Below are 144,179 nucleotides of genomic sequence, written 5' to 3' on the forward strand. Positions count from 1 at the left end.
GACTACAGGCATGCGCCACCATGCCCGGCTAATTTTTTCTATATATATCAGTTGGCCAATTAATTTCTTTCTATTTATAGTAGAGACGGGGTCTCGCTCTTGCTCAGGCTGGTTTTGAACTCCTGACCTTGAGCAATCCGCCCGCCTCGGCCTCCCAAGAGCTAGGATTACAGGCGTGAGCCACAGCGCCCGGCCCTCTCATTGTGGTTTTGATTTGCATTTCCCTGATGATTAGAGATGTTGAGCATTTTTTCATATGTTTGTTGGCCATTCTTCTGTCTTCTTTAGAAAAGTTTCTGTTCAAGTCCTTTGCCCACTTTTTAATGGGGTTATTTGATTTTTTCTTCCTGATTTTCGTGAGTTCTAAGTATATTCTAGTTATCAGTCCCTTATCGGATGCATAGAATGCAAAAATTTTCTCCCATTCTGTAGGTTGTCTGTTTACTTTCATGACTATTTCTTTGGCTGTGCAGAAGCTTTGTAGTTTGATCATGTCCCATTTATTTATTTTTGTTGCTGCTGTGATTGCCTTTGGGGACTTCTTCATAAACTCTTTGCCCAGACCGATGTCTAGGAGAGTGTTTCCAACTTTTTCCTCTAGAGTGCTAATAGTTTCATACCTTAGGTTTAAGTCTGTTATCCAGCGGTCTTATTAGGGATAGGGAACCAAATCTAGGAGATTGTCCAATAGCTGAAATGAGTTTTCCTCCCTCTTTCCCTCCCTTTCCTTCTTCTCCTTTTTTTTTGTGGGGGGGGGCGGGGTAGAGGGTTGGTGTGGAAAGACAGCCAAAGAAGAGAATTATTTTTCTACCAATTACACATGGTGACCTTGCACTCTATACTGGTTCTTGGAAACACTGCTAGTTTGCCCAGAACTATGACATAACCCATTTAAAAATTATCCAATTCCTTTGCTTTCCCTTTAGCCGCTTCCAACTCCATGGGTTACTGAGCAGAGAGAAAAAAACAGAGTCAGCGTCAAATCTATTGATTCTGTTACTTAGATTAAAAGGTTGGTGAGTACAACCCTAGACAAATGAATAAATAAAGTGAATTGGGGGTGGGGGTAGTGGTAGCAGAAAGGAACCCTGGGCTTCCAATTTCCCCTAGGTACAACTCACTCTCTTTCCTTCTGTACTAGTTTTTTCCAAAGGTTGCAAGTCTTGCTTTGGTGTGCTCAAGGCTTCCAACCCTTTGGTGGAGTCAGTGGTGATGGTAAGCTCTGCAATTTTCCCCAAGGGATTCAGAGACTCAAATACGTACACCAAACACCGACAGAAGAATGAATAAGATGTCTGGCTCTCTAACACATATGCATACATATACACTACTTTTTGGATTTTAGTTCAGATTTTGTTTACAAAATGGATTCAGGCTAATTTTCAAACATTAGAGAAATATGTCCTGGAATAGTGCAATTCCTAGAAATTCTACCCTTCAAAGGTAATGTTATCAACTTGCTTTCCTACTAATTTTCAAATTTACTGAGAAACCGTTGAGTTAAATAAAATCAAATGAACTTAAAAGTTATTATACACATGGTAGATTTCTGTGATTGGTTTTCAAGCCCCGAGTCAGTTTTGTCCTTCAGTGCAAGAAGGAAACACGTAGTTACAATCCTCCGAGGAGGCGGTTCTGGGAGACACGTGCTCCAAGGAGGCGGTAGAGAGCGACAGCCAACGCCCCCCACACGCCCTCCTCAGTTTGGTAAACAAGGAGAAAGGAGACTCCTGCCCGCGGGCTGTAACTGAGGAGGGAGCTTGGGGGCGTGGCCAGAGCGTCCGACGTAAGCCGCGGATATGGGAGTTCTGATTGGTCAGCTTCCCCGTCCGTAATGGGACTGACGGGACCTGTTCCGCCGGGCCGCGCCTCTCGGCGCTTCGCTCCTCCCCTCGCGGATGGGCGCCCGCCCCACAATTGGCGAGAGCGCGTGCGCGCGCGCGGCCCCACGCCGCGGCCGTGCACGCTCGCCGCGCTGCGCACACTCGCAGTCTGTGGGCCAGCCGGGAGGCGGCAGAGGTCGTCGCGGGGAGGCGGGGCGGAGGCAGCATGGCAGCCTCCTTGCGGCTCCGAGGGGCCGCCTCCGGCCTCCGGTACTGGAGCCGCCGGCTGCAGCCGCCAGCCGCCAGCCTTGCAGCGGGTAAGAACCTCGCGCCTCCTACCCCTTGTCCTTTCTGTGGCCGCCTGCTTCTCGTGCCCAGACGGCCGAAGAGGTCTTTTCATGGGAGGCGCTGCGGTTGGATTGGGGCTTAAAAAACATAATTTTGGTTGGTCCTAACGGCCTGGCCTCTTCTGCGGCCGCCACTCTCGCCACTACTTCTCCCCACTGCCTTTCTTTCCTCCAGATCAGCAGCTTCTGTGTCCTTTTCGGGACCTAGGAAAGGGTGAAGAAGAGCCTGGGGTGAAGGAAGTACCCGGGCAAGCTTCTTTGGAGTACGGGCTCTGGAGATATTTGGAGGGCGCAGCTCCGGGGGCAACCCCGCACTCTCCCCGGCGATCCCTGGCTTTCTAGCGCCCGCAGGGTGCACCCTGGATGGGCGCACCCTTGGGTAGTAGGGCCTGGTTTAAACAAGCCACCTTAACCGGGTGGATGGTCTTACACAAATGGTGTCTGTGCAAGCCAGGCGATAAGTCGTTCTAGCAAAGTTTGAGTCACCCTTGGCCAGCGAGGCGGGCTTACCCTTCTTTCTGTAAATGGCTACCTGAAAATGGCACTTCTGTCAAATTATTAACCAAAACACATCCAGCGTCCTCAAAATTGTGGCCAGAACCTATCTAACTGTGGACTTAGGGAGAGGCAGTGTTTAGAGCTAGACCTGGATCCACAGAGATCTAATACAGTCATTTCTTACACGAGGAAGCTGAAGCCCTTTGGATAAGTGAATTAGGATATCTCAGCAGGATCTAGAAAGTAGTCCTTGATTTTTCTTAATTCTTGCACTTTCTACCACACCAGGCTTCCTTTTTAATTGAAAATTGGTTGACTTGTTGAGACACTGTGGTTATCTTCTTGTAAAAGTTTTTGAGAGTTTCAACGATATGCCATTTAGCAAAATTCTACTCAGGATTAACAAAAAAGCCTTAGTACTAGTTTTTTCTAATTTTTGCTTTAAAAAAATAGCTAGTTGGGAATTGAATTCTTAACAGTTCCCCATTTCTCCCTCTTAATACAACCTATGAATTATTTTCTAGTTTGAGAGGGGCAGGCTCCACGTGATGCAAAAGAACAGGTGATACAGAATCACAGTAACAAGATACAAACACAGAATCTGCCAAACTTGAGTGTAACCACTATTTGAGCTACACATATTGAGCTACAAAAAACTGTCACCCACTTTGGAGATACTTACAAAAATAGATTAGTTTTCCACAGTTCTAAAGGTAGCACCAGTTTTCAAATGAATGCATAATTCTTTCAGTTTTGATTACCTGAGGAAGATGTATTTGCTGTTTAGTGGTTTTACAGGGTGTTCTAATGATATTGTAATGAACCATTGATGTACCTTGTAGAGTTAGATGAAAGTTCTTAAAATTCGTGGTGAAAGTCTGAGGCCTAAGACTGTCAAGGGAGAGGGCCTACGTTAATGCTGATTAGACTGCCGTGGCATACGATCTTGTACTTTAGCTTCTTTGGCCCAAAGATGTAAGAATATAGATTTATGATAAGTTTTAAATAGTTTTTTTGTGGTGAAATGTTTAAAACATTTCAATTGTTTTTACTTTGGATTTATTTTAAATTTTTTGTTTATTTTAGTTTATAAAAGTAACTAAAAAAAGTTACTACTAGTTAACTTTTTTGACATTGTAGTGTTAAAGGATAGAAAACATTTGCATGCAAGTTTGGGGTTTAGAGACATTAAGAAAAAACTATGTTCAAATAGTAACATAATTTAGTGTTCTGAATTCTGTGGGATTTTTGTCTTTGTAGTATGTTTAAGATGTTTGTGTTATATCAATGATAATATAAGGCTCTAAGTCACTCTTTAAAAAATGAGAACTAAAAGTTTCCAGCCCGTAGCACATCTGTTAACTTCAGAATATTTAAAACATCAAAAAGGCAATAAATGAGAAATACCAAACTATATATTACTATTTCATCATCCATTTAATAAAAGTAAATTTGTATTTTATTTTAAAAAGTGATTAAATTTAGTTTCAGACCTCTTTGTATAGAGGGAAAAAAAATCCACAGATGCAGGCCCTCTCTAGTCGTCAGTAACTCACCAACATGTACGTGAATAAATAACTGGTGTCAGGTCATCTTAGTTACCACCTGACCAAAAGTGGAATGGGAAAATTAACCAGCTTTATTTATAGAAATGGGAGTAATTTAATTTAAAAAATTGGGAAAATTACTCCTATTTATAGAAATGGGAGTAATTTAATTTAAAAAATTAATTTTTTTAAATTAATGGTCCCTTTCATATGTATGAAATCTACTTTCAAAGCAGCATAACTTGTTGCATAAATCAAGTATATAATAGCATTTTCCTCCTTTACGTTAGCTTCTAGGGTTGCACGTGAAGTTCTGAAAAGTTGCATGTGGTCCTGGGACTAGAAGTTGATCTTAAACTTGTGAAATTACATAAGGAGAATATTACTAAAATAATTTGATCCAAGCCATAAAGGCCTGATTGTAGAGAAAGTTATCACCGTTAGTTTAGTAACTCTTAGCAGTAAAGCAAATAGAGTGCTATGACATAATATTATGTGATAAAGTAGGACACAATGGTGAATATACAATATAATCTTATGATATATGAAAAACTGCATTCAAAAGATTGGAAAGGCTATGCAAAATGTTGTGATTATTTCTGAGTAGTGAGATTAACGTTTTCCCTTGTGACTTTATACTTTTTCATACTTTGCAGTTTTCTACGATGAACATGTGTTACTTGGATTAGAAAAAAACTTTGGAAAATTAAAATAAACTGTTACCAATTTTTGCATGTTGAAATATAGAGTAGCCAGATTTTTGGTAGCACTTTAGGTTACCATGATTTGAAATGATGGTGAAACTTTACCCATGTTATATTGGAGAAAGAGATCATAATCTGTAAATTTGCATCAATAAATTTAGAAATGTACCAATTTTTCTAGTTTTCTTCACTGGTCAGCCAATATTACCTTTGTACTATGTTGACCGATTTTTCTCCCAGTTTGATTTTATCTGTGGTGTAACTCTGCTATTTCCACATTCTACTGTTGTAACTTACTTAAAGGAAGATGTCTTCTATATTCATCCAGCACTCCTTCTGATGCTTCACCTTGAGTAAAAGCTGTCTTTCCCCAGATACAGGGTATCCCTTACAGGTATCTATACCTTTTTCTATTTCTTTGTCTCTTTATTCTAACTCATTAGGCAAAAAGGGGCAGTTGGCATAGGACTTTGTTCTGTAGTGCTACTTCTTGACCATTGTTAGGAAAAGTAGCTAATATTTATTCACTATCATGTGCCAGGTACTGGTTAACATTTTACATGCATTATCTCAAGTAATCTTTACCATAACCATCTGAAGTAAGTACTCTAGTTGATAAAACAGTGTCTACAGAAGTTAAGCAACTCTTACTTCAAGGGCCTATTTTTAAGAATTGGCCTCATCTGGATAGGAACCTAGGTTTGCTGAACTCAGAGATTTTAAACATTATCAGCATCATTATATAACCTCTTCTCTTTTGACATCATATCATCTAATTATACCACCCTTTTTCTAACTTTACCACAAGCAAAGATGAAAGGAAGAGAACTGAGCATGTCATTGAAAACTTTATCTTCATTGTTATTCATGTTGGCCCATCCAGCATGAGCCTTATTGTTCTTGACCACCTCAACTTCAACAACAGGTCAATACTCTACTTCAGCTCTTTTAGGATATCATTATTAGGAATTGCTCTCCTGCCAAGATTTCACAAGCAGAGCTAGTCTTCTGGTTGATAGAACCCTCTCTGTGACCCTTGTTCTACTCACCAACATGCTGTTTACCCTCATCATTATTATGCCTGGTCCTTTAACACTCTCTTTCTTCTCCCTAGATACATGGGATGCTGTCTTATTCCCTCATTTCCTTACGTCTCTTTCTAGGTCTATATCTAGTCTCAAACTTATTTATAATTAGGAATTTCACTGATACCTTTGATAGTGTCCTAATATTATATTTCTCAGCCTTCTGCTCTAATTCTGGGTAACATCCATTGTGTGGTAGGTCTGTGCCTTCCCCTTTCCTGCCACTTAAGTAATGATATTGAGAGTCACAGAAGTTTGCTGATTAGCTACAATGCTTTCATTAATCTCTTGTTCATTCCCTATTATGTTTGCAGATTTTCCAAAGCACTTCCAGATCTTTGACTTAGGGCTGGCAGTCTGAACCAGTCATGTGGCAAAGAGAAACATTATATACTGGTTTAGGCAGTTTGGAACCTGACCTTGGATGCAGATGGTTTACCTTTGCTTGGATCCACTCTTTCACCATCATTTCTCTGTAGTTGCTTCAGAATTGGCTTTTATCCCCATATAGCCATTTGATAAAAATCTCTCTAGTTATTCATTCATATAACACTTAGGAAATACTGTATGCCAATTCATTATTTCATTTTGCTATAAAAGTTACATGCACATGATAAAAACTCAAAAGGTTATAAAATAAAAACTAAGAATCTTTTCTTCAGCTCTGACCCATTAGTCTAACTCTCCAGATAAAACTCCTGTTTCTTATGTATCCATACAGAAAATAAGAAAATGTAATACATATGTGTTCTTTTTTCTCCTCATACACTGTGTCTTATATATAATGTTCTTCATCTTGTCTTTTTGCACTTAATAACTTATCCTGGAGATTTTTTTTTTTTTTTTTGAGACAGAGTCTCGCTTTGTTGTCCAGGCTAGAGTGAGTGCCGTGGCGTCAGCCTAGCTCACAGCAACCTCAAACTCCTGGGCTCGAGTGATCCTTCTGCCTCAGCCTCCCGGGTAGCTGGGACTACAGGCATGCGCCACCATGCCCGGCTAATTTTTTATATATATATCAGTTGGCCAATTAATTTCTTTCTATTTATAGTAGAGACGGGGTCTCGCTCTTGCTCAGGCTGGTTTTGAACTCCTGACCTTGAGCAATCCGCCCGCCTCGGCCTCCCAAGAGCTAGGATTACAGGCGTGAGCCACAGCGCCCGGCCTATCCTGGAGATTTTTTTCCTGTACTTTTAGATAGATCACATTCTTTTAAACATCTGTGTAAATATTTCATTGTGTTAATTTACAACGAATTATCAAATGCCCTATTAATGTTTAGTTATGAATTAAGTGCTTTATTAATATATAGTTATTTGCAGTTTTCTGCTGTTACAAAGTGTTACAATTAACTGTATCTTTGTGTTGTTCAGAATTTAATGTGTGGTAGGGATCAGCAAACTGAGCCCATTGTTGGGCACCTGTTTTTGTAAATGAAATTGTATTAGAACACAGCTACACCCATTCACTTATATAATATGTATAGCTACTTTCAAACTAGAGTAGATGAGTGGAATAGTTGTGACAGAGGCCTTATGGCTCACAAAGCTGAGAATAATTTCCTATGTGACCTTTAAGACAGGGGTCCTCAAACTTTCTAAAAAGGGTTCCAGTTCACTGTCCCTCAGACTGTTGGAGAGAGTGCACTGTGGGCCCGGGACAGGCAGCGTTGGCAAAAACACCTGGACGCTGGATAAATGTGCTAGGCGGCCTGCATGTAGCCCTTGGGCCGTAGTTTGAGGATACCTCCTTTAAGACAAAGTTTGCTGGCTTTTCATGTATAGTATAAATTCCTAGAAATAGAATTGCTAGATCAAAGAGTATGCACATGTTAAATTTGCATTTTAAATTAAAATTCAAATATAGATTTTTTTTTCAAATTACCATCCAAAAGGTTGACCTAATATATAATTCTGCAGTGTACGAGAGTACTTGTTTTTATTGGTTTTTTCTTGCCAATGGTAGTTTTTATTAAAGGAACAAAAAGACTTGTTCATCTGATAGGTAAAAAATGGTATCACATTGCTTTGTTTTGCATTTCTCTAATTTTGACAAGTTGAATATATTTTCAAAGTTTTGGGGGACTCATTTACATAGTTTCTGTTAATTATCATTTTGTGATTTTTTGCTTACTTTAAAAAACTGCATTATTCATATTTTTCTTCCAGATTTGAAAGTTATTTGCATATAAAGTAAAGCAGCCTTATTTTTGTCATATGTTGGAAATATTTTTCTTAGTTATTTTATTTTGTTTGTGATACTATTCCATCTAGATATGCTAAGTTTTCTCCTCTGTTTTATTATGAAAAAATTCAAGCAGAAAGTATTGAAAGAAAAATACAATGAGCATACATGTACTCATTGCTTAGAGCCAATAGTTATTAACATTTTGCTGCATTTACTTTTTTCTTTCCACGTATATACATTCTCCACCTGCAATTTGAAAGTAAATTGCTGATATCATGACACTTCATTCCTAATGCTTCGCATGAATCTCCTAAGAAAAAGGATGTTCTTCTATATAACCAAACTATGACTATCCCATCTAAGATAATTAGCAATAATTCCATGGTATTATCAAATATACAGTTCATATTCAGAATTCCATAATTTTTTTAAAGAATTCCTTTTATAATTTTTTCCAAATCAGAATCCATTAAGACTTCACACTTTACATTTGGTTAATATATTACTTTAGTACTTTTTAGTTGAGAACTGTGTTCTCTTTGTTTCTGTAAACATAATGTTGACTTTTTAAAAACAACTGTATTGTGACATACAATAAATTGTACATATTTAAAGTATACAATTTGATAAGTTTTGGTGTATATAAACTGGTGAAACCATCATCACATTCAAGATAGTGAACATACCCCTCACCACCACCCATGAAATTGTTCATTACTCCTTAATATACAAATATTTCTATTTGTATATTTTCACTGGGTATCGATTTCTAGCTTGACAGTTTTTCTTTCAGTATTTTAAAGATGTTGCTCTGCTTTCTTCTTACATTGTTTCTGATGCGAAATCTGCCTTTTTCGTTATATTTGTTCCTTTGTACATAATGTGCCTCTTTTTTGCCGGCTACTTTTCTATATTTTGATTATGATGTGTCTTGGTGTAGTTTTCTTTCTGTTCCTTGTGTTGGAGTTCATTGAGCTTCTTGGTTACATGGAGTTTATAGTTTTCATCAAATTTGGAAAATTTTTGGCTATTCGTTCTTCACACATTTTTCTGCCCCACTTCTCTCCTGTCATTTGAGGACTCCAGTTTGGCTGGTTGAAGCTGTCTCATCTATTTAATGCTCTTTCATTTTTTAAATTATTTTTTTCTCTGGGTAATATCTATTGCTCTATCTTCAAGGTTATTTAATCTTTTCTTATACAATGTCTATTCTTCTGTTAATCTTCCAGTGTAATTTTCATCTCACATTGTTGATTTCATCTCAAGAAATTAAATTTGGATTTAAAAAAACATCTTCCATATATCTACTTTTGGAACATATGGACTATAAAAAATTATAATACTTTTTAATGTTCTTGTCTCTTAATTGTAATATCAGGAATGATTCATCTTCTTTTTGACTTCTAAATGTACACATTCCCTTGGGCTTCAAAGAGGTTCAACCCTTGGGCTTCAACCTCTTTATTCTGTGGTAATTTTATCTGCGTTCACAATTTTAACCCTTTGAAATAGATGGTTACCAGATTTCTCTGGTTTTTCATCCTATTCTGAAACTTTGGTCATACATACTATTTCTAACAGTCTGTTGGACATCTTTCAGCTCATTGGCAGCTCATAGTTACCCTATTTAAACCTGAGTCAGCTCTCCTTGATTTCTCCATGTGGGTTATTGATATCACTATTCCCTTGCTGTCATTTTTGATCTTTCCTTTATTTTAGCCCAGAACCCTGTCTATTGCTATATCCTATTATTTCTGTCTTCGAAATATTTTCATACCTGCCTTTTCCCATGGCTACCACCCTTTATTATCTCTGACCCTATTATGGACTGAATGTTTGAGTTCCCCTAAAATCCATAGGTTATAATACTAACCCCCAATATGATGGTATTAAGTGAGACCTCTGGGAGGGAATGAGGTCATGAGTGTAAGAGCCCTCATCATGGTGGGATTAGTGCCCTTATAGAGACATGAGAGCTTGTTCTCCCTGCTTTCTGCCACGTGGGGATACAGTGAGAAAATGGCCATGTGTAAAGTAGGAAGTGGGCCCTCACTAGACATCAGATCTGCTGGCACCTTTATCTTGGACTTTCTGGCCTCCAGAACTGTGAGAAATAAATGTTTGTTGTTGAAGCCACCCAGTCTATGGAATAATTGTTACAGCAGCTGGAACTGACTAAGACAGATCTAGAGTATTACTGTCATTTTTACATTGATCTTCTTGCCTCCAGGTTCTTCTTCAGTTCATGCATTATATGCTGTTGCCTGATTTCTATTCCTAAGGCATACATCTGATCTGTCATTTCTCCTGCCCAACTCTTCAATAACTACCTCTTGCCTACAAAGTACAGATTGTTTAATATGCTTCCCAGCCTTTTATATTATGGTCACATTATTTCTTTCAGTCTTAATCTCCAGCTGTTTTGTTTCTTTGTTGCATCCTCTAGGAAGAATGAAGCAGTGTCATAGGGTGGTTATAAGTGGAGAATCTAGAGTCAAACTGGCTGGATTTGAATCTTAGCATGACAACTTAATAAAGTCTTGGGCATTTTAAACTTACTGAGCATTAGGTTCTCAGTTGAAAGATGGCCTTAATAATAGTGTATCGTAACAGTGAAATTTATAAAGTACTTACTACAATATCTGGTGTGTAGTAGAACTGAAATAAGTATTAACTATTGGTGTTATAATTCATTTCTTCTTGGCTCTCCTAGTTCCTTAGATATATTCATGTTCCATTTTCTTTTTTTTTTTTTTTTTTGAGACAGAGTCTCGCTTTGTTGCCTAGGCTAGAGTGAGTGCCGTGGTGTCAGCCTAGCTCACAGCAACCTCAAACTCCTGGGCTCAAGCAATCCTTCTGCCTCAGCCTCCCGAGTAGCTGGGACTACAGGCATGAGCCACCATGCCCGGCTAATTTTTTCTATATATATTAGTTGGCCAATTAGTTTCTTTCTATTTATAGTAGAGACAGGGTCTTACTCTTGCTCAGGCTGGTTTCGAACTCCTGACCTCGAGCAATCCGCCTGCCTCGGCCTCCCAGAGAGCTAGGATTACAGGCGTGAGCCACCGCGCCCGTCCGTCATGTTCCATTTTCTATATGGAGTTCCCTTCTTTCCTACCCTCCTATTCATTTGAAATCCTATCCCTCTTACAATACGCAGATCAAATGCCACCCTCTTTAAGTTCTCTCCTTTTGTGTCAGCATTGTTTTTTATACTTTATCCTTAACTGTCTTTTTTTAGTGTTTGTGTACATAGTTTATCCTCTTAGGTTTAAGCTTGTTGAAGGCAAAGATTATGTCCCCTTTGTGTCTTCCATGGTATCTGGCACAGTATGTATGATAGTTGCTTAGTATTTGTTGAATTTGTTAATGAATTGTAGTTCTACCTTGACATACTTAAGTGTTTGACCTAGAGTGAATTGCCTGTTAACTGCCTTTAAGTTACAGTCTTCCTAGTTTCTAATGCTTTGGATTGTTAAATTATACCTTTCCAACCTTAACACAGTAGTCTGGCACAATAGTGCTACATTTTCTCTCTAGTTATTACTGTTAGTTTGCTTATGAGCATTAATTAGAGTTCTCTGACAAAATATACTTCTCATTCTGTGTAATATCAAAATAAAATTTCAATTAGGTGTCATCTTTCTGTCATCAAACCCCTTGTGGGCCAGAAAGACAAAGGATTCCTGTTATACCCAGTATATTAAACTTAGCACCTGTAAAGTGATATTGCACAGGGATGCAAACCCACATTTAATGGAAGTGTTAGAGTCAATCATCAAATTAAAAGGAATGAAATATTCTTCTAACCCAAGAAGACCTTTATTTCTTTTAAGAAATCTCATTACTTTCAGATTAAGTTTAAGGAAGAGCAGATTAAGTTCAGTTGAGGTTGACTGTGATTGTTATTACTCTATACAGTTTTAAAACTGGAAACCTTGGAAGAAAAAGGAAAAATGAATCCAGGAAATGAAAGGGCAAATAGAGTTATTTCTCTTTTTTCCCTTATTAGACTGTGAGCTTTTTGAGGGTAAGAACCATGTCTTGTGTCTGTCTCAGCTCTGTCATCGTACTTCAGGCAGTGAATATATGTTGAGTGGAGTTCTCAATCTAGAAATCAAGAAATTGCATCTAATGTTATTTCTGTGGTAATGTAAAGCCCCTCTACTTTTTTTTTCTAATCTGACCTTTTCATTTTCTAAAGCATTACTTTGAATTGCGTGCCCTCTGATGTAATATTGAAAAGCCTTTTATGAAAAAATAAATAAACAAAACTTGTATATAATTTTAAAGTACTTTAAAAAAAATTTTTGGAAATGAAAGTCCCTGTTTTCTGAAAGTGCAGAGTTGTTAGACCCATGTCCTGATACTGTAACCCTTGTCATTTAAAGCCTATGAAAGTGTCCCTCTTCCTGCTCCCAGGACCATCTTTATAAACTGGTGACTTTTGTTTGAAATACATTTTCTTGGGTTTAACATTTTATTAAGATTTTAAAATACCATTGGAAGGATAGTTTCTGTAAGTAAGGGAGTGATAAGGTAAAAAGCTTTCCATTCTTGGACCTAGTCCAAGATGTCCAAGATATGGGTTTTACTGAGAAGTTTTATTCTTGCTTTTTTTTTTCCTGGACATCTAGCTCAAACATCTATACTCTCAGTCTTTTATATATATTATTAAAGGAGATAATATAGATATGAGGAATCTAGTATACTTCACATAATAGGTGTTTTATAAATGACAGCATTATTGAGTTTATTGTTAAAAATGGTAAAGGAATGTTATAGAGGCAGAAAATAGGAAGGATTACTTAAAATATTATGAATGTTTCCTGGAGAACTAAATATTTTTTTTCTCTTTTTTTAATATTAATATTTTTTACCTTCATCTTTTTTTTTTTTTTTTTTTTGCTGTGAATCCATGAAACTGCTGGTGTCAAGAGAACTAAATAATTAGAAATTAGTCTGCCATTGTTGATATCTTTAAATGTGATTAGATCATTAGTTTAAAACTAGCCTTTTGAAAGTTTCCTTTATAGAAATCATCTAAAAACAGTTGACTTACTGATATTAAATGAATGTTTATAATTAAAAATGTTATCTAAAAGTAATGTATTGAAATCAGTGTGTTCTAGGTCAATGGCTTCTAAGACTCCAGTTGGATTTATTGGATTGGGCAACATGGGAAATCCAATGGCAAAAAATCTCATGAAACATGGCTATCCGCTTATTGTTTATGATGTGTTCCCTGAGGCATGCAAAGAGTTTCAAGATGCGGGTGAACAGGTAAGACCTTTTCTTTATATTTGTTTTAGATTTTGATGTTTAAAAATGAATGCATATTCAAATAAGTGACAGCTGCTTAGAAGTATACCCAATGGAGTTGTAAACCTAATTCATTGTAAGTTATATACACACACACCACATATACGTGTGTGTATATGTGGTATGTGTGTGTGTGTATACGTCTTTTTTAACATTTATGCAAAATACGTATGTGTAACGAAGGAGAGTTCTCATCAGACACTCAGGGGGACTATTCTTTGGCAGGTGACTTGGAGCATTTTCCAGGTTTGAGCAGAGGGCCCTTGCTTTGGTTCTGTATCAGTTTTCTGGAATAGTAACTGCTGTTTAAGCAGTTAGTTTGATGGAAATAGCCTCTGGGGTTATTGAAAGGTAAAATTGTCTTAGAACAAGAGTATGCTTAAAGACCTAAAGCTTAGCTTGAGTCCCAGCTTGGATACTTACATGCTGTCTTACTGAGTGCAAGTTACTTCACTTTAGCTGGTTTCTCTGTAAAATGTGAATGATGATGACAACTTAAGTCATTATATTGTGAAGCTCAAAGAGAGGATTTATGTGAACATACTTTGTAAATATTGTATGGAAGCACTTTGTGAATAAATATTAGTTGGCGATAAATCAGGAGATAACATAAACATTGCTATAATGAAGAGTTGAGTTATGATGGATCTCTAGTGTTTTGTTTTTAGGCTACCATTCATATTTCAAGAATTTTGGGACTGGAGTTTATTATGTTGTATGATAACATCTGCTGGTTAAGTCTTGTTTGGATTTGTTAAATTATGTTATTAACTCAGATGACAGGAGACTATGTATTAATATCTGAATGTAGCATTTTGTTTTTTTCTAGATATGTGGGAAATTCTTCTATAAGTTTTAGAGTGGTAATTGAGGGTACAATGTGATCCCAGGACTGAGCGAATACTAAATTCCTTAGAAATATATTATAGAAAATGGTGAGAGAAAAAATAAAACTTAACAGTCACCTTCTGGATAATAGACTTGAAAATAAATACTGAAAAATGCAATGCACAGGTAAAGAACAGGTTTAGATAATTTAGAGGCCATTTGCAGAACTGGATATTCACATCTTCCTTTCCATGGTTTGTGTGTGATATGGAAATGACAGCAGTGTTGTGCAAGGATGTAAGTATGATATTGGAACTTTTTGGGATAGTATTATGGCTGCTTATGCCTGAATACTGAATACTCATGCTGTATTCCCAGTATAGGAGGCTTACAGTTGATCTTAAGTATTAATAACTTAGGGACTTAGCCTTATTGGAGAGATTTAATCGATCAGTTCTTTCAGTAGAGAATCTGGGAAGGGTGGCCTTTTGTCATCTTCAGAAATGGTAAACAGTTTTTGTTGATACTCAGTTTGGGATGAATTAATTAGTAGTTATTCTGAGGAGATGGATATTACTTTTTGATTTTTTTTTTTACTTATTTATTTTTGAGACAGAGTCTCACTCTGTTGGCTGGGCTAGAGTGCCATACCGTCGGCCTAGTTCACAGCAACCTCAAGCTCCTGGGCTCGAGCGATCCTCCTGCCTCAACCTCCTGAGTAGCTGGGACTACAGGCATGCACCACCACACCCAGCTAATTTTTTCTATTTTTAGTAGAGACGATGTCTCACTCTTAATCAGGCTGGTCTTGAATTCCTCATCTCAAGCCATCCTCCCACCTCAGCCTCCCAGAGTGCTAGGATTACAGGTGTGAGCCACTGCGTCTGGCCTGGATATTATTCTTTGGGATAACACATCTATTTGGTATTGTCATTTTACATTGGGTTATGTATTTGTTAGTAAGAGTAACAGTGGTACTGGGTCTCTGAACAGAGGAAATATCTTCAATTAAATACAGAGTTTAACCAAGGAAGCAGGTAGGAATTGAATGGATACAGTTTACCCAAGATTGGCAAAATAGAAACTTATGGCCTTTTAAATTCTTACCAATGCCATTACTTTTCCCTCTATGTCTATGGCACTTACAGCTAATCTGTGGAACAACTGAAATGATTATCACTGCTTTGTGACTCTTTCTTCTGTTTCTTCTAAGAATTCCAGAGCTTTCTGATACTCCTCTGTCTGAATTACCTTGTACCCTGAAGTTATCCCTCTTGCCTCCATTCCCCAAGAAAACCCTTATTTTTTTAGGGTTGCTACTTTTAGGTAGGTGTGAAGGAAGAGAAAAAGAAGCTAATACAGTATTAAATGAGCCTTATTATGTGTCAGGACTTTTGCTAAATATTTTGTATGTATTATCTCATTTTATCTTTGCAACAGAAGTATTATCAGGAAACTGATGCTTGGAAAAGTTAAACAATATTCCCAAGGTTATACAGTGGTTTTCCTTGTCTCTGGTTTGCTTTCTGAGATTTCCATTACCTGTGGTCAACCATAGTCCAAAACTATTAAATGGAAAATTCCAGAAATAAATAAGTTTTAAATTGTGTGCCGTTTTGCGTAGTGTGACGAAATCTCGTGCTGTCCTACTCTGCCCTGCCCGGGACGTGAATGCTTCCTTTGTCCAGCTTCTCCCTGCTGTAAACACTACCTGCCTATCAGTCACTTCGTAGCCATCTTGTTATCAGATTAACTGTCATGGTATCATAGTCCTTGTTTTCAAGTAACCTTTATTTTACTTCATAATGGCCTCAAATTGCAAGAGGAGTAATGCTGGCATATTGTTATAATTGTTCTATTTATTATTGTTAATCTCTTACTGTGCCTAATTTATAAACTAAACTTTATCCTAGGTATATATATATGGGAAAAACATAGTATATATACAGGTTGGTACTGTCGACGGTTTCAGTCGTCCAATGGGGGTCTTGGAGTGTATCCCTTGAGAATAAGGGGAGACTACTGTGCAGTGAGTGAATAGCAAGAATCAGCATCTGAACAAAGGTCTGTCTTTGACTTTGGGGCTTTGGTTCTTTTAATTATGTGATGCATGGTTACTAATTAGTAAAATTAATGTGAGATGTTTTTGAGTTTATGTATGGTATCATCCTTGATGATTCTGAAATGTAACTACCTATTATCTGTTTATAAACTAGACTACTAGAAAATAAATTGCTTAGATTTTTTTTGGATCAGTAATGTAAAGCCACTGATCATATGTTCTCGTCCTCCCCTTCCCCCTTTATTGTGTGGTTCTATACCCAGGGAGTTTGCTATAATTAAATAAAAATTATTATAATGAGTTGGTTTGTTAGTGGCCCCCAAAAAGATGTCCTATAAAACTCTTAGGCAAAAACACAAGTAAGAATCTTCATGACTTGGGATTTGGCAAAGATCTCTTAGATATGACACAGAACACAGGTAACACAACAGTTAAATTGGACTTCATCAAAATTAAAAACTTTTATGCTTGAAAGAACAAGATCAAGAAAGTGAAAAAGTAATTCACAGAATGGGATAAAATATTTGCAAATCAGGTATCTGATAAAGAATGTGTATCTAGACTATATGAAGATGTCTTACAACTCAAACATAAGACAACTTAATTAGATGGGCAAAGGATCTGAATAGACATTTCTCCAAGGAAAATATACAAATGGCCAGTAAACTCATGAAAAGGTGCCCAACATCAATAGGCATCAGGGAAATGCAATCAAAACCTTTAGATACACCCTATAAGGTAAAAAGTTGGATAATAAGTATTGGTGAGGATATAGAGAAATTGGAATACTTATACACTGCTGGTGAAAATGTAAAATGGTGCAGCCACTCCTCAAACAAACATTAGAATTACAATATGACCCACCAATTCTACTCGTGGGCGAAAACAAGTATCCACACAGAAACTTGTATATAGCAATATTATTCATAATAGTTAAAATGTGGAAATACCCCAAATGTCTATCAGCAGATGAATGGATAAACAAAATGTTTTATGTCCTTACAACAGAATATTATTCAGTAATATAATAAAAAGGAGCAAAGTACTGATATTTGCTATAACACGGATGAACCTTGAAAGCATGCTAAGTGAAAGAAGCCAGTCACAAAAGACCAAATACTATACAGTTCATTCATATAAAAGCCTAGAATAAGGAAATCTATATAGAGACAGAAAGTAGATTAGTGGTTGCTTAGTGCTAGGTTTCTTCTTGAAAAGTTTCCAGAATTGACTGTCATGACGGTTGCATATATCTGCTATTATGCTAAAAGTTATAAAATTATACACTTTAAATGGGCAAATTGTGTGGTATGTGAATAATATGTCAATAAAGCCATTAAAAAGAGGTATATCCAAAGTTCTAACCCCTAATAACTGTGAATATGACCTTTTTGGAAACCAGATCTTTGAAGATGTAAGTAAGTTAATCTTTTTTTTTTTAATTTTTAAAATTTAAATTATTTTTATTTTTTATTTTTTTCGCTTCACGAATTTGCGTGTCATCCTTGCGCAGGAGCCGTGCTAATCTTCTCTGTATCGTTCCAATTTTAGTATATGTGCTGCCGAAGCGAGCACTAAATTATTATTTTTTTTAGCCAGTCAAATTTAGCAGCGGGGGCTTGAATACCAACTTTAGTGACACTAATGTTAATAAGTTCTGATAACCCACTAGCATCGGACCAGCCAGTAAGTTAATCTTGAGATGAGATCATCCTGGATTTAGGGTAGGCCCTAAATTCAATGACAAAGTGTCCTTCAAGAGACAGAAAAGGAGAAGACACAGAGACACAGAGGGCAAGGCCGTGTGAAGAAGGAGGCAGGCATTAGAGTTAAGCTGCCATAAGCCAAGGAAGGTCAACAGCCACCAGAGGCTGGAAGAGGCAAAGAAGGATCCCTCCCAGAGCCTTTGGTGGTGCCCCTGCCAACACCTTGATTTCAGACTTGTGGCCTCTTGAGCTGTGAGAGAATAAATTTCTATAGTTTTAAGGCAGGCGTCCTCAAACTATGGCCTGTGGGCCATATGCGGGTGTTTTTGCCCGTTTGTTTTTTTTACTTCAAAATAAGATATATGCAGTGTGCATAGGAATTTGTTCATAGTTTTTTTTAAACTATGGTACAGCTCTCCAACGGTCTGAGGGACAATGAACTGGCCCCCTGTTTAAAAAGTTTGAGGACTCCTATTTTAAGGCATCGTGCTTGTGTTATTTATTGTGGTAGCCATAGGAAACTAACACAGCGAGAATTGGGAATCTACAAAAGGCATGGGTTTGGAATCTGCCCTCACCACTTAGTATCTGTGCAATCTTAGACAAACTTTTTAGTGTCTCTATACCTCTGTTTCCTCATGTGTGAAATAAGAATAATAATCGTACCGTTTTATTAGAGTTTGAGGTTAAATGAGTTAATATGTGTGAAGAGCTTAAAATAGTGTTTGGCACATTAAATTAGTTAAATGAGTTAATATGTGTGAAGGGCTTAAAATAGTGTTTGGCACATAGTACTGTATGTCAGTGTTAGCTGTAAATTAGTTTCTATATGGCGTAGTTACACCTCTGCCTACATACCTGTTTTTTCTCTTTCATGCTCTCCATTCAAATGGCAATGTCAGGGTCTCTCCACCGTCTTTGTGAAGAAAAGTTACTTTTGCTCTGATCACCATGGGTTAAGGTTACTGGAGACTACCTTAGCAAAACAGGATAGGAACTTCATTAAGTCACTGATTGAACAGATTTTTTCTGAGTACTTTCTTTGTGCCTGGCACTGGGAATATAACTCAGAACAAAATAGTCACAGTTCCTTGCCTTTGGGGACAGATAGGAGGTGTAAGATTATCAAATCACACAAATACATGATTTCAAATTGTGACAATTGACAGAAAAAGTAGAAGGTTGCATTAGTTTTTAATAAAATACACATTACATTAGCTGAGAGGACAGTTAGAGGAGTTCTCTCTAAAGACTAGACATTTATATATAATATATATCAGAAGAGTAAGTAGGATTTATCCAGATTAAGAATGAAGACAAAAGAACAATTTCCTTAAAAAGTGGAACCTTGTCTTCATTTGCTAAATATTTTTTTTTTTTTTTAAAACATGGTCTTGCTCTGTTGCCCAGGCTAGAGTGCAGTGGCATCATCATAGTTCACTGCAGCCTCCAACTCCTAGGCTCAAGCAATCCTCCTGCCTCCAGGAGCTTTTTTACCCTTTATCCTTGGGAGGCCTCCAGCCTCCCAGGTAGCTGGGACTGTAGGTGTGCACCACCGTGCCCAGGTAATTTTTAAATTATTTGTTGAGGCAGGGTCTCACACTTGCTCAGGCTTGTCTCCATCTCCTGGCTCAAGTGATCCTGCTGCCTCGGCCTCCCAAAATATTAGGATTATAAGCATGAGCCACTGCGCCTGGCCCATTTGCTGAAGATTTTTACTTTAGGTCAATAGATGTAGATACCCATCATATGTCTAGCAGTCTACCTAGTGCTGTTGGAGAATAAAACAGATTGGGTTGGATGTGATGAGGTCTTGGATGTGTCTCAGGTGGCAAGACCAACACATATTCCATTTCTATTAAAATTGTAATTTGACTATTATAGGATGCTAAGGCAGTTTTCAGGGAGGAAAAAATAAGTGACTCTTAAGAGTCATTTTGTTTCTGATAGAGAACTGCAGGAATATTGTGTATGGTCTTTGCTTGCTCACAAACAGAAATGATGTAGTCTGAAGTGAAAGTCATGAAGAAGACAAGGTCTAGAGAGATTCCTAGGTAGAAATTTAAGAATTCCAGGGCACAGACTCAATTACTGGTTTTTCCATTTTTTCCTCTTGTGATTTGTAAGTGGGTATGAAGAAGGAAAGAAGATGGACTCTGAGTAGATGTTCCTCCCATATTAGTGAACAATGAAGACTTGCCTTAGTTTCTTGTGTGCACCTGCCACCCCTACCCCCAACACACAGTGGGAAAAATACCGTGTGTGCTTCACATTGAGATAGGAAGCCTGGAAGGCAGAATCCTCTTTGCCTCATCCCACATCTCTGGTTCTGTTAAGCATCTTTGCTCTAGGAGGTCCTCTGAGTATTGATTTTAACAGCAATGGAGGGTAGGACATTGTGAAACTTTGATGAATGAAGTTAGAAGGATAAAGGGTGAAAAAGCTCTGGGCCTGAGAGGAAGTACCCTATCATCATAAAATGAAAACATTTGTTGATAAATGATTTATGTTGCTTAGAAAATGTTTTGAATAGTGGTAGCGTCATTGGAACAAGTGATTTTCTACGAGCACTACTTTAAAAGGTAATATTAATTTGGGTAAATAAGTTCTGCTATATTAAAATACAATATCGTTCATAGTTATATTTGCTTTTTAAAATGTTGGATAAAAGAAAAACTGAGTTTCATTCTGCTACTATAAGACAAAGACATGACTTGGGATGAGATAGAAAAATGTATGTGAAACCCTAAAATTTCTTGCCACAATAGTCCCCTGAAGGGATTAAGGGTTAAAAAATTCAGGGTATATTTGAGCTGACTCATACATTTTAAGGACACATGCCCGATTCCTCCCCCTATGTTACTATATCAAGTGAAGCTGATGAAATGAGAGCCAAAGAAAACAGAAATTTTTTCTTCTCCAAAGATTGCACGCAGAAAGACTGGCTAGATGATTTCTAATGTTAACTGTGCTTTTTGTGAGAGATTTGCAGGGAGGAAAAAGTACCAAAATAGATGTATATAGTTCAAGAAACAATCAGGTGGTTCTAAAAGATCCTCATATGTCTCCTTGAAGAAGTACTTTTCTTTTTTTAAAAGCAAAAAACGGGGAATTTATTATTTCCTGTGATAGAAGAGTTGGGGAGCGGTCTGCCTCTGCCTCTCTGCTCTGCTTTCCTCAGGCAGGTTCCTCCCTGCCCTCCAGGTAAAAAATGCCAACTGCAGTTCTAGGGGAAGAAGAACTTTAGAGTGTTATCACCGGGAGGGTTTTCTTCAAGCTCTAAGCAGTAATAAAACTACAGTCACATGCCTTTTAAGGACATTTTGGCTATGGACTGCATATACCACAGTGGTCCCATAAGATCATAATACCATGTTTTTACTGTACCTTTCTGTGTTTATATACATAAATACCACTGTGTTACAATTGCCTACAGCAGGGGTCCTCAGACTTTTTAAACAGGGGGCCAGTTCACTGTCCCTCAGACTGTTGGAGGGCCAGGCTATAGTTTAAAAAAAACTATGAACAAATTCCTATGCACACTGCACATATCTTATTTTGAAGTAAAAAAAACAAACGGGCAAAAACACCCACATATGGCCCGCGGGCTGTAGTTTGAGGACCCCTGGCCTACAGTATTTAGTACAGTAATATGCTCTGCAGGTTTGTAGCCTAGGAGCCATAGGCTATACCGTATAGCCTAGGTGTAGAGTAGGAGGGTATGTGTAAGTACACTGTGATTTTCGCACAACAAAGTCGCCTAACACATTTCTCAGAACATATCCCTGTTGTTAAGTGACACCTGACTATACATGGGTTATTAGGGAAATAAAAATTTTGACATGTTTAATATGTTTTACATGACTGTATTTAATCAGCTGATTTATACCATTAAATGTTAACTATTGGCCGGGCGCAGTGGCTCACGCCTGTAATCCTAGCACTCTGGGAGGCCGAGGCAACTGGATTGCTCGAGGCCAGGAGTTCGAAACCAGCCTGAGCAAGAGTAAGACCCCGTCTCTACTATAAATAGAAAGAAATTAATTGGCCAACTAATATATATAGGAAAAAAAATTAGCTGGGCATGCCTGTAGTCCTAGCTACTCAGGAGGCTGAGGCAGCAGGATTGCTTGAGCCCAGGAGTTTGAAGTTGCTGTGAGCTAGGCTGATGCCACGCCACTCACTCTAGCCTGGGCAACAAAGTGAGACCCTGTCTCAAAAACAAAAAACAAACAAAAAACCCCCCTGGAACCAGACTGTCTAGGCTTAAATCTCAGCTCCCTGATGTGCTAGCTGTGTGACTTTAGAAACTTAAACTCTCTCTGCATAAATTTCCTCATCTTGTAATATGGGAATGATAATAATGGCACTTTCCTCTTTTTCCTAGAGATCCTGTCACATAGTGCTGTTATTGCTGCTGCTGCTACTGTTGTTGTTATTTGTTGCTATACCATATTTCTCCAAAATATTTATTCTCCTACACCATACATACAGACACACCACTGTCTCTGCTGAGTCACTGAGGCTAGAGTGCATTGGAAGAGAATTGTGGACATATTTTTATACTTGATCTCAGCCATAATGCTGAGAAGCAATATGTAGACATTTTTAAGTGAAAGTGTGATGATAAAAATTAAAACTGAACTAGGAGATAAAGTGATTTGACAACATCCCTTTTTAAGAATCTATTCTGCACTGTCCTTTTTATCCCACTTTTACTTCGTGGAAGATACTGGTTTTTCTTTTTAATTTAAGCCTTAGCATGAAAGGCATGCGACTTGTGCTTTGTTTTCACTGTCTAGGATTTTCCTTGGAGATAGTGTTGGTCTGTGCCAAAAATCTGGGATCTGTGCACCATTTCTCTGTGAGTTTTCTGATTGAACTAGCTTAATTAGATTCTCTTTACAAATTTGGAAACCATTCTGTTGTTCCTGGGTTGTAAGGCTGAACATGTTTGGTTAAGTAAATCTCTTGGGATCTAATCTGGCATCAACTCAGGTCTTATTAAATGAGAACTTTAAAAGCTCTTACTGAGTGAGCTCCATCATTGTAGACCAAATGTTTCAAGATGTAGGCACAAACCGTTCTTGTCAGTTTTTCAAGCGTAGTGTCATTTTGAAGTAACAGTGTACTTTTTTTTTTTTTTTTTTTTTTTTTTTTGAGACAGTCTCACTTTGTTGTCCAGGCTAGAGTGAGTGCCGTGGCGTCAGCCTAGCTCACAGCAACCTCAAACTCCTGGGCTTGAGCGATCCTTCTGCCTCAGCCTCCCGAGTAGCTGGGACTACAGGCATGCGCCATCATGCCCGGCTAATTTTTTATATATATATCAGTTGGCCAATTAATTTCTTTCTATTTATAGTAGAGACGGGGTCTCGCTCTTGCTCAGGCTGGTTTTGAACTCCTGACCTTGAGCAATCCGCCCGCCTCGGCCTCCCAAGAGCTAGGATTACAGGCGTGAGCCACAGCGCCCGGCCTACAGTGTACTTTTCTACCTTAAACGATTAAAAAACACAAGAGTGGCAAGTTTAACAAGGTCACATTCATCTTGTTTCTTCATTTCTGTTACCCATCTGGTTTACTTGGAAGCAATGCTGAACTTATGTGACTGTTTTGTCTAGAAGAGACAGTAATATTTTTCTCTTCACATAAAGCAACTAGGTGACAGTTGTCACCTTCCAATGGATATTTTAAAAAGATGTTCAGTTCCTTCAAATTACTCTTGGCCCTTCTCCATCTCCCCATCTAGCAAAGCAGATTTTATCTTTAATTTATTCAGTCTATGTTACACTACTGTCATTGATGTATACTAGCATATAGGTAAATCAAAGTTAAATTTAGAGAAATTGGCTGCAAAAATACTTAAAGACTGTAGGTGTTGTAATATACACAGGAATCAATCTCCTGTAGTCAAAATTGAGATAATAGAAAAGTAGAGTTGTCTTAATTTACAATAGTGTAAGAATGAGCAACTGGATTAGCAGATAGAGTCTGGGACAGCCTTGGCAATCAGAGCAGAGCCTTGGCCCAGAGTCGGCGAGACCAGCGATCGTCCACAGGTGTGGAGGTGTTGAAGACTTGCACAGCATGCATCTGGCTAATGCTGTTTGTACTGAGCCATTGCACATGCTTCGGTCCTATTTATAGAGGCCATACCTTCCTAAACTTAAGGTTACTAAATATGAAAAATATCTCTGCTTGTTTCCTTTTTACTTTGGAGATAGAAAGCCTGAAAGAGAACCCATATCACTATTTTTATTTTATAGATTTGGAAACTGAAGCTGGAGAAGTTCAGTGATTTATACAAAAATCACATATGACTTCTTTCTTGGCTGAGCTGCAACTAAACCTGGGTGTCTGGCTTCCCAAATTAGTGTTCCTTTCACTAATCCATGCTGTCTTTGCTCATCCATTCAATTAGCAAGTGTAATTGAAGGGACTCTAATTAGTTTGGCTCCTAAAGGCTTTTGTGGTTGGTGTCAGACTGGCAAAAAGGTTGGGTTTTTTTCCCTCCCAGCTTTTGAGTCATGGCCAAATTTTGTCAGTCAGTTATTTTGGAGTCTTGAGGTTATCACATCTATGGCAAGAGTATTTGAATGTTTATCTGTCTAATAGACATGCCTTTGTAGTGCAAGTTAGAAACTATTATTATGATGTACCAAATGTATATGGTCATTAGATATAGAGCAGTTGTGGCTAGTATGGAGGTGGCATTCCAGCTATCACTATCATTGTGTGTTTTTTCCAGGCCTGTGAGCTTTGACACTGCTTTCCTATATAATTGAGGGGTGAGCAGTACTCTGGCAACCCAGCCATCCTAAGAAGCAGATGCTAGGGATGCAGGGGGCTGATTGGTCACCCCATGCACTTGGCAGTTACATGAATTGGCACTGCCAGTTCATGGGCTTGAGAAGCTTGGACGTGTGAAGCACCCTTAGATCTGTGAGCTAATTGTTGGTGCCCTCCAGGGCACCTCTCAAGGAGTTATGTAGATAGAATTGAATTTCTTTCAATGGAGAGAACTCTCTTAGTTCCTAGAAGGAGGTCTGAAATTAACTCTTAGACCTCAGGGCTTACTGATGTCCCTGAAAGATCTAGAAGATGAAGCTGTAATAGAAGGAAAGGCCACTGAAAGTTATACCATTGTTTTGCATTGTATTTACTTCATTAGAGTAGGGATGAGCAAATGGGACTCACTAACCCATATTCTTGATATAGTCCAGAAGTAAAGAATTATGACTCCAACAACTTTTTCTTATCTCTTCTTTTTACTGAGCTATATTTTTCTTTTTTTTTTGAGACAGAGTCTCACTTTGTTGCCCGGGCTAGAGTGAGTGCCGTGGCGTCAGCCTAGCTCACAGCAACCTCAAACTCCTGGGCTCCAGTGATCCTTCTGCCTCAGCCTCCCGGGTAGCTGGGACTACAGGCATGCGCCACCATGCCCGGCTAATTTTTTAATTTTTTTTTTTTTATATATATATCAGTTGGCCAATTAATTTCTTTCTATTTATAGTAGAGACGGGGTCTCGCTCAGGCTGGTTTTGAACTCCTGACCTTGAGCAATCCGCCCGCCTCGGCCTCCCAAGAGCTAGGATTACAGGCGTGAGCCACAGCGCCCGGCCAGCTATATTTTTCTTGAGTAAACTTGAATTGTTTGCCAGGAAATAGTTGCCTCTTTTTGAGTTTTCAATATTTTTGTGAGTGTAGGAAAGGTTTTCACGTAACTTAAGCATTTATTTGTAATTTATGGAAAAATTTTTTACTTTTCAGAATTATTTGTGGCAAATCCTTGTTATATATCAAAATATACATGTTGAATGTACCTCATTGTAGACTCTAAAATGCTTCATTTTCTTTAGAATGAAACATTGAAAGAAAGAGAATATCTTTTTTTAAAAATTTTAGGGTCTTAATAGAGCCAAAATATACTGAAAAAAAAAAAAGAAAAAAAAATTTTAGGGTCTGAGGTGTTTTATAATATCACGTCCTACCCTGTTAATACACAATATGCTAAGATACTTGATTGTCTGAAACTTTAAAGAATGACTTATGAAAATTGCTTTTTGTTAAAACTGCATTTATCCTGAAATTGATTTAGGAGCTGATGGTCTCTTGGAAAATTGAAATGTAATTACTTCTAGCTTGTAGTATTTAGATAACGCACTATGTTTGGCTTCCTATTCTTTTACTTTCATCAGATGTATAAAGTATAAAGGTGTAAAGGAACTGTTATGTAAACTTCCACTGTATGAAAAACAGGGGCATACCCATTCCTGAGATGATTAAATGTTACATGCCACTTCACTTTTTTTTTTTTTTTCTTAGAAACATTGTCTCCTGTAATCCTAGCACTCTGGGAGGCCGAGGCAGGCAGATCGCTCAAGGTCAGGAGTTTGAAACCAGCCTGAGCAAGAGTGAGACCCTGTCTCTACTATAAAATAGAAAGAAATTAATTGGCCAACTAATATATATAGAAAAAAATTAGCCGGGCATGGTGGTGCATGCCTGTAGTCCCAGCTATTGGGGAAACTGAGGCAGTAGGATCGCTTGAGCCCAGGAGTTTGAGGTTGCTGTGAGCTAGGCTGATGCCATGGCACTCACTCTAGCCTGGGCAACAAAGTGAGGCTCTGTCTCCAAAAAAAAACAATAGAAACATTGTCGCACTGTGTTGCCTAGGCTGGGGTACAGTGGCAGGATTATAGCTCATTGCAAGTTTGAACTCCTAGGCTCAAGCCATGCCCCCACCTCGGGTGTGTGGTGGAGTCAGCTTAGCTCACCACAACCCCAAACTCCTAGGCTCAAGTGATCCTCCTGCCTCAGCCTCCCTGATAGCTGGGACTACAGGCACACTCCACCATGCCTGGCTAATTTTTTCTATTTTTAGTTTGGCTAATTTCTTTCTATTTTTAGTAGAGATGAAGTCTCGCTCTTGCTCAGGCTGGTCTCAAACTCCTGAGCTCAAGCAATCCTCCTGCCTCAGCCTCTCAGAATGCTAGGATTCTCCTTTGTCTTTTTTTAAATGAAAAGAGAAAAGGCTTTAGAGAAGATTTTGTGGCAATTGGGCGAAGGATTCTTTCTATAAAAGAAGACTTTGAGTCAAGGAGTGAGCTTCTGGTCTTTTCTGATCTCTTTGGTTGCTAACTAGCTGGCCAGGTGTATCAAGTTGTATAATGTGAGAGAGAACGAGAGAGCTGGGGGTGGGAGGCATGAATGAGTGCGTCTACCCTTGTGTGCACACACATACAGAAGGCGGACAGAGAAACTTTCCAGTATGTTTGTAGTCATTATTAAAGCAGGGTTGAGAGAGTGCATCGATGCCTGTTTGTATGTCTCACTTGTATATGTAGTACTTGTGTGAATTCTGGTAGCTCACACTGTCAGCCTTCCTGGTAGTACTCATAGTCACTGTAGTTAAGTGCTCACGTCCTCATCCTGGGCTTTTCTGAAACAGGCTTAATTTTTTTTTTTTTTTTGCTTAAAAATAAAGACTGAAGGATGGTGGTGATTGGGGCTTGAGATTTTGCTGGGGGATTTTGCTGTCCAGTAAATCACTAGTGACTCCTGTTGTTGAACTACCAGCTCTTTTGTACTAGAATATTTTTTCTTTGTTAAAGCATATACCAAAAAGTATACTATTTAAGAATCCAGATTTGAAGAATCCATGAGAAATGTCTATTCCCAGGACTATTGGGTTTTGCCTTTTTCCCCTCAACTCCCTTCACACTTTTAAAAATAAACAGTAAATGTGATTCCACAGAAACTGCATCTATATGTGTATAAGGAATGGACCCTTTATTTTAGGCAGTAAGCTTTTTTTTGTAATTTGGAAACAAGGATTGGTTTTTATGCACTGTCACTGTTATAGGCATGTATAAATCCTATTTGTGCTGTAGAAACTGCTTACATTTTAATTTAAATAATGTGCCTTTGCAATTTTTTTTAAAGGTAGTATCTTCCCCAGCAGATGTAGCTGAAAAAGCTGACAGAATTATTACAATGCTGCCCACCAGTATCAATGCAATAGAAGCTTATTCTGGAGAAAATGGAATTCTAAAGTATGTATTTCTCAACTGTGAATATTTTCCTATTATGATAGTTCATGAATTTCACATTTGCTAGAACTATTAGGAAATTACAATTATGTTTATTAAAACCTTTCTATACCGTTTTCTCATTTCATTAAGTGAATAGTGTGGTTTCTTGTTGTAAAGGATTTATTTTGTCACTGAAATCAAATATGTGACTTTTGGGAATAAATTTTTTTGGTTCTGTTTCTTTCCTTTAACTCTTGCATTAAACTTACCCTTTCATTGGTAACATATTTAAGAGACTTTTAAAGCTTGCATTTTAAACTGTACAGCTATTACAAATAGAATTTCCTTATAGCTTATAGATATTTAGAAAAAGGTTTTTATGAAAAATAAAGCCAAACATTGGAAAGAATGCCATTATTTAACATTTTATTATGTAATAAAAAGTTATTGTATGTTCTTTGGGTTAGTACATCTGTAGTAAGAAGTTTGGGAATTTGGAATTAAAGGTTAGCAGTAGCTCTTTAAATAATATATAATTTAGGTCAGAGTTTCCTAGCCAATGCCTATCTTCCCTGGCTTTAAGAACCTTTTGGTTAATTGCTGCTTGTTGCCAAACTCTTGTGGTTATGTTAGGATGACAGTGACTGAATTCCTAGTGTAGTTTTCTGGTTTTACTAGTTTCTATTCCTAACTTATTTTGTTGTCGAATTGCAGCAGAGGGAGAACGAACTGGTAGGCCCTATAGGTAGATAAAGGGCTAAAAGAAAGGCTTTAATTTCTGGAAACTGTAATACATGAAATTTGAGGTTTTAGGAAATGAATTGCTGTGGAAAACTAACAAACTTGGAAGCAAAAGACACTTGGATATTAGACAGAAAACTGGTGAGATAAATGTTTAGATTTTAGGGAAGGTTGAAAGACATTCATTTTGGATGGAGCCCTCAGGACCACAGTGTGTGTGTGGTCCTGAGGCATCCTAGTTGTCTTGTTACCTAGCCTGTTCCAGTTAGGGCCTGTTTTACCTCTCAAGGAAAAGTTAGCCAAAACTCCTATTGAGACATAACCCTGCATTTATTACTATCCTTTGCTAAGGAATATAGTGGCCAGTTACCAGAACAATTTTGTCCAGGGAGTGCTTTGAAAGAGTTTGGCTTTACATTGAACTATAATTTGCTTCTCATGGGTGGTTCTTTATTTTTTTCTGGGTCAGGATGATTTCTGCACACCCAATACATTTATAATTTTTGAGATGATTTTCTGTTTATTTAAAAATTTGAGATCTTAAAAGTATTAAGATAACAGAAGACAGAAACCTACATACTGAGATGTTCTCTAATAGAGTATGCTATTTTCTTCTGTGAAATATACCCAAGCATTGTGTTTGAACTGTAGCAATTCATATGTCTAAAATTGTTGTTTAAACCATTTTGTTATTTTTCTATAGAAAGATGTTACTTTTCAGTAGTTTTTATCAATGATTTTTCTATTTTCTTTTTCGATATATAATTTATTCAGTTCCAATTTTCCAATCATGATTCTCTGTCCTCTTGGTTAGTGTATCTGTACTAAGAACTTTGGAAGTTTAAAGTAAAGGTTAGCCATAGCTCTTTAAATAAATTATAATTTAGGTTCCAGTTTCCTGGCCACTGAAGATAGACACCAATTTATAGATAATAAGGGAACTATGTAGATATATTCTGCACTTACAGTATAAGCAAAAATATTTTATGTAAGAATGCCATTTAAATATTCCTATAAAATATGACGTGAAAAGACTGCTTTCCTCTTTACCAATGTATGCATATAAATTTACCCTAAAAAACAAAAAGACTTTGTGAGATTTTGAGATTCATTCAGTATTTTCCTTTCCATCTGTTTGATATTTTATTTTGTCATTAAAAAGTTACAGTTATAAAAGAATATAACATCCTGAAGCAAACCACTAGATTTCAATTGCTTATGTTTATTCTACCTAGTGGAAATGACATGGATGTGTGAAATTTGCAATATGGCCTATGAAAGACAAATAAATTACATTTTAAAGACCCAGCTACTTTACAAACAAAAATTTAAATCCTATCAAATACCCTTTTAAAGTTAATAGGTGTTTTAAATTGCTTACATCTTAGCTTCTTAGCTTCACATCTTAGCTTCATAATAGCTATGTTATTATGGTTGGTTAGTGTGTACTTCACCTGAAACCAGAATTTATATCATGTAGTTTATTAGATTTTTTTTGGTTTGAGAGTCTGATTTCACTTTGAACTGTAATTGATCTGAAAATGAGTATGAGATTTTCGAACCTGTTCTAATTAATAATGTTTTTAAATATGAAACCAAAGACCTTGATATCTAGCAGCTTTTAGCAGATTCTGATTTTGTAGATAGTTGAATGAAATGTTTATTCAGAGTTGTAAACTATATTTTTATTTAGTTTTGTAAACTATATTTTTATTTTATTTACTTAGAAAAGTGAAGAAAGGCTCATTATTAATAGATTCCAGTACTATTGATCCTGCAGTTTCAAAAGAATTGGCCAAAGAAGTTGAGAAAATGGGAGCAGTTTTCATGGATGCCCCTGTTTCCGGTGGTAAGTCATAGCTAAAATATATGCCCACTTATTTCTGCTTCTCAAAAGTAGTAATTATGGTTTTGTAGTACCCAAGATATTTCTAGTTATTTTTAGGCCTGTTACAGGATTCTTACTCTCTCATTAAAAATAAATGACAAATCAAGCTGACGTGTTATTTAGTACTCGAGAAACATTGCTGATTCTAAATTCAGATAAAGGGATGTCACAACTTTGAAGTATGAATTTTTACTCCAATTACTATGGATAGGGATAGATCAATTCCTAGAAAGTTTAACTTTTCAGAACTAATTCAAGAAAGAGTTAGCTTGAATAATCCTGTAACTGCTAAAGAAATTGAACAAGTGATAAAAATGAAAAAAATAATTTCACAAGGGAAACATTAGGCCCAGATGATTTTACAGATGAATGTTAGTAAAATTTCAGGGAGCAGATCATCCAAATTTTAAGCGAACATTCCAGACAATAGAAAAAGAAGAAATATTTCCCAACTCATTATATAAGACCTGTGTGACTCTGATACTTCCACTAGACAGAAACATTATGAGAGAGAAAAATTATATACAGGTCTGTTTCAGTCATGAATATAGAAGTAAAACTTTTAAAAAATATGTTAGCAAACTAAATCCAACCATGTGTAAAAGAGATCAAATACTATTGACATAATCAGTTTGGTTTAGCCCATATGTGCAGAGATGACTTAATAATAGAAAATCTGTAAGTAGAATTCACACATACCTAAAAGTCATATAATCATATCAATAAGAGGAGAACCACTACTGAAATTCTAAGAATTTATTATGCCGAATATTAATAGGAGGTATCTATAAGTATAGATATGACTTTCTGTAATTTCCAAATTTTTCAAAATTACTATATAATCAAATTACTGTATACATATATATATAATTTATGTATTTATAGTAGTAGACAGCAGAATAGGAATTTTGTTGCAGTTATATTAAACTTGATTGTGAGCTTTTGAGTTAAAAAGTAAAATATAATAATTTAAATCAAATTCTATTTTTTGTAAGGAACTTTCTGATCTTGTTGTAAAATATCTTATATCCCAAACTGCTTTTGAATACAGGTGGAGAAATAAATAGCTGTTTTGATTATTAGCTGTTTTGATTGTTATATTGAATTGGTTAAATAGGAATTAGGTGTAAAGATTTACAATGTTTTCTCGGCACTTTGATCATAAAATACTAATAAGCAGTTTCAAGCTAGATGTTAGTGTAGCTTTTTATAAGATGGAATTAATAAACTGAGCAATTCTTTCTTTGAGTGGTTCTCCAGTTGGATTTGAACATTGATGTGGGACACATGATCTTGGAATTGATTGATCTTCTTTTGCTTCAAGAGTACAGCCTGAAATTATTTGATAATAAAAAATACTGATTTGATTTTTAAACTTTTTAAACTTTTTTTTTTTTTTTTTTTTTTGTTTTTTTTTTGAGACAGAGTCTTGCTTTCTTGCCTAGGCTAGAGTGAGTGCCGTGGCGTCAGCCTAGCTCACAGCAACCTCAAACTCCTGGGCTCAAGCGATTCTCCTGCCTCAGCCTCCCGAGTAGCTGGGACTACAGGCACGAGCCACCATGCCCGGCTAATTTTTATGTTATATATATTAGTTGGCCAATTAATTTCTTTCTATTTTTATGGTAGAGACGAGGTCTCGCTCAGGCTGGTTTTGAACTCCTGACCTTGAGCAATCCGCCCGCCTCGGCCTCCCAGAGTGCTAGGATTACAGGCGTGAGCCACCGCGCCCGGCCTAAACTTTTTTTTAGACATAGGGGTCTCCCTATGTTGCCCAGGCTGGCCTGGGTTAAAGTAATCATCCAGCCTCAGCCTCTCGAGTGGCTGGGACTATAGACACATGCACTATTGTTCCTGGCTATTTTAAACGTTATTTTAACTTTTAAAATACAATCTTACTTGTGAGAAAACTTTGAAATTACTCTTTTGTTCTTATCAAGTTACTTTTAAACCTTGGTTTATAGTTTTAGGGTGCAAAAATGCTAATATTATAACTATGAATACGCCTGAATCTGTACTATATTATATAGATTAAAAGCTTTTTGCAGGGCTGGTTTATGATACCTTATTGGTTAATATGATTTTTATGAGATTAACCAGCATATAATAGCAGTTTATTTATATTGACCTTCTCATTGTTATTGTTTTTATATTTTTAATATGGTGGGTTAAAAATAGCTCTGCTTTCCCAGTTAAAACAGGGGAAACTTTCTCTATGTTAAATTGACTGGTTTAAAAATAATTATATTTTAATTAAATAAAGTTAGATAAAAGGGATGTTGGGAAAACATGGCTTAGATTCCCAAGATGGACCTGCAATTTTATAGAAGTTTTGTGTTCATCAGTCTTGAAACATGGAATATTTGAGATAATTTGAACAAAAACCTTAAAAAGTTCACCTTTTTATCACTTTCTTCCAAGTCCTTATCTATTTCCTATCTCAGACTTTTGAAAATGCATTTACATGGACTTGTATATAGATACATACAATACAATAGTCTTCTAAAAGTATAAATGAGAGTATACTGTATTTACTGTTTCTGTGGTTAGCATTTTAAAGAGAAGTTGTTTAACCTGGATAAATTTAAAATGGTATAGATTTTTGAGAAGTGATTGGTTTCCTTAGTCAAGTATTTCTCCCTACTTCTTGCTAGGTGTTATTCTGGGGAGGAAAATAAGAATAATTAGTATATCATTTTACCAGCTTATAGAGTAGCAGATTGAAGGTTTTCCCCAAGTTTCATTTTGATATTTATTAGACCCACTGTATAATGGCTCCTGTGTACATTATCCTTATTAGAAATAATATAATTTTATTTAAGTGCTATATGACTTTTTGTTTTTTGAATCAAAAGCAAATAATGCTTGAGTTGTTACAGTTATCATGAAACCAATGTGAATAACCATTTTAATACTTGTATAATCATCACTTTATAGTATAGACATTTTATAAAGTACTTTGGTATGCCTCTATTTGGTGCTTCTTTTTGAAGTTGTCAAACTGTACATGTCTCTATCAAAGCCCACATGACACTATTTTTACAGGCATTGGTTCTTTTCTTCCTCTCAGTTTAAGCCTTTTTTCTTTTTTTTCTCTCTCCCTTTTTTTTTTTTTTTTGAGACAGAGTGTTGCCCTGTCGCCCAGGCTAGAGTGCAGTGGCATCATTATAGCTCACTGCAACCTCCAATTCCTGGGCTCAAGCAATCCTCCTGCTTCAGCTTCCTGAGTAGCTGGGACTTCAGGTGTGTGCCAACACGCCCAGCTAATTTTTCTGTTTTTTTTGAGAGACAGTGTCTCACTATATTGCTCAGGCTGGCCTCAAACTCCTGGCCTCAAGCAGTCCTCCTGCCAGATACACTGTTTTCGACTTCTTCATTTTGTCCCACTGGCAGGTCTTCAGGACTAATAACAAACATGGAGATGTCATCTCCTATGATAACAATGCTTTCTTTTGGAATACTTTCTGAAAGACCTACCTGAGGCTATTTTACAGTTCACTTTTTTTTTTTTAACGAATAGAAGGAATACACTCTAAAATAATTATTAAAAGTATAGTAAATACTATATGCATAAACAAGCAGCAGAATCCATTATCATTATCAAGTATTATGTATTGTACATAATTATGTGTGTTATACTTCTATATGGCCATTCATACAATAAGTTTGTTTATAACAGAATCATCATAAACACATAATTAATGCATTGTACTATGACATTACGATGGCTATGACATCACAAGGCAATAGGAATATTGCATCTCCTAATAATCTTAATGGGACCACTGTTGTATATGCAGTCCCTTGTTGACTTAATGTCATTATGTGGTGCATGACTGTAGTATGTCTAACTTTTAAGTGTCTCCTGTACTTTTAGAATTGAGTTTTATTATTATAAGGGACCTTAGTAATAATTTAGTTCAACTCTGTTGTTAATATTTTATAGATGGAAAAATTGAGGTTCAAAGAGGGTAAATGACCAGGGTTCTCTAGCTTGTTAGCAAATCTAGAAGCTAGAATCCTAGTTTTCCAGCTCAATCTAAGGCTCTTCCCATACTCTACCACACCATCTTCCCTTCAGCATCATTCTATGGTGGCCTTCTGTCATAGCAATCCCTGTCTGGTAATTCCATTTCTAACAATTTTATCTACTCCAGTAGTTGGTCCTCTGTTTACTGTTCTGCTAGCTCATAGGCACTGGCATATAGTGAAAATGGGGAATTGGCTTATTTTATAACCCTCAGAGGCTAGTGTTTAACCCGGAAGAAGCTTAACATTTCTGTTTCAGAGTCACCTGAGAAGAAATAGTTGAGAAACCATTATTTTGGAATCTGGAGAACTCAGGAGAGATCAGATCAGTCTTATTGTGTTAGGCCCATCCTGGAATGTTTATTAACTGGCTATAAGGGGCCTGTGTTCTGTGGATGGATTGGGATAGAACCAGTTTTTGAGGTCTCTCCTGTTTGGGATCTACCCGACTGGTGCTGTTTGATAGTAAACTTCCAGAGAAAGAGAAAATAGAGTGATATATTGAAATATCCTTAAAGTCTTAGAGTTTGACTGGGACAGGATCTGTTGTGAGGTATAAGGACTTGGAAATTAAACAAGATTATACTTGAAAGCAGAAGTATAAGAGGATTTTTTTTTTTTTATATAGCAACAGTGAGACTATTTTCCATGCCTTTCTGTGTTCCCATAGTATAATATCTATGCTATTGCAGGCACTACTATGTTGTGCTTATGTTTATGCCTGTGTCTTCAGCTAGACTCTGAAGAAGGCATATACCATGTCTTATTCAACTTTATATCTCCAGTGTATATCTCCTAATGGGTGTTTAATAAAGTATGGTTGACTGAATCAAGAATATTTAAAAAAAATTCAAGGTTAATATTAAATTAAGCCTTTTTACAGTTATTTCTCACTCCCAGGCTGTTCTCTAGGTTATTTATCTTCAAATTATTTATCTCTTTCTGAAGTTAAACTAAGCTGTCTCTGCATTCTATTATTATCAGTGAGGTAGTAAGCATTTACTATGTTTACCATGTTGCATTGTAACATTAAATACCACTGGGGAGTGTGATTATGATCTAAGTGATGGGTTGGGATAAGAGAAGTAAAGTAATACTCAGAACAGCTTCAAAGAGGAGGTCCTTATGTTGAAAGTGCAGAATTTAGGAAAACATACTAATAAAATAATTTGCAAATACTTACAAAATGCAAAATAATGCAATACGGCAGTATTCCCAGCATTTAACAACTAGCATGGGAGGTCCTTATTAGCAGTTTGATCTCCAGCATCATTCTAGCTACTGCAGAGAAACACTGCCTTCATTCTATCTGGGTTGGCTATTAATACTTATTTTAACTTTGATCTCACATTCAGCTTTATGGATATTTAAAGAGAGAATAACACCAGATTTTATTTATACAGGTGATTCCAGGGCAACGAAGGACATTTAGATCTAGAAATGGAAAAAGTAATACCCTATGGGAACTAGTGGAATTTGGGATTAGATTTGATAGGGTGTTTTGTTTGGTTTTGTTTTTGAGACAGGGTCTTGCTCTGTCACTCAGGCTAGGGTACAGTGGCATGATCATAACTCTCTGCAACTTCAAACCCTTAGGCTCAAACAGTCCTCTTGCCTCAACCTCTTAAGTAGCTAGGACAACAGGGGTGTGCCACCATTCCTGGGTAAATTTTCTTATTTTTTGTAGAGCTGGGGTCTTGCTACATTGCCCAGGCTGGTCTTGAACTCCTGGCCTCCAAGTGATCCTCCCACCTTGGCCTCTCAAAGTGCTGATATACTGCAGGCATGAACTACTGTGCTCAGCCAGATTTGATAGTTCTTTAGTAGATATTCTTTAAACACAGAAGAAAGAGAATTCGTTAGTTCAAATAACTCTCCTACCACCTTTAGTTTCATTTTTTTTTTTTTTTGTCGTTGTGCTTCTGTAAATGAAGAAATTGAACGAAATTTTCTTAGATGTTAGAGAGAACTTGGTAAGGTAACTCTGAAATCAAGGCCTGTATTTCTTTCTTCAGTGAAATATGTTACACTTTAAATTATTTATATAATTCTTATAAGATTATATACTTTTATCTGATCTTGTCTATTATGCTGATAGCACCTTGACCACAAGGTATGATATGCCTTATTCTCCATTTCATACAATAAATACTTATTGAGTATTTCTTATGTTTAGTTATGTTCTAGACTCTAGGGTCAGGACTTTAAAGGTATTCAGAGTCCTTTGCCTCCTGGAGCTTATGGAGGAATAGAGCAGACTTAACAAATAATTTCAGTGATGAGTACTATGAAGAAAAAAAAGGGCAGAGTAAACAGTTGAGGAGATAGAGAGTAATGTGAAAGCTCTTTTACATAGAGTGAATGAGATGCCCTTTCTGGAGAAGTAATATTTAAGCAAAGATCCGAATGCACAGATCTTACTATGCAAGAGAGTTTTAGCGGAAGTAGCTGCAGTGTAAGGGTTTTGAGGCATGAATAAGCTTTGCATGTTCGTGGAACATTTATCTTTATATTATCAGGGTTTAGCAGGTAGTTTCACTTGGAGTTTGTTAAATCTGATAACCTATACTTGACCCCTCACATGTCTAATACCATGCCTTTATTTAATAGTTTGTGGTTTTCAAAGTAAAGCTAACTGGGCTTTCTGTAAATTATCTCATGGCACTGGTTTCATATGTATGATGCCCTACTTGATTATCTTGTAAAAATCATATCTTTATGAAAGTTGTAATCCTTGTTTAATGTGAAATGTTGTTTAGTCACACCATTTTGGATACATGCATAGTGTGTGTGCAGGGGGGAGTGGGTCTGCTACCATGGTTCCAATTTAGCGCTCTCCTATAGTAAATACTAGACATAAAGCAAATTAAAAACTATTGTTTATAACTAATGACCAAATACTGTTCAGTCTGTTCCAAGGGCATCATTATAGCACCTAACTATGCTTGAATAATTGACGAATAAACTCACTGATTGCTCAGTAAGTCTGTAGATCTACAGAGACCTTAAGTTGAAGAGACTCTGAAGGGGCACTTTTAGTTAGCCCCAGGCATTCTGTGCTAGCAAGCTTCATTGATTTGCTAACCTGTATTGTTCCAGGTAGGAATTAATGTCAAAATTAAATAATTGAACTTGTGCGTATGTGTTTGTATAACAGTTCCCTACCAGGAGACCAAATTTTATACTCTACTTGGCTGGGTTAAGTTTTAGTAATTTGTTTGAGGCATTCTTAGCATATGGGGTAGTAAGCACAAAACCTATTAGGAAATTTCTCTTAGAGTGCTAGATTTGCTTGCTAAATCTCAATGAAAGTTTCATATAGACTCCATTATTGCTTTTAAAATCAAGTATGCAGTCTTGGCCTTTACTGCTCACTGAACTGGATACCTACTGTTTTTCTACTAGTTCTGTATCTAATTTATGAAAAGAGACCACAAAAACAAAAACTGTATTTTGGCACCTAACACTACTATGGTTAAGGATTTGTTGGCATTTCCATTAAAACATTTTCTTAGAGACGGTTATAACTTGGCAGTTTTACTTGGCTTTGGGTTGAAACATTGCTATTTTTGTCCAAAAGCAAATTCTTTCATCAAATTTCATGTAACTGAATTTGCCTTGGTATGTGTAGAGGGGGAAGGGCTATCACAATAGGTCTTTTTTTTTTTTTTTTTTTTTTTTTTTTGAGACAGAGTCTCGCTTTGTTGCCCAGGCTACAGTGAGTGCCGTGGCGTCAGCCTAGCTCACAGCAACCTCAAACTCCTGGGCTCGAGCAATCCTTCTGTCTCAGCCTCCCAAGTAGCTGGGACTACAGGCATGCACCACCATGCCCAGCTAATTTTTTTTTATATATATATCAGTTGGCCAATTAGTTTCTTTCTATTTATAGTAGAGACGGGGTCTCGCTCTTGCTCAGGCTGGTTTTGAACTCCTGACCTTGAGCAATCCGCCCGCCTCGGCCTCCCAGAGAGCTAGGATTACAGGCGTGAGCCACCGCGCCCGGCCAATAGGTCTTTTTTGATGCTCTCGCAAGTTCTTTGATTACACAGTAGTGTTCTGTGTGATGCTTACTCTTATGGTTTATTCTTACCTCAGAATTTGTTTTGCAAAATAATTAAGTTCTAGAAATCTGCTGTATAACATAGTGCCTATAGTTAACAATACTGTATTGTGCATTTAAATATTTGCTAAGGGGTAGATCTGATGTCAGGTATTCTTACCACAAAACAACAACAACATGAGGAAACTTTTAGAGGTGATGGAAAAGTTTATTATTTTGATTGGTAGTTTCATGGATGTATGCATATGTCCAGACTCATCAAATTGTATACATTAAATATGTACAGTTTTTGTATATCAATTGTATCTCAATAGGCTGTTGAAAAAGTGTTTTTAAAAATGTGTTGAAATAAGTTGGTAAAATAATTCATTTTGGTGGGTTTTTCTCTTGAAGAAGTTAAGTTACTGTTATGTTTTTTAAAGTTACTTTTTTTTTTTTTTTGAGACAGAGTCTCGCTTTGTTGCACAGGCTAGAGTGAGTGCCGTGGCATCAGCCTAGCTCACAGCAACCTCAAACTCCTGGGCTCAAGCAATCCTACTGCCTCAGCCTCCTGAGTAGCTGGGACTACAGGCATGCGCCACCATGCCCGGCTAATTTTTTTATATATATATATCAGTTGGCCAATTAATTTCTTTCTATTTATAGTAGAGATGGGGTCTTACTCTTGCTAAGGCTGGTTTTGAACTCCTGACCTTGAGCAATCCGCCCGCCTCGACCTCCCAGAGAGCTAGGATTACAGGCGTGAGCCACTGCGCCCAGCCTAAAGTTACTTTTTAATTAGCAATTTTTATTATTTGTTATAAAATTTAAAAGTACTTTGTGATATTGGCTTTTGTATGAAAGACTTGAATTACACTATCTTGAACAATATTAAATGGAATAAGACTCTCCTTGGTCTGATGTGCTATTATTTAAAAGTTTAATAACTCTAATAATTAAAATTAACTTTTTTTGTTGGACAAATCCATTTCTTTAGAAATGACTTAAGATTCATCAATACCAATACACAGAACTGGGTCAATTATGTTAGCCATTTACATTTTCCCATAATTTACTTATCACCCTGTGTCTATTAAATATCCTTTTTGTCTCTGAAGGATATCTTGTACCTGGGATTTTCTAACAGTTTGCACAAGTAGTTTAGAAATATTTGGTAAATAAATTCCAAGGGTTTCTTTGAAAGTAGCCCCGAAGAAGAGTTGCCCATAAAAATCCCATTTTACATTCTTTGGCATGCCTAAGACTCCCTTAAAACAGTTTTCATAGATAAGAATTCCTATATAAGGTGTTAAGTTCTTAACACATTGAAAGAAGACTGCTGACTCACTGCCCAAGATAACATAGTTGAGGTAGCTCTGGTAGTTTGTCTCTTAAGAAAATTGTGGATGAATGGGTTAGAGAAGACAAGGTGATCACTTTACAGTATTTTTATTATTGCTACCATTATTTATTATTAGTAATAATTATTGCCGACAACAACCTTTATTTCTAAAAATATACTCTTGTAATTTGGAATTTATTAATCTCCAAATCTGAAGGCCAAATTTTAATTGCATTGTAATTTCCAGTCAAGTAGCCATTACAAGGGCTACTCTTGCCAGACTCTGTCCTGTGGAGGAGAGAACCTATGTTCTCTTCACACAGATATGCTGTAAAGTGTATGGATAAGGCAGGGGTCCCACCTGAAGGAATCCCAGGATATTTTTAATGTCTTTTAATTGCCATTCAGGATATAAGTCAGACCAGACACAATTGGGTCTCGTGACATAGTTTAGGACTCCCTAGCAGTGTTTGTATAAAGATGAAATAGATTTAGCAAATAAATCTGAAGATATTACTTATGTATAATTTATTTTTCCTTAACATTTATTGATTACTAAGCAGATGAAATTAGTTACAGTATACTTTATATATTATTTGTCTTTATTTTGTTTTGCTTATGATCCCTGGTTAGCATGAGAGGTGAGGTGGGAGGAGGAGATGGGATTGAGAATTTGACAAGGGCCTTGTTACCATAATCAAACCCAAACCTTATCAGACTTATTTGTAATTTTCTAGAAGTCTGATTTTCTTAGAGAAAGTTTGATAGTGTTAGCAGATGAAAAGTATATGAAGTTACATTTAAATCTGTTTTTCTGTATATTTGCCTTAGAATTCTATTTTGTTTGGCATTGCTTTGGCTGTTTTAGTTGTGAAAATTTTAAATTTACATGCAAATTTCATAGTAGTCATGCTTCCTTCATAGCCCAAGAAGGTATGGCAGCAGACATGCCTTCTTTTTTCTGCTTTGGGGGGACTTTAACCTGATGTGACGGTAGGGGGTTATTATCGTTTTGTATTTAGCTCAAGGGATATGAGAGATATGGATTTCTTTTAGAATAGTATCAAGAATTTTAGGATTAAAAGAAAAAAAAGAATGGTAAGGTTAGTACTTGACATCTTTTTTTAATTGAGTTATTAACTGTTAGTTGTAGTCATCATAATTGTTTATCCACTACAGCCTCTAACTGGGCATTGTTGTTAGGGAGCTTTTAAAAATGAAACTTAATATAAGGCCAGGCATACAAATAATTTTATCATTAATTACATTTCATTTCCCCTAATTATTCTTATGTGTGAGAGTAATACTTGTTCTCAAGTGGCCAACATTTTAAATACACTATGTCCATATATTAAAAGAGTAGAAAAATAGTCTTGGCAGACACTGAAATGGTTAATTGGCTTTTCCAGCCAAGATAAGTTTATAAAACTTTGTGAAAATTAAGAAATAGGAGGAAAAGAATTTTTCTTTACACTAATGACGTATTTTATTAACCCTTTACCTTAGGCTATAAAAATTTTCTTGCAGCATTCTTTCATGAGATAAGCAGCTAAAAAAAGGATAGTTAATTTACTGTAATTGTCAAATATCTGCAAACATTCAAATAGTTAAAAGAATTATTTTGGTATAAAATCCTGCATAGCCATGAGATTTTTCTAAAATAAATGATAATTTTGAGAAAGGAATAAGCAGCAACAGAATTCTGACTTTAAGACCTGTAATCTTTAATAGCAAACTTTTTTAAAGCAGTATTTAGAAGTATTTGATGATAACTTAAGGTCTTCAATTGGACTGAGCTTTTTTATATTGTTATTAGTATGCATATAAAATCAACAGCTTTTCATGATTAGGTATTTACATCTTAAATCTTGCACTCTACCGTATTGGGAAATAGTTGGAGTAACACTGGATAGATATTTTGAGGTTAATAGGAAAAGTCTACATGTGATACAGAAAAGTTATATATAATATTCAAGGATTAGTGGAGGGGGTGAGAGCGAGAGAGAGGACAAAAACGTGAATGTGAGCATGTGCAGGAATAAGAGATTACATTGTCTTTTTCCATCTTAGCTGGTAGTTTGTACTGAAAACTGGAAAGTTAAACTTTTTGGAATTGTTACTACTCTAAGTGGGAATATAAACTATATTGAACAAAATTTATTTAGCCTGTTAAAAAGTCAACCTAAAACTATAGCTAATTAGTTTATATTATTACATCACTTCTGGTAGAGACTCAAACTAGTACATACAGAGTAAGAGGAGCTATTATCAGGTGAGCTGACTGCTACCCATATGGGCTTTAAGATAATGATGAGTTTAAATTTCCTCTTAGAGCTAAGTGAGAATAAAACTGGAGGCAATAAATACTCTTGGCCAAAGCCATTAAATGAAAAAGCTGGGAATTCTCCAGCTCTTGACTTAAATTGTTTGTTTATCAGCTGGCGCCTAGTCTGGAGTCAAGAGCTGGAGATTTCTATCTGTGACAGAACTTTGAAACTCTTGCAGGACACTTTCATTTCAACTTAAGGTAACTTGAGTTTATAGCTTTGGCTTTAAAGATTACTAATGATTTACTCATTTCCTTACCATTTAACCAGAGTGGACTTTTTCCCAGGAAGGGATCTGTGTTTATTTAGGGCCTTTGTCTGCGGAGGGATTAAAAGGCAGCCCACCAGCATTGTGAACTTGATGGTAATAAAAGGTCACCAAAACACACCATAAAAACATTCTTACCATGGAATTAATTATACAGTGTAATTTTACAAAGCAACTCGGTTACTCCGTTCTACCCCCCCCCCATTCTTAAACATTTTATTGTTTAAAAATTAAAGCTTTGGTACAGTTTGGTTTATGAAATATGTTGCTTTTAGGACATTTAAACACTGAGGAAGTTGTCATGTGCATATGTACAGTTAATTTTTAAATATCTTAAAATTTTTAAAATAAAATTATTTATTGTTAAACTATGAGATGAATAACTTGTTTGGGAGGAGGGTAGAGTAGCCAAAAGGGATGGTTAGTATTTCATAGAATAGCTTGGTTACTAAAACCTAATCCCAGTTAAGAGTTTATCTGTGCCACCAGGTGGCATTGCATCCAAACCTGCTTGTGATAAAAAGAGGATTTTAAAATAGATTATTTTTGTTTAAGAGAGGACATAATACTTTTTCTAGTTTTGTTTTTGAAGTTGGCTTAAAACTACATCTCATATCAAGTCTGATTAAATGTCTCCAAAGAACTGAAAAGATTTGGACTTTGGAAAAGATTTGGACTCTGCAAATATTTGTTTTTAGGTTGTTGATATTAAAATGAAAGTAGATTAAAATGAAACATTTGCAGGAGATTGCCTTTTTTTTTTTAGTAAGATGAATATTTAATATTGGTTCATTTATTTATTTTTGCTTGTTTAAACACTGGAGAAGGGATCTTGCCTATAAAAATTCTCACAGATATTTCAAACCCCCTTGCCAATGTGGTACCTCCTCCCCCAACACATACCTGCCCTTGTAAAAAAAAAAGCATCAGCAGGTTTCACTGTATGGGAATTTTTAAAAAGAGGGAGACTTCTGAAAGGTGCAAGTTGGTCCTTTTCACAAGCCTAACTATGAGATTCATTAGGCAGTTCATGTTCATGTCTTAAAAGCTGTTTTTGGGGAAAGTAAATTCTTGAGTTTCCTGTACTGGTTTTCAGGGAGTCTTTATAGTCTTTTGAATCAGCTCGTTTTAAAACAGTGATAATGTAAAAGCACAATAAAAAAAAGGCTCATTATAAATTTTACAAAAGTGAGATTTTTTTCATTAAAATACGTATTCATGTTCTATTTTTATGAACCCATAAATATAAGTTAATAAACTATAGCAGAAACAATTAAATTATTTAATACAACTATCCAGGTGCTAGGTTATGTTGTCAGAATAAATAAGGTTCAGTGTACTTTTTGTTGATTTTTATTATTTTAAAAAATGTATTCACCATGCAGAGAGATGTTTAATGCTTTGCTTTGATCATTTATCAAAAAGCTTTATGAAATGCTACTGATTTTATACTCTTGCCTCTTCTCTGAGGCTTCTTAATGTGCACAACCTGTTTAAGAAATGTATATGTTTTCAAAGTAAATGTTTGACCTCCCACCTTGATGTTCCCACTTCAATATAAAACAAAATCCTGCTCTCCCTTATATTTCGAATAACTTGATTGAAATGTGTGTTATACTAAAACTAAATATGCATGCCCCTCAGTATTTAAAAGAGATCTTTTTTACTTTAAAATTTTTGAAAATTTCACATTTGAAAGTAGTCTAGACAAAGGTACTCATGACATTTGACCCTGGATATTTTACTTTTAAACTTGATACAACAGTCTGCTTCTTAGCTTTGTTGTATGCTAATATTTCTACTTATTTAACATCAAAAAGCTGTAGTGGTTTCTCTTTATAGATTATTCCTATGTTGTGGAATTGCCTCCTGCTGTCCACGAATTGCTTCTTGGCTTGTTGTGTTAGAATTTCTCACCAGGATTTTTATGAGCTATGTAGCCAACATTTTTAAAAAAGAGAATAAACTGGATTAGTAAAAATTATACTTACTGTTCATGATTATAATTGAGTTAAGCTTGGCTCAGCATATCAGTTTTATGCAGGAAGAATAAGTGCTTACATTTCTCATGTAATGATATGCATACATATAATTGCTTACAATTATTGTATTTTTCAAGTTATTTCTATAATAGTAAATGACTGTGTTTGCTGAAATTCCAGAAATCAACTTTTTTCATTAAAAAATAGCCATTAGAAAAACAATCCTTACTCATTAGGATGTGTGTTATTTAGTAATGAAGCTTTTAGATTTTGGAAGTAGTATTGGTGTGAGTGAGTGTTGCCATGGGAACCTCCACATAGATGTAAAAGGCAAGACTGTCTAAGTGGAGGAGGAGGGGCGATGTACTAAAATACCACTGGCCTAAACGATATATTTTATGTATGTGTTGGTGGATGGGAAGCTAGGATGAGAAAGTAGTGCAGAAAGTAAATGTTACCAGTTAAAGCCATTTATTTAGCTTTTGGATTCTCATTTGTGGAAGTGTTTTAAAATTTGAAATGTGATTCTTAATTGGTATCCTTTGCATATGTTGGAGAGTCTTCCCATATCTATTTTTTAAACTACACTGATGTAATATATTGATTTGATTTTAGATAAAATTTAATTCAGTAAAATTTATTGGTTTGAAAGTTAAGATTTTGGCCTGTGAGATGACTTTAATCATAAATTTTATTAAAGATATTTATTATACTTAATTCTTTTTCAGATATCTGAAATTTAAAAAAAAAACTAACTAGGAAACAGTTAATGTGGTTTTCAAAGAAAAGCTAGCATTTGTATTATTTTTAATATGAGATTTTACAAATTAAATATTTTTAGTAATTTTCTGTAAATGTTTAGGCAAGGAAACTGACTTACTGTATCTGCATGTATAATATTATATGGTTTAAAAAAATAAAGAATGAAAGTAACAACAAAACCAAGTTACTAAGTTCAAATATTTTTATGTACTTTAGGAGCACATGTATAACTACTGATAAAGATGATTAGAGAACAACCAATTTAACTGTGTGCAAAGTAACATTTTTGTTGTTTGTATATTTAGGTTACAAAAATAATAAATTGTGCCGAAGGTGAGTTAGCGTGGTAAAATGCAACAAAAACGACATCATCATCATCATCATCACAGTTTTAACACTATGGATTTTGGTTGTCAGATACACATTTTAAAAAAGAAAAGACATTAACCTGACAAAAAGTGATTAAACTTACCTTTTTAGTCAATCCAGAGAATAAGCTGCCAAGGCAGTAAAACATCCAGCAGTTCTTAAATTAAAAAGAGTAATTTAAATTAAAAGAGGTGAGGGGGCACAAGCAAGGAAGAAGAAAGAGAAAAAAGACAAACACACTGCTTCCCAGGCCTGGCTGTATCTGAAATAAATTAACTAGCAGCAGTGGGAAGTATATTGTTTCCAACTCCCGCATAAACAATGCTGGGTATCTCTTTAGGGTGGGTGGGTGGGTGTTGGGATGGATGGGCGTTGTTGAGAAGTGAACTGGCATGCAGAGTTTAGTCATCAGTGGATTTTTTGGCATAAAAAAATAGTAGGAATGAGAGTAAAGAATGAGAAAGTATGTTTGCATATAAAATTAAGTAAAACTTTCAAGTGGTGTGAAATAATTCACAATTGTTAGAGAATGCTTAGTTGTCAGTAATCTTCAGTTTTTGGTTTTTTTAAGACAGGCCTTATGGTATAAAATGTTCAGCAACGAAGATACCTACTTTTAAGTGTACTTTTGAGATAGTATATCTGCTAAATTCTAGACATGCCTTCTAAAAAATAAAAGACTGAGGAAAATTGTATTTCTTGGAAAAATAGGTAATAAGAGGGATAAAAAGTCAATTTTTTAAAAATAGTTAAGAGAATGAAAGTAAGAACAAGAACATCCGTGTTGTTTTTCTGTTTCAGTTTTTGTCCGCTGCTTTTTCTTCCTCCTACTCTCCCTTGGAGAAAATCTGACAGTCTTTTTTTTTTTTTTTTTTCTTAATGCAAAAAGTATGCTGTTATAAAATTGACAGTCTTAACAGAGTTGGAAGCATAAAAATCACACAGCCTTATCAATACATAGATTCAAAATATCTTTATTTTAATGACTTTTTAAAAGTTTCATAACATAGAGACAACTAACATTTATTAAGTACCTTTTGTGTGTCAGGCTATCATTTTGAGTGGTTTGTGTATTTTAAAACATTTAATCCTTTCAGCTTCCCCATGAAATGCAGATTATCCTTATCCCATTTTTTTAGTGAGGAAGTTGAGGCTCAGGAAGGGATGATAGGACAGCATGCAATTATTATAAGCATTAGCCTGATTTAGCAAAAAGAGGATGTTTTAGGTAGAGGATTTTCAAATATGGTGAGACTAGTACCGTCAAGTTTGAATTTCTTTTACTTGCTGGAATAACAAAAAGTCTTTGGGTTTTATTTAAAAACAAAATCAACAGAAATACTTTTTCATGCTCTAGCGATCTTACTATTTATTTAAGGACACCATGAATTACAGTCAAACTACAGAAAAAATTATTAGCCAACTAAAAAAAGTCCAGTTAGGTAATTTAAAGCAATTTTATTTCTGGTTCTAAGTGTCTGAATCTAGCGTTGTTCTAATAGGAACAAAAGGAACAAGAAAATGTAGAACCAGAAGTGAAAGCCAGAAGTTTTAACCTTCTAAAATAACTTCCTTCATAGGTCTTTTAGTAGTTCAAGTCTTAAAAAGAGCCAGAGTATCTTATTTAGCTATTAGTCATAATATGAGTACATAGGACAGCTTCACATATTTTCCCTTTTAAGTTTTATTTTTAAACTTTTATTTTCCAAAATTACTCAATTAAATGTACCTTTATAACTTTTTAAATACCAAAAATTGGCCTTTGCAAAATATCAATGAGAATTTCAAAGTGCATGATTGATCATTGATATACTTTTAAAAATTATGTTTATAGTATACACATTCGGCATTAAGACTTATGACTAACAGTGTATTGAGCTTTATTGATCAATAATAATAAAGTACACCATTCAGTTCAAATTTGACATTGCGACTATCATTTTGTGTTTTACTAAGAGAATTTTTTGGGAATTAATGATTTTCATCTTATCAATATTTTTAATTCTTCTCAATATGTACAATGCTTCAGTATTATTATTATTAAAATATGTCCCAACAACATTTACGGAGGACTTGAAGAGTGTGGGGTGTATATATGTGTGTGTGTGTGTGTGTGTGTGTGTGTTTTAATAGTTTTATCCTGGAGAGAACTCAGTGAAAGATACTTTCTATACTCAGTTCAGATTATCTTAAACAAAAACCAACCAACCAACCAACCATCCAACCAACCCATACTTATCATGGATTAACTAAAAAACATAGGTTTTGTTGAAGGCTATAAGAAAGTCTGATGTTTATGACATTTTGCTTTGCCAGTATTTCTCTGAATTTTGCAAAGATCAAGTATGCCAAAGTACAAAAGTGCATTTTGGAAAAAAACCAATCCCCAACCCACTCAGTATTTTACATATCCTAAGTGTGAGAATTTCAAGTTATTTAAATAGCCCAATGTGTCTGGTTTCATGATTAATGGATTTCTAGCTCCCAGCATGATTGGCAGCAGTTTGGAAAGAAGAGTGACGAGCAGGCTTTCTTCCCCTTATATTGTTGTGTGCAAAAGAAAAAAAAAAAAAACAAATCAAAATTCTTGTTACTACAGGTCAAAGCACTCAAGAAGAGTGCTCTTCTACTGGTTCTTTCTTTTGGTTCCCTGGTTGTTTTGGAAGTCATGTAGAAAGCTTCTTTCATTTCAGTTTGTTTTCCTTATTCTAAAGATATCCAATTTGTTATATGCCAGATTATTTCCAGAAATGCTTACTAGACAGATTTCTGTGAAAGGAAAGAGTAGAAAATGGTGAGTAGAGAAGATTACCTTTGAAAAGATATTCTGACCCTAACCCTTACTGGGGTAAAGTTCAAGGGAATGTGATTATTGTTGGTCAGAAAATTGCCCAACTGGATAGTGATAAAAACTGGAATTTAGCCAAATCTTATTTTTGTGTGGTTTTACTCACTCTTTTCCTGTTGTTGGTTGGAGGGACCTTTGATGGATCATCTGATTATGGCAGGACCAAGGTCAAGTTTAGCTTTGCCTGACTTCAGTGATGTTATCTTTTCTAACTGAAATGCCCTATTATGATGAGATTCTTCGTCAGAAAAAATGAGCAATTCTTTTTTTTTTTTTTTTTTTTTTTTGAGACAGAGTTTCACTTTGTTGCCCAGGCTAGAGTGAGTGCCGTGGCGTCAGCCTAGCTCACAGCAACCTCAAACTCCTGGGCTCAAGCGATCCTTCTGTCTCAGCCTCCCAAGTAGCTGGGACTACAGGCATGCGCCACCATGCCCGGCTAATTTTTTCTATATATATTAGTTGGCCAATTAGTTTCTTTCTATTTATAGTAGAGACGGGGTCTCGCTCTTGCTCAGGCTGGTTTCGAACTCCTGACCTTGAGCAATCCGCCCGCCTCGGCCTCCCAGAGAGCTAGGATTACAGGCGTGAGCCACCGCGCCCGGCCAGCAATTCTTAATCTTTATACATTAGTGTTAAGTGTTGTGTTTTTTGATGATAGAAGTTGTGACTTTAAAAGGGTAAACTGTTGATATTCCAGGAATTATGCTAATGTGAGCATATGACTATTTTCATGAAGGGGAGATGATATGGGAAAACTGTAGTAATGAGGGTGAAGAGTAGTAAGGAACCTAAAAGAATACTCGTTCTGGTTTTGTTGTTTAAGGGAGAGAATTAGGGAATTTTTGTACATTATCATTTATATGTAGATGAGAAATTTAAAAAACAGGAAAAATGCTTCAGAATAGTAATTTTTATGTCTGGACTGAGCATCCCTTATTAAAGATCTTTGCAATAGAATCGAACACCAAAATAAACTCTTAAGGGATTGATGATACTTATGTTAATTTGTAGTATATGTGATGTGGATATGAAGGTTATAGCTTGGGAATGAGTTGTGGGAATGAGCTGTTTGTGGCTTCACGCCCTGACCATGTACTATTTCCCATCAAGAATCCTAGATGTGCATCTATGTGGATATGCATCTTCACCTGGCTCTAATCCCAACCCTTCAAAACAAAATTTGAGTGTCTAAGAAATAAAAAGTTACTTATCTTTGGTATTTATTCTATATCTCATAATAACTTAAACTCTGAATTTTTTTTCCATTGGCAATAAAAATGAAGGTGATATGCTTTCCTTTTACTTATGTCTGAGTTTTAAATGTTCCTGAATTTTTATATGATTATACCACAATAGACACCATTATGAAGGACCAACAAACACCTACTTATAATTTTTTAAAAGACCTTTCCCTTTAGAAACCTAACCCTTTGAGTAATTGCTTTTAGTTGCATTTGTATTATTTTACTTTATCCTGCTTAATTTTAATCAATCTTAAGAACTAATACAAGTTTAAATATAAAAGATTCAAAACAAAGTTTAGGGTGGAAAATTGATCTAATTGCATCTGCTTTTTTCTTCATTTTCTACTGAAATACCCTAGATGTTCTTTCCTTTTAACCTTTCTTTAAATTGGATCCAAGGAAGGCATTTCATAAACTTTTTGTTTGGACCCCAAACCACAATTTTGATAGACTATTATTATTGGCTTATAGCTCATATCTGAATTCATGTCTTGATACGGTATTTGCTTTCTGAAAGGTTCCCTCTCAGTAACGATCTAAAATGAATAGATGGGATCAATCACATATCTTCTTAAGGTGTTCTGTGTGTAACCTTTGTTTGACAGAGATAATTATTATTACTGCATGTCTAGTTTGAGTTGTACCTGTTTGTCTTGGTTGTGCTCTGGGTGGTCATACTTTTTGCTTTTCTTCTCAATTTCAGCATAATTATTGAAATGGTGATAAAGCTTGTGTGGGAAAGAAGTCCTCATTTCCTGTCTTTGTTGGTATTTGTGTGTTCCTAATCTTCTAAGAGTCTTGGGATGTAGATCTGTACATCACGACTGGGGCGGGTAGTTTTTATGGTGAGGAAGAGGGAAAAAGATAGTATTGAAGCAATTCCTGTCTAGGTCTGCAAAGTGCAGATTGCATTTCTCTTTCAGTGGTGTTAGGTTTATGGCCCTTTTTTGGGAAAGTGCTATTAAGTGTTTGGAGACCTTTATCTTTCTCTGTTTTGTTGTAGCAGATGGAGTTGTCCTCTGGTGTTTTTGCAAGGTATGATAAATGTTGTACTAAAACTGCTTGGTGGAAGTTTGATCTGGAAAGATTACTGTTTCTTTCAGTTTCCTGAAGAAAATGGAATCACAGTATTCAAACTATTGAGCAAACAAGTCCATCAGCAGATCAGCAATAATAATGTGTGCTTCTCATTGATGCTTATGATTCTTTTCCTCCTTTTAAAAAGAAGGTTTGGGAATAAAAACCAGAAATGATGATCAGTGTTGTCTGAAATAATATAAATGGTAGAAATAGTCAAACATTTTTTTTCAGAGCTTCTAGGGAGAAATGTCTAGACAGTGAAGGATTGTCCTCATTTTATAAAAGGTGAACAAAAGCAAAGAAGTTATGTGGTTCTCCTGTGTTTTCTTATATTCCACGGACAAAACCTTTAAGTCTTCCACTCATATAGCATAGCTATCCTTAGTTTTATTTCCAAAAAGACTTATTTGTACATATTTCTTATATTCTAGGAGGTGTTTTCCTCTTTGGCCTTGCTTGTTTTGAGTTTAGTTCAATTAATTTGACTAATAGTATTTTTAGATAATTGTATACTTCTAACAGCTTTTATGTAGTCTGTGGTTTATCTACACTGCTATTGAAAGATGTTAGCTACCACCTAGCTACTGGATTCAAATACATTTTGGATTGATTGAATTCTTCCAACAAATAAACTTGTTATGAAATACAGGAGGTTCTGATCAAATTACCTGGCATTTGAAAACAGTTTTTTTCTTTCTTGGATGATTCCCACTGCTGATGTGTTCTGACACAATTGGGAGCAAATTTATATCCTGAACTGAGTCTTTGGGGTGATTTGCAAATTTTGTTATCCTCACATTTCAGTTATATGCATTAATACTTCCTCACATTAATATAATCAAAAATTGATGATAGTTTTTATATCTGAAACTCCTTCTGCAAGCTGCTTTATATTTTATGTTCTAGCTTTTATGTATTCCTACCTTTAATAGTTAGAAGTAACATAAGAAAGGATAGTAGCAGCATCCATAATCTAAGCTCCTCTTTTTACTGGTGTTGGGGCAAGTGGTGAACTATAATCGGAATAGTAGATGATCTCAGTGGTGTCTGGAGTCTTTGACTGTGGTTATAACTCCTGAAATATAGGATACAAAGGAGTCTGGTTTGGGGAATTCTGGCAGTAGCTCCTAAAGTGGTATACCCTTTGTACCTATTGGAAGATTATTGACTCCCAGCATCTTGTTGTTTCATTTTACTGAGGCTTCTAGGGAGCCCAGAGCTGCATTTTGGTACTAAGTAATCATCATCATTTTCCCCTGGTCTTTCCTTTTTCTATATGGTCCCCATTATCTGTTAGTCACTGGGAATACAATACATGACAGACCTGCTTTGCTTCCACTTAGTGCTTGTAGTCCCAATGTTTGTGTCATAAACTATCTCAAAGTCCTTTTTGGGAGTAAAGATAGGAATCATGGGATCATTGGGGTTTTATACTATTCTATCTCTTTTTAATATTCCTCTGTATAACTTTTATTTTTATTTTCTTTGCTTATTTTTTTATATTTTTTATGCATCAAAGACTCCCTCCTTTTTCTTCTTAAAGCTTCTGTGTTATAACTAAAGATTATCTTAATATTTAAAAAAATATTTTTGTTGCACATATATGCATGTGTACCCTTTTAAAGCAAAAATGAGATTCCATTTTGCAACTTTTAAAAAAATTTAATATATCTTTTAATATATACTAGTTCGAGTACCCTAAATCTGAAATTCAAAATCCTATAAAATCTGAAACTTTTTGAATGCCAACATGCTCAAAGGAAATGTTCATTGGAGCTTTTTGGATTTGGGATGCTCAGCTGGTAAGTATAATACAAATGTTCCAAAATCCAAATAAACCTGAAATTCAAAACACTTCTGGTCCCAAGCATTTTGGATAAGAACACTCAACCTTTAATATATTTGCTTTATACTTTTTGATTACTACAAAGTATTCTATTATGTACAGACTTCTGCTATTACAAAGAGGCTACTCTGAATATTCTTGAGCATAGATCTTTTCATGTATTTGCAAATTCATCAGGAGAAATTCTAAGAAATGGAATTGCTGGGTCAAAGAGTATGTGTTTTTTAAATTTTGGTAGATGTTGCCAATTTTTTCATTAAAGTTTATGCTTCCACCAACAGTGTATAAGAATGCTATGATCTGAATATGTTTACCCAAATTCTAGAAGCTTAATCCCCAATGCAGCAGTGTTGGGAAGTGGGCCCTTTTGGGAGGTGTTTAGGTCATAAGGGCTCTAGCCTCATGAATGGATTAATACTGTTATAAAAGGGCATGGTGAAAGAAGTCTGGTCCTTTGGTCCCTTTTTGCCTCTCTGCCTTCTGCCATGTGAGGACACAACGTTCCTTCTTCCAGAGGACATAGCATTCAGGTGCCATCTTAGAAGCAGAGACAGAAGCCTCACCAGACAATCTGCAGGCACCTTGATCTTGGACTTCCAGCCTCAAACCTGTGAGAAGTAAATTTTAGTCTTTTATAAATTACCTAGTGTCATGTATTTACTATAGTAGCATAAAAGGACCAAGAGAGCATTTATTCACACTTTTGCCAGTGCTATCTTTGCATTTCTTTTCTAGTCTGATAAGTAAAAAAATGTTATAGGAGGGTTTTGATTTTCCTTTTCCCTCCAAATTGTGAGTTTGAGCATTTTAAGAGTGTTCATTGCATTTATTTGCATTTCATTATTTTTTTTTCTAGTAATTGCTTGTTCCTATCCTTTGGGCATGTTTTTATTAGATTCATTCACTCAACATCTGTTTGTTGAGTACTGCAGCATGCCAGGCACTGTGCTAGGCATTGATCTTTTCTTTTCTTTCTTTTTTTTTTTTGAGACAGTGTCTCACTTTGTTGCCCAGGCTAGAGTGAGTGCCATGGTGTCAGCCTAGCTCACAGCAACCTCATTCTCCTGGGCTCAAGCGATCCTTCTGCCTCAGCCTCCCGAGTAGCTGGGACTACAGGCATGCGCCGCCATGCCCAGCTAATTTTTTCTATATATATTAGTTGGCCAATTAATTTTCTTTCTATTTATAGTAGAGACAGGGTCTCGCTCTTGCTCAGGTTGGTTTCGAACTCCTGAACTCCAACGATTCGCCCGCCTCGGCCTCCCAGAGAGCTAGGATTACAGGCGTGAGCCACCGCGCCCGGCATGATCTTTTCTAATTGATATGATAAATATCAAATGCTCATTCATTTATTCAGCAAATATTGATAGGATATCTACAATGTACCAAGTACTGTTCTACTGGGAATACAGCAATGAACTAACTCTCTCTCTCTCTTTCTCTCTCTCTCTTTCCTGCTCCTACAGAGGTTACATTTTAATGAGTGTGAATATGTGTGGGGAGATATAAATGTTGCAAATATTTTCCAACCGTTTGTCCTTTCTTTATTCAATTTGTGGTGCTTTTTGAAATGCTAAAGTTTTGAATTATTATGCAGTGGTTTGTATCAGTCTTACCCTTTATGGATTCTGAGTTTTATGTTCTTCTCCAAATTTGTAAAATTGAAAATAAATTTATATATACTTTCTTTTAGTTATTTTATGTTTTCATTTTTAAAAATTTAAATATTTGATTCATTTGCAGTTTATTTTGATGGTGGAAATAAGGATAGAGATCTAGATTACTTTTTAAAATTCATTTAATGAAAAAATTCTTTTTCCCACAATTATTAATTTCAAAAACCCCATTAATTTCATTTACTCAATTCTCATATGTATTTGGGTCTATTTCTGTAGGAGGACATTTTAACTTTCTGTTGCTTTTTTAAATTTGTCTTCTTTCATTTCTCTTTTTTCCCCCTTCATAATATTCCAGACTACTTTCACTTGTTATTGCTCCAAAGAGACATGGGAGTCATTTTATCATGTTCCTCCCAGAATATTCTGTTCATATTTCAATGGATTGCACTGAATTTATGGAAAATTGATGTATTTACAAAACTAAGTCTTTCTATCTTAAAATATACTCATTGATTTTGTTTTTTTATGTTTCTTACTAGGATTTTAAAATTTTCTTTGTGTACATCTTAAACATTTGATGAACAGTTTATTCCCAAGTCTTTTTATCTTTGTTGTTGTTGCTGGTATAATAGACTGAACCTTTTAAGAAATATTTCTAATTGTTGATGTTTATAAATATGAGAGGTATTGATTTCTATATATTAATTTGAACCCTACTTCCTTTTCAAATTCTTATTGTTTCTAGTAGTTTTCAGTTAGTTCTCTTTAATTTTCCAGGTCTACAAATGATCATTTTGCCTTTTTCCCCCTAAATTATGTATCTCTTATTTCTTTCTTAATTAGTTAATTGGTCAGTACTTCCAGATCAGTATTGAATAATAGTAGTGATAACGGGTATCCTTGTCATGTTCCTGACGTTAATGAAAATGCTTTTATTGTATTAATCTTGAACATAATAGTAGCTTTTGGTTTGAAGGAAATCTTTTAAAAAATTATTTTGAGGAAGTATCCCTTTATTCTTTTAATGTATGTTTTCATTATTCATTTCCTCAGTGAATGTTATTTCTCGTGTGGGTCAGGCACTACATTGGCCCTGGAAAATGAGCAATCAGAGTAGGCATAGTCCCTGCCCTCATGGAACTTATAGTCTAGTTGGGGGAACTGATACAGATTGAATAAGTCTTATCTGAAATGCTTGGGATCAGAAGTGTTTTGACGTTTTTGGGTTTTGGAATATTTGCAGGATACATATCTGGTTGAGAATCCCTAATGTAAAAATCTGACATCTGAAATGCTCCACTGAGCATTTCATTTGAGCATCATATCAGTACTCAAAAAGTTTTGGATTTTAAAGTATCTTGGATTTTTGATTTTTGGATTAGAGATGTTCAACCTGTATTAATCATATTATCATGGGAAACTATACCATAGTTTTATCACTGTGATGCAGCAGAGTTACATTGGACTATAGGAGTATATACATAGGGAGATTTTCTTTGAAGTCGGGAAAGTCTTATTGGAGAAAGTAACCATTGATTGTGACCTTAAAGGAAAGTATAAATTAACTAGGCACAGGGGAAGAACATACCAAGTACTTGGTGGCACATTTGAAGGGAAGTGTGATGTTGGATGAGGCTGAAGAGAGAAGTTAGGCTGGCCTATTAAGACCCTTTTAGTCATGTTACTTATTCTTTATACTAAGAACAAGTGGGAAGCCATTGAAAGTTTTAATTAAGGAGACAGCATGATCAGATTAAGATTTTTAAAAGATCACAGTAGCTATAGCGTGGAAAATATTTTAGAAACAGGGTGAGAGTAATTGGGAGGCTACAGTAATGGGCTAGGCACACAAGGATGGTAGCTTGAGCTGGAGTTGTCATTGTAGAGGTAGAAAAAAGTGCTAATATGATTTTTTGTTTGTTTTCCTAAAAGTACCTTCATTTAAGCATTTCAAGAAGTCAGCCTATGAAATTCACCAAGAATAATTCATAGGATGAATGGAGCCACATGGAAGTAACAGCTTTTGAGATAAAAAAAGTTATCCAAGGTTGTCCCAGTACTTTATTGTTTTTATCCTTGTCTTCTCTTTCTTCTCATCTTTCCTCTTCTTGTTTCCCGACCTGAAAATCCAGTCTCTTTTAATCAACATACTTAAACTTACTTTCTTAAACATCTTAAACATCCTTTCATCCAGCAAACATTTATCAAGTACCTTCTGTGTGTTATGCATTTTGCTGAGTGCTGGAGAAAGAGATGAAATCTCGAGAATCTCAAGGTCATCATGATGTATTAGGTGAGGTAGGTGCATATCATAAAACAACACATTGTACTAAATGTAACATATACAGTGAAGCTGTTGATCCATTTGGGGCATCACATATATGGAAGGCTTTTGGGAATAGGTGAGGTCTAAATTACATTTTAAAAGATTAATAGAGATTTGCCAATGGGGAAGGGGAAGGCTGTTTTCAAGCAAAGGGATATAGCAAGTGAGAAAACAAACATGGAATAACGTAATGTTTTTGCTGAAATATGATAGTTTCATACTTCTGGATTTTGGCATTTCTGGTTGTAAATGGAGATGGAAGTGGCAAGACATGAGATTGGTCAGATTGGCAAGACGTTCACCATGAAGATTCTTCCAGAGTCACTGTATTTAGAAGAGCATTTACATTGATTGGTGGTAGAAAAGGCTAACCTGAGAAATAAACATCAGTGTATTTAGATTTTTAAAGTACACAATTCCATTTTAAAAATCCCCTTTTTACCTAAGGTTAACAAGTAAAATTCTGCTGGTTTTGGGTTTACAAAAAAAAAAAAAAAAGAAAACAAGTAAATTGTTAGATTCTAGGTTTCAAGAGGGCAGATTTAGTTGTAGTGTTTAGAAAATGCCATCTCTGAATCGTTTGAGCTCAGAAGTTTGAGACTAGCCTGAGCAAGAGCGATACCCCGTCTCTACTAAAAAAATTGAAAGAAATTAGCTGGACAACTAAAAATATATAGAAAAAATTAGCTGAGCATGGTGGTACATGCCTGTAGTCCCAGCTACTGGGGAGGCTGAGGCAGGAGGATCCCTTGAGCCCAGGAATTTGAGATTGCTGTGAGCTAGGCTGATGACACAGCACGCTAGCCCGGGCAACAGAGCGAGACTCTGTCTCAAAAAAAAAAAAGAAAAGAAAATTCCATCTCTGTAAATGCCTCATGTTGTGTGTGTGTGTGTATATGATTGCAGATGATAAAAATAGCCAGGCATGGTGGCGCACGCCTGTAGTTCCAGCTACTCGAGAGGCTGAGGCAGGAGGACCATTTGAACCAGGATAGTTTGAGGTTGCAGTGAGCTATAATGATGCCACTGCACTCCAGCCTAGGTGACAGAGCGAGACTCTGTCTCCAAGAAAAACCAACCAAACAAAAAAACCCTAAATAATGAAAGTGCCTATGTCATTTACTGGAGGCAGTTAGAACTTGTAGTAGTTTCAGTGATAATCTAAGTGAACCAAGAAGGCTCAGGTCTCACCAGACTTATAATTTACTTCTAGAGAGAGACGAGATTTGTGGGGAATTTTTTAAATGATAATTTTCATTGTACTCAATTAATTGAATTTATATAGTGCCTCCATTTAGAAAAGCTGAAAGCTAAGCTTAAATTAAAAATTTTAGGACTCAGACAAGACCATGTGGTACCAAAATATGATGGTTTCAATTGTGCCTTAGAAAAATTAAGATTGTTCTCTTGCAGTGTTAGCATTTTTTCTGAGCTATTTTCTCCTCTCTTGAACCATTTCTCTCTTCTTTGAGGGAGACAGTCAAGGATTGAAACTAACAGTGCCTCATTGAAAGGTTGGAAATATAATTTCACTTAACCATACTTGGTCGTATCTTCTTAAATGTGATTTTGAAAAAGTGCTTTTCTAATTCAAATAATAAGATTCACTAATGTTATGACCAGACTTTGAAGAAAGTGACATTTCTAGTTTATAGAATTAAGTGAGATCCTTATCTGGAACTAAGAAGGAATTAACAGATACCTTCAGAATGCTGTACAGCTGAAGTGTAGATAGAGGTATAGCTCTATAGGGATCAGATGGGTGGTGGTTAAGTAATAGCAGATGTTCCTTTTAAAATTTGCAAACCACAGAGGTCTATTTAAGCACAATGCTTGTTTGTTGCTGAATTAGTTCTATGTGAAACCTTCATGTTTGTGACTTCTCCTGAAAGAATCAAGAAGAAACAATTCAGATGGTTTGGAAATTTGGAGGCTGCTATTTTGGAAATTCTGATTAATTAATGGGCAGCAAAGTACTTAATTACAGTATAAAAGTAAATTAGGTATACTGAAAAGAACACTTGTATTAGGAATCTGAAGACAGATCTGAGTTCCACTGTTTGTACTGTCTGTTCTGTGACTTTGGGCAAATTACTTCTGAGCCTCAGCTTTTCTGAGTGTAAATAAAAGTGGTGGGAGTGTTAGTACTGAATCTATATGCCTTGATTATTTTGAGAATTAAATACAATAATGTATATGATGAAAACTCTTATTGGTCTGTAAAAACATAACCATTGAATTTTCCCAAGTGAGCCCATTTCTTTCTGTAATGCCATTTTTAGTGCCTGTGCTTTTTGTGACAATCAAATGAGAATTTCTGTCTTTCCTTTTTTTCCCTCACCAAAATCCTAACCTCAGAGTTGACTTTACCAGAATGTTCTAACATAATCAGAGTGAAAAGATTGATATTACTATTAATACTTACTTGGGAATATTGTAACTCAGAACTCTTCTTCTGGTCCATAAAACAGAATTTCTAGAAGAGGCAGCTTGGTGTGATGGAAAGATCACAGGATTTGCATTTGGGACTCCAATTGACGTTGTTTACTGGTTGTATGACTTAGGCATGTTCACACATTTCCAGAGGTGAACCATAGAATCCTTGCCATAGAAAAGATTGCTCAGAGAACGTAAGTGTTCTTCAGTTTATATGCAGAGAAGTATCTTCCCAGATTGCATTTTAAGTGATTGTTTTATAATCAAGTAGTTGATCTCCGTTTTTCTCTTAGTTTCTGCAACATATTGGAGGCAGTGGAGTTTAGAGTTACTTTCTCTGCTGCATACTAGGCATATGACCTAGTTACTTAGTATCTTTGTGCCTTAGTTTCTTCATCTGTAAAATGGACATTATACATAATATGTACTTTGGACTGTTGCTGTTAGAGAAGTATGTGCTGAATTGTGTTCATTCTGTAGGTATTAAGATCACTTTTGGAATTATTAAGGGGAAAAAATGAAGTTCTCATTTAGCCAATAATAATTTGAGAACCTATCAGAATAGTTTAATAAACTCTAATTACTGACTTTTCTACTTTATATATAAAGATTTTGGGGAAAAGGTTTTATTCACCATAAAAATTAAAACAATTTAAAAAATCTTAGGTAATCCATGTGTAAGCATTTTAGTTTTTAAACGTAATAGAAATATGTGTCTCTTACCCTTTTTGTTATCTGAATTTATAAGTGGAAAATATAGCATGCTGATAAAACCATTTCATTAGATTAAAATATACATTTTCAATTTACCTATATTGCCTAATATTGTCATTCCTGCATTAAATGTCATTCTTGTGGGATAGCTATTTGTTCCTACAAATACAAATGGTTTCTAATTTGTATACCTACTGCACTTGATATACTTGAGTGAAAGAATTTTCCTATTTCAAATTTAACTTGTATGATTTTCTAAAGACGTTGTTCTCTCAAAAGTTAAAAGATATTTGATTTTTAAAATGATTACAAGTGAAGCTTTTGAAAAGCAATTCTTAAACAATTGGATTCTAGGGGTTTGAGACTAAGCATATATGTGTGCTTCACATTTGATCAAGAATGAGTAAAACAGTAAAAATCATTAGAGAATTTAACATCTTATGCTTTTTGAGTGTGGATTCCTCAGAAATAATTGAAATTTAATTTCTAGAAGCAAAATTATAGAGTTATGAATTAGTAAAAATCATCTTAGCAACATGATGGTTTCATGATATATATAAAATATATACTGATTTACAAAAATTTCTTGACTTGTGTTCATCCTGGACCTCCTTTCCTTACCCGTTTTCTAAGTTCACTTAGAAAATGGAACAAATCAAAAATACCAACAACCCTCCCTTGCGGATAGGCTTTAGACCTGAAATAGTTTGCATTTGGCTTGTGCCTGGCCATTCTTTTAGTTTCGTAATTCACAGTGAATTGTTATCTTCAGAGTAAAGATCTTCAGAGTAAACATTCCTATACTAGAAGCATTTCTTGGGGCCTGGTGTCCAAATACTATTCTTTCTCTCTGTATTATCTATTTTAGCTAAATTCCTATTAGTACTGGTATCATTTCATGATTCATAAACAGATATGTACTAGACCCTTTCTCTTATAAATTGCTGTATTCATATTGTGGAAATTGCTAGCTTGAATGTATAACTACTGATACATTCATCTTTTTTTCTTATCTCCTCAGTGGATTAAAATGTCTAATTTTATGATGACCTTACTTGGGTGAGAATCTTTGAATTACAGCCTTACCTTGGAATCTTTTCTCAGCTGTCTTTTGAGTGGATTAGAAATAGTTAAATGCCCTTGAACACTCATATCCCAGATAATCGTCAAATCAGTGATTGGTTAAAATGAGTTACTGAAAGAGAAAGAAGTCTCCTAAGTGTACAGGGAGGGGGAGAGGGCACAAGCAGTGGGGAGGGGTGCATGTGGGGGTTGCATGGCTGGGAGAAAGGGTACAGCAGAAGGGAGAATGTAGACAAGGCAATGAGCCATCAACATGAACTTTACCTGATGAAATTTCTTGTCACTTCTTTCCTTTTTATTTAAAAATGAGTATTAGTAAAGGTACTGCTACAGCATTTTTCTCCTAATAATTCATTTTTTTGTCCAATATAACTTGTTATACTACATTTTCATTTCAGTCATTAAGATTTAAATTTCATATTTCTGGTAGTAAAATCATCTCTGTCAAGTGTGGGGAATCTGCAGCTTTAACACCACTTCATGTCTGATTAGAAGGTTTTCTTTTGTAATTAATTTTCCCCCGAGCTCTTTGTGGAGAACAGTAGCCCACTGCAGAGAGGTTAGAATACCGTGGACTTTGGCTGTTCAGCTTTAATGATACAAGAGGATAGCAAAGCAAGAATAATTGAGGTACTTTCTGGTGAGCAGAAAATGTGAACTGACTGTCAGTGTGAGATCGGTTCTAGGAGCAGTTAGCCAGCAGTAATAGGGCACACTTGAGTAATTGAATTTGCATAACAAGGCTTGCTGAAGAGATCTGACAGGCATAGAGATTTGTCTAGCTGGAGAGCTCCAGATGGACGTGACCACGCAGCAGCTGGGTGGCACGTTGCTCAGCATGGACAGCACCGCCCAGACTGGCAGCTGGACCCTGGCGACTGCAGGGCTGTGGCAGGCCAGCTGGTGGCTTCTGACAGCCAGTGGCCCTGTTAGAGAGCCTTTTCATAATGGCCTGTCAGGGTACTGGACCTGCAGGGACTGGCAGGAGAATGTTGAAAGTCACCAGTGAGGGTTGTTAAGCTTAAGAAATCTGTTCCAGGGAAGCAGGGGTGGTCACTGTTGCAGCCATAAAGCACCTTCCAGAGTGATTCCCCTCCTTTTTAAAGAAGACAAGCTTTAAAAAAAAAAACAAAAAAAAAACCCAAAAAACCAAAATACACATTTGCTCTGGACCAGTCATTCTGGATTATTGCAGTATTCTTAAAACCTTGACACCAAGTTGCCAACCATCCTGAGAGCCAATGTAGACCATTGGTTGGGATGGAAAAGAACGTTCTTTTCATGTATTCCTTCTGTCTTTGCATATTTGCAGGAGGGTATATTTGTTGTTTTAGAAATTGGTGATAATTTAATAATTTATCTTGGATTTGTTAATAGACAAAAACATATATAAGGACTAAACTGCAGAGAAAAATGAGTGTGAAGTGACGTGAAGTCAGTTTGTTCAGGTCACCCTATCCCCTCCAGATCCAGGTGGACAGTGTTTATACCACCCATCTTCTCATATTAGAATAAACATGGAAGAAGGCCAGCTTTCTGCCGGCTATTAATAAACCTGTTCTTAAATTAAGAATTTTGTCATTGTTTAATGTTTCCACTCTACAAAATCATGTAACTAGATAATATAACTTTTTTTAAGGGCAGGAAAACTCTACTTAGATACATTTTCCAGTAAAATGAAAAACTCAATGTTACAGGCCTCCAATTCACTTGTAGTACAGTTAAATTCTAGTGAAACAAAAAAATTCATATACTTCCTTTGAGTGTGTGTCATTGACATTTCATCTGTTTCTCTTTAAATTGTCTTGTGCTTTTTACTTTTTCATTCTTTTGCTAATATTTTATTTATTCCTTATATAATCCCAGTAAATTAGGTTAGATAATATTTTAATGAGATGAAATGGGGGCCACACAGAAGGCAAAAGTGTGCAGTATCACCTGGCTAATTGTGTGGCAACGTGGACTTTGTGGCAGTAAGAATGGAAGTTAACATTTTTAACCTTTAAATTGGCAAAGCTACAAAAGTCTGTTCTTAGTAAAGGTGGCAAAAATGTGTAGTTTCATAGACTATTTTGATTATGTAAATTACTTTAAGCTATTCAAATAATAGTTTGGCAGTATGCATCAGAAGCTTAACACACACACACACACACACACAAATTTCTCTAGTAATTCCACTTCTAAGAATTTGTCTCTTTAAGTTAAGGGTACATGTAAAGATTAGTTGTAAGAATGTATTCTGAGCATTGTTAAGAACACTGGTTTTCAATGTACCCTTCATGGATCCCTAGGGTGGCCATGAAGTCAAAATTATTTTTCTAATAATATAGTAATAACTCATGGTACAAAAGGAATAGTGAGTACAACTGCTGCCCCTTAGCATAACTCAAGACAGTGGTCTTGTGTGCTTAACAGCCACAGTGTGCAGTTTCACTTAAGAATGTCCTTGATGAAACATTAAAAATTATTTTATTAAATCTTGATTTTGAGTACATCTATTTTTATATTTGATAAAATGGGAAATAGGCATAAAACCCTTCTGCTACAATTGTTACTGTAGTTGTCTTAAGGAAAAGTACTTAAATGGTTGTTTGAGTTGCCAGCTGAACTATCTGCTTTTTTGTAGAACACCATTTTTATTTGAAAGAATGACCAACAAGACATTTTATAGAAAAAGAACAAAGTGAGCCTGTTACTTCAAGGAAAGCAACTGGCAATATTTGTTGCCAATGATAAAATTGGATCTTTCAAGTAAAAATTAGAATTTTGAAAAACTTGCATCTGACTATATGAGTCTAACAGCTTCCAAATATTTAAAAAGACTTTTGTGATGATTTTGATGATGCTATTAAAGAATGGGAGTTTCTGATACTGTATATGGGTAATTTGGAACATTTGCATAACTCATTGCACCAGTGTTTTCCAAATGACCATTGTACGATGTTACAAAATTATTCCTGGGAGAAAGATTCAGTCAAAGTGCAAAGTAGACTGAGAATCTTTTGGGGTTTTTGTTTATTGGGTTTAAAAAATTTTTTTTTGGTGACAAGGTCTCTGTTGCCTGTGTTAGAGGGCAGTGGCATCATCGTAGTTCACTGCAACCTCAAACTCCTGGGCTCAAGCAGTCTTCCTGAGTAGCTGAGACTACAGGCACACGCCCCTATACCTGGCTAATTTTTTTATTTTTTATAGACACGGGGTCTAATTATGTTGCTTAGGCTGTTCTTGAATTCCTGGCCTCAAGTGATCCTCTTGCTAGGCCTCCCAAAGTCCTAGGATTACAAATGTGAGCCACTATGCCCACTCTTTCCATCACCTGAACAATTATTTTACACCTTCTCTTCAAACCTCTAGTACCCTTCCACAATGTCAGCTGATGACCTTCCTTTTTACTTTCGCTGAGAAAGTACACACAGTCAAGAAAGAACTTCCACATGATCCCACAAGCCTGTCTACCAAGCCACATGCATTTTATGTATATACTCTGCCTTCCCTCCTGTCACAATTGATGAACTATCTATCAGTGGTCTCCCTGAAGTTAACCTCTATACTTCTCCACCTCTTTTCCTTCTCTCCAATTAAATCAGAACCTCTAGGAGTTGTTCTGGGGGTTGGGGTTGAGAGCAGTTGGGGTTGAGAAACACTCTACTAGAATATAAGCTCCACAAGACCAGGAGTTTGTTTTGTTTTGCTCACTGCTGTATTCTCTGTGCCTGTAACAATATGTAACACGTAGTAGACACTGAGACCTGTGTTGAATGGGTAGATGAGTGAATGGACAAATGAATGAATGAATCTTTCTAGAATGAAAAGATATAAATTACAGTATAAGCTCTGGAGAGCATAAAACATACCTAATAAATCATCTTTCCCTGTGTTTATGATCAAATTGGAAGCTAAAGTATATTCATCTAACAATTGAAAGGTTTTCTACTGAATTATTACAAAAATATCCCCATATGAAAATTTTTCCTAGAATTTTTATGCAGTCAATCCTAGTTATCTGGGGTTTTTTGGTTACTAAGAACTAGGATTTTTCTGATTTCTAAGTGATTAAGCTTTGCTTTTCAAATGGATTTCTTTGGTGGCCCTTTCACAAGCCAGTGGATCTGTACAAATCCAAAAGTGTTCTTTTTACTCATCACTGCTACTCAGAAGACCTGATTCTACTGCCTGCTCCATCACTTTTTCTCATCTATAAAATGAGGCAGGACATGATGATTCTTGTATTGGCAAATGCCTATTATGGTTTCCCTATAATTGATTGTATTTCTTTCATTAAAATCAGGGGAAGCATGTTTGTTTTCTTGATACCTCTGTTTTGTGACACATCGTAAGAAAAACAGCCACATATATTTTCATTTTGTTCTATATCTCTTTTCCCTGATCCTAATTTGTAGAAGTGTGGCTATTCACACAGACACCTATGTATTTTGAAAATGTACATGTGTAAAATACATGCAGTGCAGTTTTAGTATAGGAGTAAGCATTATGGATTTTCATGGGCTGTAACTCAGTAGCATGGCAGTATGTTATAGAACTAGTCCATGAATCCTGCCTTTCTTACTAATGTGAGTCAAATAGTATTATGGTAAATATACCTAGCTTCTTTTTTGGTGGTTGAGTTTTTATTTGTAAGACAACCCTAAAATGGAACTCAGCTATGTCATTTCTGTACATAATGTTCTGGTAGATACCCTAGAACAAACACCATTAGTGTGGTTAGTCATTTACTTGGGAAGTTATTACCAGGGCAAACTCAGAGCTACTAGAGACAGAAAGTACATATGCAAACCTGCTTTTTAAAATGGAGATACAGAGTATCTCAGCAATGTAATAATATAAGTTAATGAATAATTATTCAGTTTATAGAAATTTGACTCGGATGTTTCAAGAAAGTATCTGTTTTATAAATCAAGTGACAGCTATTTTCCTCCATTGGTCTTTGAGTTGAAATTTTTTCTCCTTCACTTTCTGCCCTTTTAGAAGACACAGTAATCTTAGAGCAGTTCCATGCTCTCTTTAAAACAACAACAACAACAAAAAACCTTTCATGATATTGATGTTTTTGGATTCTAGACCTGTTGTCACATGACATATTTCTTACTCTGAATTTGTCTGGTTATTTCTTATTAATTTCAAGTTAAATCTTTTTGGTTACCATATAGAGCCTAATTAAAAAAAAAAAAAGAGGTTAGCATTCAGTTGTAGAGAATCTTGACTTGTTCTGTCTGTTCTCAGATGCTTTTCTTTTGGTCCCAACCTCTCAACCTAGGTGTAAGAAAGCAGATGTTGGATTTAATTTTTGCATATACTAAAAACCTAGCTTATTGTAATGAAGAAAGTTTAGTTCTGTTTTTAGTAAAAAAATCAGGTGTCCAGTTTTTACTATAATAAGCCTTTCTGAAACCTGGTAGGATGGTAGGATGTGTCCTTTTCTGCTACCTCATAGGAATCTTATAATAGCAGCATTAAATAATCTCTTTTGAAAAGCCAGTCTTTCAGGTTTACATCTTATCAAAAATGGCCCATTGTGTGAAACAGAAACAGACTGAACTGCAAGAGAACATACTCTAAATTGCACTGAGAAAATGAATATTTCATACCAGCACTCTGTCTTTATATACATGCTCATGGAATGAAATATGAAATTATAAAATCTGTGTTTATAGATCCTTCTGATCTAATCTGGTTATTTTTGAAATTTATGTTAAGAGTTTAACAGTGATCTTTATAACCAAAATGATATCTTACTATATATATAACCCTAATTTACAATACTAAGAAAATAAGTATTTTAAATGCCATATGAGCTTATAAAATTTTGTATCTTCAAAAAATGTTTCTCTTAATTGTAAAAACTGTTGATGTACAATGTCTTCAGCCTTACCTTTTCAGAACCCTATTAACTTTCACTTAGCAAGATTTAGTAAGCTGAACTCTCTAAAATAATGTTTTTATTTAATGATTTGGTGTTTATATTTTCATACTAAAGAATAGTAGGTGTTAATAACAGTATTTACTGTGAGGTGTAAGGAGGTTTTTTTTTTTTTTTTTTTTGAGGTCAGCAGTGTTTAGATTAATCAGGTTGACATTTCTTGCTGGTGGGTCATGAACTGTTGATAATAGCATTAAATGGTGATTCAGTTGTTGCAGAAGGTACAACTCATTATCCAGCTACTATATTAAATCATCAGAGAAAACAACTGGCACCCCACACCCATGTGTTCTGTAGTAATGATACGTGAGGGAAGTATATATGTTTCTTTTGTTTGTATCTTAAATTTATTGAAGGCTTAGTCACGTTCTCAAAGGATGCTACAGCATTTGCTTACTACTTTAGAGAACAAGGATCAATATCTTGGCTGAATTGGGGGGATGAAGAGATATATAATCCTTTTAGTAACATACCCAAAGTCTTCTCTTAATATTGTGAACCTTTGTGAAACCTTGTTTTAATAATGAGTGTGCCTGGCTTGCAAGTAATAGAAGCAAATATATTTATGGATTTGTAAATTGGGTTTAATTTTAATTTAAATTATTACCATAGACATATGGGTTCTTTAAAAAGATTTGTATTTATTTTAAGGGAGAGATGATGCTTGGAAAGTTAAAAAATATGCTATAGTAGTACATTTCTTGATCAAAATTTACTGTTATTGTTACAAAAATCTCTTCTTCAAGAAAAATTTAAGAAATGAGCTAGATCTTTTTACAATTGCTAATCCATTACCTTTAAAGATAAACCTCAGTAGTTCAGTATGCAGTGAATCAGCAATTACTGGTATCTGAATTTTAAATTCAAGTGTTTTCAGAATGTCCTGTGTGTGTATAGGCAAGTAAATAGATATAGCATGACAATTATATTAACGTTGATTTATCTTCTCATTAGATAGTAGAGAATTAATGAAGTCAATTCTAAATATTAATAATTTACCCCAAACACCCAGCCCAAGGTCTCACAAATAAGTACTTGGTCACAATTTGTTAATGAATGTGCAACACTGGGCAAAAGCAGGAAAGTTTTTTAGCAGCTTGTGTTTTTTTAAGGATGGAAGAATAGGAAAAATGAATATTTCCCTTTATAGGGAAAAGGAATATTAACATCTTCAAGTAATTGCCTTATTTGGGGTAAATAGGTTCTTGAATCATGCTGACTCTTTGAGAGAAACAATATAGCATTAGAAAATAATAGGCCACTAGAGGTCACTGTTTAGTAATCAACTTTTAATGAACCAGAACAGTCAGGAAAGCCAAGAAATTACAGTGTGGATTTTTCTAATTATGAATTCATATTTAATCGTTCAATGACATCTTAGCTGTGGAAATGGTTCTATATACTTTGCATATGTGGTTATGCTAATACACTATTATATTTCTCTGATGTTGGTCCTCCATCATTACAGTAGTACATTGCCAAAGGCTTTGTTATCTAATCTTAATTAGTAATTATGAGACTAATTAACTTTGTTACTACCTCCACCCATTTTGTGGGTCAAAAGTTCTTTTGAAAATAAAGTTTCACTGTAAATAAGAGTTATATTTAAGTGAACATGGTTGTAATGGTTATAATCAATTCCTTCCTCTTCCCCTTGTCTTCATATTTCATTCTTTTGGTTCCTCTTGCTCCCATGCCTGTTTTCTGCTCTCTCTCTTATCTGTTTTTTCCCCTTTCTCCTTTGAATTCCTTTTCCACTTTAATGTGAATCAGCCACTTTATTTCATGAGTGACTGAGTGTTTCCTCAAGCTTTTCAGCCTTGATTCCACGAGTAGTAGAATGTGACTTTTACTACATATGTTATAGGAATCCCAGGGTGGGCAACTTGAGCTGAGCCAACCAGCAAAGGGAAGATTGTATACACATAAGCAAGCATGCTACTGCTGTGGTTGCTGGGAGCAGATGGCCCTCCTTAGCCTGTCCAGCCCACAGTCCATTAAGGAAAAGGCAGATTTCCCTACTCATGTGATGAAAACTGTTTTCTTCCTAACAGGCTAGGTTGGTTGCCCAAGAGGAGGCTTTCTGATTATAGAGAAAAAACTGAACATGTGCACATGTGTTTCCTTGAAAACAGCCCTGTGCATTCTTGCTTAGAAAGCAGGTACATCAGCACATTGCTGCTCAGACTTCCTCTACTTCTTGCTGCCTTTACCACCCCTGCTGCTAGGCCACCTCTGTAGGGTTATGTCCACTTCACTGGAAGTTTGCTTCAGTCTACCCAAGATACACTTCTGATACATTGCTTAGGAACCTTTTATGATTTCTGATGCTCATCCAGTCCAGCCCAGTCTTCTCAGCCTGCAATTCAAGGCCCTCCACAGCCTGAATCCAATGTAACTTTTCTACTCTTGTTTCCTACTGCTACTTTCCATGTACCTTAATTCTAGCCAAATTGAACCAATCACTATTTCTTAAAGGTTTACCTCATTTACTCAAGTCACTGGTTCATTTTATGTTTTCTTCTACTCTAATCTCTTCCTTATTTTTTATCTGTCAAACTCTAAGCCCAGTGCAGATGCCACCTCCTGTGAGATCCTCTTCAGATAGAGGTGGCCCACCCTGTGAGGTAGCCTAACATGGAGAGCACTTAGCATCCCACCTCCCACTGTAGTTACTGTGTACCTTTGTTCTCTCCTCAAGTACATTGTGAATCCATTAAGTCCAGGGATTCTTGGCAAATAAATTAAGAGTGCCAAAATTTCCAATAATAAACCATTTGGCAGGTTGTCTGGCTTTATAATTTTAGTCTGGGAAAATTTAAATGATTTTATAATCCTAATGTTTGTGATGTTAGGGAAGGTTGTGGGGATATTCTTAGCTGGAACTCTTTTCTGCAAAAGACCTTTGTTCAATAAGTCGAATTCTGTCTGAACACATGAGAATAATAGTTAAGTTGCCCTTCTTGATTACCTACTTTGTAATATCACTGGGAACACAAACAGTTCTCTATTTAGTTTCCTAAGTGAGAGGAGAATGTATTTTATACTTAAAATGGTACACCTAATATGTGTGTAGCTCTATTTTGAAGAAATTTAAGAGTTTAATTAAAATAACCTTTTATTTATAACAGCTCCATATTTCTTGTGTTTTGGTAAAAATAAATATGTAAGATGTGGATTTTAAGCTTGAACTGTATTTTTCAGCTCTTTTCAAGTATTATTTCCAGTGGATCCGTAGTGTGTAAATTCTGTATTATTAGAGAGGGAAGTGTGTATAAACAATTCTTTTTTCTCTCCTAGCACAGCAATACCTGAAAAGTTTTGCATGCCTAAGCCTACATATGTGCTTTGTTATGACAGAAGCTAACTTGCAGGGTTTTTTGTTTGTTTATAAATCAGGCATGTAAAGTGTTACCTGTTTGAAGTTTAGAGCATACTTTTCCTTGGAAACAATATTTTCTAATATATTTAGGTCTCTGTTGACCTCAAGTATATTCTACCCAGAATATCCCTAAATTGTAATACTATTAGTATCATGTTTGTTTGGGAAATGATTTCAGAGATCCAGCTTGGGATGCCAGCCAGGATGCCAGCCCCTCCTATCCTATGAGAAAATCCACTTACTGCTTTGCTTCTTCCTCCCCTTTTCTAAGCTTTGGGATCTAAATTTTCTGTAGGGATTCACGTACTCTTCCAAAATTTCAGCTATCTTATTCCTGTAGAATTTTTCTAATTCTGTATTTCATCACAGTCTTTTCTGATTTCTAGACCTGCATTTTTATCTATTTGGACCCACAAGTCAAGCTCATTTTCAAAGTCAAGTTCATCTTTTTTTCAATACAACCAGCTCTTTCTCTTGATTCCCTATTTATCATGTATTACAATTTTAGTTTTTCTTCCTTTTTAGGCTCAAATTCTGAAAATGGCACTGTTCAATAGAAATAAAATAAGCCACAAATAAATTTTCTAGTCACCACATAAAAAAGTAATAAACACAGGTGAACATAATTTTAATAATATATTTTATTTAACCCAATTATCTAAAACATTGTAATTTCAACATGTAATCAATATAAAAATTATATTGAGGTATTTTATATCCTTTTTTAATACTAAGCCTTTGAAATCTGGTATGTATTTTATACTTAAAACATATCTAAATTTGAACTAGTCGTATATCAAGTGGTCAACAGACACGTGTCTAGTAGTTACTCTGTTGGACAGTGCACAGCCTTAGAGTCTGCTGCTACATTTTCCTCCTCTCAGCCAGCGAAATATTGTGATTCTACAATGTCTGCCAAAGATCCTTCAATGTGTGCAAAGAAATTTACAGGATTTTCCTCTTTCCCTCTCTCCTATATGTCCCCCACTCCTGTTTTTAGAATAGTATGTATATCAGGTTCTTTGCTAGAATAAGTCATAATTCTTGCTCTCGAGGAGCTCACACTTTAGTTAATGAGATGGGCATGGAAAAGGGCACTGCATTACAGTGTAGTTTGATAATTGCCATAACAGAGGTACAGACAAGTTCTGTGATAAGTTGATGATGCAGTTAGAGTCATCCACTAGTACTAGATCTGACTGCTAGGCCAATTGCTTTCCTCTAAAGAACTGATAGGTGTTTACCATGTATTCTAGAGTTGGGTATGGATGTTTTAAGAAGAGAGAAGTTTTCAAGGTTGAGAATTGGAAAATGGCATAGCATATTTGAAGAAGATTGTGAGAGTTAGTATATCTGGAGTTTTAATTATTTGTTCAAAATTCAACTACTTATTATTTTCTGAACAAATCCCATACTTACACCTTTATGCATTAGCTTTTGCAGTTCACCTTACCTAGAATTTTTCTCTCTGCCCCAAGTCATTTCATGCTAGCATTATCATAATCTTAATCATCTTTCATGGCCCATATTGATCTGATCTTTTTAGTGAACCATATTCTCCTCTCCCTCTTCTATTTACATGCCCCAAATGAATGTGATATTTCCCTCCTTTGAATTTTGAACATTTTAACTTTTGTATGGCAATTAATTTTTTTGTATTAAAGTAAATTTTATAGTGCAGTAATTCTTGTCTGGATCATAAAACTTAATTTGAGCAACAAATGGCTCTTTTGTATACCTTGAAGAGCTGCAATTGGGTTCCTTGATACAGAAGTACTGGTATTCATTAAATACTTGATTTGTGGATAGTAAATATTTTTATGAGATCTTTAAAACAAAAAAAAAAATTAAGCGCAAAATTGAAGTGATCTAGAGATTCCAAGTAACCAAATGTTTCTTTTAGATTACTTTCATGGAAAGTCTTCATTAACTTGATTGACTGCTATATCTAGTTGGATGAAATTTCTTGATTTCACTTGTAAAAGTAGATGCCATAAAAACAACATTCTGTTGTAAATTTTTAGTATATAAGTGCTAATGGTAAAGATGAAACCTATTTTCTTATAGGAAAACAGTTAAAGGTGTCTTGGTATAAAAATGAGATGGAAATTAATCTTTTCTTTGACATATAAGGATCTATTTTGTTTTTTATATAGCCATCTCTGCTTCTGGCAGTATGGTGAACAAGGTATATTAAAATACTCTGCTGCTGTAAAATACCCATGTGCTGGATAAATTACAGCAAACTTACTTTTAAATGTATTTCAGATTCCTCAAAAGATAAGGGAAATTTTCAATGACCAAATAATTGAGTAGTAACCTGAAATAAGAATGTTAATGCACCCAGAAGCTCTGGCTACCCAGGGAGCAAATGCTGATTCCAGGAACAAGGGGCTCTGGGGATTAATGGTTACAAGTAAAAAAATCATCAGGGTAATAGGAACCTAGGCCCTGTGCTTACACAAAGTGAGGAAGCTGACCCCCACTCCCAGCCCCCAAAAGCCAAAATACCCAAAGAGATTATACTCTCAGGCAGAAAGGGTTGTCTATGGATAATCTGCCTATTGGTTAAAGAATCTAACTAGGAAATCTGTTTGTCTACCCTAGTTATAGGTTGGGAAATAAAAGATATCAGTTTTCTGTGAATCTTTATAACAGTAGCTTTGAACTTATAGGTACAGAGTTCAAATTTAAATTACTCACCCAATTGGGAAAATATCCAACTAATAAATTAAATTTTAGTTCTTCTAAGCTGATAGGACTAGTAGGGTCTGTCATCCACAGAAATAATAAAAATCTTTTCTGCTAAAGATACTGTTAAGAGACAGAAAAGATAAGCTGCAGACTGAGAAAATATTGCAAATTTGCTATCTAACCAAAGATGCTATCCATGATACATAAAGATTTCTCAAAAGTCAACAAAAAACCAACACAATTAGAAAATGGACAAATTATTTCAACATACACATCACCAAAGAAGATACATAATTGGCAAATAAGCACATGAAAAGATGCTCAACGTTATTAACCATTAGCAAAATTCAAAATGACGATGAAATCCCACTATACACCATTTTTATACAAAAGCTACAACTTTTCAAAAAACAACAGTATAATTGCTGATGAGGATATGGAACAACTGGAATGTTCATACATTCCTGGTAGGAATGCAAAATAGTGCAGCCACTTTGGAAAACAGCTTGCCAACTTTTTATAAAGTTAATCATACATTTATCTAATGTCCCAGCAATTCTGCCCCTTGGTGTTTACCCTGGACAAATGAAAACTTATGTACACACAAAAACCTGTACCAGAATTCATGATCCACCAAAATGGAAAACAACCTAAAAATCCTTCAGTGTATAAAAACCTGTTCTGTGTCCATACAGTGAATACTGCTCAGCTATATAAAGCAATGTGCTACTGATACTCAAAATAACAGGTAAATCACAAAGGCATTATACTAAGTGAAAGAAACCAGCATGAAAAGGTTATATACTGTATGATTACATTTATAGAACATTTTGGAAAGACAAAACTATAGAAATATACCACAAATCAGTTGTTTTACAAGTTGGGGTAAGCAAAAGGGTTTGATCACAAAAGGGTAGCATGAGGAAATTTTGGGGGGTGATGGAATTTTTCTGTATCCTGATTGATGATGGTGATTACATGAATGTGTACAGGTTAAAACTCATAGAACTTCACACACAAAATTAAATTTTAGGGCATGTTAATTTCACAATGAGAAAGGAATGACTAAATGTAGATGTTTTCAGTAAACAAATACTGATAACATTTAACACCAAGAGATGTACACTAAAAGAACATCTAAAAGATGTCCTTTGATCCTAAAGGAAAGCCTGAGATGTAATAAGAAATAGTAAGCAAGGAAGAAATGTAAATATATAAATTTAAATGGTCCATAAGATTGGGTAATTTAAATTTATTTGGGTAAATCTAAAAATGTTACCTAAATAAATAATATATAAATTATGAGATTAAAGAAAGAAAGAAAGAAAATACTGAACAACAATAAGGTGTAAGCCAGGAGAATCTAAAGGTCTCATGTTTGAAAGGTATGTTAAGATGTTGATTAACTTTCGAGTTAATTCAAAATGCTACAATTTCTAAAACAATAAAAACCAAGTATATTATTTCTAAACCAGTAAAGGGGAAAAATAAAAAGAAAGCCTGATTCAATTTAAAAGACAAGAATGGAATGGGGGAAAACCTCACAAAACAAACAAAAAAACGCATGAGGGAAAAGCACGAAATAAAATTGAACAAATTGGATTAAATATGCCAAACCAAAGACATATATTTGTCGTATTGAACACACAATCCTTAAAACATAAAGACAGACAAAATACAAGTATCTTTTTGGTATACTGGGCAAATTCCAACCCAAAGAAAGATGGATTTACTAATATCCAATAAATGGGTTAATTAATTAGATGTAACAGTCTTTAAAATTGAAAAGCATCATTAGGGATAAAGGGGATCATTAATAACGATAAGGTTTAGTTCACCAATAAGATGTGAAAATTTGAATGTATATGTACTGTGCTTGCTAAAATAACCCAAAAGATGTATAGAGCAAAAAAGTATAGAACTACAAGGAGAAATTGATAAATGTCTACCATCATAGTGAGATATTCCAGTATATTTCTCAAGCAATTGATGATCAAACAACAAAAATAGTGGTAAGGATATATATTTGAGTAACAATAAGCTTGATCAGGTGGACATATATAGAACCTCATACTCAGCAATTGAAGAAGAAATGTGTTTCTCAAGACACATGGAAAAATTATTGGGCCACAATGCAAGTCTCCACCATCAAAGAATCTATATTTTACAGATCTTATTCTCTGACCACAAGGCAATTTAATTAGAAATCAGTAGCAAAAATACAATTAAAACCTGTACATTTGAAATTTAAAATCACAATTCTAAAGAATTCATATTCTTTAGTCAAAGAAGTCATGTAAGAAAGAAAATTTAAAATTCAATAATGTAAATACTACATAGTAAACTGGGATGCAGCTACAGCAGAACTTTTAAGAAACTGAATGCAAGATTCGAATGAAATTTGAAAATATAAGGAACAAGCTGAGTATAAGAATTTTTAAATTAAAATTTTCCTCTATAAAAAGACAGTGAAAAATTAAATGAATTCAACATCAAAAAATACAAATAACTCAATTTAAAAATGGACAAAGGATTTGAACAGACATTTTTCCAAAGAAGATATTTAGGGCTAATAGGCACATGAAAAGGTGCTCAACATGACTAATCATTAGGAAAGTACAAATCAAAACCACAAAGAGATACCACTTAATACCCATCAGGATGGCTATTATTAAAAAACAAAAACAAATAGAAAATAGTTGTTGTGGATGTGGAGAAATTGGAACCCTTGTGCACTGTTGGTAGGAATGTAAAATGGTAAAACCACTGTGAAAAATGGTATTGGTGATTCTTCAAAAAATTAAGCATACAATTACTATATGATCCAACAATTCTACCTCTGGGCATATAGCCAAAGAATTGAAAGCATATATATATTCATGACAGCAGTATTCACAGTAACTAAAAGGTGGAAACAGCCCAAATGTTCCTTGATGGATGAATGGCTAAACAAAATGTGATATTTGCATACAATGGAATGCTATTCAGCCTTAAGAGGAATGAAATTCTGAAGCATTCTAAAATATGGATGAACCTTAAAGACATTATGCTAATCGAAATAAGCCAGACACAAAAGAACAAATATTGTATGATTTCACTTACATGAGATTCCTAGAATAGTCAAATTCATAGAGATAGAAAGTAGAACAGTTGCTTCCACAGGCTGGTGGGAGGGGAGAATAGGGAGTTATTGTTTAATGGGTACAGAGTTTCAGTTTGGAATAACGAAAAAGTTTTGGAGATGGATGGTGGTGGTGGTTGCATAACAATGTGAATGTACTTAATGCCACTGAACTGCATGCTTAAAGATAGTCCAAATGGTACATTTTGTTATATACATACTACCATTTAGAAAAAGAATCAATGAAAATCTAGGAATGAAACAAATAATAATAGCGAATGACTTGAATTTTACTATGTGACAAAGATTCTTAGGTTTAAAGAACAAAATTCAGCTCTTTGTTTAAGAACTATCTAAAACAAAATTATATTAAAAATTTAACAATGAAGGAACAAAAATACATTTAAAGATACAAATATAAAGAGATTATGATGGCAAAATCATATTACATAAAGTAAAATTTAAGGCAAAATTTGAGATGAATGGGTGTCTTAGAATGGAAGAAAGAGGCACAACTTGTTAAGAGGAAACTCTATTACGTACTTTTATGTATATAGTATTATATAAATGACTGCATAAAGGCAAAACCTTTAGAAATTTAAGAATTTGACTTAAAACCATAACTATGTTGGAAATTTATAATATTTCCCTCAGCATTTGACAGGTCAAGATGATACCACATATCAAAGTAATTGATTAACACATTTAATAAGCTTAGTTTAATAGCTACTTATAGAATACTACAAATAACGAATATACTGTCTTATCACATTTTATGGACTATTTACAAAATTCATCCTAAACTTGGCCACAAATATAACCTTTAAAGATATAGAAATAGAGATTGTATCATGTTCTCTAATCACAGGGACATAAAAAACAGTAAATACAGTTTCAAGCTACTGGTTTGGATTGAATTGTGGGTTCTCAAAATTCATATGTTGAAGTCCAAAACCAAAGTATCTCAGAATGTGACTTTCTTTGGAGATAGGATCTTCACAGAGTTAATCAAATTAAAGTGAGATTGTTAAGGTGGGTCCTAATTTAATATGATTGGTCTCCTCATAAAAGGGAAATTTAGACACAGACACAAAAGGAAGATGAGGTGAAGACACAGAGAAAACAGCCATCTATGCACCAAGGAGAAAGTTCTGGAACAGATTCTTCCTTCACAGCCTTTTGAAGGAACCAACTCTGCCAACACTTTGATCTTAGACTTTTAGATCTTAGAATTTCCAGAACTGTGAGACAGTAAATTTCTGTTGTTGAAGCCACCCTTGGCAGTAGTGTTAGGACAGCCCTATCAAACTAATATAACTACCATTAGAAAATTGCAAATATTCTTCTAAATAGTTTTGAGATCAGAGAAATTTTAAGCTAAAATGAATGAAAATGAGAACATTGTATATTAAAATATATGTTAAAGCTAAAACTGTGGAAGAGATTTTACAGATTTTAAATACTTTTCATAGTTAAAAAAAGATTGAAAATAAACTGATACAAACATTTTGATTACAAAAAAAAAAGAAAATAAACTGAGCCTCTAAAACTCAAGAAACTAGAAGAAAGCAAGTATAAACTAATATAAATAAGACGAAAATGCTAAATGAGGAAATTAACAAGAAATATAGAATTGTTAAATAAAACCAAGAGCTGGTCTTTCAAAAAGATTAAGAAGTCTGACCAAGAAAAATAGAGAAAACGTGAACATCAACAATGAGATAAGAAAGATTGAACACAGATATGGATGAAATTAAAGGAATTATAAATTTTAGGATGGAAAATTGGACAGTCCAAGTGAAATCGGTAGTTTTCTAGGAAAAATAGAAATTGTTAAAATTGATTCAAGAATAAGCAAAGCACATGAGTAGACTTCTAATGACTAAAGATATTGAAACAGCCATTACTAAAAAGGAACAAAGTAAAGATGGTTTTAAAAAACAAATTTTATGTGATCTTCAAATAATATATCATTCTTATATAGATGTGCTGTGGTTTGAATGTGTCCCCTTCAAAATTCAGATGTTTTAAAACTTGATGGCCAATGTGATGATATTGAGAGTTAGGACCTTTAAGAGATGATTAGGTCATGAGGTCTCCTCCTCTCCTGAATGGGAATAGGTGCCCAAATAAAAGGCCTTGTTGGAGGGAGTGAGTTCTGCTTGCTCTCCGTCTTCTGCCATGTTAGGACATAGCGCGTTCCTCCACCCCGGAGGGGCTACAGCAAAAAGGTGCCATATTTGAAGCACAGAGAAGCCCTCACCAAACAATTGAACCTGCTGGTGCCTTAATCTTGAGCTTCCCAGCCCCAAAACTGTGAGAAAATAATTTTTTAAATAAATTATCCAGTATGTGATATTATGTTATAGCTGCACAAAATGATATAAGACAATATGTAAATATATAATAAAATTTAAATAATATTCTAGATTCTGAGCTCTAGAATAATACTTAATAGATTTAAAAAGAAATATGCAAGACCCACATGAGGAAGATGACAAAACTTTATGGAGCTGAAATAGAATCTAAATAAATGGAGACACCACTTATCTGCCTTGAAAGCATGTAAAGATGTTCATTTTTGTGAGGGAATATATAAATTTTAATGCAAAACTATATTCTGTTTCTTTTTTAAAAACTTAAAAGCTCTCATTTGGAAGAATAAGTCAATAAAAATTGCCAAAAACTTTTTTTAATACGGCAGTTTAGGGCTCTGCTAAATATCGGAACGTAGATAAAGTTATTATAATTAAAACAGTATACTATTTGCTCAAGAATACATAGTAGCTTGGGGGGACAGAATTGAATCCCCAGACAGACCCATGTATATATGGGGCCTTAAAATCTGAATAAGACAATCAGATCAGTGGGAACATGATGAATTATTATATTTAATAAGTTATGTTAGGACAATCAACTATTCAGCAAATCCCTACTTGATACCATACACAAAAATAAATAGCAGATAGATTAAAGAACTGAGTGTTAGAAATCAAGATCTATAAGAAAACCACAGAAAAGTAGAAGAGAATATTTTCTTAATCTTAGCATGAAGAAAACTTTCTGAAGCAGGACACATTAAAACATAAGGAGAAACATGTAACAGAGCCAAGAATTAAAAAAAAAAATCTATGTGACAAGGTACAAAGTTAAAAGGCAATGAAAGACCAAGGAAAAATATTTTTAAAATGTATAATAGAGTAAACATAAAAGTTTATTGCAAGTTAACAAGAAAAATACCAAGAAATCAGGAGAAAAATAGAGAAATATGTGATACGCAATTTATTGAAGAAGAACCCCAGTGACCTCTGTGAAAAGATATTCTACTTGGCTAGAAGAGAGAGAGTAGTAAGTATTGTGTATCAAGCATTGCTTACTTAATCTTTCACAGTCCTGTAAAGTGAGTTCATTTAACAAGTGAGAAAATTAAGTCTTAGAATTAGTTAAACTTACTGGTTTACATTTTTGCAGACACTGTAGCTTATGGAAGTAATGGAATATTTTCTCCATTAAATCAAAACCCTTCCTATATTCTCATTCTCATAATTCATGATTATCTTTTTTTTTTTTTTTTTTTTTTTTTTTTTTGAGACTTGGTCTTCCTCTGTCACCCCAGTGGTGGTATCATAGCTCACTGCAACCTCGAACTCCTGGGCTCAAGGAATCCTGCTTTAGCCTCTCAAGTAGCTGAGACTACAGGGACACACCACCATACCTGGCTAGTTTTTTCATTTTTTGTAGAGATGGAGTCTCATTGTGTTGCCCAGGCTGGTCTTGAAGTCATGGACTCAAGTGATTCTCCTGCCTTGGCCTCCCAAAGTGTTGGGGTTACAGACATGAGTCTGTAATGGCCACATCTGGCCAGCAATTATCTTTAATATTAATTTTATTTTCAGAACCTACTTGAAGTTGTTAATTTAGTACAGTCCCTTGAAGACAGAGGACAAGGAAAGAAATTCAGTCTATTACCTTTGATCATGTGACCCTCTGAGAGGTTAAGCTTTCAAGACATACATATACATACATGTGGATTTGACTTGAAAAGATAGACATGATTTTTATAAGGATGTGTTTCTATTTTACTTTGGCAAATACTGCATAAATCATGTCTCTAGGTTTTGATTTGCTGGACACTTTAAAATGTGTAAACTTCCTGGCATAGTATTGAATTGCCTTTCAATTAATCCAGTTTTTTTTTTGAAGCTTTATAGGGAATCTGTCAATCTCTAATTCATTATTTTATCAAATTTGGTTTCTTTATCATTTTTTCTTTGATAAGAGAATATTTTCATGAACTGTGGAATTATGTGTGTATGTATACAAATGTATTTTTAAATTTTGTGGGTAAAAGATTTTTTTTTCTTTTATGTCATCAAGATATACTCTTTTATTTTTTTTTTTTGAGACAGAGTCTCGCTTATTGACCAGGCTAGAGTGAGTGCCGTGGCGTCAGCCTAGCTCACAGCAACCTCAAACTCCTGGGCTCAAGCAATCCTTCTGCCTCAGCCTCCCGAGTAGCTGGGACTACAGGCATGCGCCACCATACCCGGCTAATTTTATATATATATTAGTTGGCCAATTAATTTCTTTCTATTTATAGTAGAGACGGGGTCTCGCTCTTGCTCAGGCTGGTTTCGAACTCCTGACCTCGAGCAATCCGCCCGCCTCAGCCTCCCAGAGTGCTAGGATTACAGGCGTGAGCCACCGCGCCCGGCTAAGATATACTCTTTTTAATACTTTTGACTCTCTTTAAGTACTGTAATGGCTTTCTGATATTACAGTGATCAGAATTAATTAGTACTTAATAAATTACATCATACAAATTCCCATGACTTTCTTCAACTTTAACAAATTAGGAAAAAACATTTTTTATAAAATGTTATTTATTATTTCTGAGTCATTTTCTACATTATGAGACTTCACCTCTTTCTGGCAATTTCTTACTATCCATTAAATGGCTATTATGTAAACAGCTCATGGTCTAGGGAAAGCCAACAAGTAAACAGCTATAATAGAATGTGATATGATTGATAACAGGAGTATGAATCAAGTGCTTGAGGAAGATGCACAGATGAGCTGAGTTCTTTATCAGGTGGGGCTGAAAAATTACACTTGAGCTGAACCTTCAAGAGTAAGTGGATTTCTGCCAACTAAGCAGAGCCTAAGATGGATATTGGAGTAGGAAGTGAAAGTGGATACAACATACTAGGAAGAGGAGACAGCAGAGTGTGGAAAGGCAAGACAGATGGAAATTCCTTTTTTATTTTGAGACAGTCTTGCTCTGTAGCCCAGGCTAGAGTACCTGGCATCAGCCTAGCTCACACCAGCCTCAAACTCCTGGGCTTAAGTGATCCTCCTGCCTCAGCCTCCCGTATAGCTGGGACTACAGGCATGCACTACCACATCAGGCTAATTTTTTCTATTTTTAATTGTCTGGCTAATTTCTTTTTATTTTTAGTATAGACAGAGTCTCACTCTTGCTCAGGCTGGTCCTGAACTCCTGACCTCAAGCAATCATCCCTCCTCTGCCCCCCAGAGTGCTAGGATTACAGGGGTAAGCCACCATGCCCAACCTGGAAATTCCTTTTTTCTATATAAGAAAAAGAAGTAGTAAGTTGATTTGGCAAGAGTGTAAAACATTGGGAGTCAGGCACCAAGAAATGAGTCCAGAAATGTGAGCTGAGACTAGTCTTTGCAGGACATTGAAAGCCCTGCTAAGGAATCTCTTTAAGTAAATTAGAGATGTGGAAATTTTCAAGCAGAGAAATAAGATGAATGGTTCCCACGGTCTTGGTGAGAATTGGGTTCAAGGAGTGCAGGCAGAGGAAAACCAGCTAAATAATTGTGATATTTTAGTTGAGAGATGAACAGAGCCAAACTAGGGCAGTAACTATGGGAATGAAAAGAAAAGAACAATTGGAGAAAAATAAAATGTGAGTTTTCGTCAAGATAGTAAATTTATGTTTTGATATACCTGTTCTGCTTTAAGCACATGAAGGTAATAGGATATAAGAGAAAAATGTTATAAATAATAGGCAGTTGTGCTCAAAGATAAGATACACGTCTTCGTGGACCAAAAATAGAGCAGCAGTATAGCATATTGTGTGGCTGTAATGCCATCAGGTAGCTGAGTTCTGGGTCCAAAACTGGGCAGTAGTGGCTGGGAGTTCTATTCCTGAGTAAAAGGAGTAAAAGTAAATCTAGGGAGAAAGACATAGAATATAAGAAATAGCTATGAACACAAGATGATTTTAAGAATCAGTCATAAACTTTAAGTATTGAATACTTTATGTGCATAGCTGTGGACTGGGCCCAGCCTCATAGGCTGAAGACAGGAAGCTAAAATCTGCTGCTGACCATTGCCTTGGGCTACATTTTTCCGCAAGATTTGTATCTTAAACATGAGAAGTCACAATTACAGTGGTAAGACCAGACATTGAACCAGGCCACTTGCTGGCTTCATGATGATCTACAATATCTCTAATATCCCCATAAAGCAGGAGCTCCAACCCACCAGTGTAAGAACCAGTCCTAAGCTGGGGACTTGGGAGGCCAAAGAGACAACTATAAAATCATATACAGGAAGAGGTGCACACAGACAGCCAAGGTGGGAGGTGGGGGGTGGGAAATAAATAAAAAGTTTCTCATTCAAAATCCTGAAGACCAAAATTTTAAACATAAAAAAAGAAAAAAGTCAACAAAAATAACCTTACCTAAAGAATTGTTAAATGATATATTTCAGTAAGAAGAAAAGTAAATCTAGGGAGAAAGACATAGAATATAAGAAATAGCTATGAACACAAGATGATTTTAAGAATCAGTCATAAACTTTAAGTATTGAATTTTAAAAACCTGGTTTTGTATATATTTAAAAAATAAGAAGGTAAAACTAAAACTGGACAAGAAGATTTGATTTGTTTATGGGATGGTAGAATGGTATTCCCAGGTTTAAAGCATGCAAAGGTTCATACCATGTTTGAGAAGAGAGTAGAAACACTGAAAAACTTTAGATGTTATTAAAAACATTTATAGTTAATTATGTATGTTTTAAAAAATCAAGGGTTACCGTTAAGAAGAATAGAAAAGTAATCCATAGCTTACAAAGCCCCATGGGGCTAAAAAGGAAACTTAGCAAACTTTTATCAATCCAACAGAAGGCAGGAGAGAAGGAAAAAGAAATTGAAGGAAAAATGAAAGTGAATAGTAAAGACAAAATGATATGTTAGAAATAAGTGTAATCATAATAAGTGTCAACAGATTAAATTCACTTTTCATCAGATTACATTTTAAAAATTCAGCTGTCTACTCCTTATGAGAGACATACCAACGCATCTAAAAAAAAATTAAACACAAAGGGGGAGAAAAATGATCTACTGAGAAAGTATTAGAAAAAGTAAAATTTCACATTAGAATCAACTGATATTAGTAGACAGATACAGAAAGGTGAAAAGGAAGACAGATGACTCTAAAGTAGCATTTACCATGGCACAGCCTCTGAGAGATCTAATTCTGAAGAGGTTATTTGAAAAAAAGAATTTAGTGAAAAGTTAGAGAAATGGTGCATTCTCTGTCTCCCTTTGGGTATATTCAAGGTGCATATTTGTATATTAAAATAAGTTCTTAAGTCTTTAGACATCTGTTTAACTTTGTTTGTTAGACCACAAATAAACTTTGTGGTATTTGACCACAAAACCTTTAATCAATTTGAGGGATTTTTTTTTTTGTGGGGGGTGACTCATATAGGTAGGAAATTAGAGGGGTAGCTTTCAAATTGAAAGAAACCAGGGTTTCAGTGACTAGAATTGAAGGCTTGGTGCTGCTCTCTACTTATCTGTCTTTATTGTCTGTGTCTGCTATGCTCATCATGGCAGCCTCATTATGTTTTACTATGGACACTCTTCATGTAAGCCTTCAGCAACCTTAGCTTAGCAGTCCGTGGCAGAACTCTGTTGGCTTTGTTGGATTTGCTTGGCTCCCGGTTTGGCTGTGAGAATGAGGTGCCCTTATTGTCCATGAGAACAGCCCTTTGGCGGAAGGGGCAAGATTTGTTATCAGGAGGAGGATGGGAAACCTTATCAGAAACAAAGCAAGTATAGCTATAAATTTATATCACTGTAAATACTCATTAATATTCTGTAGAACTACTGTTCTGAAGAGCTAACCTTGGGAAATGCTGCCACATAGAGTTTCTAGTATATGTGGGTAGTGGTATTAATATCTTAACTGAAAGTGGACATGCAGGAGGAAGAACCAGTTTGGGGTCTGTTCGAGGGGAGGGTAGGAGGATAAAAGTTGTTTGAACATGTTGAATTCATTGTGCTTCTGAGGGCCAACAGTAAGAAATAGTTATGATTAGTGAAATTTTGGCCTGACTCTAGGCTTGGAACTGACAGGTTTACTCTTGCGTTTGTAACTGAGTGTACTGAGCAAGTGTACTAGCTATAGGCTGTGCATGTAGTCAGGAGGTAGGTTGTGTTAAGGGGTGAGGCAGGAGAAGACCATCATCCATGATAAGTTGATGTATTTGGCTTATTCTTTACTTAAAAAAAAAGTAGGGCAAGAAATGTTCCTTTCTGCTGCGATTAATTCTCATGAAACTAGGTGAAGAGTTCTTCCCACTTACATCATCACCATTCAGCAGTGGTTGCCTTTATCACAAATACGGTCTCACAGCATTGTGTAAAAATATAATATTTTAAAATTATTCCTCATGGGAGTGTTTTTCTACTCAATAAGGAAACAGTCAAGTGGAATCCAACCCTGTGTAAAGAAACAGTAATATGTCCTTTGTCCTCATGCTAACCTGATTAGTTACCCTTCCTTAATGTTGTGTTATGCACCATCAGAAATGGTTGCAGAAGGGTATGTGTTTGCAGAGTAGATCACACTCAACTCATATGTTAAAGTGGCCACCTCTCCAACTATGCCTCCCAACCCAAAATATGAAGAATCCACATTCTCAAGAGATTTCCAAGTGGGTTTCAGAGACAGTGCTTCCTGGTTAGCCAAGCATAGCTTATTAGCACAGCCTTCTCTTAATATTTAATTTCTTGCTCTCCCCAGTTTACTGCTGGGTTATCATCTTGCCTTATGCTTATCCCTTCTTACTCTCTACCCTCTTTTCTCTGTCAGCCATCGCTTCTTTTTACCTATCGACAAACTTAGAACTCCTGTGAACAATCAATTCTCTATAAAATAGAGGGCAAATGATTACTGTGCCTGTTTTTCTTCTCAAGCAAACTGGAGGCGGGGGAAACCCAGAGGGGTATGGAATATGGTGGTAATAGGATTACTCAGAAATTGGTTATTAGCCTTGTTTTACTTTGTGAGATTGCCGATGCTGAATGAAAGGAATGTATATGAAATTTCTAGGAAAATATCCAATTCCTGTCACAGAAAATGTTACAAATTATACAACTCCTAAAGAATAAAATAGAAGGACATAAGATTGCAAGCTGCAGGTCTCTTATTTGGCTTTTTAAAATGATTTTTAAAGCTGAAAGATATATAATTTACAAGATGGAGTTTTAAAAATCATGTTCTTCAAAGACATTCAAGTTAACTCTCCTTGGGCTCCAGATGTTTAGCTTTCAGGAACCGAGAGTTTTATTATAAACCAACATTGTACACCATCTTAATCTGGAGTGAATGTCAAGGAATTGCTGTTTAAAGTGATTTTCACTATGAAAGCAAACCATTTCGTTCTCTGATTTACCCCTCCCTCAAAAAATCCCACTCTGCATTTCTGTCTGACGGCTTCTGTACTGTAGTGGTCCTTCTCAAGCCAGCCCAGCTCTGTGCGGAACATTCTGTTGCTCTTTCAGCATAAGCAGGTCTATTGTGATATTTATCTGAATTCAAACAAGGCTAATTAAAAGAGCTGCTGACAGTTGTTGTGATCTGACTTTGACTGCAGCTTGATGGTCATTATGGGTAAATAATGAACCAGGTCTGCAAATGTAGCAGCTGCCAACTTGGGATAGAAGAACGGCTATTGCTTCCAATTTAAGGATCTATCGACCGCTTCTCTTCTCCCTGCAGATCTTCTGCAGAAAACTAATGTTTTCTGCTGCTGTGTATTGTGGTTTCAGCTGTTTCAGATATAGCCTATAATTTCCTTCTTTAATATTTAACTTAGGACATTATTAGCTTTCAGAGTTAACAACTTTTCTATTTTGAAGAAGTTCAGCTTTGTCCTTATGATGCCGTAACTAGCTAACCAGGTACAGTTTATTTATATGAATTTAATTTGTGTGTTATACAGGAAACAGCTAGTCTGTAAGAGCAAGGTACAGCTTTATGAAGATGTTTCACAATCCTATGTGGATGCCTTTTTATAAAAAGAGATAGATGCATGTCCCTTGCTTTTGTTTTCTTAAAGATAGTCAGTGCTTACCAAATCTCAGTTTTGAGTTTTGTTCACCTCATCAATGGTTGATGAAATATTTTTATGCAAAACTCTATCAATTCAAAGGAACTGCAGTGACTTTCATTAAAATGCAATACTGAATATATTGTCGCTCTATCATGAGCTTTTGCTTGTCCTATTAGCAAGTAGGAACAGGTGCATTAGGTAAGAGCAAAGGCAAATTGCATTCATAGATTAATATACTTCCCTGCAGATTTCCCACACTTATAAAATTCAGTTTCTGGATTTAAAAGACACATTCTAGAATTTAACACAAGCCAGTACTTAACAACACATCCCTAGCATTATTCAACTGCCATTGAAAAGACTATCTGCATTATGTAAAGTCTGAGGATACAGTGGTGCTTTGTGCATAATGCAGCACAGCTTCGAGATCTTGCTGAGAGGAAATGATCCCAAACATGCCCCTGAAAGACAAGTCTTACTTCGAAAAATAATGATGAAAAATTGCTTATTTCTCCATATATTTGTGTCTTTGTTTATTTCAGGAAAAGCTAACTAAACTTTGTTTATCTGACTCCAGAATAGTGCTGTGAGTGTTTTTGCTTTTCTGATTCCAGCTTGGATAATGCCAGAAATAGTGTTAACAAGGGGTTATGTTATGCTGGCTTATGTTAAACCAGATCACCCCTAACATGTGCAGAGCCATTCATCTGTGTCACCAAAACCCAAGAGAACATCTGACGTGGACTCTGAAACAGAAACAGTGATCACTTACAAATCAAACATGGCACGCTCTAAACTGATTGTGCACGGCAATCTTTTCTAGAAAGGACAACTAATTGAACATGATAAAGTGTAAAGTTAATTAACACCCTTAAATTTGTTGATTACTTTCACGGGATTATATTGTTCGTTGAGTAGCAGCTTTCTGTCCCAGCTGTCGCCTTTTTCAGCAAATGCAGCGAATGTCGCTGGTAAACAATAGAGACACCATAACAAGTCGTAAATGGTCCCTGTGACAGCAGCCCCTTGTGAGGCTGCATCTGTAGAAAATGATTAGAACAATTGCATTTTAAAGACAGCTCACATTGTAGCCCAAGTCCCATTGGTCCTCTTCTTGATCTCTTCTGATGGCAGACTGGTTAAAACATTTAAGTTCTTTTGAGTAAATTAAGTGATTTACTATGTTTTGCTATATATCAGTGAGAGTGCTTTGGTGGCAAGGTTTATACAGTATTAAAGACAAATATAATTTGATTATACTTTTTAGCTTTCCATCTCTTTCCTCTTTGGATTTGAAGCCTTTTTTCCAGTAGTCATAGAATTGAAAATAATCTCCTTATTTGTGATTTGTAAGTGGTTATTCTAAGTTATCAGCACTTGAATCATGGTTTATCTATCATAATTCCATGGTTCAGTTTTTCAGTAAAACTAAATTCCAGTTTTAGCTTTTTGCTACTATTAGGCCAAATAGTTTAAGCTGTGTAGATTTACTTGTTATATTTAAACTTTTTATAACATTTTTATAACTGTATGAAATATCTTTCCACTGTATTCTTTCATTTGAGCTTCAAAGTAAGTATGGCAAGTGTTTTAATTACCATTTTCAGATGGTGATACCAAAATTGAGAGGTATTATCACCTGTCCAAAGGGTGTGTCTTTGAACTGTACTTTTACGCCAAGTCTCTTACTCAAATCACATTTTGTAACTCTTCATAATAATGTCTCCATATGTGTGCACTTACGCTTGTGCATGTTCACGCAACAGTAGGTGAAAATGCTGTTACCACATGTGGAGAATCATGCTATTCCAAAGTTGAGCCTTTTTCTTTAATAATTGGCAAATAAAAATTGTATATACATGTTATCATGTAGAACATGTTGTTTTGAAATATGTATACATTGTGGATTGGCCAAATCAAGCTAGGTAATATATACATTAACTCAATACTTGTGGTTTTTTGTGGTGATGGTGAGGGCACTTAAAATCTACTCTCTTAGCAGTTTTTCGACAGTATAACACGTTGTTATTAAAAAGTTGAGCTTTTTTTATAAACTAGAAAATGTGTTAAGTCTTAATTAGTATTCTTGGTCATTTTATTAGTTAATTGATTTCTTCTCTGCCTACCTTCTAAGAAGAAAATTATTATTTATCAGACATATGCTAAGATTCAAACAGCTCATGCATGTAAGAATCTTAAGAAGACACACCAGAAATATCATTGATTAGAGTAGTATAAGTGCTTTATTAAAGGTAACGCCGGGAGCATTCTAAGAGTAAGGAAAGGGGGTCATGGTTGTGAAATACTCCTCAGAGTTGAATAAGTTGAGTCTTAAAAGACAAGCAGGAGCCAGGCAAAGAAGGTTGGGAAGAGGATTTCATATGAGGGAAAAGCCCAGGATAGGCATGGATGCATGAAAAATTCTGCACATTCTAGCCACTGCAACTGGTTTTCAGTATGCACAGAATGGCAGTTTTTGTTGCAAGGAGTAGATGAGGAGTAATTGGGATTACAGACAAAAATAAAGATTATAAAATCAGAAAGCAAAGATTAAAAAATCAGAAAACCAGAAGGAGAGAGAAGACAAAGTCCATTGGCCTCCTATAGTTCAAGACAAAAGGGAAGATAAAGTGAGTTATGAAGTTCTCCTTTTTGCTGAAACATAAATATACAAGTACTTCAAAGAGAATAACTTTTACTTAGTGGGAAAAAATAGGAACTGTGAGACTATATACTCAGAAATGCTGAGTAGTAGTGAATAACATTTTCAACTGCTGGTTATGTTCATGTTAATTCATAATTTAAGACATAAGCCTATCCTAGCTCTTAAATCAATTAAAACTACCTAAAGATTGGGAGATAGATAAACATAAATATTAGAATGAGATGATTTATGTTAATTTTTAAACTTTATTATAGATTCAAGGCTATGATTAGCCAGAAAAGGCTATAAAGCAAGAACCGAGTTTTAGTTCACCTTCAAAAAAATGTCATTGCTTTTCATGTAAAACTGTGAAAAACATTGTCCATTACTTCACTTACTATCTCCTGCATACATTACAAATGAGAATTTTTAAAAATATGTAACTCAGTTCAAGGCAAAGATATGCTTTCTTGAGGCTGCTTTATTCCTCTCCCAAATAGGGTTTGCCAAGACTTCTAAGATATTCAGATCTGTATTTGAAATTCATTGTGAGATCTGATCATTTCATTTTTTTATTTGTTCTTAATTCTGATTTTTTTAATTGACAAAAATTGTATATATTTATTGTGTACAACATGATGTTTTGAAATACATATACATTGTGGAATGGCTAAAATGAGCTTATTAACATGCATCACCTGACATAGTAATCTTTTTTTTGTTTTCTGGTAAAAGTACTTAAAATCTACTCTCTTAGTAATTTTCAAGAATATAATAAATTGCCATTAACTATGGTCACCATATTATACAATAGATCTCTTAAACTCATTCCTTGTTAGTCCTGATTTTCTGTTTTCTATTAATATTTTATTCTGATAAGCAAACTCAAATTGCAAAGAGAAGTGGAGTATCATTTACATTTAAATAACAGGTAGAACTTGGTGTCTATATGTAAGACATACCAAATTACTTGTTCAGTTCATGTTAAACTGCTCTGAACCAGGTTTGCAAACGGATTCAGAATACCCATATTCTTATCAGAGTTTTTATAAGCCTATCCGCGGTTAACAACAAGATCATTACTCTTTGAGAACAATTTCTTGTTTCCTTTTTACCCTTTCTCTTTCTGAGAATTCATTATTCTTTCCATGACGGAGGTTAAAAAATGGAAGGAAAGAGGGAATCAGGATTTGGTGATTGTCCTCATTCATCTGACATTTGGTATATTGGGTTACCTTTTGGCATTTTCTTCTGGGTATATTATCTCTTTTCCCTAATTATGTTTTAGACTTTTTGAGGGCAAAGGCTGTTTTATGTCTACCATGACCTTACATTTTGGACTTTTTGGAATAAGTCATATTTAAGATATTCTCCAAATATAACAGAAAATAGGTCCTGATTTTTGATTTAGAAAATATGCTTACTCATCAAATCTTTGCACCTAGCACAGAAGTCTAGCAAGTTGTTAAAGGCACTGAATAAATATACTTGCTGATGATATTTTTCTTCTTTGACCTCTGTAAGGACTATATTTATACCTCTTTAGTTGCATGCATCTGTCTTTGTCATTTATTATATATATGTATATTCCTTATCCTTTATCCTACTGCCAATCCCCACCCCCGCTAAAAATCATAAGCACAGGATTTCAAACTTCTTGAGGACAAGGACTATTTCTTCCTCATTCCCGAGGTTGAGAACCACTGAAGAATGGATCTCCAGTAATCAAATTTTTGATGACAACTACAAGTAGGAGTGGAAGGAAAGAAAGAAGATAGTTTAGCTAATGGAGGCTTCCTTTGTTAAGAGAGAGAAAGGGGCTGACTTAGAGACTTTATGATTAGATTTAAAAGTGCTTCTTCACTATAAGGCTGATTGAAATCAAAACAGACTATCAAGAGAAGTGATAGATGTTCATGACTTTAAAAGCAGGTTAGGATGTTTGTCTTTTATTTGTACAAATGTTCATGTTGGGAATACAGGCCAGAAACCAAGAGAAGTATTCCAATAAACAGGTGGTAATAAATGCTGTGAATAAAACTAGAGCAGGAAAAGGAGATAGAGAGTGATGAGGTGCTGTTCTAGATTGTTAGTTTGAGTGGTCAGGGAAGTCCTCTCTGAAGAGATGAATTTTGAGCAGAGACCTGAATTAAGTGAAAGATACAAGCCATGAATATTTGGGGGAAGAACGTTCTAGGCAAAAGGAATAGCAAATAAATGTATTTGAGATGGGACTATGCTTTACCTCTTCAGAAGCAACAGGGAGGCCAAAGTGCCTAGAAAGCAGTGAGAGATGGAAAGAATGATATGAAACGAAATAGGTGAGGTCGCCAAGAGCCACATCATGTAGGGCTTTGCAGGACTTTGGATTTCATTCTGAGAGTGATGGGAAGCCTTTGGAAGGTTGGGAATGGTGAAGAAATGTGGATGTGGGAAATAGAGTATGGAGGCAAGAGCAAAACAGAAATCAAGTTGGAGCCTATTGCAGTAATGCAGGCAAGAAGTGATGGTAGTGAAAGACAAGGAGAGAAGTGGCTAGATCACAAGTGTATAACTTCTTAGGAGCAGGGACACATGTGATTCATCCTTCACGCCAAAGCTTGCTACAAGGCCTGCTACTTAGTGGGTATCCATTTGTTAAATGGATACAATAAATGCAGATTTCTTGTTTCTTTCCCATATACTAGGCTACCATTGAAAGATTTTGCAAGAGGTCTTCATAGTGATGCAATCTTAACATCACTAGCCATTGACCTCTATAGTACTTTTTAACCTGGGCCAGTCTGCTTCTATTGTTTATAAGTTCATCCCAAACCAGCTAATATTTAGCAAGAGAGGTGAAAATTATTCTAGAGAAGACAATGGCTTGGATAACTAAATAGGAAAACACCCACTTGTAAGCACAAGTTGTAAAGTAGTAAGCCCTTACATTTAAATGGCATTTTGATTTTATAGCATACATTCACATATTCACAGCTAATCTCTGAAGAAATTATTAATGCTTTTCCCATTTTATACGGTGAGACTCAGAAGTTAATTTTTTATAATCACACAGCCAGCAGATAACATATCCTCAAAACCAAATATTACATCTCCAGATCCTTTATTCTTTCTGCCATGCTTATTAATTTAGTTGCCAAACAACTGTCTGTTAAATATATCATGTACTGCAATAGATAATGGGGATGCTGACAAAATAAGACCCCAGTGCTGACCTGTAGACACTTAGAGTCTAATGGAAGAATCAGGTAAGATAACCAAATATTTTAATAAGCTGTGATAAATGCATAATAGAATTAAGCACAGGGTGCATTTTGGTTTTGTTTAAACCATTACTAAAATATAAGGTACTAGCTCTCTGGGAGGCCGAGGCAGGCGGATTGCTCAAGGTCAGGAGTTCAAAACCAGCCTGAGCAAGAGCGAGACCCCGTCTCTACTATAAATAGAAAGAAATTAATTGGCCAACTGATATATATATATAAAAATTAGCCAGGCATGGTGGCACATGCCTATAGTCCCAGCTACTCGGGAGGCTGAGGCAGAAGGATCGCTCGAGCCCAGGAGTTTGAGGTTGCTGTGAGCTAGGCTGACACCATGGCACTCACTCTAGCCTGGACAACAAAGCGAAACTCTGTCTCAAAAAAAAAAAAAATAAGGTAAAATGAATATTTTCCTCAGTATCCTAGCAGCTACTTGAGTGTGCATTCTGTGTTTTCCTATTTTGGAAAATGGACTTGAATTAAAAGGCATGGCAATGTAATACATTTATTGTTAATTATTGATAGACATAAAAGTCTGTACAATGTTTTCTGAAATCTATAAGATGTCTTACATAACTTCAGAGTTCCAGCCTTCTAAGTGTTCTTTTTCAGTTCAAAATGGTTGTATTTATTTTAGGGTAACTTAGGTATTCATTCTGCCTTTGCAATGGGACTAGGCTTGATAGTGGTTTTGGTTAAAGAATATGTATAGGAAGATAGAATTTGGTTCCAAGGAATGCCAGAACTTTAGGATTACCCATTTTGGTCAGACTCTTACATTGGGATGCATGTTATGATAAAATCAGAAATAATTATAATACCACATTGACAGGAGGAAAGAGTGGAACTACCATGAACCTCTGAATTAAAAGATAAATTATTCTTTCTTTTGTGGTCTTTTCTTGCTTAAGTAACTTATTTCTTATTTTTAAAATATGTGTTTGAACAAGTGAGAAAGTATACCTGTCAAAAGACTAACCAGCTGAGAACCATTGTCAGCATTAATTTTTCCTTAATAAATGACTCTCTGAAGCTATTTAGCAGTCTGTAATCTAGATACAAAGCTATTAATCTGTGATGGATAGTGCTAGATTTGTTTGTAAGATTTGACTTAAATTGTCTACTTAATTTCTCTAGGTCAGATCAACAGGATTAGGAGGAAGGGTGGTTATATGGTTTGAATAAAAATAGCCATAGGAATTGAGCAAAATAATTATAAAACATTAATGGCTCACTGTCTTGGTGAAGTAAATTGGAAACTAACAAAATGACAGTCACTTAAATGCTAACATCAGAATGTTCAAATGACATAGATTGGCTAATTCAAAGCATTTTTTTGTAATTGGGTTTTTGTATATAATCCATTCCAAAGTATGTCTGAGGATATTATGAAATAATGCAATTTAACCATATGTGTGAGCATCTCAGTCTTTCAGAACATGTAGGCACTCACTTTTCCAAGAATGTTTGGCTAACATAATCCTGACCTCTTTTGCTTTTAATAATTGGTTAAAAATAGTATGAATCATAAAATAGAAAGCTGCTTGATTTGGCAGTAGCAAAACATCAACAATTTGAATGAAAGGGATCTTTTCATTTGGGCTTTTTTTAATGTATAAAAACTTCATTTCATTGAATAAATTAAATTCCAAAGCAGGTCATTACTTGCAGTTGTCATTCATTCATTCATTCATTCATTCACTTACTTACTTACTTACTTACAAAGTCTCGCTCTGTGACCTAGGCTGGAGTGGAGTGGCCTCATCATAGCTCACTGCAGCCTCAAACTCCTGGGCTCAAGTGATCCTCCTGCCTCAGCCTCCTGAGTAGCTGGCACTACCGGCACACACCACCATGTCTAGTTAATTTTTCTATTTTTTGTAGACCAGGTCTTGCTCTTGCTCAGGCTGGTCTCAAACTCCTGGCCTCAAGTGATTTTTCCACCTTGGACTCCCAAAGTGCTAGGATTACAGGTATGAGCCACCATGCTCAGCCTGTAGCTGCCTAATCTAATGGCCAAGTTTGATTTAAAAAAAAACCTTACAGAACCGTAGTATGGAAAATTACAGTGTCTTTAGTTGTAAAGGCAAAAATTGTACTAACATAGCTCTTTCACATACTTTCCTGGAAGTTTTGAACAACAAAAAAACTAACTTGAAAATTATGAATTAAGATTTCTCTGATTACTAAAAACAGTAATAATACTTTTAGTTTTATTTTATAGTTAATAAAAATTTAGATGAATGAAACTTCTCCCTCCCCTTTTTAGGACAAGTCTAGGACATGTTTTTTGTGCTAAATTCGAAGTTTTTTCTCCAATCATTTGAATCAATGAACATGCATTAAGCCTTTGTTAAAAGCTACTCAGGAGTAGCCAAACCAATATACATTTCTTCTTCCAGCTCACACCACTAGAAATAAATTGCTCAAAATATGTATAGCAGAAAGGAAAAGAAAAATCAAATAATATTGGAAAGTGCACATGAGAATAATCAGTCTAAATAAGCAATAGTTTTCTTTACCTTACAAAACAAGAATCATACCATCTGAAATGCCTTCTTGTTTATGTGACAAAGAGCCAGGTTTCTCTTTTTGTGGATCTCATCTGTAGATAGTATTCGGAGAATGAGCAAGTGAGCCAGAGATTCCCAAATCCCAATTGGGGCAGCAGACCCCTCTGGCTGCTCCTGTGCTGGTCAGGGCCCAGGAAACCTTTTTGTATATTTTCTATTACATAAAATATTATATTTTGTATTACTGAATAGGTTTCCTAGAATAATAGATACATGGGACTAATAAAATTTAATTTCAGGTTCTCCTGTCTATTTGCCACAATTGTGCCAAAATGATTAAGGTGAATTGAGAATGAGAGTACAAGGCCAGGCATGGTGGCTCATGCCTGTAATCTTAGCACTCTGGGAGGCCGAGGCAGGCGGATTGCTCGAGGTCAGGAGTTCAAAACCAGCCTGAGCAAGAGCGAGACCTCGTCTCTACTATAAATAGAAATAAATCAATTGGCCAACTAATATATATGTAGAAAAAATTAGCCGGGCATGGTGGCGCATGCCTGTAGTCCCAGCTACTCGGGAGGCTGAGGCAGTAGGATTGCTTGAGCCCAGGAGTTTGAGGTTGCTATGAGCTAGGCTGACACCACACTCAGTCTAGCTTGGGCAACAAAGTGAGACTCTGTCTCAAAAAAAAAAAAAAAAGAGAGAGAGAGAGAATGAGAGTACAACTGAATATGTATGTCCCTTTTGGTTTGTGATTAACATGAATAATACTTGATTACTGAAATATTTCTTTACATCTTTAGAGTGTTTTACACATGCCTGGCATAAATATAATTTGGATGATTTCATTTGGTTTGGGAATTTTCTCTAATTGTATTATCTATTTAAATATTTTCTTAAAATGTATCCTTTTGTTTCTATCTCTTCCACATGATTCAGGTGTAGGAGCAGCTCGGTTGGGGAACCTCACATTTATGGTGGGAGGAGTCGAAAATGAATTTGCTGCTGCCCAAGAGTTGCTGGGATGCATGGGCTCCAGCGTGGTATATTGTGGAGCTGTTGGGACTGGGCAGGTAACATTTTCACATTACTGACCTTGACTCGATATAAAATTGTCTAAAATTCCTTTCTGTTCCCTGACCACATTCTTATTCCTCTTTATTCTCTTCAATCTGTGGATTCTCTCTTTGCTCAGATTTTCTTAAATTTGAAATAAAGTAGTTTCCATTATTCCTGGTGGACTTAAGCAGATGTCAGCCAATTTACTTATTAAATAAAGATCAAAAGTTCGATTATTAGGATCTTGACATCCCAGTGACTACTGAAATCATCCTTAAAACTGCTTCCATTTGAAGTATACATGTTGTCTGAGCTGCTATTATCCTCCATCTAATTTTGTAATTGTGGTTGACTGTTGAACAACACTGGTTTGAACTGTGTGGGTCCACTTATACATGGACTGTTTTCAGTAAATTTATTGGAAAATTTTTTGGAGATACATGGCAATTTGAAAAAACTTGCAGACAAACCATGGGGCCTAGAAATATAAAAAAATAAAAATTTATAAATTAAAAATCTAATTTATGAATGCATAAAATATAGATACTAGTCTCTTTTATCACTACCTTAAAATATTAACAAAGCTATTATTTATCAAAACTTATGAACACACAGATAATACATGGCACCATTTGCAGTCAAGAGAAATGTAAACAAATATAAGGATCCTGTATTAAATAACTGTATAAAATTAACCCAAGTACATACTGTATTGCTATAATTTTGTAGCCACTTCCTGTTGCTCTTGTAGTCAGTTCAAGTGTTGCCAGTATCCACTTAAAAGGTAGTGTGACATGATGCTAATTATCTCTGTGTGAACAGTGCATCTCTCCAGTAAATTACATATCTCAGTAAAAATTTATCTTTTGTTCTTGTGTATTTTTCATCATATTTAGTGCAATATCATAAACCTTGAATAACACCATGGGATCCATGCAAAGTGCCACTAGTGGTGCTGGAAGTGCTCCCAAGAAGTAGAGAAAAGTTATGACATTATAAAAAAAAGTTGATTTGCTTGATATGTGCTATAGATTGAGGTCTGCAGTTGTGGTTGCTCACCATTTTAAGATGAATGAATACAGCGTAAGCACCACTGCAAGAAAAAAAAAGAATCATGAAGTCATCACTGCAGCTACTCCAGCAGGTGTGAAAACCTTGCACTTTTTGCAAAATACCTTTTTGTCTTGTATTGAAAATGCAGCTTTTATGTGGGTGCAGGATTGCTGTAAGAAAGCAATATCTAATATGCTTACCAATATCTAATATGATTCAAGAAAAAGTGAAGTCATTATATGACAACTTAAAGCAAAAAGAAGGAGAAGGATCTAAAGCTAGAGAATTTAATGTCAGCAAAGGATGGTTTGATAATTTTAGAAACAGGTTTGGCTTTTTAAATAGTCAAGATAATAGGAGAAGCACCTTCTGCTGATTGTCGACCAAGAGGCAGCAGACAAGTTGCTTGTTGCCATTAAGAAAATTATTGAGGAGAAAGGATATCTGCCTAAACAGGTTTGTAATGCGGACAAAAGTGCCCTATTCTGGAAAAAAAAAATGCCTAAAGGACATTTATTAGGAAGAAGACTGAGTCCCAGGGCTTAAGGCAGGAAAGTATAGGCTAACTCTGCTGTTTTGTACAAATGCAGTCAGGATTATGGTCAATACTGCCCTTATCTATAAAGCAGCTAACCCCAAGCCTTGAAAGGAAAAGACAAACACCAGCTGCTAGTCTTTTGGTTGTATAACAAGAAGTCCTGGACAATGAGAATGTTTTTCTGGATTATTTCCATCAATGCATTGTCCCTAAAGTTAGGAAGCACCTTGCCAGTAAGAGACTGCCTTTTAAAGTTCTCTGATATTGGACAGTGCATCTGGTCAACCCAGAGCCCCATTAGTTCAACACTGAAGGAGTCAAAGTGGTCTTCTTGCCCCAAACAACATCTCTAATTCAGCCTTTAGATCAGGTGGTCATAAGGACCTTTAAGGCTCATTACACATGGTACTTATGGAAAGCATTATGAACGTTTGGGAAGAGAACCCTGATAGAACATCTTGAAAATCTGGAAGGATTACACCATCATTATTATAGAAAAAGCTGTGAAAGTCATCAAGCCCAAAACAATAAATTCCTGCTGGGGGAAACTATGTCCAGATGTTTTGCATGAGTTTCCAGGATTTGTGACACAGCCAATCAAAGAAATCACAAAAGAGGTTGTGGATATAACAAAAAAGGTGAGGGTGAAGGGTTGCAAAATATGGATTTTGGAGAAATTCAAGAACTAAAAGACACCACCCCAGAGGAATTAACAGAAGGTACCTTGATGGAGATGAGTGCTTCCGAAGCAGTGCCAGACGATGAGGAAGAAGGTGTAAGAAGCAGCAGTGCCAGAAAACAAATTGACATCAGACAATCTCGCAGAAGGATTCTGATTATTCGGGACAGCTCTAGACTTATTTTACGACATGGACCCTTCTATGATATGAAACTATAGCAAATGGTGGAAGAAGAATTGGTATCATATAGAAACTTTTTTAGAGAAATGAAAAAGCAAAAATGTCAGGCAGAAATGACTACATATTTCCATTAAGTTACACCGAGTGTGCCCACCTCTCCTGCCTCACCTTCCACCTCCTCCACCTCTTCCGCGTCTGCCACCCCAAAACAGCCAGACCAATCCTCCTTTCTTTCATCTTCCTCAGCCTACTCAACGTGATGACATTAAGGATGAAGACCTTTATGATGGTCCACTTCCACTTAATGAGTAGTAAATATATTTTCTCTTCCTTATGATTTTCTTAATGTTTTCTTTTCTCTGCTTACTGTATTGTAAGAACACAGTATATAATACATATAACATATAAAATATGTGTTAATTGACTGTTTATGCTAATGGTAAGGCTTTCAGTCAACAGTGGAAGAGTTAAAAGTTATACATTAGTTATACATTATAGTTATATATTAGTTTTTGAAGATTCCAAAGTTATACATGGATTTTCAACTGCAGGGTGTTGGCAACCCTACCCCCCTCATTGTTCAAGGGTCAACTGTATTTGCTATAGCTCTGTTTGTAGCACAGTCAGGTAGAAGAAACCTATGGACTTTAATCTTTTTCTTGAAAAGGAAATAATTTCGTTTAGAAGTATAAGGTGATTGACAGATAGTGGTGATCAACAATACTGAACTCTGAAGTCAAACTAGTTGTCTCTCTCCCACTCTGAACACACACTCACGCTCCCTCGTTCCTCCTCTTAATGCATTTATCCTAGTCATTAGGACTGTCTTTATCTCACTCAAGACTTGGCATTATCTTGGATTATATTTATTGCCTCTATACTGTTAACTAGTCAGTCTCCAAGCTCTATTGATTTTTGCTTCAGTGACTCTCATTGTTGGCCATTGTGTCCATTCCACACATTACCTGGTTCTATTCTTGCTTTCATTATCTTATGCCTACTTTACTGCTCAAAGAGCCTAATAGGTCTCTGGATGCCAAATTTACCACTGTGCTCAACACTATAACCTAAACCAACTCCGTCAAGATGCTTGTATCATCATAGTACTTCCCTATTCTGAAACTTGGAATAGATCCCTATTTCCTGCCATGTCAAATTGTAACTCTCCACCCTAGCTTTTGTAGCTCTTAACTAGCTCTGGACCCAATCTTAACTATCAAATTTGTCACCATTGCTTAACCCTTTGCACTTGCTTGCTTTTTTCCTCATCATCCACTTAATATTACCCACACTGGATATCAAAGTGCAAAGGGTTAAAACATGGCACATATGAGCCCATTTTTTTTTTAATTTATTAAAAAAAGGAAATTATTTCTTACAGTTATGGAGGCTGAGAAATCCAAGGTTGAGGGGTCACATCTGGTCAGAGCCCTCTTGCTGGTGGGGACTCTCTGCAGAGTCCCAAGGGGGTGCTGGGTATTACATGACAGGGGGTGCTGAGCATCAGGAGTTACTTTCCATACCGTTCCCAGGAATATCCCATGCTCTTCTGTATTTAATCCTTCTTATATTTTTATCTTTTCCCCAATCTCTTGTGCTCTCTTTCTTGTGTGCTTAAATTCTGCCTTGGCCTCTAAGAGATGGTTTCAGGTTCCACTTCCTCTCTGCTCCTGCCTTCAGTGATCTTGTTTCTCTGAACTCCTACTGTTTTTATCTTTTCCTTACAACTTACCACTTACTTATTTTTGTTTGTTGCCTTTTCGTGTAACATATTACTCCCATTTTCCAATCCCTTAAAGACCAGTCCTGTAGTGCTGAGCCCATAGTAGGAGCTCAGTCACCACTGTGGGTTTATATGGAATTTGGCAGGGAAAAACTTCCTCTGAGTTATAGCATGAAAATGAAGATATTTAATATGTACTTAATTTATTTTCAGGCTGCAAAGATCTGCAACAACATGCTGTTGGCTATTAGTATGATTGGAACTGCTGAAGCTATGAATCTTGGAATCAGGTTTGTTAAACACTACATTTTCATATACTAACAATTTTTATGGGCTTTCCTATTTGATTTTCTGATGTTAAAAAAATGAACTTCATGAGAGATAAATGAGTTGATCCAGGAAAATTTGGAAAGTACTTCATTATTGAACTTTAATAGACTTTGCTTATTGGACGAGCAATAGGACCCTGGAGAGCATGAATACTCTTTGCCATAGCCATAAAATGTATTGCCTGTGCATTTGAAGTTATATTATCCTTTTTATATGGGAGCCCCATTTCTTCTATTACGTTGAAATGCAAGAAACACTTTTACTATAAAATTTAAACATACTTTGGCAGTGTTGGGACAAATTTGTATAAAACACAATTTTAATGTATAGTGAATTCAAGTGTTATGCTACCATGTGACTACTTTTAAGTGCCTATTTTAAATATCGTCCTCAAAATCTGCACTAAAAGGGTTCTTGGTGGTTCATTCTCAGTATAAAAACTGGATAGCGTTTGTAAAGCTGCAATTCATATGCATAACTCTTCCTTTTTAATCTGCCTGTGGTTTGCAATAGGATATATTTTTCCATTAAAATAAAATGACATTCCTACTTTGTTTAAAGTGATTCAGGAATTCTGTTTTTCCTATAGATGATCATCCTTTAGAATGCTTAAGGTTAATGTCTTAATTTTAGCCTTTAATCTTTTGGGTTAGGAATGCTACATATGATTAATCACCCAATTAATTTTTGAATGTTTTATATTTCATGAAAATATTAAATATATGTATTTCTCACTTTAGAAAATACTTAATGAGCAAGGTGCTTTATTCAGATGCTTTCTTCACATTTCCCAAAACTGCTTACCAGATATATCACAAAAGAGAGTAATATTTCATATCTCAGCTTTTGATAAAAGTAATAAAAAGAGCTGAAGTGCTTGAGATATGTTTTAAAACATGGTAATGGATTCACATTTCCTCTTAATTACCATATCAAGATGCTGTTGTTTTATTGAATTGCCCTTGTCTCAGATGTTAAACTATCTTGACCTATTAAGTTGTCATGTTGTAATTGAGATAAAAGAGGAATTTGTTTTGCATCAGCGCTAATTGGTTTATCAATATCCTGTACCATTTACATTTTAAAATTGAATGTCTATACGATGATAAGGCATATCTGTACAAAGCCTTAATAAAATAGGTGGTATATAGGGAGATTTTCAGAGTAGTATTATCTGTATTGTGGCCGGTTTTAGGCTATGGGTCACTTATAATTGAAAAACTGGTTAGTAGTAACTTGTTTTCATGTTCATTCTCTAGACTAATTTCATAGAAGAGGAAAATGTAAATTTCTGGAACCCAAATTACATATAAAATTAATTGGTGTTGACAACAGAATTAGTATGCATATACATCTTTAGAATTTCATTTTTATTTTTCTGGATATAAATGAATATATCATGAAGGTAAAAGCATAGGTGAGCCTACATTATTCTATAGTAAAATATACCCCCTTATGTTTGCCAGTTTATTCTGTTCTCTGCTCTTGTCTTGAACATCACTGTATCAGCATGTTCCTTAGGCATAGTGATGTTTCCTTAGGCATAGCGATGTAACCTCTGGCATTTCCTGAATCATTTTCCTGTCAAAACTCTTATTAGATGATCATTTGCCCTTCTAAAAGGAAGTTTTGTTTAGGGTAAGTGCTTGTGAAAGTTCTCCAAACAGCAGCTAATGAGAAACAGTAGGCAAATCAAAGGAATAAAATTTGTACAATGAAGTGAAAACCACTGGCTACTCTAATGGGTTTGTTTTCAAGGAGAAAATGAAAAGTGAAAAAATTCCAAATGGAGAAGTTAAGAGCAGAAGCAATAAATAGAATTCCCCTTATTTTGGCCTTGATCCACTATGACAAAATGATATTCGGAAGTATGCAACTTTTAAATGTTTTAAGTTTTCTAGAACTGTACACATGTACTGATATATATAATGTAAAATATATTTTAGAAGTCTGAATTCAAGGCAGAAACTCACTAGTTTTACTTAAGTGCTAAAGTAATTTATAAGCTTCTAGTGTTCCAAATTGTACTAATGAATTGCTTATTTTCATAACATTAGGATTTTATCACCTTATCTTACCAAGATTCTCAGTGGTTTGAAAGCCCTAAAAATGAATGCTTCTGCTATTGTCTTTTCTCCATGGTTTACAGACGTGGTTTAAAATGACAGGATTGTTCTCTAATAGAGTATAGAGAGCACCACGATTTATTGGGCTTTGCAAGGTGCAAGAGAAAATTGGCATCAGCAAGCATAAATTCCCAAGTAGTAAATTCCCACAAAGTCGTATAGCATCAAAGTGGTTTAGCCGCATTTATATTCTGTTCACTCTGAAGTGAAATTTTTTCAGAGTATTAATGTCAACATTTACAAATTGAGTCACCTATTCCTATGAAGTGATCATTTCTGATTAATTTTATTCTCATAAGTCAATGGTTTTTCTGGAACACAGTTTCCCTTCTTTTAAAAAATAGAAGAATAAAATCTTGCAGTATAAAATTCTTACTGACCCTATGTTCTTTTACAGTAAGTCTTTATGGATGTTAGTGAAATTTTTAAATGTTGTAAAAAAGTGAAGAGTAAAATAATATTGGTATACAATATATTTTGAGATTCTTTTTTATTAGACCTTTCTACTTTCTAATTGAGTTTCTACTTCGGCCTTAGAAGCATAGTTTTATGGCCCTGAAAGTACCCTACTTACATTAGAGAGGATTTGTCCTATATATCATGTAGAAACAACATTGATAATGGGTTTTGTTATTTTGCTTTTATTTTTGCTACACTGGGAATTGATTTTTTAAAAAAATATTATTGGTATAACAAGTTATTTGCATTATCATCCAGGGCCCAGGCCCCTCCAGCAACTACCATATTGTTCTTTCACCAAAAGAAGGTTAACATTTGAACTTCTAGAAAGCTGTTCAAGATGAGAACTTTCCCACCAGTATATTTTGGTTTCTTGTATGCTCCACTTAGATGTTGTCATTTCATTCACTTGATGACTGAACCTCTTAGTTGTATACCCTAATAAATCGCTAAAAGTTTGACCAAATTTCTTAATCAACTTATGAAGTGCCATCATATTGGCTAGTTGATTGTTAAATTTACCACCCACATGACCCAGTGAGACTTAAGATTGTTAGAGTTTGGTTGTTTATCTAGGTCTACATCCCAGCTGTGCTACAGACTTAAGCCTTTATCATTTATGAAGTGACAAAACAATACTATCTATTTGCTGGGTTGTGAAATCTTTTAAAACAGTTCCTGGCACATAATAGGTAATCAGTATGTGGTAATTATTGCTATTTGTGGTTTTGGTGAGGTGGTTTGTATTTGAATTGAATTATACCTTAATGTTTTTTTCTTCATAACACTTCTCACTGGATGGCATTATTTATTTATTTGTTTATTGCCTGTCTTCCCACCTAGAATGTAATCTCCATTGAAGGAGAATGACTGTCTACCATTGCTGTCTCCTAAGAACATACCTGGCAGATAGTAGACACTCCAATGAAGATTTGTCAAATGAATGAGGAGAGGAGTGGGGGTGTGAGTGAGAGGAGAGGAGAGGAGAGGAGAGGATAGGATAGGGCGCTTCTCCTGCCTCAGGGAAAAGTTACCTGGGTGTGTCTTAACTGAGCCCTCCTGGTAGGCAGGCACAGCCTCCTCTTAGCTTCTTTATCATTGTCTCCTTGGCTCCACGCATAGCATCTGCCATAGCAGATCTAAGTAAACACTGGTGCAGGAGTGAGTGATTGATTAAGCTGACGTGGTTTCAGGTGTTTCATTTCCAGGTCTGTTCTTGTGATACATCTAAGTTTTGTGACATAATGTGTTCTTATGTAAAACCAGACAGTATACTTTACAGAGAATATAAAGTGAACAAACTTTTTTGGCCTTTAAAGCCATGGTTATAGTGAAGGCAAATGTTTGGCTTCTCTTTAATTTTTTTACAGTTTATGTGTCATTTTTACTTCTCCCAAAAATTCATTTAAAATTAGAGGTGAGTAGATTTGACACAGTAATGTTTATTTGAGATGCATTATATATGCAGACAGAACAATGAATTTATTCTCTGTTTATATCAGAGAAGATTCCAGCAATTGTAAAGCCACATGCATGCACGCATGCACTCTCAAACCACATACAGTAGCAAGTTATTATGGGGACTGACAGACTGTCATCCTTTTGATGGCTTGAGCTGTATATCTCCTGAACAGCAATGGGGCTCTTATGCAGAAAGTATCATATGTTCCCAGCCAATTTACAGGGAAACAGCAATAACATTTTATCATGGTTGAGAGCCCAGTAGCTGCTTCCTATTAAACTTGCCCTTTCAGATACCTGTCTTGGATTAATTTGTTGATTTCGAATGGAAACTCAGTCTTCTCCAGTGAAGCATGACGTTCTAGGATAGACTCTCTGAATGACAATTACTGTGTATTCTAGCTGGTTTCAGACCATTACAAGCCTTGGGCACAGTGGAAGACAGAGGACTTCAGTAACTGATTTTAATATCATGTCTAATTTTAACTGTCAGTTATGTATGTGCCAGGGAAAGAATCTTCAGAAAGATGAAATGCAAAACACTTCTAACTTGCTCTTTTTAATGATACACTTTGGTGCAGGTGGGGGCAGTAGGAGGGATGCGGAGAGGGAGTAGCCATCTCATGAAGGGAATCGGCACGGTGGGGAAGCGTCAGATTTGAAAAGTGAGCACAGAACAACTGCCACCTGATTTTTTTGTGTGTCCCTCAGGATGCTTCTAAATAGTAATATGTTCACCAAAAAGGGTTTCCATCAATCATTGCCAGTATTTTTCCTCGAACGTTCAAGAAAAATGTAGGGCTTTATAAAGTTAAGATAATAAGCTTTGCTTACCATTTTGGTGAGTTATTATAGAAGAGAGTGTGCATTTTCTTAGCAGTAAAGACTTATAAGCTAATGCTGAGCATAACCTGGTAGATTATAAAGAGGGGAGGAGCTCTGCTGCTTTAAGTGGGATGAGCCAACTTAAAAGAAAATCTAAATTAGAAAGACCCTAAATGATATTGCCAAGGGGAAAAGTGATTGAGGGGAAAAGTAGTGTTTTGGAGTTTCTAAAATATTTTCTCCTTATGGAGCATATTTACACATGTATGTTCTTGAACATTTGTGCTTCGACAATATAGTTGCAGTTACAGCAAATTAACTAGTTGTTAATTTGCAATTTTACTTTTCACAATTATTCCCCAAGCACATTGGCTTTATCTTTTCCTAAGTCATATGCCACAACAGCATACTGATAGCCTAATTTTATTTGAAAGGGGAAAGAAAACATCAGTAGCAAACTACACATGCAACAAACTTGGATCTTTATAAAAGAATGAATGAAACTGTTGGATTTCTCTCTCGTAAACCACAATTAAACAGAATGTATGATAGCTGACTTAGATTGAATCTTCTATATCTGTTATAACCCTAGGTAAACACCCGTTATTATAACATGGGCCACCATATGAATTCAGATACGTGGCCACCCCTTAAAAACCTGATTATATAACATCTATGTTACGTAGTAAGTTCATACATATCCTTGGCTATTCACCCTAGCCCCCTGCTGTAGCATTGGAAACATGTTTTATTGGTCATGATATTCAGATTTGGAAGTAAACAGACATATATTTTGAACACGCAAAGTGGAGAAAAACTTAAACATGCCAAAATGCAGTTTGTTTAACATTTACATCATGAGTGTCTCTTTTCAATGTTTTTCTATTTTTTGAAAGAGGTTGGTTTTAAGAAAAAGTAGAAAGCTTTTATGACAGTTGTTTTATAATGACTCTTTGTATGAAAGAAACCAAATAAATTGCTAGGTATACAGTTTCATTTGAAACTTGATTCACTGATATTTAGCAAAACTGTGCTTCCCAAACTGCATTATGTCTTTAGAATCAAAGTAATGGAGCATTTTGATTCTATTTTTCCTAGGGTCCATACCGAACAGCCGTTTATGCCATCAGCCCAGTGATAGAACAAATGATGTTTCCGCTTGGGCAAGCTTTGTTTTATCAGGATCAGTAACCTTATCAGCAGTTGACCCAGAACTATAATGCATGTCTCTGAATAGATAGCATATGTCACAGCTCTGTGCAGACTTGCTTCATAAGCAAGATTGTCTAATGAAGATTTAATAAATAAGGAAAAGTTTGCAGCAAGAAATGTTTTCTTTTATAATGATAACTTCTCTTAAGCTCCTTTACTACTCATGGCTCATCTCTTACATTATTCTCATAAAAGCTCAAGGAATAAGCATACATATAAATGCATCCACACAGACTCCCATGATGCATCGTTTATCTGTCAATATTTCTGTCTGAAATATATCATTTGTGAGTAAAGAATGTAGAATTTAGATTATCATATGCGTTTAAGGTCCTTAGGTGACACATAAATGCAGTAATGTCCAAAAGACTAGAAAACCCATGAGTGTGATAAACCAACAGTGCTATTGTACAATTATGTATTATTTCCTCTTAATAGTAGGATAGTACAGAAGGTTTTCTCTAAATTTCTGGCTCAGAAATGTTCTTGTTTGATCAGTAGCTTTTAATACTGTATAATTCAAGATTGGATTCTTTACTCTCATATCAATCTGCTTTGATTTTAGAAGACATTAAATAAATGGAGAGAGAAGATGGAGTGTCTCCATACGTAAATAAGTCACACATGGCTTGTACATTCTGACATTTAACACTTCTTTTCTTTGACCTTTGACAGGTTAGGGCTTGACCCAAAACTATTGGCAAAAATCTTAAATATGAGCTCAGGACGGTGTTGGTCAAGTGATACTTATAATCCTGTACCCGGAGTGATGGAGGGAGTTCCCTCAGCTAATAATTATCAGGGTGGATTTGGAACAACACTCATGGCTAAGGTATGGTGAATGTAGAGACTAATCAAGAGAGGGAGGAAATGTTTAACAGTCTAATAACACTCTCTCCTCTTGCTCTGCCTCTCCCCTTGCTTTCTTCCCCTCCTTTTAACAAAGCATTTGTCTATTCTAGAAGGAAAAATTACTAGAATAGTGATTTACTCTCTCACTGGAAGTGACTAAAAACTTAGATAAAAATCCTTATTTTTATTCCTGGCCTTTTGGATGAGGAGAATGAGCCAGGATTTTTGTGTCTTTGTGTGTGCTTGGGTTTGTTTATATGAGCCGGTAAAATTTTGTTCTTAATCATAAATTTATGTTAATTTGCCAACTCCTTAGAATGGGAGCAGTAAGAATCTTCTGATTATTATTATGCATTGACATTGCATATATACATCACGAAAGAAAAGAGGGTTTTTCCCATGATATTCTATTTCTAAGTACATGTTCTTGCTTTAACAATATATATGGACTTATGTGTAAATTCATTAAGTCATTTATTTGAAAAGCAAATTGTTGGCCTCCTCTCAGTTGTGATCTCAACTTTAGAAAATCTGTGATCTCAACTGTAGAAAATACTTTTTAGACCAATAGGCTTTTGGATTTCTGCATAGTGCTTATTCCCCGCAATTGAGTTTTTTTTCCCTGCTTAGCAAAGTAAGAATATATACACCTGCTACAGGCATACCTCAGAGATATTATGGATTTGTTCCAGACCACTGCAATAAAGCAAGTCAAAAATTTTTTGGTTTCCCAGTATGTATAAAAGTTACATTTAGACTATACTGTTATTAAGTGTGCAATAGCATTATGTCTAAAAAACTATGTACATACCTTAATTTAAAAACGCTTTATTGCTAAAAAATGCTAGCGGCCATCTCAGCCTTCAGCAAGTCATATAATCTTTTTAGCTGATGGAAAGTCTTGGCTTCATGTTGATAGCTGCTGACTGATCAGGGTGGTGGTTAGTGAAGGTCAGAGTGGCTCTGGCACTTTCTTAAAAATCAACAAAAATTAAATTTACCACATTGATTAACTCTTTGTTTCACAAAAGATTTCTCTGTAGCATGCGATACTGTTTGATGGCGTTTTACCCACTGTAGAACATCTTTCAAAATTGAAGTCAGTGCTCTCAGGCCCTGCCCCACTGCTGCTTTATCAACTACAGTTATGCAATATTCTAAATCCTTTGATATCATTTCAACAACGTTCACAGCATCTTTACCAGGAGTAGATTCCATCTCAAGAAACCACTTTCTTTGCTCATGCCATCCTTGAGAACCACCTCTTCATCCTTTCAAGTTGTATCATGAGATTGCAGCAGTCCAGTCACATCTTCAGGCTCCACTCATTCTGCAGTTCCTTCCTCCACTGAAGTCTTGAACCCCTCAAAGTCATCAATGAGGGTTAAAATCATACTCCTGCTAATGTTGATATTTTGACCTCCTCCCATGAATCATGATGTTTTTAATGGCATCTAAAATGGTGAATTTTTCCAGAAGGTTTTCAATTGACTTTGCCCAAATCCATCAGAGGAATCATTATCTGTGGCAGCAATAGCATTATGAAATATATAGCTTATTATAAGACTTGAAAGTTGAAATTACTCCTTAATCCATGGGCTGCAAAATGGATGTTGTGTTAGCAGGCATGAAAGTCACATTAAGCTACTTGTACCTCTTTATCTGAGCTCTTGGGCAACCAAATACATTGCCCACGAGCAATAGTATTTTGAAAGGAAACTTTTTTTCTGAGCAGTAAGTCTCAACAGTGGGCTTAAAATATTCAATAAACCATGCTATAAACAAATGTGCTGCCATCCAGGCTTTGTTGTTCCACTTAGCACAGGCAGAGTGGATTTAGCATAATTCTTAAGGGCCCTAGGATTTTTGGAATGATACTTAAATATTGGCTTCTACTTAAAGTCACCAGCTGCATTAGCCCCTAAAAAGAGAGTCAGCTTGTCCTTTGAAGTTTTGAAGCCAAGCATTGACTTCTCCTCTCTAACTATGAAAGTCCTAGATGGCATCTTCTACTATAAGGCTGTTTCATCTACATTGAAAAATCTGTGGTTTAGTGTAGCCACATTCATCAGTGATCTTAGCTAGCTATTACAGTAGATCTTCTGGATAACTTGCTGCAGCTTCTCCATCAGCACTCTCTGTTTCACCTTGCACTTTTATGTTAAACCTCTTGAACCAGCTTCCACTAGCTTCCAACTTTCCTTCTTTAGCTTCCTTCCCTCTCTCAGCCTTCATAGAATTGAAAAGAGTTAAGGCCTTGCTCTGAATTAGGCTTTGGCTTAAGGGAATGTTGTGGCTGGTTTGATCTTTCATCCAGACGACTCAAACTCTCTCCATATCAGCAGTAAGGAAGGCTATTTCGCTTTCTTATCATTCAGGTATTCACTGAAGTAGCACTTTTAATTCCCTTCAACAACTTTTCCTTTGCATTCACAACTTGGTAACTGTTTGGCGCAAGAGGCCTAGCTTTCAGCCCATCTCAGCTCTCAGCATGCCTTCCTCATTAAGCTTAATAATTTCTCACTTTTGATTTAAAGTGAGAGAAGTTCGCCTCTTCCTTTGACTTGCACACTTAGTGGCCACTGCAGGGTTATTAACTGGCCCAGTTTCAATGTTGTTGTGTCTCAGGGAATAGGGAGACCAGAGGAGAGGGAGAGAGACGGGGAATGGCCTGTCAGCGGAGCAGTCGGAATATACATAACATTTATCAATTAAGTTCACCACCTTATATGGGTGCAGTATGTGGCACCCAAAACAATTCCAATAGTAACATCGAAGATCACTGATCACCGATCACCATAACAGATAAAATAGTAATGAAAAATTTGAAATATTGTGAGAATTACCAAAATGTGACAGATACATGAACTGAGCACCTGCTGTTGGAAAAATGGTGCTCACAGACTTGCTCAATGTAGGGTTGCTACAACCTTTAATTTGTAAAGGAAAAAAAGCCAAAATAACAACAACAACAAAAGAAGAGCACATACTTATCTGTGAAGTGTAATAAAGCACAGGGTGCTTGCTCTTGGCTCATTTTCCCTATTCCTCTGACGTTCATCCATTCTGCTGCATGGATATGCCTTGAATTCTCCCCCACTGCCAGTACCATGGCTGAGTCTCATTCATACCGTATCACAGCAGCCCTTACCTGGTCTCCAATTCATTTTCCATGCCACTGCAAGAGTGGGCTTTCTAAAATGTAAAAACCTCATCATGTCACTTCTCCTGTTAAGTTTCTTTGATAATTTCAGTTTCTTGGAGGGAGGGAGTCTATTAAAGTCTGTCTTTACAGCTTATCTTACAAGGCCCTTGATTGACCCTTGCTTGCCTTACCAGACTCATTTCTCATTCCCATCTCTTTGTTTTTGTCACACTGTACATCTGTCTGTAGTTCTCTCTTACTTGCAAACCTTCATGTTTGCTGCTCCCTCTGCCAGGATCAGTCTTCCTTGCCTCTATGCCACACCCATGCTTTTGCCTAGCTCACGCCCACGGCTCTTCCACATCTGTGCATATCTGTTTCTTCTCTGGAAGGCCTTTTCCAGTACCCCAGACTGCCCTTTCCTGACTCCCATGATAGTATTAATACTTAACCTATCAAATTATAGAAATGTTTATTTAATTGTCTTTCTTCCTTAGTAGACTGTGAGTTTGGGTGGGCTGCAGCTATCTTGTTTATTATTGTATCCCAGTTTCTGGCACTTTGTCAGCACAACTTTAAATATTTATTGGATGAAGTAATGTTTAAAAGTATGTTTCCTATTTTACAATTTTATTTCCCCTCACATTTCATTTAAGAAAAAATTTATTTTTTATTATGTCAATCTTACAGACTTCCACAGATTTTCCTATAAACAAAACAAAACAAATAGGTCTTGTGGAGGGTGAGGAAGGCAAAGAACACTCAGAATGCAGTTTCTATCTAGAGCCATTTTGCAGCTATATGAAAGCACTTGTTTAAAAATATATAATTTCCCAGTGTGCTTATAAGCATCTTATCTTTTTCAGACTTCATTTCTCCTTCTTTGAAACCAAAGCATTAAGAACCACAGTTCCAAAGGGAGGCTTTATTGCCAGTCTCAATGTGTTCTCTCCTGCCTTTGTTTGATTTAGGATCTGGGATTGGCACAAGACTCTGCTACCAGCACAAAGAGTCCAATCCTTCTCGGCAGTCTGGCCCATCAGCTCTACAGGACGATGTGTGCAAAGGGCTACTCAAAGAAAGACTTCTCATCTGTGTTCCAGTTTCTACGAGAAGAGGAGACCTTTTGAGTGTGCCCTTGGGCCACGGACACTGTTGGGAACCAAACTCTGTCTTGGCGCCTCCTTCTAGCTCACTCCGCAAGTAAATGGATTTAATCAAAGGTCACCTGTCTGCTTTTGATTGTTTAGGTCACACTAGTCCCTAGGATTTTTCACCCATTTTTAACTGCTTATTCTTTCTGTCTTTTTAGCAAATGTATATTATCTGAAAAAATTTTTCCTACATTCACTGATGGTCTCTGCTAACTAGCTGAGTTGACCTTAACTTTAAAAAGTTTGATCCCTGAGCATCTTCACTTAAATCGTTGGATACTTCAATCAGGATATTATTTACCTTACAAATAAACCAAATATTTTGTCAACAGGATGAAACCCATCTTAAAGGAAAGAAAAGAATCGGTGTGAGGAGAAGAGAAATATAGTGAATTATTACCTGTGTCCCTCAGGAAGTTTGTCCTGTTAACCAAGTGGTTACGGCATTGCCGAGGTTACTGCTTTATTTTCTAGGGAGTTGATAAAGCAAGAGAACCTGTTGCTGCATGTTTATAATGTGGACTCAGTTATGGTGTCTTAGAATATCCCCTACAACTCCCAACACTCAGCAGACTTGTTTTTATATTTTTTGCTTCCTTGTACATTCTTACTACATATTTTTTGACTTCAAAAGAATGACATCTTTAGACCTGTTTCAGAGCCAATGATGATATTTGCTTTAGATAATTATTACATTATTCTAAATATAACCATATTATTTTGAATTGAAATAAATTTCTATGCTGATAATATTTTCTTAGTGTTTTTTGTTTCTTCCCAATGATTTGGTGAATAAACTAGTGATCTGACAAGCTGGTCTTCAGACTGATGGGGAAAGGATGGAACAAAAGGGGAGGGAGGGGAGGTCCAAAGGAACAGAGCTCTGAGCTAGCCAGTGGCAGGCCAGCATTCTGCTGTTCTCCCTAAATCCTTAACAGGCATTTGTGTGACTGTTTTCGAGGTCATGAGTGCTGTAGGAAGTCAGCCTGCGTTAACTGACACGCCCCACTATGGAGCTCAGTTGCCACTTTTGCCACCTCAGCCTCTAGAAACATTCCAGGTGACAGACCTAGATACCAGATTTGGCAGAAGTACTATTTCCATTATTTTCCTGGTGATAAAAAATTGTGGGCGCTAATATAAGTGCTGGGGATATAGTAATGAACAAGACAGACAAAGTTCCTGCTCCTGTAGAGCATAAATTCTGGTGTCTCGTGTGTGTGTGTGTGTGTGTGTGTGTGTGTGTGTGTGTGTATGAGAGAGAGTGACAGACAAGAAATAAATATTTAACATATTTGTTAGATAATAACTCAAAAACAAAAAATAAAGTAGGATAAGGGGGATGGATAGGGAGTGCCAGGGCTATTTTACTAGGGTGGTAAGGCAAGGTCTCTCTGAGAAGGTGACATTTAAGCAGAGCGAAGACAGAAGTAAGGGAGCAAATTGTGCAGATGTTTAAGGAAAGAACATTCCAGGCACAGGGAGCAAAAAGTGCAAAGGAGGCTATAAGCGAAGTGGCATGGGGTGAGGGCAGCCCGATCGTGTGGGGCCTTGTAGGCTATGTTAGGACATGGGCTTTTGTTCTGGGTGAAATGGGCAATGTGTTAATTAACTTTTCCTGGGTGACAATCCACCCTACAATTTAGTGGCTTAAAACAACAAATATTATTTTTCATGATTCTGTAGTTTGGCCACATTCTTATTCCGGACTGGGCCAGCTCATCTGGAGCTGAAGGATCTAATTTGGCCTCACTTAGCTGGAACAATGGGAATGGTCGAGGCTTCTTTCCGCATGGTCACTGTCCTCCAGGCGCCTCACCTAGTTTGTTCACGTGGTAGTGGAAGTGTTCCCAGCAGCAGCATGGGACAAGACCCAGTGAACAAGTACTTTTCAAGCCTCTGCTTGCTTCACATTTTTACTGTCACCTTGGCCACAGCAAGTGTCACAGCCAGGTGCAGAGTCAGCCTAGTGGGAAGTGTGGAACAGAGCGCATAAGAGTGTGGAGACACAGCCATTGTGGCAGCCTTTTTGCAAACCTACCACAGCCGGTGGCCTGTGAAAGAGTTTGTTCAGAAGAATGATGGGATCTGACCTTCTCTTAAAGGAGTCCCTCTGGATGCTGTGTGCAGAATAGCCTGTAGGGACAAGGCTTGGAAACAAGGGTGCCAGTTCGGAGGTGATAGTAATAATCCATTTGAGAGATGGTGGCAGCTGGGACCAAAATGTTGAAATGATGGAGAAGGCAAGAAAAGGTCAGATTCTGAACGTAAAAGATAGAGCCACTAACGGATGGGGTGATAGAGGGCAGAGCCAAGGATGACCCCAAGGCTGGTGGCCTGAGAGTAGAAGAAAGAAGTTGCTATTTACTATGGGAGGAAGATTGTGGGAGGAGGATTTGGGGAGGATTATAGGAAATTTCAGAGAAAGAAAATCAGGAGTTTACTTGAGATGCCTAATAGACATCAAAATAAAGAAGAACAAAGGTCCAAGGACCAAGTATTACTCTTCAGAGCAAGCGAATGGGATCGAGGAGGAATGACCAGTGAAGTAGGGAATTGAGAGCAGGGTCCTGGAATCCAAATGAAAACAGCGTTTTAAGAAGGGAATGATTATCTGTTGAGTTGAGTAACAGGGCTGAGAATTCATCATTTGAATGTGGCAAAATAGAGGTCATCAGTGATTTTTTCAAGAGTTTTGCTCGAGTGTTAGAAATGAGAGCCCCATTGAGAATGAGAGAATGGGTGGAGAGGAATTGGAAGTGGTTGCATATGGAGACAACTGTTGAGGAGCTTCCCTGCAATGAGATAGATCGGCAGGGAATATGGGGCCGAGAGAAGTTTTATTGTATTTTTAAGATGGGAAACATATGGAACTATACTGATGGAAGTGGAATAATCCAATAAAGAGGGGGAAAGTAATGATAAGAGAGAGAGGACACTTACTAAGTGATACCTTTGAGTAGCTGAGAGGGAAGGGGTGTAAGTGTGTATGGATCTCTGCAAATTAAGAAACCAGTAAAACCAGATCACTTGTCAGACTGGCAGCATCTTACATGAAGAATAGAATAGAATTGTAATTATTATATAGTTTTCAACATAGAATAATAAATATTAGTGCTGGAAAGGACTTTACTGACTTCTAAGTATGACCTTGTGCAGGTCACTGTTCTCTCACCATTAGTTTTCTCATCCATGAAGTTGTCATAAACAATGTAGCCAAATATTAAATGCTTTTTTGGAAACTTTAAAACAAAAAATATGAGTTAAGGACAATTACAAGTGGTGTCCAGCCTATAGAGAAATGGGAACCCTCATCCATTGCTTCTTAGAATATAAATGGTGCAGCCACTTCCTCAAAAGGTTAAACTTAGAATTAGCACATGATCCAGCAATTCCACTCCTACTCGTATACCCAAGAAAAAATATGTCCACACAAAAGCCTGTACATGATGTTCACAACAGCATTATTTCATAATGATTAAAAAGTGGAAACAACCCAAATATCCCTCTGCTGATGATTAATGAACAAATGGTGGTATATCCACACAGTGGAAGATTATTTGACCATAAAAAGGAATGAAGTACTGATACATGCTACAACATGGATGCTGCCTGAAACATACCAAGTGAAAGACACGAGACACAAAAGGCCACATGTCATATGATTCTATTTATATGAAATGTCAGTAATAGGCAAATCCATGGAGACAAAGTAGATGTGTGGTTGCCAGGGACCGGGAGAGGGGAAATGGCAAGTGACTATTAATGGATAGGGAGGTTTATTTTTTTTGAGGGGATAAAAATGTTCTGGAATTAGTGATGACAGTTACACAACTTTGTGAATGTATTTAAAAACACCAAATTGTAGACTTTTAAATGGTGAATTCCACCTCTATTTTGAAAAAAAAAAAAAAAACCGTAAGGGAAAAATATCGTGAGTTAAGATCTTTTTCTTTTGATAAGTGGTTCTCAACTGGGGCAGTCCCCACCAGGGGACATGTGGCAATGGCTGGAGACATTTTCTGTTGTCACACTCTACTGGCATTTAGTGGGAAAGGCCAAGGATGCTGCTAAACATCCTACAATGCACAGAACAGCCCCCACAAGAATTATCCTGCCCAAAATGCTAATAGTGGAGTTCAAGAAGCCCTGCTCTAGGTCTGTGTTCCACAGGGATCTAAACTCAGTGTATCAAAACCTGAGCTCCCCACCAGGCCTGCTTGTCCTCCTGGTCCTGTCCCATACAGGTTTCCAGGGACCATCCCTGCCTCCCACTCCTCCACCCTCTCTCCAGAGCTAATTCCACATCTGTAGTGCCTAGTACATGCCCTCCCTCGCCTGTTGTTATCTGGGGCCCTTCAATATCTTTGCAATTGCTCCTTTTTTTTTCTTTCCTAACAGCTTTATTGGGGTATAGTCAGCATACAATAAAATTCGTTCCATTTATACAATTGAATCGGTTTTAGTAAATTTAGAGTTGTACAACCATCACCACAATTCACTTTTAGAACTTTCCATCACCCCTGCAGAATCTCTTGGATCCATTTGCAGTCACTCCCCATTCCCATCCTCCCCCCACTTCCACCACGCCCCCCTGGCCCAGCCATAGGCAACCACTAATCTTTCTGTCTCTAGATTCAAAGCTGCTGCTTGGCCACCAACCTGGCTCTTTCCCATTTCATCCTTCACACTGCTGCAAGAGAGGTCTTTCTAACACAAATTCAATCCAATCATTCCCTTGGTTAGACTCCGTTAGCCTAGGATGCAGTCTGAACTCCCTAAGCATGGTGTTCAAGGCCCTTCCTGCCATGGGTCCTAGTTCACTTCACCAGCACTACTGCCCACAGTGCTTGCCACCTCCCAAACATGCCACACTTCTCATGCCTCAGTACCTTTGCACATGCTGTTGCTTCATAGAAAATGTCCTTCACCTTCCCTTCTGGCACCGTTATCTTCTGAAAAGCCTTCCTTTGCTACTTCAGACTAAGTTATTTCCCCTCTGTTTTCATAGCTCCTTGTTGATACCGTTCTTTTTGTTTGTAATTTTTTTTTTTTTTTTTTTTTTGCGACAGAGTCTCACTTTGTTGTCCAGGCTAGAGTGAGTGCCGTGGCGTCAGCCTAGCTCACAGCAACCTCAAACTCCTGGGCTTGAGTGATCCTTCTGCCTCAGCCTCCCGAGTAGCTGGGACTACAGGCATGCGCCACCATGCCCGGCTAATTTTTTATATATATATCAGTTGGCCAATTAATTTCTTTCTATTTATAGTAGAGACGGGGTCTCGCTCTTGCTCAGGCTGGTTTTGAACTCCTGACCTTGAGCAATCCGCCCGCCTCGGCCTCCCAAGAGCTAGGATTACAGGCGTGAGCCACAGCGCCCGGCCTGTTTGTATGTTTTTGAGACAAGGCCTTGCTATGTTGCCCAGGCTGGTCTACAACTCTTGGGCTCAAGCAATCCTCCCACCTCAGCCTCCCAAGTAGCTGAGACTGCAGGCTCAGGCCACCACACCTGGCAGTTGATTATCTTTCTCATCATAGGACTTACCCTGTTACATTATATTTGCTGCTTGGCACATTTGTCTTCCACAGCAGACTGTAAGCTCTTTGAAGCACAAAATGTGTCCTGTGAACTTTGGGATTTGTGTGGAGTTCAGCCCCTAGCATTGAGTAAGAGCTCAATAAATGTGTGAGTGAGTGGAAACTGTGCCATTACATTTATGTTAGGTGAACTACTAACTGCATAAACTTTTTCTTAAAGATTCTTGCTTAGCAGACCGAGTTGTACTTTGGGTTATAAGTGGGTGCAGTTTGTTACACACAGCTGCCCAGGAAGTCTTGCAGAATGTGGATCCTCTACAAAGTTTCTTTAGCCAACAGTTTAGCTTATGTTGTTAAAACTGACTAGAGAAACTTATGAGGTAAAGAAAGTATGCATTTTTGGTAGCAGTCTTAGCCTAACCTTTTATGTACTTTAAACATCAACTTGCATGCAGATAAAGCATGTACCTATTTCCTTTTATGAGGCACAGCAGTACGAAATGTAGTTTTGTAACATGCTCCATAGACCTTGAGACAATAAGGTGAAATCTCCTAATAATACAGGTTCAATTTATTCAAGGGAGTCTGTAAATAGGCGGCCGAGGGACTCTCTGCTGTCCTACTGACCAGACACCATTCCATTGGAGCATGTGCTCAGCCTTAGCTGAGTCCACATTTAAGTGAATACCAAATGGACTGGGCCTACTCTTTGGCCATTCTTGTCATTGCACAGATTTTGATCTTGTTTTCTAAGCAGTGAGAAATGTGTATAATCTATCCACATGATATGGGGGAGAAAGGCAAAGCTGAGTAGAGAATGGGGCTACATCATCCATGTGCATAAATTCTACCGGGGCTATTGTCAGAAGCCTGCTGCTGCTCAGGAAAACAGCTCGAGTTACTACCAGCCTCAGCTGCAGTAACTGCACCCTGGAGCATTCTCAAATGGCCAGCCAATGGGGAGTCATCTGCCCGAGTGGGGTTTTTAGCCATCTTTCAGTTCAATTGAAGAAAGGAGCTTAAGGACATCATAGGGATTTGTAACGTTCCATGCAAGGTGTCAGACCCATAAACTAGCATGTCCATCATACCACTGCGCACATGGAATCGTCTCTTATTGGTGGCAGACAGATTGAAGATGACCTTTAGCTATTTAATTGTATTCATCACTTAATAATTCAAGAATACCTAAAAAGGATGAAGACTTCTTTATTCAGACTAGAATTAGACTCTTTTAGAACATTATAATAAAAAGAAACGCACAGTAAAGCAAAAGCCCTTTACAACCAGGCTGCAGGGAGTGCTTTCAACTGTCTTGGTTCCAAGAATTGTCCCTGGGCTGGGGGACAGGAGACCTGAGTTCTAGCCCTAGGTCAGCACTATGATGTACAATATTGTGGATCTGTTTCTCTCCCTTTAAAATGAGGTCATTACACTGATCTTCAAGGTTTGTTTTAGCTCTAAAATTCTGATTCCTCTTAGTTAAAGGTTTAAGAAAACATGAGGCATGTGCTTCTGACAGCTTTTGGACTCTCTCTGCTTAGGTATTATTTATTGCTCATATAGCCATCTCATTTATTAGGGTTTTTTTATAGCCAGGAATAGATTCAGAGATCAATACATTTTTATTAATGATAGTCCGTCATGCCTGGTAAAGAGGTGGCAAGAAAGCTCATCTTGAATGAGCCACTTGAATAAACCTGACACATGAGCTTAGCTACGAGCTGCATTTTGGCAGGTCTCTCTGTAAAATAATGACGTTGGCAGAGGGAAAGACTATGGAAACCTTCTTCACAGCCAGACTCATAAAACCTAAAGGCAGGTTTGGGGTGTGCTTCTCAGTCTTGGCTGAATATGCAAATCCCATGACTTTTTGAGTGTAGCATTTTATCTTCAAAAGGACAAGATTTGGCATTTGCCATAGTCATTAAAAATGATAAATGCCTAGAAGACTTTAGAGTTTGGATTACTGCAGGTTAGAATAAATACTGTTTCAATGCGAAACAGTATTTTAGAGTGGAAAACTTCTCACTGACGTTGTCAAATCAGAAAAATTTAAATCTTTTCACTATTTTCCCTTTAATCATATGAAATTGGGCATAATTTCTGCCAGTTCTCCTTGTAAAAATGATGGTCTGGGCCTTTTGGAAGTGAATTTACTCCTCCCAACACCATTAAGAGATAGCCTTGTGCCCTGAATGAGTTAATTCACTTCCACATGGAGCTTTTCAGCCCCTCTGAGCAGAGTTCAGATGATAATCAAGTTCACAATTCTTTTACATTTGTTTTATGCCTCTTGAGCTTCATTTTTATTCCATTTATGGATAGAATTGGAGGTATTTCTTTGGTAATTTTAGACTATTTGAGAGCTTTTCCAGAAATTTCACCTTAGAGTTCCAATCTCAGAGACTCTTAAGAGCAAATGTAGCTTTAATCTCTTGTCTCTTTCCTTCTTCTTAATGACCTTAACCCTGACCTGAGGCCTGCTCTCTATAAGTGCCAAACATGATTCATTCTCCTTGCTTGGTTTAGTTTTGTTCCTTTAATGAGCCAAGATGACCAGGCAGACCCGATAGCTTATTTGTGCTAATGTAAGTATGCTCTACTAGTTAACTCCTAACTGGTGTATTGGTCTTTTACTTGCCAAGAATTGCCTCCTTTGTCTCAGAGATGAAAAGTCTACGTTTGAGACAAAGAGATGCAAACAGTTAACATCAATGAGAGAGTCAAGAGACAGACTGCTACGCTAGAGTGAAAGATAAACTGCTGGAGGAAGGAGTGTCTTTGTATGCTGGAACTCCACTGCCAATATTATACGTGCAGCATAAATGTTCATTAACAACATGTTTTATTTTGCAGTTACAACCTAATGCGCTCCTGCTCTGACCACTTTCCTCTTGTGACTTCTAGGAGTCATCGTATTGCCAAGTTAAAATTTTGTATGTTTGTCACTTTGGGGTCTGAATGTCTTATTTTTACCAAAATTCATACCGTAATTTCTGATCCTGTTTGTGTGTGCAGTGATGCTTTTTTGACTTGGGTTTAATACATAGTATCTGATTTTTTTTTTTTTCAAAGTTGCATTGGCAGAACTGGGCCATCAAGGACACTTAGAAGGTGATAAGCAGGAAGAGACGTTTAAAGAGAAGATTTACGATGGGTTTAGTTTCCCTGTTGTCCGGCTTGCCACTTGCAGCCCAATTCATTTCGGATTGGTAGGGGTCTGTCCATGGGGTTCTGACAAATGTGTTTTTATCCTTGTGAATTTATGCTTGCTTCAGTGTCCAAAAAAAAAAGTCTATTAAAAACTGATATGACTTTGAACAGTGGCTTGATCCCTGATTATAGCCTTTCCTGGCCATCCCATTTAATTTCTGGCTGGAACATCTAGTGACATTAAAAGCTGCCCCTTTCGAGGTTGGATTTTTCCTGCATTGCATGGTACTCATTGCAGTTTAGTCTAGCCCCTTTTATAGGTCAGTGACATCCTGAAGCTTGTATACCTGAGTCACCACAAATCTTAAAAGATGCAATTTTCTTGGCAGCTTCATCCTCCTAAGATGAATTGGAGGGTGGGAGTGAAGGACAGGGTTCTAATCTGGTTTTAGGACCAGGAGGGCTGAGGCCTGTGTCTTCACACAAGGAAGTTGCTGCCTGAAGGACTTTGAAGGAAGGATTCAGTAAGCGATACTAGTAACTCGCTGGAATCTTTGCTCTTTAAATAATCTGCTTATTATCTGTCTGAAAGTAACTGGTTGTGCTTCTCCTTGAAAAGTTATGATGGCATCCCTCATCTCTTGTACAGCTTTACATACTTACTCTCTTTGGAAGAAATAAAATTAAAACTTCAAAGAAAATTCTTCCAAGGCAGTCAAAGAGTTATCAAATCTCCAGCTCTTCAGGGTTGGGGAATCTTTCCTTGTATTAGCCCTGTTATGCCAGATGGTTTCCTTTAAAAAAGAAAAATCATAAATGAATTCTGCATGGTCAGGCATTGTCATCTTTGCAGAGAATTTTCTTTGCCTAATGTCCTATCTGATGGGCCATTCTATGTATTATATGCCACATAATCTCCACAAATGTATACTGTGGTCCATAAAACTGCCATACTGTTTTCAGAAACTAGTAATTCACAAAGTAAACCTGAGACAGTGCTGTTAATAAACACAAATTGCAAACAAGAAGGTAGTAAGTGGAAATAATGCACTCATTTAGGAGTAATAAAGCCTTTGATCTCACTTTGAAGGAAAGCGTCTATGTTTAAACTACGCATTCAGGGCCAGCCAGATGCCCATAAAGAGCAGAGCTTTGCTTTGATAGAAAACCACTGAGGCCTGTCTAGCAGATCTGGTTTGTAAACAGATTAGTTAAGGGCTCATCAGGACTGATTTGCATAGGATTCACCAAGCCCCAATTACTTAATGGGCAATGCCATTTCCAGGTTGGGAAGAACACTATTTTTTTTTTTTTTTTCTAGCTTGAAGTCTTAGATAATTACTTTGTGGGAAAGGGAAAGAATATTTGTATGAACCCTTGCTGTCCTCAGCTAATGGGAAAATGATGACCTAAGACTTGCTTTGCTTGCTCTAAATGGCGAAAGATACGATGAAGGAAACGGGATGAGTTTAAAATTAGGTTACAAAAAGGTTTTCCTCGCTTTCTCTATTATTTGAGAAATAAAGGAAGATTAATCTGAATTATAATAGAAAATGTAAATGGACTACAGATGCAGACCACAAATATTTATCCATAAATATTTATCTAGGACCTCCTTGGAGCCAGGCTGTGTGCTAGAGCCAGGCATGCTTTGGTGCTCAAGGCAGAGAGATCCTCTGCCCACATGGAGCCTGCCTTCCAGGGCCTTCCATCAGGGAGAAATGGGAACAGTAGAGGGAAGGGATTTGGCAGTTTAAGTACACGTTCTGGAATTTCTACCAGAGAGACAGCAGCCACGTGCTTGAGGGAGAGATGGCAAGACCAGTATTTCCAGAGAGAGCAGATTCCCTGATCAAGCTCATTGCTCTTTTCTTTTTGATTTCCAAAATAATTGGTAATCACCTTCCTGCCAGTAATTAAGAGTATCTCCCCTCTTTAAATTTTGGAGTGAAAAAAATATCAAAAGTAAACCTTTGCCTATTCTGATCCCTTCACAGATAACAAATAGAGCAGCTCAGTAGAAAGCAAAAGGTAAGTTCGGAAAATAAACAGTTTGTAAATAAAAGGAAACTGTGTCTGAAGCTTTCAACTCTGACCTCCCTGAAGTGCAGTGAGCTGATGGACAACGGTATACTTCGGTGTCTGGCTTGCAGCCACTTCTTCCCACTTGGGAGAGATGTTATTAAATATTGTAAACATTGGTGACACTAACGTGCTCAGGTAGGAACTTGGGTTTAAATAGCAGCCTTTGGCTTTTGTGTCCTGCCTTGTCAAGGCCAAGGACCTCGGCCTTACCCTGCTTCCTAGAAGCGAGATCAAATCCACATTCTCCTATAAATATCACCTTGGATACATCCCACTCAGAAAAAAACCGGTGCAGCTCTGGGAAGTGATAGAAGAGAGGCTGGGGACAATGTCATAGCGCCTTGAGCAGGACTCCAGGTCCTGTCCAGGTAATTCAGATGGATGGGGGTGTAAAAGGAGGCCGTGCCCTCTGTTTCTCCAGATGGGTTTGATTAGGCTAAGGAGGAAGAAGAGGCCTTGTTAGGTGCCTGCTTGTGAAACTTGCTAGGGAGAGCATTCTAGTAAAATCCACTGGAGACCGAGTAAGACACCTGTTCCGCTCCCTAGGAAAACTGGGTCATGGGATTTCTGTGTCTCTCAAGGGAACATGTGTGAGGCCTCAGAGTGCCTTGTAGTCCCTCTTTCTAGCACCTTCCCCCAACCATGCTGTTTCCTAGTGGAGGGATCTCCTCCGGCTTGCCTTTTGTGAGACAGGGTCTCACTCCATTGCCCAGGCTAGAGTGCACTGGCATCATCATAGTTCATTGCAACCTCAACCTCCTGGGCTCAAGTGAGCCTCCTGCTTCCGCCTCCCGAGTAGCTGGGACTACAGGTGCACGAGACCACACCTGGCTAATTTTTTAAAAAATTTTTTTTGTAGAGATGGGGTCTTACTGTTGCCCAAGCTGGTCTCAAACTCCTGGCCTCCAAGCAGTCCTCCCACCTCGGCCTCCCAATGTGCTAGAATTTCAGGCTTGAACCACCACGGCCAGCTCCAGCTTGCCTCTTACAGGCAAGGTCTGCCCTGTAGATGGGCACTGACAAGAAGGCTCCAACCCACCTACCTTGACAGGACTCCCCTTGACACGTGGCAGTGCCTGCATTTTTGCCACAGGCTCGCCTGAGGCAGACCAGCACATCCACTGCCTAAAGAGATGTCCAAATGTGAGCCCCACGAGGGTAGGGACCATGGTCTTGTCACTGAACTATCACAAACACCTAGTGCAGTGCCTGGCACATAGTATGGATTCATCAAATACTGCATTGTTGGGTGGATGAATGATTAAATGAACAAGTGAATGAGATACCAGTTTTCTCATATCAGCACCCCCAATTTTTATTAGTAATTCTTTTGACATTCCCTTCCTTTGGCTCAGTGGGAAGAGAGCCAAAATCAAAGCTCCTGTGGGCCCTGCTTCCACAAGTTCCAGAACAGGAAGGGCTGGAGAAAAGGGGGACTGGTTTTGGTGAGGCAGGTTTGCTGAGTCCTAGGAAGCCTGGCCCCCAGTTTTTGGAAGCTCTCCTTGAGTTAGAAACGTGAACACTTAGCATCTCTTGTGATGGGCCCCCAGGCCGATTCCGGGGCATCAGGAAAAGTCCCTCTAAACATTTAGTCGCACATGTAAAGCAACAAGCATGGTCTCTGACCTGCAGTAAATGCTCAATAAAGGGCCCTCTGCTCTCAGAGCGTTTGCATCTGAATCCTGGCAGGTAAGACCTGTGCTTAGAGTCACAAGCCTGTCACACCGAAATGCTGCTGTGCTAACCAGGCTTAGAGAACACAGAAGCTCACTGTAGCAGGAGGCCAGAGGCTTTGCTTAATCTTGTGTTCCTGGGTTAATATATATAAGTGAGATATGTTTTAAAACTCTCCTTTATTTTATAAACTTGTAGTCAAACTTTTGAAAATGACAAAGGAAGCCGTCCTTTGTTCCCCTACTCACCTCCTGCATATTTTGATGGTGAAACATTGAGGTAGGATTAAAAGTCAGGCCATAGAGAGGTGAGGCCTGAGTTTAATCCCAGCTATACCATTTCCTAGTGTGGGCCTGGAGCAAGCAGCTTAGCCTCATTCAGTGTCAGTTTTCTCATCTTTTTTTTTTTTTTTTTAATTTTAGCGTATTATGGGGTACCAGTGTTAAGGTTACATATATTGCCATGCCCCCCCTCCCCCCTCAAGTAAGAGCTTCAAGCGTGTCCATCCCCCAAATGTTGCACATTTTACTCGTTTGGTTGTATATACCCAAGTTTTCTCATCTTAATACAAAGATGATAACAGTACTGCCCCATGGAGATAGTTGAAAGGCTTAAATAAAACAATGTATGTGCAGTGCCTGGCAGTGTCTGCCACATGGTAAATGCTCAATAAACATATGAGCTCTTACTATGAGCAACTGTTAGCCAAGAAGCAAGTTGGTAAAAAGCAAACTCCATAAACTCAAGATTTCAATCAGCCATCATCTGCTCAAAAGAGTTCTGGTCAGTGAGCAAGAAGGTATTCAGTTCTGCGTGTGGGAGATTTTTCTTCTCTAGTGCCATAGGCCCCAGTGGAAAGAGTGAATGTGAGAAGCCCGGCTCTCTCAAACTTGGCAGAAGAGAAGTCAGAAGTGTGCGGGATGCAGTGGCTACAGCTGCTAGGACAAAAGAAAAGGTCTGCAAGGTCATGCCCTGGAAGAGACAGATCTTGCTGAGTGAAGTCCAACCTCAGAGCTGGAGCTTCAGCCCAGACCACAGCTGTGAGCTGTCCACCCAGTGGGATGAATGGTGGCTTTAAGTCCTTGTCTCCTTCGTAGTCCTTCTCTTCCCCATTATTTGATGTAGAAGATGGACATTTTCCCAATCTCATGTAAAGTGCTATGCAAATGTGGCTTCAAAGCACATTCCTACCTCCACTCCATGAGATTGTTGTCCCGGAGTCTTTCCAAATTAGAAACTCTGGAGCTGCCCATTACAAGGGATATCACCCTACCCCAGACTGGGGACTGCTAGCTAAATGTTTGCAAACCCAGGGACTCAGCTGGTACAATGCTGAGGGAAGTGTAGATTAACAAAAGCTTTCTGGAGGGCAATTTGCCAAAACAGTAAAGAAACAAACACTCATTTATAATGAAACACAGATATATTTACAAGTATATTCATTCATCTCAGCTTGTTTTATAGTGTTGACAAGTGATTGCAATCCTTTTCCATGCCTTGGTCTCCTTATCAGGGTCTTTCTAGCCAGGTTTTGCCAGGCCCAGAGGCAGCTGGTGAAGAGGTTTGGCTTTGGAGGTGGCAGTGAGGAAGGAAGAGCCACCCTGGAACCATAGGAACTCTGGAATGTTCCCTAGATCTGTTAATTTGTCAATAGGGACATGGCATGGGTGAAAATTATCTACCCATCCTCATTTCTAGCCGCCTACAGCTTTCCTAGTTACCAGACAGGGAAAACACATGATTGTGTATGGGCAGCCAACATGGTCCTGGAACAATAGAACCACAGGAAGTAAAATAGAGCTACTGCGCTTAGCCAGGAGAAGACAAGGAATGGGAATGGGGAAAGAGAGGTGTTTATAGAGTGAGAAGTGCCATTGTCTGGGACAGTAACTTAGGAGAGAGGGAGAAGAAGAGGGACTGTGAAATATAGCAGACTTATAGTTGGATACCAGCATTGCCAATAAATAGAAAACTACTTAACATTTCTGAAGCTTGGTTTTCTTATCTATAAAATGGAGAAGCAATTTATAGACCTATTGGGAGAATTAAATGAGATGAAAGAGCATATATGAAGCATCTGACCCATGGAAGCTACTCAGAGTGAGTTTCATTTTCAAATATTTTGTTCTATTGTCTCCTTAAGAAACCTGTGTGTTGTATAGTGTATGTTGACTTCGGATTTGGAAAACATGATCAGTGTGACATCTCAAAAACTATTTTATCTCCAAGATCTGAATGGTCTGATTTATATAATTTGTATAGTTTTCACTATCTTAGTGGAGTTTTAAGGTATTTGCCCATGTGCTGACCTTTTAGTTAAAGACTCTGTTGTTAAGAAGTTGGTTATATAATGAAAAAATGAATTAGTAAGTCCAAGAGAAGCATTTTTAAAATATAACCATATTTTAAAACACCTAAAATGTGGTGTTTTGCCCTGCAATAAACAGTTGGGTTTAACATCAGGTAAGTTGTATTTACATCTTTTGCACAACTAACAGATCGCTTTGAAGTTCACTCAAAAGACAACTAAAGGCTGAGAGTGTAGTGGCTCACACCTGTAATCTGAGCACTTCGGGAGGCAGAGGCGAGAGGATCACTTGAGAGACCAGGAGTTCGAGACCGGCCTAGGTGACACAGTGAGACCTCATCTATACAAAAATTAAAAAAAAATAGCTGGGTGTGTACCTGTAGTCCCAGCTGCTCAGGAGCCTGAGGTGGGAAGATTGCTTAAGCCCAGGAGTTTGAGGCTGCCGTGAGCTATGATTGAGCCACTGCACTTCAGCCTGGGCAACAGAGCAAGACCCTGTATCTACAAAAAATACAAAAATTAGTTGGGCGTGGTGGCCTGTGCCTGTAGTCTCAGCTACTCAAGAGGCTGAGGCAAGTACAAGTTGTGCAAAGTGAGAAAAATCTTTGTGGGCACAAAAGGAATCCCTCATCTGGTGACTCATGATGCTCGTACCATCCGCTATCCTGATCCACTCATTAAAGTGAATGACACCATTCATATTGATTTGGAGACTGGCAAGATTACTGATTTCATCAAGTTTGACACTGGTAACCTGTGTATGGTGACTGGAGGCGCTAACTTGGGAAGAATTGGTGTGATCACCAACAGAGAAAGACATCCCGGGTCTTTTGATGTGGTTCACGTGAAAGATGCCAATGGCAACAGCTTTGCCACTCGCCTCTCCAACATTTTCGTTATTGGCAAAGGCAACAAACCATGGATTTCTCTTCCTCGAGGAAAAGGTATCCGCCTCACCATCGCTGAAGAGAGGGATAAGAGACTGGCAGCCAAACAGAGCAGTGGGTGAAATGGTCTCCATGTAACATAATAACATGTTAAAAAGTTATTTGTACTTAATTAAAGATATTACAGTGTGAAAAAAAAAAAAAAAAAGAGGCTGAGGCAGAAGGATCGCTTGAGCCCAAGAGTTTAAGACTGCAGTGAGCTGTAATTGCACCACTACACTCTAGCCTGGGTAACAGACCAAGACCCTGTGTCAAAACAAACAAAAAAACAACTAAACAGGCTGGTTAGGTAAGGGATGGAGGGTGTTATAAAGCCCAAGTGGCCCATGCAAGTGAGCACCAGGGCAGAGGAAGAATAAGAAACAGTCCTCTGTTTTACTTCCTTCTGTCCCAAGTAGTTGCTAAAGTAATTTACAATTTGGAGAGCTGTGATCTCCCTACCTGAAGCAGTAAAAGCTCATGGTAGGTACTCCTAATTTATCACCAGCAATAAATGCTAACAAATTATACTGTACTAAAAGCCATTGTCCAAAAGTTTAACCCAGAAGATATCACTAAGCCAATACTACCAAGGAAAAATTTTCATTTTTTACTTAAGAGGAATGAGTGTTTAGTCTATTGGATATTTTTAGAGCTTACATTTTTATACCTTTGATTTCTTCGGCGTTTGCAGTAATGGTATCGTTGGTCTTCCCTTTATTTCCCATCTCACTGTTACCTCTGTCCCAGTGGAGCTTTTCCAGTGTTTGAAGAGGGTGTGCAGTTTGCTCTATCCCATAGTCAGAATAGGAAAACAGTTGCAAGGAAAATGTTGTTAACATTTGCACTCACTTGGTCAAGAGGCAGCCTTCTCATTTTAATGGAAAAATATGCATTAAAAGCTTCAACTACGGACTTCAGCAGCAACAGAAAGCAGCATGTTTGGAAATTGCACATTAGGAAGCTGACTACTGAATGTAGAATGATTACCAGATTCTATCACGCTACTTTCTAGTGAAATCTAACATTTTCTCGTTACAGTCATAGAAATTATTCAAAACCAAACTGTTTAGCAAAACAATTCTCTCTGGGTCAATTTACTGATACCGGAGAACAGATTTATTTAAAAACCCAAGAGTTCTGCTTTAAACAAAGAAAACTAGAGACAGAAAGCTTGCCTTAAGACATTACAGGGCCCTGAAACTTCAGAGGCCCTGGGTCATGCCAGTTTTGAGCATCTGTGTCTCCTCTCTTCTTAAATGCCCTAGAAAGGGGGAAAGCTAGGAAGTTATATCATCTATTCTGCCTCTTTACTGTCTCTCTTTTGGACACGTTGAAACCCTAGTTTTGGTTGGTTTTGTTTAATTTCGATTGGGTTTTTTTTTTTTTTCTTTCTCGTTGAGTGACAGTGTTGCTTATGTGAGTCACCTGTCCTCTTGCTCTTGAGGGCTGGGGACCAACAGGAATGGCATCACCCAGGAGCATGGGAGAAAGGCAGAGCCTCAGCCTCTAGCCAGACCTGCTGACTTGAATCTGCAGCAAAGACCATCCCCAGATGATTCCTTTTCACATTCAGGTCTGAGAAGAGCTGATAATCCCAGTATCGCCCAGCTCACGCCAGGAGATGCTGGTATTTAGAGTCGTTGGCAGCTTTTTAGTTTGAAGGGATGTCCTCTGGGAACACAGAAAGGGAGACTTAGAGCTCTCCAAGGAGCAGAAGGTTTACTGATGAGATATACACGAACCCAAACTGGAGTCTGGAGGCAAGATCTGGAGGCAGCTCCAGGGGCAAGCTGCCCTCTGTCCCTAGCTCTGCTCCCCGTGTCTGTCCCATTCTCCTCCTTCCATGGCCTGCATCTCAGTGCTTCCTCGTGGCTTTTGCTGCTCCATGACTTTGGGTTCCACGTGGTCCATCAACGTCCCTCCACCCCCTTTTTCCACCATCCTCTCCGTTGAGCTTCAGTGCACATGGATGCCTGATTTCCTCCATGTTTGCCAAACTAAATTCTCTTAGAGCTAGAATCTGATTGGTCCAATTCAATGTCTTGCTCCCAGACACCCCTAGGTCACCAGCTAGCCTGGAACTGGACTGTTGGATCAGCTGGGGATCAAGGGCTGCAAATGATCTGCAGGAAGTCTGCCCCTTGGCAGGGGAGGAGGCTGAGGGCTGGCAGGCAGCGTGAAAGGCTGAGGGCTAGGCCCCTGAGCACCCATAAATCTAATCACAGCTTGTAGGGGAGCCACAGCATGAAATTCTGGAAGCAACTTGGGAAAAAGCTCTCACCTGCTCCCCAAAGCATCAGTTTGAGCCAAGGAAATAAAAAGGTTTCTCAGTTCATTTATTGCCAGACCTTATTCTAGGGCAGGAAAGTGGGGAAGGTGCACGTGGGGAACTGAACACTGATTTTAAAGATATTTCGTGGCCTGGTTAGTTTCAGGACTTACGATAAGACACAACACTATGTCTGTGGGAGGCTGGTGAGAGAAGGCCTAACTGGCTGAAATTTTCTGGGGTACTGTTTAAAAGACGGGGCACCCCCTTACATCTCTTCAAAGAGCCTAAGAGCATAGCTGAGTTTATGAAGCCTGGAAGAAATTGTTAGAGAAAATTTGAGTGTTTAAAAACTATTACTGAAAGATTTGAATCTTCAATCAAGAATTTCAGGACTTTGAATATTTCTGGAAAAATTATAAAATCCCAGGGCAGATATATCAGCCACCTGGGGACCAAAGACTAACCTTTAGTGCTACAACAAGATAACACGGCACTACGGAAGCCCCATAGCCTGGCTTTATAGGCATCGCCTGGAGCTTGTTACGCTGTCGTAAATGGCGATGATATGGTTTGAGCAAAGTCTCTCTACCGGTAGGGCCCCTCCTTTCCCCCCAGTTTTTTCCCACTGCCTCCACTCTGTCCCTACTGGCCTACCTGCACACGGTTGCCACTTGGCCTTCCTGGAGCACAGCTCCAACCGCAGGTCTGACCTACTCAGACACCTTCAGAGGTTGTGATGCAAACACTGTCCCCAGCCTGGCACCTACATTAGCACTCGGCACGGTGGCCAGCCGTGTCTCCCACGACACCCTTACTGTACCATACCCTCCTGTCATTCTGCAGAGCTCGTTTCCCCAAGAGTGCTGGCCCTGTCCCCCTCGTCTGCTCACAGCCCCCAGCTGTCCCATCTCTGCTCCTGGAAGCTCCACCGGTCTCCATCTGCCCAAATGTCCTCCCCACCCCAGCCCTTTCCAAGCTCATCTCTGGGACCACCTTCAAGCTCCCCCTCCTCATTCTGCCTGGTTGGGTGGGGTCCCATCTTCCTCACAGCAGCTGTGACTCTCACACGCCACTTCCCTTTTTGGTTTTCTTGGGTTTTTTTTCCCCCTCAAAGGTGCTATTCCTGCCCGATGGTCAGAAGTCACTTGAGCAGGGAGACTTAAAAACCTCACAGGAGTGTGGCTACAGAGGAAAGCACGTAGCTTCTGGACTTGGATTTCTATCAGAATTCCCATTCCTGGTGGGCGTAGTTGCTATGGTTTGTGTGTTGTCAAGCAAGTCACTTGCCTTCCCAGTCTCACCTTCCACATCTGCAAAATAAGGATTATGCCGACCCCTCAAGCTTGTGAGGGTCAACTGGGGTCATAAGTCTGGAGGTGCTTCGTGAACTCCTAAGCGCCTCACAAAACCTCAGTCTCGGCTCTAGTGATTCCCGTAGATACTCATAAACGCCAAGTCTGTGTGTAGCTGCTGGACAGGGACCCTGGGGCTCCCGGTTTAGGCAACTACGTGCACTTGGTTGTCTATCATGTTTATGAGAGCTGCTAATGGGCATGGAAATTCCTGGGTCTGAGTTTCACCTCTTCCCGGTAACAGATCAGCGTCTGGAGGAGGCGCTAATGGGCAGCGACATGGTGCAAAGGTGGGCAGGAAGGCAGGCAGAGGAGAAGCAGCCCGGGAGTGTGGACACAGCCCTCTGCTAGCTGACCGGCTCTCAGTGAGCAGGGAGTGGGGGGCCCAACAGGCATCCCAGAGCCCAGCACTTGGCCCCTCCTGGCACCAGGAGGAGAATAACTGCAGGGACCAGAGAGGTGGCTCTGGTTCTGGTGGAGCTTGGGAAAGAAGCCCACATCAGGGCTCTCTCTTTCTCTCTGGCCGTATAAAGAAGTTTGCAGCCTCCAGCCTCCACCGTGGCATTCTGGTGTTTCAGTAGCTGCTCTTTCTTTCTCTTGAGCAGGTTCTATTTTAACTGATGCCTCATTGACAGTAATATAAGGCCACAGAATGTTCCTGGCAAGTGGCAACCTGAGAGTGCCATCTGCAGTGGAGGGACTCCAGCCTTCCACTCCAGACCAACGGCCAGAGCAGGCTGCTTCCCAGACACCCGGGACACTGGCGACATCGCCCTGCATGTGGGGAAGGGTGGGAACAGCCTCACCTCACGTGAGCCTTCCCTGCCAGCTGCGGTGCCAGTTCTGGGGAGAGAACGAGGCCTTAAAGGGACAGGCTGGCGAGCCCCATTTGCCAACAAACCCCCATCCGTCAGTGGCTCTCAAGTCTGGCTGTACCTAGAAACCACCTGGGGAGGTGACGCCACCACCCTTGAAAGGTCATTGTGTAGTTCATGGAGGTCATGCACACTCAGCACTTGGCACTTAGTGAACTACAGCAGGTCCTCGAATAATGTCATTTCATTCAACATCCTTTCATCATAACATTGATTAGAAAAAAACCTCTATTCCAGCCAGGGCCACAGTGTGGAGTTGGCATGTCCTCCCCGTGTCTGTGTGGGTTTGCTCCAGGAACTTCAGGCTCATTGGCGTGTCTACATAGTCCCGGTGTGAGTGAGTGTAGGTGCGTGTGTAAGCATGTCTCAAACTCTTGGGCTCAAGCAATCCTCCTGTCTCAGCCTCCCAAGTGCTTAAAAGCATAAGCCACTATGCCCAACATTTAAAAATCCTTATTCAAAACTAATTCTTACTCATAACAAAATTTAGAAACAAAGTAAAGTAGATGGGCTTCTCTTTCTAATTATATTAACAGCATGCTCTGTGTCCTTTTAGGTTTTAAAAAATGTATATACCATTATTACCTGTATGTAAATGTTTTATTTATTTGTCTACCTAAAATGATATTATTATATATATATCTATATATAGTTTTTTTTCTCCTAAAAAGCATATGCCACACATTTTGGGGGTTATTCTATTTAAGACTATTTTTCATTTAGAAAATGTCCTAGTCATATCCTATCACCTCAGCCCCAAGAGTTTAGCAAAGGTGATTTGGATTGAAATAAATTGTTAAAGTTTACTTCCTTGGAGCCTTTACTTTAGATCCCTGGGGTTGGAAGCTGGGTTGAAAGCGTGGAGAAGGGGACTAGGGCCACAAAGAGCTTCTTGCCTGAGGGAGAGCTGGTAGCAGTGCTGGGAAAAGTCTCAGGCGAGCCTTGGGGGAGAGAGAGCTCAGAATGTGTGTCTATGTGTACCTGGAATCTGGCAGGTCTTCCTCTCACGGAGAGATGGAGCCCTGCCTGTCAGACATGGAAACCCCTCATTCTCTAAAAGTTCTATGGCACTCATCATTCAACCAGGTATCCAAATGTCACTAACTCACATGGGCTTTATGGGGCACAGAAAACCCATTGCCTCTGATACTTCCCTAAGAAGCCAGAGCCCCTGAAGCTCCACCTGCCAAGGAGCAGGACACTGAAGTCCTTGATAGACTGCACTCGCCTCCCGCTGGGACACACTTCCGTTAATCAGGAGCCCTGGAGAGGGGAGGCCCTGTTATAGAATGCCACCCCCTCCCCCGCCCTATCTCCTTCCAAAGACTATTCTTAAAATCAGCTCAAACAGGAAAATAGTTACTGTGATAGACTTGACCTTTGAAAAAGAAACATTAGATCCTTTTGCTAGCAGCTGGGAAATTCAGCACTAGCAACAAAATTGTGAGTCACTGACAGAAAAGGGGCCAGGAGCGGTAACTCTCGCCCATACAGATGAGAGGCTAACAAAAAGCAGATTAAAATATGATCTTGCATATGCTACAGTTTTGCTTCCCAGGGCTGTGGTGTGTGAAACTGTAGATTGGATTTTCCTTCTCCACAACCCCAGTGCGGTTAGAATTAGGACAGTAGACCTGGGCCACTACGAGCTTTCATCCCTTGGCCAGAATTAGACTCTGGGGAGGAAAAGGCAGGGCGGTCCGCACTCAGGGACACATCAGGAGAGATATATGCAGATGAAACACAGGAGAAAGAATTCTTGAACAGTCCCAGGCAGAAGTAATTTTCTACAGTTTTAAGTTCCTTTTGAGATTCAGAGAGAAATAGAACAACCAATTCCACAATGATAAGAAACAGATAATGGCAAATTATTCAAATAAGGGCAAAAATAGTTATAAGAGTCCTTTAAAAACAGAATTTCATTATAGATGACAGATTTCCGCTTTCAGCAGTGGCAGACTAGGAAATTTGGGTCAACCCACCTACTTGTTGAGGATAATTAGAAAAGCTGGACAAAATAGTTTCTAAATGTCCGTTTGAGGCATTGGAGAGCCAACAAGGCAGAAAAGAATTACCAGGTTAAGTTTGGGAGAAAATAGAAACCAAGAGCAATGGGAACCCAGTGGCATTTAGGACTTACTAATTCCAGAAGAGATGATTGAAAGGTTAAGAACCTAAACAGGGCTGTAATCACTTTGCAGGACACAAGGAACAGAAACTGGAATTTAGGGCTTCCTAAAATAAGGAAGCCTGATAAATCTTCCATAATTTGGGCTGATATTCCTAAATATTTCTGCCTTGGAGGTAAAGATGAACCAGAAGTAAACTAACTTTCAAAGACTGAACCTCAGCTTCAAATAATCTCATCCTTTAATTTGTATTAAGGGGGTCCCAGATTGCTAATGCCCCTAAGTATCATCCAGAAGCAAAGATAAATCCTTTCTGAAAAAATGATTATATCCTTCTAAGACTCAAATTTTTTTCTATTACTTTACATAACAAATTTCACGAACTTAAGCAAAAATAACCAGGCACACAAGAGGGAAAAAGCACAAATACAAATTAAGAGAAACAACAGAACCACAGAGAATCTAGACAATGGAGGTATTGATACAGACTTTAAAATAACCATACTTGATACGTTCAAAGATAAAAAAGATAACATTGAGATTTTTGATGGAGAAAAATCAAATGAAATCTGTAGAATTGAAAAATTCAGTAACTGAAATTAGAAACTCATTGAATGGGTTTGATAGAAGATTAGACACAGCTGAATGGAGAATTAACACTGAAAGATAAGTCGTAAAAAAATATTTGGAATGATATGTTGAATGATAGAAAAGAAGAAAGAATGAGACACACACATAGAGATTCTGCAAGGAGGTATAACATAATGTGTAATTGAAATCCCCAAAGTAGAAGGCAGAAATATATAGTAACTGAGAATTTTCAACAATTGATGAAAGACATTGAGCCACAGGTTCAAGAAGCACTATTTTATTAGTCCAAGTTGGACTAATAAAATAAAAACCAGACCTAGGCACATGACAGTGGAACTGTTCAAAACATCTTAAAGGGTTAATAGAAAATCACTGCCACCTTAGAATCCTATACTCAGTAAAAATAACCTTCAAAAATGAAGGTGAAATGCAAACATTTCCAGCCAAAAATAGATAACTTTGTCTCCAGCAGACCTGTATTAAAAGAAACACTAAAAGGTGTTCTTCACACAGTAAGAAAATAATTAAAGATAGAAACTGGAGCTGTAGAAAGGAATGAATAACAAGGGAAAGTATAAGTGTGTAGGAAATAGAAACAAATAGTGATTATGATAATGGCTTGTGAAATTTTTAGTATCAGTAGAATTAAAATGTGTGGCAACAACATCAAGTAAGGTCAGAGCAGAGTGGAAGAAGGATAATTTAGTAAATTTGCATCCTAAGGCATTATCAGAAGAGGGTAAAAGCACAAAATCACATTGGGATGTATATTGTACCTTGAGGGTGATGACTATAAGTATCATAAAAGAGTGTGCAAGACTTGATACACACACTCATGCCCTCCCCCACATGCACTGACATACATGCATAGAGAAAACATAGGAAGGACCCATCAAAATGTTATGATTACACATGACTGGAGGCATCTGGCTAATTTTTCTTTTCCTTTGCTTAACTATATTTAAAATTTTTTTCCATGTAACAACATGTAGAAAAGGGACCATTACTAATCAAAAGAGCTCTGCCTTCTAATTTTATGACTTGTCTATTAACTTTTTGAAGCTCTTCTGAGCTAGATAATTAAAAGCAAACTTTGTCATTAATTTGAAATCTGTTTTTTTTTCTTAACAATGTAACCTGAATATCTTTCCCTGTCATTAAATATTATTCTATAATAGTTTAATGACTATAGAATAGCCCTTTGTGTAGCCACTCTATAATTTTCCTATTGTTGGACATTTGAATTATTTCCAATTTTTAGAAGTAATAAATATGCCTAATGAACATTTCTGCATACATGAATTTTCCCTGAGACTGTATTCCTAGAGTAATTGCTGGGTCAAAGGACCTACAAAATATTAAATTTTTTTGATTCACATTACCAAATTGCCCTCCATTAAGGCTGTATCTAGTTGCTTTTTAATTGACCAATATAAGAGTACTGAGACATACAGTGATCGTTTTCACGGCGCACACGTGGTCTGTGTCGCTGGCGGTTGAAGCTTGCCATCCATGCGGCTGTGGCCACACCTGGAGAATTATGCCTGGCGGTGCAGGATTGTGTTCATGTGCAGAAGAGCAAAAGGAATTCACAGCAAGGGAGCAGGCTCATGGGTTTGGCTGAGTCTGGGGAAGCTCTGTGGAGAGATGAGTCTTGAGGAAGGCCTCGAAGGCAGGTAATTGACTGGTCCAGAGGTGGAGGAAACAGCTGGCGTGAAGCAGACACCCTCCAGACCTTGTGGGCCTGGAGTGGCGGGAAGGGAGAAGGCAGTAGTCGGAGCTGCCCAGTAGAGCTGAACCAGGCTGGCTTCCGGCTGGCTGGGGACTGGGCAGCCAACCCACACTGAACTAGATAAAATGGGTCCTGGCAGCCGGGATGGGCTTTGGAGCACGGCAAAGGCACGATGACAGGGACATGTCTGTGTCCTCATTTGACCCCCACACTTGATGATTCCTCAGAGATGGGAAGAAACTGGGGCATTTTTTTTCTTTTTATTATATTAGGAAAAAACCTTGCCAATTTGTTAGATAGTCTTGGAAGGATAATAAAAATAAAACTCTTTCTCTGTCAGCAGAATGGAATTAGACTCACCTTGTTACAGATTGTGCTGCTACCAATTAAAGAGAGAGAGAAAAGACAGTCTGCTGAAACACTCTCCACCTTCCAGCTGCTCTTATTTAATCCTTGTAGTTTAAATCCCCCAGGGACCTTAAACTAAATCAACCACCAAATATTGAAAAATAAAAACAAACTGTTAATTAGGGGGATGGATTGTAAAGAATGCCTTTCCTTTTGTCTAGGAAGGGAGGGGAACAGAGAGGATGTTGGGTGGGAACCCCTTAAAGGCGAGGGAGAAAGAAGTTTTAGGGCACCTTTCTTTCTCTCCAGGGATTTCAAAGCAAAGATTTGTAAAGACTCCAGGAATACTGAGGATAGCACTGGCATCTTGTTAAATCAGGTAGGGACCTCACTAGAAATTGGTCAAAGCAGGAGGTCTCCCAGCTGAGAGAATGGGAGAGGCCTGAGCAGAGCAGGGCTGCATGTAAGGATGGTCCCCCTACCCAAGGCGGAGATGCCCACGAGTGTGCCAGGGACTGGGAGGAGCAGGTGCCCTGAGACAGGGTGGACACCAGGTGATGGCTGGGGAGGGGGGGAGGGGCAGACCCCACCTCTAGGAGCAGGTAGGTCTAATTAACCCCAGGTCACCTATACACACAGCCACAGTCTGGCCGGGAGAAGCTGCTTCTCACTGTGGGCAGATCACCTGTGACTGCATCCTTCTCCAGAGGAAGGGCAAGGAGAAGGTGCCATCCATGGAACAGCAGTGGGCAGCGGTTCCCTCTCCTGCCAGGTACTGCTGGCAGACTCGGACCCCATATTCTCTACCCCAAATTGCATGCACTGCGGGACCATGTCACTAAATTAGGACATAGGATTTAGAGCAGGGGTCCTTAAACTTTTTAAACAGGGGCCCAGTTCGCTGTCCCTCAGACCGCTGGAGGGCTGTTGGAGAGTGCGGCGCACATTCCACACATGCGCACTGTGGGCCCGGGACGAGTCGGCTGCTAAGCAGGACAGGCAGTGGCAGCAAAAACAACTGGCGGGCCGGATAAATGTCCTCATCTGGTTGCATGTGGCCCGAGGGCTGTAGTTTGAGGACGCCTGATTTAGAGGGTCAAGAAATGGAATCTTGGCAGGGTGTGGTGGCTCACACCTGTAATCCTAGCTCTCTTGGGAGGCCGAGGCGGGCAGATTGCTCGAGGTCAGGAGTTTGAAACCAGCCTGAGCAAGATCGAGACCCCGTCTCTACTAAAAATAGAAAGAAATTAATTGGCCACCTAAAAATACATAGAAAAAATTAGCGGGGCATGGTGGTGCATGCCTGTATTCCCAGCTACTCAGGAGGCTGAGACAGAAGGATTGCTTGGGCTCAGGAGTCTGAGGTTGCTGTGAGTTAGGCTGACGCCAAGGCACTTCAGCCCGGGGAACTGTACAGGACTCTGTCTCAAAAAAGAAAAAAGTTTAAATAAAATAATAATAAAAAAAAGAAATGGAATATTGGATTTTTAACTTTGGGGCATGTTGTTGTTTAAACCACTAAAAGAACATGGGATAGAGTCCGACTGCCCAGGTGACTTTGGGTGACTTGCTTCTTTCTCCCCAAACCTGTCTCCTCTCTGTAAAATGGGAATAAAAACAGTAGACACCTCAGAGGATGCTGTGAGGCTTAAGTGAGATGATGTCCTTGCCCCCCCGAGGGCCCTGCCTGCAGGGGACGAGCCGGGCTGGCTCACAGGCCGGAGTCCACGGCAAGCGCAGGCTGGGACTCAGCAGCCTCCACTGCAGCCCAAGCGCCAAGTCAAAATTACAAGCCTCCCACTAAAGGAAAAAAGTCTTAAATAAAAAGAAACCATCATTTGGGGCAGATGTGTTCCTTCTGGGCTAACAAGCCATCTCGGAATCCGAGTACGGAGTGCGAGGCAGAGATCAGACAGCGCGCAGTCATCTGCCGGCCTCGCAAGCCAGGAGAGCAGCAACCACAGGAAACCCGCCCCAGAAAGATCCAAGGAGCTGGATCCTATCCACTGTTTAGTGCCCTGCGGCTCTGGTTCTAGCCTTTATTTCCCTGGTTTTCTCTGGCTCACACGTGTACTTCTGTGGCAACTTTGGCCTGGGTGGGAAGACTGGGAGCGATTAGGTAGGCAGTAGGATGGAATCTACTTATTTCCCCACGGGTTTCAGGCCCAGGGACCCTACACGCCACTAAGCTCTGCACAGCAGGGCGCAGAGACCTGTGCTTTAACTCTGCCCCACTCAGGGTCTAATCACTGTCCACTAAGAGACAAGCCTCCGACATGGTTACTGCCCCTGTGCCATGGGGATGTGGACTCAGTCTATCGGAGCAGGTAGAAGTGGGAGGGGGTCACCAAGGTCCCCGTTCCATTTGCAGATGGGTGACCGCTAAAGGCGAAGTGTGGTCTCAGAGGCCAGAGGGGCCCCCAGGAAGGCTGGGCTTGTGCACCAGAGTCACCCTCCACCCCGCTTCACCCTGCTCTGCGCCTCTGCAGCTGGCTCCTGGGGACCGCATCGCCCAGGCTTCCTGCCTTCTGGCTCTGGTTTGGTTTGGCCAAAGGGAGACACCTGCAGGAGAGGGAATGGCCAGAGTGGAGAAAGGTCGGGGTATTTGTTCTTCCGTTTCCCTCTCTTCTGGGCTGCAGTCTGTATCTGCCTTGAATTCTGCTTGTTGCTTCAAGCCACTAAATCTCAGATACTGCTTATGCTATTTGCTCAAAGATCAGTCTTTCCAAACTGAAGCTTTGATTGCTCTGGAAGACTCTGCTTCCCCCTACTGCACCCTGCAAAATTCTATCTCTGCCAGCAGAAGTCCTCTGCCTGTCTAAACTAAGTGTGTGTGTCTCCATCCTCTCAGAAAGAGCCAGTGGTTTTCTGCACACTATGATGAGGCAAGGGCTGTTTTTGGAAAACTCCTTTTGGCGGAGTTGCTTCCTCCTTACAACAGGGGTGCTCTCTCCCTCACCCGCACTCTGTACAGGCGCACAGCAGTCCCGCACAGAGCTGTTAGCCGCCTCCCTCATGGAAGTTTCTCTGGGTGTTACGCTCTCTCTAATCACTTCATGGCAGATTATATTTTCAAAGACGGATGAAGTAATGTCTCCTCATGCCCTTCGACAGTGTGGTCTCGACACTCCTCCCATGCAAAGATGGGGATTTTTGTGAGCTTGTCATTGCTTCTACCGATAGAGTACAGCAGAAGGAATGTGATGTGACTTTGGAAACTCAGTCAGAAAAAGGCCAGGGAGCTCTGGCCTGGTCTCCTCGGAATGCTCACTCTCCAAGCAGACCCTCCCTCTCAGAACCGAGCCTTCAGGCTGTGAGATGCCCGAGCTGTGTGGCGTGCTGTGCGCCCCAGTCCCGGCTGTGCCGGCCTTCTACCTCCCGCAGCTCAGGCACTGGGCAGTGGCCCATCTGGGGAAATGGATCCTCCAGTTCGCACAATAAACGGTTCCACCTCACAATGGCTCAACTTACCGATTGTCAACTTTAAGATGGTGCGAAAGCTATACACAGTCAGTTGAAACCATTCTTTGAATTTTGAATTTGGATCTTTTTTGGGGGGAGGAGGCTAGCATTAAGCCCTAAGACGCTCTCTCTTGATGCCGGGTGGCAGCAGCAATCCACAGCTTGCAGTCAGCCACCCTAGCACGAGGGCAAACAACCTCTACAGCGCACTGTGTCACCCTCGGCGTTCTTCTAGATACTGGGTTTTGTGTTTTCGAATCCCATCATGTCTACAAAACACCCATCTGTGTCTAGGCTAATGTAAGTGTTCTGAGCACGTTTAGGGTAGGCAAGGCTACACTATGGTAGGTTAGGTGTATTAAATGCATTTTCCATTTAATGCTATTTTCTTCTTATGATGGGTTTATTGAGATATAAATCAAAGAGCATCTGTATTCAAGCCCTTTGCAGTGCAAATATTAATATTTCCAGCTGAGGCCCCTGACATTGTAGAACAGAGAAGAACCATCCCCACCATGTTCTTGCCAACACTTGACCCCCGGCCCCCATGAGCCTGCTAAACGGTTGTTGCTTTACACTACTAGGTCTGGGGCGGCTTATTATGCAATCCCAGTAAGTGGAACATGAGCACACTTCACAACCAACGCCGTGTGGTTATGTGGCAAAGGTGCTGGCTGATTCATTTGGAAACACACAACCCCCAAGACCCAAACTTAAACAACTTTCCCTCTCCACATTTATTTTAGAAGGAGGGGAGATAATAGAAGTTCATATTTTTCTCTAGTCATCCATTCAGTGAGTTGAGGATAAGCAGAGGTATTTGAAATCAAAAGGATGCTATGAACATTAAATATACTCCTAAAATTCTGGTGCTACTTTCATAATGTGGGGTTGTAAGTTTTCTTCCTGTTGCTACAGTTCCCTCTGGTCTTACAGCCATGTGTCCCCACTCTGACGAAAGTAGAATGCCCTATGCCTTCTGTCCCTGCTCCTGCCTGGAATATGTGCTTATATTAGCTGGAACTACATGAAATTGCCATTTCGTAGGTCATAAATGGGTAAATACCAACAATTTCTTGTGGTTCAACCTAATAGTAACCTCCAGTTCCTCAAATACATGTACTATTGAATTAATTATATTCTTAGCTCTTAACCTAAATGGTACTTGCTTCCTGACTTCCTTTCCTGCCCCCACACCACCTAAACTGGATTTCCCTGTATCATAGCATTTTGTCCTTTCCTCTGTAGTACTTACCATAATTTGTAATTATAGATGTGTTTATTATTTAATGCCTAATACCCTAATTAGGCTTATGTAAACTCCACGAGAGCCGCACATCACTGTATCCCAGCCCCTGGCACCGGGCCTGGCACATCATAGGCACTCAATAAATGTCAGCTGAGTTAATGTACATACAAGGTGGCTCTCTTCATCTGCTGACAATGTTTTTATTCTGTTGCCAGAGTGTCCTGTACACATTATGGTCCTTGCCTTTGTGTCTGGATGAGAATTTAAGCTTTTAGAGCAATGAATGGTTCCTAATCCTATAGAGAAATATTCAAGCCACCACTTAACTCTTCCTTTCCTATCTCTCCAACTCATAGGACATTCTGTAAGTCACAGTTTAATGGGAATTCACACACGCATCCATTTAATATCCTTTCCAGCCATCTATCCATTTATCCATTCGTCTACACATTTGAGCACTGAACACCCACTCTGCAGCCTTTTCCATGTGCCTAGAACCATGTCTTACCCATGAGAGGGCAACCCACACTGAATAAGGCTAATCTCGTTCCCAATGCACTCATGTATCTGGAAATTGAAACAGGGAGATAAGTGCCATTATAACAACTTGTAAAGGGTGTCATGGAAACGCAGTGAGGGAAATGATCAATTATTGGCAGGAGAAATAAAAGAAGGCTCCCCAGAGGTGATGTTAAGTGGACTTCGATAAGGGCAGGTGACAGACACATGGGGGAAAGTAGAGCCTAAAATTAAAATAAACCCAACAGTCCTGGATATAATCAAAATAAATCAGGCAGTGAATGGCGATTTGTTAACCCTTTATTCTTAATGTCGCCTCAGACCACAGAGGCCCTCTCCTTATTTCCTAAACATGGAACATGTTGTGCATTTGTTACCCACATTCATGCACAACTAATTCCATTTTCATAAACTTTATTGATTCCACCATGTTCTTTACAGCCACTGATTTTATATACCCTTCTCATCAAACTACAAGTTTATCATTTCACTTTGTACATGTTGTAGTAATTGGATTGCGTGCCTTAATGGCACAATAAGTTTTTGCACACTTTGCCAGTGATGCTGCTGACTTAGCACAGTTTGTCTCACTTACTTTACTGCATTGTTCTTATTAATTCTCCTATAGCCAACTAAGCTGTTTCTCCTGGGAATTGCCTGGAAGGCAGAAAGCCTTATTTCTGTCCTACTTTGCTATTCCTAGAGATGAGCAGAATTTTGAATTGGTCTTACTTTCCAGTAAATACAAATCAGGGGCTGTTTCAGTTATCTATTGCTTCATAACAAACCACCCCAAAACACAGTGGCTTAAAATAACAGCCATTTGTTGAATCTCAACAATTCTGGGAGTTGATTGGGCTCAACTAGATGGTTCTTCTGCTCCATGTGGTGTCGGCTGGGGCTGTAGTTGTTGGGAGGCGTCACTGGGCTGGAATTTCTAAGCTGGCTCACTAACATGGTAGGTGCTGGCTGTTGACCAGAGCACTCTAGTTCTCCCCACTGCAGCCTCTTATGGCACGGTGTCTGGATTTCAAGAGGGAGCATTTTCAGCACATGAAAGTAGAGACTGCAGATCTTTCTGCTACCTTTTTTTTTTTTTTTGAGACAGAGTCTCACTTTGTTGCCCAGGCTAGAGTGAGTGCCGTGGTGTCAGCCTAGCTCACAGCAACCTCAAACTCCTGGGCTCGAGTGATCCTTCTGCCTCAGCCTCCCGGGTAGCTGGGACTACAGGCATGCGCCACCATGCCCGGCTAATTTTTTATATATATATCAGTTGGCCAATTAATTTCTTTCTATTTTTATAGTAGAGACGGGGTCTCGCTCTTGCTCAGGCTGGTTTTGAACTCCTGACCTTGAGCAATCCGCCCGCCTCGGCCTCCCAAGAGCTAGGATTACAGGCGTGAGCCACAGCGCCCGGCCTCTGCTACCTTTTATTGGGTGAAACAAGTCACAGGGCCAGCCCAAATTTGAAGTGAAAGGATATAGACTCTGCCTCTCCATAGGAGGAGAGGCAATGGATTTGCAGCCATCTTCAATTCACTACGGGCACTTTCCCCTATAGAGATAAGATTCCCTTCTGGGGACACAATGTACCACAGACTGTATCTGTGACATTGCTCCCTTGTGTCACAAATGTACTAGTGTGCTGCATTTCTTAGAAAAATCACCTGAAAGCCTGGCCCTCTCCACCCTCCTTTTAATGTATCTTACTACCCTAGAGACTAGTTAGGTTCAGGAACTTCTGTTTGCACCTCTAGCTCACTGTTGCTGATGACCATTAGTATATAAAGCTATTTCATTTTTTCATTTCTATTTTGTCATTATTTCATTTGTTGAATAATACTTCTATAATCCTTTAAAAACTCTAATCAAAAAAGAATTCCAATCAAAGCAAGAGAGCATATTTAAGAATAGCTTCTCTTGAGAACAAACGTGTAAACATAAGCACATTTTGCTAATTATTCTGATCTGACATTGAGACTAACCCTTAGCCATGACATTTAGCTAAGGCAACATTTTTCTAATCAAATATTTTTCTAAACAAACTATTTCTAAATGCTGAATTTGTTCTGGCATTTCCTTTAAATTCATTTACTCATAATTGCATTCATTCATTCATTTATGGCCTTTCGGGTATTTTGACTTGGATCACCCCATGTTGGTGT

The 144,179-nt window shown here is 37.5% G+C and overlaps 1 protein-coding gene and 1 non-coding gene across 2 annotated transcripts; one reads left to right on the forward strand and one right to left on the reverse strand.

The window, feature by feature from the left end:
- The first annotated feature begins 1,922 nt into the window (after positions 1-1,922).
- Positions 1,923-112,610, forward strand: HIBADH (3-hydroxyisobutyrate dehydrogenase). The gene is made up of 8 exons (XM_012773387.3): positions 1,923-2,140; positions 13,311-13,471; positions 28,049-28,158; positions 30,606-30,727; positions 95,941-96,074; positions 100,448-100,524; positions 107,323-107,479; positions 111,616-112,610. The coding sequence occupies exons 1-8, from the start codon at positions 2,050-2,052 to the stop codon at positions 111,772-111,774; spliced, it is 1,011 nt and encodes a 336-aa protein (XP_012628841.1). The 5' UTR covers positions 1,923-2,049; the 3' UTR covers positions 111,775-112,610.
- Positions 17,869-17,975, reverse strand: LOC142873138 (U6 spliceosomal RNA). The gene has a single exon (XR_012921186.1). It is a non-coding gene; the product is annotated as a U6 spliceosomal RNA (small nuclear RNA).
- Positions 112,611-144,179: the final 31,569 nt, after the last annotated feature.

The sequence above is a fragment of the Microcebus murinus genome, chromosome 9, assembly GCF_040939455.1.
Source record: "Microcebus murinus isolate Inina chromosome 9, M.murinus_Inina_mat1.0, whole genome shotgun sequence".
NCBI lineage: Eukaryota > Metazoa > Chordata > Mammalia > Primates > Cheirogaleidae > Microcebus > Microcebus murinus.

Coding starts and splice junctions, on each gene's coding strand:
- HIBADH (XM_012773387.3), top strand. CDS start 2,050: ATGGCAGCCTCCTTGCGGCTCCGAGGGGCCGCCTCCGGCCTCCGGTAC. Junction 13,472..28,048: donor TTCAAGATGCGGGTGAACAG/GTAAGACCTTTT, acceptor TTTTTTTTAAAG/GTAGTATCTTCCCCAGCAGA. Junction 107,480..111,615: donor GAACAACACTCATGGCTAAG/GTATGGTGAATG, acceptor TGTTTGATTTAG/GATCTGGGATTGGCACAAGA.